The 141,622-nt window shown below is 40.4% G+C and overlaps 6 protein-coding genes across 8 annotated transcripts in view; 5 read left to right on the forward strand and 1 right to left on the reverse strand.

The window, feature by feature from the left end:
• Positions 1-497: 497 nt before the first annotated feature.
• DNAI3 (dynein axonemal intermediate chain 3) lies at positions 498-23,100 on the reverse strand. The gene is made up of 23 exons (XM_010222963.2): positions 23,084-23,100; positions 19,623-19,756; positions 18,331-18,372; positions 14,873-15,054; positions 14,279-14,383; positions 13,280-13,450; positions 11,949-12,148; positions 11,554-11,670; positions 11,219-11,409; positions 10,722-10,846; positions 10,532-10,621; positions 9,862-9,948; positions 9,121-9,249; positions 7,283-7,356; positions 6,470-6,617; positions 5,628-5,715; positions 5,278-5,408; positions 4,404-4,467; positions 3,843-3,973; positions 3,086-3,290; positions 2,510-2,601; positions 1,293-1,415; positions 498-703 (listed from the first exon to the last, which is right to left on the reverse strand). Exons 2-23 carry the CDS (start codon positions 19,738-19,740, stop codon positions 557-559), a joined length of 2,760 nt encoding a protein of 919 aa, XP_010221265.2. The 5' UTR covers positions 19,741-19,756; positions 23,084-23,100; the 3' UTR covers positions 498-556.
• Positions 23,101-27,963: 4,863 nt separating this feature from the next.
• Positions 27,964-39,090, forward strand: MCOLN3 (mucolipin TRP cation channel 3). Of its 2 annotated transcripts, none has more exons than XM_088526021.1 (13): positions 27,964-28,197; positions 29,916-30,083; positions 31,500-31,653; positions 32,131-32,215; positions 32,297-32,393; positions 32,978-33,077; positions 34,574-34,686; positions 34,765-34,914; positions 35,954-36,055; positions 36,167-36,289; positions 36,866-37,072; positions 37,281-37,410; positions 39,015-39,090. In XM_088526021.1, exons 1-13 carry the CDS (start codon positions 27,970-27,972, stop codon positions 39,032-39,034), a joined length of 1,677 nt encoding a protein of 558 aa, XP_088382147.1. In that variant the 5' UTR covers positions 27,964-27,969; the 3' UTR covers positions 39,035-39,090. The 2 variants fall into 2 exon arrangements, with proteins under 2 accessions (XP_088382147.1, XP_088382146.1); XM_088526020.1 differs by having other exon boundaries at positions 27,970-28,197; positions 31,509-31,653.
• Positions 39,091-43,668: 4,578 nt separating this feature from the next.
• Positions 43,669-63,603, forward strand: MCOLN2 (mucolipin TRP cation channel 2). Of its 2 annotated transcripts, none has more exons than XM_088526023.1 (14): positions 43,669-43,718; positions 46,739-46,898; positions 49,382-49,555; positions 53,006-53,159; positions 53,693-53,780; positions 53,926-54,022; positions 54,491-54,590; positions 56,273-56,388; positions 57,854-58,003; positions 59,440-59,541; positions 59,647-59,769; positions 61,334-61,540; positions 62,118-62,233; positions 63,452-63,603. In XM_088526023.1, the coding sequence occupies exons 1-14, from the start codon at positions 43,672-43,674 to the stop codon at positions 63,486-63,488; spliced, it is 1,671 nt and encodes a 556-aa protein (XP_088382149.1). In that variant the 5' UTR covers positions 43,669-43,671; the 3' UTR covers positions 63,489-63,603. The 2 variants fall into 2 exon arrangements, with proteins under 2 accessions (XP_088382149.1, XP_088382148.1); XM_088526022.1 differs by lacking the exon at positions 43,669-43,718 and adding an exon at positions 45,993-46,029.
• Positions 63,604-74,007: 10,404 nt separating this feature from the next.
• LPAR3 (lysophosphatidic acid receptor 3) lies at positions 74,008-86,830 on the forward strand. Its single transcript, XM_010211992.2, has 3 exons — positions 74,008-74,150; positions 76,761-77,518; positions 86,124-86,830. Exons 2-3 carry the CDS (start codon positions 76,783-76,785, stop codon positions 86,471-86,473), a joined length of 1,086 nt encoding a protein of 361 aa, XP_010210294.1. The 5' UTR covers positions 74,008-74,150; positions 76,761-76,782; the 3' UTR covers positions 86,474-86,830.
• A 30,897-nt stretch (positions 86,831-117,727) lies between these two features.
• On the forward strand, positions 117,728-135,342 carry SSX2IP (SSX family member 2 interacting protein). The gene is made up of 14 exons (XM_088526025.1): positions 117,728-117,773; positions 119,443-119,576; positions 120,261-120,427; positions 120,667-120,867; positions 121,050-121,160; positions 122,420-122,555; positions 124,176-124,251; positions 124,333-124,504; positions 128,194-128,344; positions 129,925-130,061; positions 130,469-130,642; positions 132,198-132,309; positions 134,083-134,203; positions 134,445-135,342. The coding sequence occupies exons 2-14, from the start codon at positions 119,534-119,536 to the stop codon at positions 134,524-134,526; spliced, it is 1,683 nt and encodes a 560-aa protein (XP_088382151.1). The 5' UTR covers positions 117,728-117,773; positions 119,443-119,533; the 3' UTR covers positions 134,527-135,342.
• Positions 135,343-139,925: 4,583 nt separating this feature from the next.
• LOC104565323 (vitellogenin-2-like) overlaps positions 139,926-141,622 on the forward strand; it is a 21,971-nt gene continuing 20,274 nt past the window's right edge. The window contains exons 1-4 of the mRNA XM_088526169.1: positions 139,926-139,965; positions 140,075-140,095; positions 140,199-140,350; positions 141,024-141,275. Of these exons, the coding sequence (XP_088382295.1) occupies positions 139,926-139,965; positions 140,075-140,095; positions 140,199-140,350; positions 141,024-141,275 (465 nt within the window). The remainder of the gene's footprint in view (positions 139,966-140,074; positions 140,096-140,198; positions 140,351-141,023; positions 141,276-141,622) is intronic.

A 141,622-nucleotide genomic window follows, 5' to 3' on the forward strand; every position in this document is an offset into this window, starting at 1 on the left:
CAAAAACTACTGCTTGTCCCTGATTATTTTTTTTTCAGAACCAACAGTTTCAGGATTAGGGAGGAGGTGCTGGCTGTAGCTAGCAACAGAATTTGGAGAGTCTCTGAACATGACTCTTGGAGAAGGATGGATTTCTCTCCGAGGGGAGCAGGCGGATGTAGGTTGCAGAGGTGAACACCAGAGCCTGAATTTGGCATGCTAAGTCGTGTTTCATTTTCACAGCTTATAAAGTTCTAAATGACTATTTAAACAATATTCACTCACACACACATGCATATATAACCAATTTCATTAAAAATCTGTTAATAAAAGAGTGGAGGAAGTATGCCCGAAACAGTTGTTCTCTACCCATGCATGTGAACAAGTACATGAACAAAGTTAATGATACAGTAATCTCTACAGTAAGTGCAATTTCTGAAATACCTGCAATATCTGAAGCTAAAAATGTCCTACTAAATTGTATGTTGAATTACATATATACAAATCTCATAAGAAAGGAAAGTAAGTGGTCCTGATGAAAAGAAATGCTCGCTGGTTTTGAAGTTGATAATGTGCTCTATGCATCTGATGAGGAGACTACTTCTGATTCCTTTACTATTCCTAGATCTGTTAGTATCTTCTTCTCTAGATCCAGAAACTCCATATAATCCATATTTTCTTGCTCCTCCATCTGTTCTCTAGATTTTTGTGGTGCAGTTGCTGTCTGAAGGAAAAGAGAAATCAGAAAAATTAGCCAATAATTTCTTGTACAGCTTTGAAACATGCAGGTGAGTCTATTGCTTTTCAGTAGATAGTATCAGTGTTATTGGGAATGACTGGAAACGGGTATCTTCTAGGGTTGTAATAATTAAACTGCAATTTCCTTAGTTTGCTGCTATTGTTAAACGATTCATCAACAAGTGAATGGGCAAAATCTTTATGTGAATAAAGAGTAAGGGGCTAGAATCTCTCCTGCATTTCAGTTGCAAATGCTAAGCAATGTTTTATAAGGTTACTGAAATGTTAACTTTCTGAAAGATCAGTAAGTGAAAGGAAAAGCAAATTTGGAGTTGTTAACTGCCCATAGGCTCTAATGCAAGAGTTCTGCTAGACTAAGAGTTGAACTGGAATGAACTAGGACAAACTATTCTGTTACTAAAAATGCAAGTATGAAATAAGGCACTGCTAGGCTATTCTAAAGGTGCACGTCCTGATTTTTGAAAATACCAAAGGAAACTCTGAATAGCAAAAATAGGTGCGTTTAAGTATCCAAATAGACAAAAAACGTTTATCTAACTCCAAATATAACATACTGTTTTCTTTCTCTGTGCCTCCAGCTCCATTTCTATTCTTTCTTTGGCTCGAAACTCTTGCCGTTGCTCATAATACTTCTGATATTCAACTTCTCTCTCGAAGTAATGAAGTACACTGGTATGCTATTAATACAAAGATAAACAAGGCCTGTTACAAGTACAAAGACTTAGAATTTTTCCTGATGATCTTTATGGCATTAAATGTTCATTTTTATTAGAAATATAGATTTCTGTGTATATTTTGCCAAATGATTCACAGCAAAATAATAAAAAAGTGGATAGAAGGCAATTGATTTTTGTATACAAATATGCAAATATTTAAATAATTTTTACTACACTGACTCCAAGTAAATCTCCTCAGCAACCTGCACTGAAATAACTAAATCAGTTTTAGGGTAGTGATTTAACCAAATCAGCCCAAGAACAGGCTGACCTATCTTTGGGCATGAAGAAAACAAGAAAAAAATGCTGCTATATTACTTTTATATTTATCTCTGATTCTCTGTAGTTTCAGTTTATAATCTACTTATAGGGATAACTGGTAAAAATATATGTGTGTGTATATATATATATATATATATATATATATAACTGGGATTGGATGGGATGAAAATATTAAGATGTAAAAAGAACAACAGATATCAGGACAGACTGCTAGGATGGAGAATGAGGTAAAAACCCAAAATTGTCTTTGGAGGGAGGTGGTGGAGAATTTCTGAAAGTGATGTGGAAACGGAGAAATGAAAAATTTTGCTTCCATTTTTTTCACATGGTCTTTTTTCAACAGTTAGTGCTTAGCCAAAGAGAACGAACAAGCGGTAATGTTAGTAACAGTCTGCAAAATGTGTTTTAAATAAGCTAGAGGCAGCTGCTAAGATGTACAGATTTAATTGTGCCAAATTTATAGGAAGGAAAAAATCAGTGAAACCCTTGGGTGGTTTTATTCACACGGCAAAAGTGGTGATCTCTTTACTGCAGCTTTCCCACAGCCAGGGAGCAGCAGTGGAATTCTGCCAGCTGCCCGTTTCCTTTGGGAACCTCCTATCCAGGCTCTGCCAGAGCCAGCTTTGCCATGGGGGATCGCCTGGGAACAGGGCTTCGGGCCATTCTGATCTCAGGTTGGTCATGGCTCATTTGAAGGCAAGTTTTTTCAGGCAGGCCCACGTGTGTTTTGGAGTTTGTAAGATGGGTTCGTAGAGATAAGCAGTGTTACCAACCTCATTGCTGGAAGGGTGACTTAATGTCCAAGAGATTTCTAAAACATGCAGTACTCCAGAATCATCAGAAACAGCTAAAAAATGCTGCTTTGCTGGAAGATATTTAACAGCAAAAAACATATAAGCAATCCAAATTCCAGCAGTAATATGTCCCCACCACCTAGACATGACATATCTGCATTTTGATAATATATAAGAACTGATCAGTTTTTACTGCAGATAGGGCAAAGAGCTGCAAAGGATTCATTGTATGTTGTTGTGGTCATTTTGGTTTTGCTCACTGCAGCAAAAATACAGCCTTATTTTCTTAACAAATAAACTTAACTAGAAGAAAGATTTTCGTTCTTCTATTTCAATTACCTTATTTAATGAAAAATAACTATTTTGCCTTGCTAGTACATTCAGAGCCTGACGTATGTATCTCTGCACACAGCACAGTGTTACATTTGTAGAAGTATTTATGTGTTATATATCTATCACCGTGTAACATGAAGACTAAATTGTGCTTTGCAGTAATGGAATAGTATGTTTTAAAAAGTGTGTTGACATAGGAAAATGTGATCACCATCAATGTACCTGAGGCAATCCAGGGTCTGATGCAAGTGATCATTGAGATGGAGATGTTCTGGAATTGAGATGGCTCGTGAGTTTTCTCCAGTAAGTCCCAAATATCTATATTTCCATCTTCTCTGCCAATGAAGAAAACTCCTGGTCTTGTTAAGGACCATTGCCCCACAGTGTATCTTACTGCTGAGCAGCTTGACTGAAGGATTGGTCCAGTCTTAAAAAAAAAAAAAAAAAAAAAAGTCAAACAGTATTTTCACTATTTTCAACCTCCTGTCATTTGACAACATTCACAGTTTAAATGATCCTAACTCTTGCTCTAAGGTAATTTATCTGCCTACTAATAAAAACCTGTGGTTTTAAGATTTTGCAAACCTGGTGCAGCTAACCTGGATTGACAAACATGACAAACTCAAAACCATCTTTTTATTTGTTCAGTTGATGAAAGGATGGGATCCTAAATAGGAGTTTTTCAGACTTGGTTAGCATACACTGCCTTTATTCTTCGGTTTCTCTGGCACCAGAAATAGTTTGTGGAGAAGCCCTAGTTTTACAAGGCTGGTATTAGAGAAGGTCATTTCCTTCCTTCTGTAAAAGGCAAGTTTACAATATGCTTTTTTAAAATAGCTTTTCTGATGTGAAAACAGCTTTTCTTGGACTATTTATTTCTAAATTCTCAGACTTCAGGATTTACCAGCACTTCTGAAAATGCAGTCTCTGAGGCTATTATCTCTTTTATCTCTACCAATTATGCTTTAAAGTAACTTACTGCAAGACCTTCTTTCCAAATGGCAAAATTCCAGGGTCCAACACTTAGAACAATGTCTTTAAAAAATGGTGATCTCTGAACTGTATGAACGATCCCATCATGGACAGCGTGTTTCTGAGAAGGCTTCTTACCTAACAGAACGGGAAAAGACAATTGCATGTAATTAGTGCTTTCAGTGATGAAGGCCATTACTGGAGGTTATGCAGGGAGAGAGAGGAGGGCAGGATGCGCACGGCGGTTGAGGATCCCAGCCTCAACATTTTGCTTGCAGTATACAGGCTTTGTGATTGCCTCAGATGTTGCACAAAATGTGGTTGTGTGAAGTGTGACTAGTGTTAAGAGACGCACAGTGAGGCCTCTGTAATACTGAAGGGGGCTTCTCCTTTTCTGTAAATGCGGTTAAACTGCACATTATTTCGAGGATTTACTGCTGAATCCTTGTGTCATCAGTGAAATAGAGCATTATAAGAGATAAGCAAGCATATTAAAAAGGCAGAATACTGCTGTAAACATTTTAAGGTTAGGGATATTTTGAGGTTTAAAGAGGTATTAAGAACTTACCAATTAGTCTTCCTGAGTCACTATCTCTTTCCATTTTCCAGTCAGAATAAATAATTTCTCCATCCTGTGATGCCAGAAAATTGAAATAAATGCAAATGTTAGAGCTTGGTGACTTATCTCAAACTTGCTTTTTTTTTTTTTTTTTTTTTTACTTTAATTCTTACTTTTATTATAACTAGTATTAAATATACTCTGTTTAAATTAAAATAAAAAAAGTGCAGCCAACATTACTGAAAAGGTAGTAAAATTTTGGGTCACTCTTTTTCAGTTTCACACTGCCAAAACAGCTTTGCTTATAGTGATGTATGTAAGCAGTCATTCCTGCAGAATTGGGTACTCTGTATTTACAGCACACATTTTCCCCCAGTGTTTGGACAAGAGCTGACTGGAAGCAGAAAGGTGGGGGGATGAACTCAAAGCTAGGTAAGATGTTGGAATTTTAGATTACATTTTTCATGTATGTAGGCAGAGAGCTATGAATAGCTGAGGCTTCCAAAACTAGAAATAAATTGAGAAGGTGAAATGGAGGTAAAATAACATTTTCACCCAGCATTTGGGAAAGCACTCAAAAATATTACTAATCCTACAGGTTCTGTAATAAAAAAGTCCTGTTGTATTTCCAATGGTAGTTAGTTCAGTTCAGTGTATTTTGGAAATGTCTTCTAATTCTGCCCTTGAAACAAGCACTTACTGTCTACCAAACACAAGGTTTATTATTCTAAACAAGGAGCAAAATGCATTAAAAAAACATGTCTCTTTTTGATTAATAATTGAAGAAAACATGTAAGTCCATACAACTCTGAAAACTGTTATTTAATTGTTTAGTCTTTCATCTTTGATTAATAGATTGCAGTAAAGGTTTGCTTTCACTTACTTCAGTTCCAACAAAAAAGTTGGTGGAGACGTTCTCCAGCCCCTTCAGAATTTTGCCCGAAGGAACACTTATCTCTGCGTATGGGCTTTCCTTGGTAAGTTCAACCAGTTTGTTCAGAGATTGCACTTTATCTTGGAAAAAGGAGTGCATACAATTCTTCATTATAAACTGAAAGTTATAATCCATCAATTTATCTGTCTTTAAAAAGATTCACAGATGAGAGGAATATAAAGAAGAGAGATGAAGACAGTCATGTCTAGAGTGTGTACACACAGACATGTATATTCTTCATTTTGTGTATGAGATTATTAAAAACATCCTTTTCCAATAAGCTGTAATGAAAGTATTACCTGATGTTTTGTAATGATAATACTCTTCTGTTAGACTAATTCTGATGGGACTGTAGTCCACACTGGTATCACTCTTGCACAGGTTTATCTGATCAGAACAAGAAGAGCATTTGATAACTCCTTTTGTCAGACATCGAGGTACAAGACTAAATTGCTTTCTGCTGCAATTGAACAGCTCTCTTCAGTCTGCAGCATATTCTTAATATTCCACCAAGGGCTTTTGCTGCTTCCTTTGCAGTCAGAGAGGAATGCAAGTCTGCAGTATCTCTGTTTTTAACCGTTTCCTTTTAGAATTTCTTGTGCTGCTGACAGAAAGACAGTTCATGGAGTCCCACTTTTCAGGACTGAATTAGCTGCAGCTACTCTGAGCAGAATAGATCAGCAGCCCCCTCCCCTTTTTATCAACATAACAGATTTTTTTTTCCCCACAAAAAATTATCAGACTTCATCAATCATCAGTCCTTGCTGTTTTTCAGATATTTGCATTTGACCATGACCACACTTCTTCCTCACAGTTTGGGACCCACTGGAATAGACAGCACAGTGGTTGAAAAGGCACACGGTAATATATGCTATTATTACAACTACTTTTGCACCTACTACAATTTTTAGAAAGTATTTGTCTTAAAGGTCTTATGAGTTAGCTTTTGCATTTTTTAAAAAAACTGCAGAGAAAATTTGAAGTATATTCCATTTCCTACTCAATAGAAAATTAACCAGAATATGAATTTTGTGGAAAAGTTACAGGTTTGGGAAACAAAAGAATTAAAGTAAAATACTATTGAGTTCTGGCCATACCTACAGTTTGGCTTGGTTCTGCTCTTCTAATTTGTACACCTTACCTTTATGAGAGGTTTCCAGGTAAGATCTAGATGCTTAAAAGTATCAGGAAAGTCAGGGAGCACATCAATAATTTTCTCCTCTTTAGCTTTCTCAGACAGAGGTTGGACGGGAAGCTTGGTGCCTCGAATATCCCAGAACAATATCGAGCTGCATAATACAAAAGTGATTACATAAAAGTATAATATTATTCCCTATCTGTTTCGAAGTCAGGTGCAATTCCCCGCACATTTTAAATATTTTTTAACCTTTTGCCTTCAAATTGCATGCAGCAATAGAGAAAGACTTTGAAAAGCAGGCAACCACTAAATAGGTAATTTCTTCCTTTGAATATTACAGCTTATATTCATTCACTTACCATTTAATTAGTTTGTAGCTTTACTAAAGCAGCTAATTAGCATTCATTGAGCTTGCTTATGGAAAATTGCACACTACCTGGGTGAAATTTCCTTGTCTGTGAACAGCACAATGACATGAGCTCTCTGTAGTTGGTTTTAGAGCTTCTAGGGAGCTGAAATCCACTTTTTAACTTACTGTAATAAGATACAGCCAGAGCCAGCCTAAAATGTACGAATTCATTCATTTAATTTTTAGTCATTTAATTCAATATCCAGACTCCGATTGTGGCTACTACTAGGGGCTCAAAAAAGGATATGGTAATCTAGACAACCAAATCAGATATCACGCCTAATTTTTGTACAGTAAAATCAGAGCGTATATGATAGAACATTAGGGGTACAGAAAGATAAAGTTGCATTTAAGAAACTTTTTAAAGGAACATGGAAGATGTCTTGTAAAGTATGTGCTGTATATACCAGTCAGGGGAGCAGGTTACAAGCTGCACACAAATTTCAGCTCTGTTTTCAAAAGTAGCACCCATTCTGTTGACCTAAAAATAACAGTAATAATAATTAAAGAAGATAAAAACGAGCTAAAATCATCCTCAGCTAAGCAACTACTTCAACACATACAAAATGGCCTTTTAGAAATTAAGTCACTTGCATAACTTGCATTTGAAAATAAGGACTTACTAAGTAATAGATATAAAACCAAAGTCAAGGTATTCTACAAATGTACTTCAAGTGAATTGATTTCCACTGTGCCTGCTAGCACCTATAATTCTAGATCAAGCAAGCAGGATAAGTACTTACTGGCATCACTGCAAATCAGGCCCTTACGAGGTTGCCAGGTTTGTAACTTTTTTATCCTGATTAAATGGCAAGTCTTAGAGGAATTAATCGCAAGCAGCTAAGAGTAGTGAGAATGATGCACCTTTGCCAGGTTTGCAGAGTAGATCAGCTCTCAGAAATTATCATTTGGGATTCTGTTCTCCAGGCCCCACTGTGGCATTGTTGCAGTACCTTCAAAAAGTATAACTAATAACATAGCTTGTGTATGTAGGGTTCTCAGTTTAACAGGAATCACCATTTACCAAGCAGTCATTGTTTTAGACCAATTTTTCTCTTTAACTTATTTAGGAAAATTAAAGGAACATATATCCCTTTGTGGGAAACAGCATCTGATGACAGGCTAGGCCCTGATCAAACGTGATCTTCATTTATGCAAAAAAAATATTTATTTTTAGCTAAAACTGTATTTATCAACTATGCAACAAAGTTTCAGCTACATTTTTTTTGAGTGACTTCTACTCTCTTTTCACTGAGAAGCACCTGCCTGGAGTTTAAGTGTTAGTCTCACAACCAGGCCAAGCTGGATTAGGATCTGCATATAATTTTGCTTACTTTTTCACTATTATATAATAATAAACTGCTGATATTAGACACTGTGTCATAAAAACTGCAATGCTGTGAAAAAGCACACATCCTAAATGTGTTTATATAACAAAAAGTATGTCCTAGTACACATTGTTAAATATTGACAAAGTAATTCCTTTAACAGTGTTCTTTATCAAGTACAGTTTTTTCTGTTTTACTTTGGCAAAAATAATAATAATAATAAAAGAGCATTCTGCTATCTAAAACTTTTCTTTGTTTTACAACATCTGGTACCAATTAGGATCCATTAGGATCACTGTAAGATAGTTCAATAATGAACAGTTTAGCAGCTTTCTTTTTGTCATTTATGTGCACCCTCTCCTTCACTTTTCTGATCATGTTGCTAAGGACTGTAATATCTGTGAAGTCTTAAAATGTGGTTTCGAAGGCATAAGCCTTCTAAAGATAATTTTACATTTTAAAGTAATTTGAGCAAATTGCATCAATATGGTAGCAAATGAGCATCTAATACGCTCATAATAATCTTGGACCCTTTAGCAGTATAGGCCCTACATATCATGAAGCTTTAAAAATATGACAGAAAATGTAATCTGGGAGTTCATAGCACCTAGGTAAATTAAGGAAATTACTATAATATCGTTCTTATTTATTTCATTTCTTAGTGGCCTGAATGGATTAACCATAGTAGAAATTCAACTGAGTGTAATAATGAAATTATACTTGTGAGTAAAGCTACAGAAAGTACAGTACAGTACAGTCCAGCACTGTTGTAAAGCACAGTAAACATAAGTGGTCTGCAGTTAGAAATAATGAAAATCTACTACAAGGAGTTTAAACATTAGGATTTTATCTTAATTTTCACTATGATTTTTGAAATAGTAAATTAGAAAAAAATAGTAAAAAGAAAAAAAACTCACCTCAAAAAAATCTGGCAGCCAGTGTATATCTGTTATTATTGCTCTATGGCTGTATTCTATAGAAGACACTGCACAGTATCTCACTAAAGGTGGCTCTGGACCACACTGCTGAGCCTGTATAAATGATGGCTAGAAATGTTTTAAAAAGAGATATTTTAGAGTATTTTCAAGACACAGTAGTAAATCTGTTAAGGAAGAAAGGTTACTTTTGCATACTTTTAATATTTCCTCACGTATTTTATATCAGTCTATAAAACTTTCTACGAGTCTAATACAGAGCCCTTTCCAAAAATGGAAAGCTCTAAAATATGCATATGAAGCTCTAAAAATAATTCCAGTATGTCTCCGTAGGTGCGCATCCATTGACTCTTCTGCTTGCCCACTTGATATTCCCTTTCCACTGAAATCCTCTTCTTATCTTCCAAGGTACCTTCTTTCTGTCCATACATTTCCAGAATAATTTTCAGTGTTATTTTTAACAAAAAATGCTAAATGTAAAGCTATTAAACTGGACTATTCAGGTAGAGATGATACTTTAATAATGGGCTTGTTTCATTAACTCATCAGTCTGCTTATAATTTTATCTGTTCTCTCATTGCAGAGATTACCTATTTCTATACTTTGAGCTGGGATGCTTTCAGCTATATTTAGCTAATAATTTATATTCTAAATTTCCACTTTCTTTCCTTTCATCCTAGGCATGCAGTTGTACAGCTATAGATTTAGAAGAGAACCATTTACCAAATTAACAGCTGTCTTTTTGAATCCAGCACTAGATTTTGCATTTCGCAGCTTTTCCTCATATTGAGAAATATCCCACAGCACAACCTGCAATGAGGAATGAGTATCAATATGAATTATTTCATTCTTTATATTTTGATTATAAGGATTTTTCAAAAATGATTAGTTTCTTGAGAGAAAAAAATAGGAACTTTGCTTTCTCTACCAGAGTTTATAAGGTCTTTTAAGGCAGACTCTTTAATCTGATGAAATTAGTTAAAATGTTACACAACTAAACAGAACCAGAACTTCCGTACTGCTTAACCTATTTATCAGTAATACAAAGAATCACTTTACAGTAATAGTTCAACTATAGTATAATGAGACATAACTTATTAGGAGGACTCAGTACAAGATCAGAGAACTTCCTTTATTTCAGAATGAAAATGCAAAGAGATTTTTCATATCCGTTTTAAAAATGAACCATTAACTGATAAACTGGAAAGAACACCTCCGTATTCCTTAAGATGTCTTAATCCTATTATCAGAGTTGTTCTGAAATCTTGGGTCTTTGAAATCTTGTGGCACTACAGCTTGTTAGGTTAAAAGTAAAGTTACAGCTTTACTTTTGCTCCTATGAGAAAGTATAGAAAGCTATATCTAATTTTATTATTTAAAAGAGAATAAACACCTGGCCATTGAAGCAGCCACCAGCAATGATATTCGGATCACTTGGACTAAACTGAAAGCAGTAAATGTCTTCAGGACACTCCAACATTAACTAAAAAGGAAGGAAAAAAAGGTAACTGAGAAATACAATCCCAGTGATTGTTCTCTTGTTATTTGGACAGTTGGAATATTTAAAAATTCTGATTAAGTACCTGCGGATGGAGAGGATCAGAGAAACTCCAGAAAAGAATTACCGATTTCTGCAACAATAATTTACCAGAAAGATCAACTCGTTCATCGTAAGAAAGCCTCTCTGTTGCTGACTCTGCTATAATCCCTGATTGTTAGAAGGGAAAAAAAAAAAAAAAAAAGAAAAGAAAAGAAATTTTAAGACACATGGAAAAAAAAAAAAAAAAAGCACAGATCTAGTACAGTTGCAGTCCCACTTAAAGGGAGAAATTTCCCCCTCCTAAAATCTCCAGGCACCATGAGGGACCACTGGCACACGTTGCTTGGCCTTTTTGAATTCTGCAAATGACTTGTCTGTAGCATTTTTCCCTTCATCTCAAATGAGTAATTTAGAGAAACATACTTTTTTTTTTTAATTTCAAAACTGATAGCATCATGAAGGATGCACATTTTATAGCTGTAATATAATACATGTCATTCAAATCTGAATGATTAAAAATGATTATTTTAATTGCATTACCATAAATGTTTGGGTGCCAGCAAACACAGCTAATGGTTCTGTCTTTGAGATAGTGCAGATCTATAAATGATTGGTATTCTTTAAGATAAATATCTGACTTGCTGCCATAGCTGCCTTCATCTTCTGCTAGGGCTCTCCAGTCATCAACAAAAACATTCATAATTTCATTTTGCTGCAGTGCAATCTCCGTTCTGATTTGTAAAAAAAAGTACAGTTAACATTTTCAAGAATTCGAATGTGACTTCTCAGAAGTTGAATCATACATGCTTCAATGCAGACTAGTATTTTATATCATTTTAGGTAGCCTTTAATGTACACTGGTGCAGTTACTTTACCTGAAAAGTACTGAAGTAATAAATTCTTTCAGCTTCTTAGATGACAGACTTTCTTCTTTCTCTTCATCTGAGAACTCTCTAGGAAAATACTGTATAGCTGCATTTTTTGGATAGGTCCTAACCAATCAGAATAAATTTCAATGTGAGTCAATATATAAAATATTTTTAAGAAAGAGTATTTTAGAATTAGCTTCTAATTATGTTAGTGTTATTTTTTTCTAGAACCTCTCTAGAGAAGAGAAACAGAAGATGCAGACAGAACATTCAGTTCTGCTCTTATAAACGATTTGCACCTGAATAGCTCCAGAGGTGTTGTGTTAATTTACATAACTTAAGGTGAGATCAGAAGTAGCATTAATAAATAAGATAAACTGGTACATATTTCTCACACTTACCATTTTGTCTGAGTACTGTTCTCTCTTACTTTTGGAACTATTTGTGCACCCACATCTTTTTCCAGCAGTTTAATGCTGAAGGTTTTGTCTTGATAGGAAGTACATTCAATGTAAGTGTCTTTTACACTTGAAGCATTCTTATCAGTAAATGTAATTGGTGCACCAAACTTTCTCCGTACTCGAGAAATCAAATACTTAATCTGAAAATATTTATATATTTTTTAAAGTTAGCAGAGGAGAAATGTTTTGGAAGGTCAATTCTGTAAAATGGCAATATTCATATGATTGCAGACAGTTCTGTGGATGTCTCTGTGCTGAATTTTTCTACATTCTGAAATAGTCATATATGTTTAAAGAAGATGAGAAGGTGGGAAAGGAGGGAAGAGGGCAATGGCAGATTATAATTGCTGGATTTGTCATGTTGAAGAGTATCATTGCTGCCCAAGCTCCATTTCATACAAAGCCTTCATTAACAGGTATGTGTAGAGTGGCTGACCCTTGCCAGCGCGGTAGAACAGAGAACACTTGCACTGTGAGCATGGCTCAAGTTTAGAGCTTGTGAATTAGCCCCAGTACACTCAGACGTGTTCGTAAGTTTAAACACTATGTCCAGAGGATGAGAGCTATCAAAACTTCGTAATTTTGATAAATTTTGATTAATTTTTGATAAAAGGTAATGTTTCCTGAGCAAAGAGTTAGTGAATGCTCAGAGACCCCAAAAGCATGACAAGATAGATGACAGCTGTGAGTGGATCTACTTTTTGGTCTTAAAATTTTTGTTGTGTAATATTTAGTTGTAGCTAAACATCTATACCCTTTTGTAAAGTCAACTTTTCATAACTGTAATTGGTATAATTTACTCTAAGATTGACAGCCCTTGTAAGTTTTTATTACTACTTAAATACAATACTTATGAGGAAACAACGTTCACTAGGCTAAATAGAAATATAAATGGGTCTCTAGAATATCATTACGGATAATCTGTCCAGACAGTAAACTGAGCAGAAAGTGGCAGAGACATTTAATGACCAAAGATGATCAGGACTCTCATCTTACAGCTTAAAAAGTAAATATGTTCAATACAATCTCACTTGTTTTATTTGCAGGATTTAAAGGGGACATTCATAAAACGTTGTTCCTGAAGCCCTTCAAGCCTTCTTGAAAGTTGATCTTTCTCGTTATTTTGTTTTTGTTTGTTTTGCTTTGTTTTTGAAATATAACAAGACCCCAAGCAAAACTGCAATGGCAACTTTCAATTTTATGGCTTTTAAGGAAATTATTTTAAGTTTATTTTTGTGATATTCATTTGAATAACATGCACCGATACTGACCTTTGAAACAGTGTCTTTAACAGATTCTTCTTCAACTTCCTTTTCACTGCCAAGAGAAACCCAAGGTTTGCGGACAGGAGGTTTATAAACAGACTCTTCTAATGTTCCCTCTTTATTCTCATCATCATCTTTTTCTTTTTCTTGTTCTTTCTCTTCTGCTACATCTGGAGGCTACGACATTAAACAGTGGAAAATACTGCTCGCTGAAAAATTAGTTACTAAAATGCAAGTCTGAGTTAGAAGTTGGAGTTTCAATCTTAATGTACACAGCCGTTATTTTTGTCACAATGTAATAAATTTGGCCCTACTCAGTCATACCCAAGGGCACAGTTTGGCCCCATTCAGCTTATCTGTGCATTAGAATTTTCCAACAAATATTACTTACTATTATATAAAGAAAAAAATATAGCAATTTCCTATATTAGGCTGGCCTGTCTTGAAGCTGCAATTTGCTTTTCTATTAATGAATCCCCCTGATGCTGGGGAAATAACAGAGTCACATTGAAAAAAGCACACAAACCTTCTTTTATGATATATTTTACAAAGGTGAGCCCTGTATGTATTTGGAGTTATTTAGAATTCAAAAACATGTATGAGTTGAAGAATATACACATACATATTATGAAAAATATGTATACTATTATTTTGAGGTGCCCACTACATTATAATATCTTCATTGTATTTCTTGCTTGGATACCCGGGTGCTGGCAGAGGGAATTATCCCTCTGCCTCTGTTATGTTAAAAGTGCAACAGAGGGTTATAACGATCCCTCTGAATGAAATACTAAGTTCTGTTTTCCTTTGGAGGAAAAAAAAAAGTATTTTTACCATGATACATGTATTTTTTCATGGTTGGATTAACTTCAGAGAAATATTCTGGCATGCCAAGCACATTTGATGCTTATGAATACAAGCCCAATCGCAAACAGCATATCGGAGGCAAGATTCTGAAATATTTCTAGATAGAATAATGCTGGAATGTTATTTGGAGTTCCTCACCTTCAGAAGGTTTTCCTTGGCTTCTTCAGTAGCAACAAGATAGAAGTTCTGGCCATACTCCTGTTCCACATCAAAAACTACCAGAAGTTCTTCCCCTGGATATTCCTATTTCAATTAAAACAATTAATGGGAAATTGAAAGCAAGTAGCATCCAAAAAACACATGACCCTGTTATTAGCAAAGCTATCGCTAACGTCATTGTGCAAAGTGAGCATTTGTGGTCAATCTTGTGGTCTTCACTGGCAATTTCACGTGCTAATTTAAAACCATAAATAGACTCTATTTTGTAATAACGGAAAAGAAACTGTTTTTTACAGTTTTCAATAAGTAGGCCATAAATCATGGTAAGCCCAAATATGTCAACCCCTGCCAGTTCACAGAACTGAAACTAATATCAACATTTATTGTTCAATCTGAAGACAGTAAAAAGGTGCGTGATGAGCCAGGAGAAACCCTTAGGGGTGACAATGGTGCATGAGCTTTGGGTATCAGAACATTCGTGTGTTTACAAATGATCAAACAAGAACAGACCTTAGACGTATGCATGCTTTGAGGGGAAAAAGTCTTAAAGTGAGAATGAAATACACTACGTACTAGGACAATTTTTTTAACAGGATGGAAATCGGAAACTGCTGCTCTTGCTTTCAGGTCCTCAATGATGTCCTCTTTTTTAATAAGTTTGAAACAGTTTTCTTTTGTGACATCTTCATCAACTCGGCAATTAAAGATTTCTTGGGTCTGCGTAGTGAAAACTAAGGGGAAGATTTCTGGGTGGCCTATGAAAGAAAGCAAAAGTGCATGACAAACATTCAGAGTGTTATTTAAGCATAAACATGTAGCTTAATAATAGCATCTGAATTATTGTGAGAGTTTCCTACCTGAATGCCTTGGACTCTCTGGGATCATTTTTGTTTGTTTGATTGGTTGGTTGGTTTGGGTTTTTTTTTTTTTTTTCTATGTGGGAAGGCTGGGAGTCTAAATTATACTAACATTTTCTACTTTTGATGGGTGACAATAACAAATCTGGTCTCCTTGTGGTTTCAGGCTGATATAAAGGTTGACAAACTTATGGCCTGTTTAATTTTCATTGATGAAAGTCTTTCCTTTTATTCAAAATATTTTTGCCTGTTTAAGGATAAATTATTCAAAATTTAAGTTTACAGACCTTTCTGTATAGGCCCAAGTTACATACAGAGGAAAAGTTGTTCAATGTTGTCTGCTCTGGTTTCATTGCTTTTAAATCTGTGAGTGGGCTAGAAGAACTTCAGACCACGTGCTGTATTTTCAGTTTAGTTCTGGCTACTGAAAGCCAGCAAGGGAAGGGAATGCAGAGAAAAAAAAAAAAACTCTTACAGAAAAACGTATTGCTATCTAGGTTGATAATTTGTCAAATGGAGGGTCTTACATTTATCATTTTTAAATCATGTTAAAGATTTTGCAATAGGGCCAAGTTCTAGGAGAACTTTACCCTTCTTTCATCTTTATCTTTCCAAGCTGGAAATAATCTACTTTAATAATACTGGCTATCAAACTTTTGATAATGGGTAAAGAGCAGGTGTTGACTTTTACGCCCATGAATTAAGTTGCTGTCTTAACTACTGTAAATGCTGAAGATGTGTTCGCATACCTAAGGCAGTACTCACGTTGTTGACAGAACTGTCATCTCCTAATTCTTTTCTTTCATCTTGGGGAGGGAGGGGGAAGATAAGCCTGGTGTTTAGCAAGATTTCTAAGGTTGGAAATCACAGATTCAAACTGTATGTCTCACAGCAGTCAAAAAGTACAAGCATTCTTCATGAAAGCCACCATACTTTTGTCTGAGAAGGATAGCAGATGTTTACATTGAATGTGCTTTTTAAATTTTTTTTGTTATCTCAGAAATGGAAATGATTTAGAGAAATTTATATGTGGGATTTTTATTAGGTACTAAAATTGACTGGTTTTGTGATAATAGCTGATATTTTCTATCTCTCTTCTCAGTTTTATTATATTTTCTTTGTTTACTTGATGTATTTAATTTATTATCTGAACTCATAGCACCTTTGCATTTCTTTTTCTTCTTTAGACTAATTTGAATTCAAGCAGATATATCTAAAATAATGGTATTGACCAGCTGTCTATGCATGTTTTGAGAAGACATCTCTGACCTAAGCCATCTAGAACTGACAAAACAGTAAATCCTTTAAATCTCTGTCATCCAGAAAGTTAAATCTCTGCATAAGCGTATCACATAATCCATAATGTTCGATGAATCTGACATTTATCCCTTAAACCCTTTCAGTGCTGTTCCTCCACTGCACCTGCTCTGCCATAGTCATCCACTAAAGTTAATGAAATATTGACACTCGGGCACAACCTGCAGTAGTCAAGGCATGCTTTACTGGGCACTCACTAGCTATTTTGTGGCCTACAGAAAATAGGCATGCACTGTTTACCAGTACGCTTTCTTCTCAAGCTGTAGTCAATATCACACTGCTTTCTCTTTTGATATCTCACAGATTTCCAGGATTACTGTGATTTACAGGATGCTGGATGCTTCCAAAAATCAGAATGTCATAGAAATGGCCGTTGGGAGAGACCTCTGAGGCCACCTGGCGCAATCTCGGTACTGGTAAGAGTAGACCAAGCCGGCTCGGGTTTGTTTCCAGAGTGCCTGGGTTGTCTTTCTGACATCCAGTCCCTGCAGCTGATGAGTCCAAGACCTCAATCCTTCTTTAATTTATCAGCTTGGATGTGAGAACACACTGAGCAAAAGGGTTTGATCTAGGGTGATTTAAAAACACTTCTTTAAGAAATTAGAGTAAAACTGAAAAATTAGATTTTTGATACATCAAAAATCCTAACCAGTGGTAATTGTTTTTTAAGAAGCCTATTTGACAAATTATTTTTACTCAGATGTATACAGTTTTCTTCAAAAATGTTAATGTTTAAAATAAAAATATCAGAGATGCAGTTTTCAATGTTAAATGAAACAATACAAGCATGCACTAAAGCTAAGGAAAATACAACAGACAGCATAAGGGAGAGGACAGAGTGGGACATGGGGTCTAAATGATCTTCACTGCTCAATTCTTGTAAATGCAATTTAAAAACAATGATGAGAATTAAAATATGTGCATCTTAGTAACCTAAAAATTTCTATATTAGAGCAAAAGGAGCCTTTTTTGCTGTTTCTAACTATTATGCAATAATACAAATCTAACTTGATTTACCACTAGGTGGAGATAAAACTCTCCCTTAAAGCCAATCATCGTGAGTATGATTTTGAAAGTAACACTTTAAAATTTGAGGGATCACTTACTGTCCATTCCATTCTTTACGCTCCACCCATTTGGGTGAACCTAACTGCAGAGTGCAGCTTTCACTTGAGCAAGAGTGATTTATGTGTTCTTTAAAAATGATCTGATTTGTATATTCCCAGTTCACTGCATTATTGCTTTTAGCTGCAGCATTAAAAACTAATTAAGATAACTCTTTGAGCTGCCCCTGTAAGCTGTATATAAATTTTACATTGACATAAATATAAATTATACATTATATATAAAGAAAAATTGCAACAGTGAGGTCATAAAAAAGCCTAACCAAAGATGTGAAGAAATATTTTAAAAATGATGTTGAAGGTAGCACAATATATTTCAATTCAAATAATGTCCTATTTTTTCTCATAACACTGTCCACATTTAAAAAAAAATGCATTTTTCTTTCTGATAATGGGCAAGAAGTGTTTGACATCTTGTGACTTTTCAGTCAAATGTTATTTTGTTCCACAAAGTTTCATTTTATTGAATCAATGTGTATCGATATATATGATTGAGAAACAAATGATCTACATTTTCTCATCAGATTTAATAATTGTTTGACAAAGATTAAATAAAAACTATGATTTGAAATCATAGAAATGATAAAAGTATTTTATTTTTTTCTTTCAATCACTTAACTATTACTAAATGCAAGAAAAATGCATCCTATAATTCTGTTGTAATGATCTTTATTTTCCTTCATTGCAGTTCTACAAAACTATTACTCTAAACCTAAATCATAATAGTACTTACCTATACTAGCCATAGATAGATTAACTTCTTCATCCTTTTTATCTGAAATATAATAGCATGATGTTAAATCAGTAGTTTTTCTCCCTAAATAACTATCAATACACCATCCTTTTCATGTCAGGACAGTGTCTGAAATACGTAATACATATTTAAAATTAATCTGTGAAGAAGAAAAAAAACTTATGTTCAATTCAAATTTAACACAATAAAAGAGTGAACCCTTGTAAAATAGTGTGTCTGTGTTAAGGACGTCCTAATATATCTCTAAAACTACAGAGTTTTAAAACTAATGTTTGTTGTGAGCAGATGCTGAACACAAGAAAGCTCTCATTTTGCGGAGTGCACTGCAGTTTTTGTGCTTTGAAAAGTTATTGATAGCATCTGCCTGGGGCACTCAGCCTGCAAAACATGTCATGTAAAGAGGTGATAAATGGACAAGGCTCCCCAACATCCAGCAGCAGAACTGGCCGTTGTGCAGAAAGCAGCACATGTTACTCCATGGGCAGCCTTGTTTGGGATGGCAGGGGGCTGCTCCAGCCTCTGAAACAGGTCTGCAAACTCCACAGCAAGGTAGGATAGGGATTAGCACTGAGCTGCAGGGTGTTCTCTGCAGCGCAACAGGTATTAATCACTGGAAGGGAGAAGGTGCTTAAAGAGAGAGACACCAGGCTTCAGGAAAGTAGCTGCTCCTGTGGGGCAAGGGGACAGCAAGGGTTTATTTTCACCCTTTCTGTGAATGTGCATGAGTGACTGGAAAAATATACATAGCAAAGCCAAACTGGCTTACATTTCTTTATACTTATAATAACACTTTATAAATGGCATAACTGAGGTAATATCTCATTATGTATCAGAAAAATGTAATAAAATGCACTTCAATTAAATGGTGAGGGTTTTCAAAATCTACTACTGTACCTTGCTGATGACCTAAACTCCTGCTCCTGAGGACATTTCTCTGTGTCTGATGCTAGCTCTCTTCACTAAGATAATTTTTGAATCTCTCTATGCCTACACACTAACCTTTCCAAGATCCCATTCAATATTCTTTCCATAACTCCACAAACTATTAGATTTAAACTACCAAAAAAGTGTAAATATCATAGTGTTGCTTTGTTATATTCCATGTTTTGGTTACAAAATCATAATCAGTAATCACAGCTGTTTCAGTTGTTAATATAAAGTGGCATATTCTATTTTTTCTCACATCCAATTAAATGCTTGGGCCCCAAATAATCAGGGTATCTGTTATGTAAAACCAGATTACTGCTTCCTTCGTGCAACATCATACATACCACTCTGTTTTTGTTTTCCTTTGGAGGATTCCTTAGCTTTCTTTTCACCTTTCTGTTTCTTTGATGACGCTTTTGGACTTTTTAAGGAGGACTTGCCAGACGTGAGATTTTTGGACATTTTTTCTAACTTCTTTCTAGAAAGATATATATCAATGAGTTCTAAACATACAATATAATGCACTTCACATGCTCACAACTTTCTGCCCACATCTGTAGTTTATCATTAAAATAATAATTTAAAGCCAGTTATGCTGCAGGATTTTAATTCCCAAACTTACTTTAGATAATATGATACGTAACACTTGGAAACACTCCTTCTGTCCAAGGTGATTAAGTATGAAACTGAGTATTCAAAACAGTGAATGTTTTAAGTAGGATAGGTTTTACTCGCAAAGAAATCTGGGAACCTGAGCTACCATGCAAAGATCATAGGTGAAAATTCTACAGTTGTAAATATTTGTCCAAAAGTCCATTAAGTGTAAATCAGTACAGAGCTGCACAAAGCATTTTGTGCCTTTTTATTTCTATTTCATTTGTCAGCCTAGCTCTGTGGAGGGCAAATTTGGAGAGAAATTGCAGATTTAATCACAGCCAACAACCACACAGCTGGAGGCTATACTGTCTCTGGAAGGCTGCCTTGTCTCATTTGCTCTTCTCTCTCCCAATATCTAGAATAGAGATGGGATTTGCAAAGTTCTCTGACTTGTTCCACTGCAAAGAATGAAGCGAAAAGCAGCCTGCCAACTGTACACACTGGACAGGACCCCACCACAAAACACATCTCCAGCACCATCATGTGGAAGATAGCCACACAGTATCCAGTAAGGTACTGGATCCAGTATCCTACACAGTAACGGTCGTAATTTTGCTACAGTGAGTACTGAAAATTATTTGGTATTATTAGAGTGTAACTGGATGTACTAATTAGGTTACAGATAATGAGATTCTTGGTCTCTACCACAAGCTTCTCTAGGAACCTGAACCTTCCCTTCTCCTCTCCCATGTCCCCAACTCTTTTTGTTAGGACTGACTAGGAGAGGACAGCAATAAGAGGAAGGCAGATGCACTTATAGCACCTTCAACACCTGTGTCCTGGTTTAACAGTTGTTTCTGATGACCTCCCAAGAGGATCTAGAGCTCATCTTCTTGGACATGTGGACAGCACATTTACCATCAAAGGGAAAAAAAATGGTGAGTTTATAGAAAGTGCTTTATCTTGAGAGACTTCCCCAGAGATAAGGCCTAAAAAAGCATGAAAATGAAAGCGAACGCAGCATGGTCTGTGCATGCGCAGTTTCAATGGGCTTCCTGCCTCAGGTCAGTCTTTCACTCCCAAACTGAGCAGCATTTCTGTGTTTTATGACACAGTTGTCAAATATTCTAGAAACAAGTAGTATAATTTTATCTCCCAATCTAAATTTTAGTTTGCAGATGGTCACTGGTAACCAGTCTCATATTTGTCTCATGATAGGCTAGATTCAAGGTAAATTTTGCTTTGACTTTAATAAGAGCAGAATCAGACACTTGTCTTTTTTACTAGTGATTATGGTAAATATGATCCCCTTGATTATTCAGTCTCACAAACTGTATCAACTTAGTCTTCCTGTCTTGCCAAAATGAGTAAACCTGGCACAAAATGGATCAGTGTTTTAACATCCTGAAACTTTTGCCTTGCAAAACATTTTGGAAGATTAACAAAAAAAAATACTCTGGTAAACCTTGTATAACCACTGTAAGGAGAAAGTTAGGAGTTTTTTCTGCCCTTGTTCTCACAGCCTTTTTGCTAAGGTATGAAATTATAAACATTTGGCCATGCATTTACTAGGTCTAACATTCACTTAATACATTTGCCAAGTTATAATGTTTAAAAGAAGCCTCTACACTGAACAAGATGCTTATTTTAGTGTTCTGAAGCACTTGTTTGGAAAAGATAAAGGGCTATCTAACTTAAAGGCTGTGTGTCACTTCAGATGTCTAAGAGACGCTAAATTTTGTGCTCTCACTCGCTTTTTTCTTTTTTGTGAAGCTGTTTCCTCTCCACCCCATTGTACGTTTCAAATAAAACCTTTGGCCCATCCCATAAAGGAATTCTGTAGCTACCCTATCATGAAGTGAGACCTTGGTGCTGCTAGTTGAAAGAGTCAGTTTTCTCCAGGGTAGGGGGAAAGGTCCACTATTTTAGAAATTAGTTGGATACCAGTATGAATCATCTCATATAAATTACAGTCACATTCTTACTTTACCATTTCCTTATTGCATACTGAAACAAAGCAAACTTGGAAATGCTGAGTTTTTACTGAGTAATATAAACCCACAGTCACATGAATAGAGGAAGTATTGAAAGGCCTGAGATAAATCACATGGCTATTTTTAGTAGGATAACAACAGGCAAGTAAAAATATCCTTTTTTTTTTTTTTTTGGACTGCCTTAAATATTTTGCCTATAAAAAGTTAAAACTTTTCAATTAGGAAAAAAAAAAAAAAGTTTCCAAGCCAATCGATTTACAGAAAGAACCAAGTGTAGAGGAATGCAGAGGAACCTACAGCAGTATCCAGATAACGGGAGGGGGACTGTGGGAGGGCATGCATATATTTATGCAAAAAGGCCCCTTTTAAGCAGTGTAAACTTGTACAGTAATCAGTAAGGACTATTTGTGGTTCCATCTATGAGCACAAAACCTCCCCAGCTGGAAAACAGATATATCCAGAACAGTTAGAAAAGTACTAATCAGTTATCTTCTTCTACGGTATCCCAAATAACATATTGGATCTGCTCATTTGTCATCTTGTGAGCACATGATTGTCAGTGGTTGGGAAATGATTAAGGCCTCTGAGAAAAGCAAGGGCAGAACTTCTTAAAAAGAGGGTTCTCTGTGGGAAACTGACAAGAAACAAAAGATCCAAAAGAGGTTCTAAACAGCAATCTTTTGCATCCCAGCTTCTTCTTCAAAAAAAATAATACAGAAAGCCCCAAGAGTTACTAATATTTAAGATAAAAGCTAGTGTTTCAGAAGTTACCTCCAACTGCAGCTATTCTGCACTCCCTGTTTTTACACACAGTACCAAATAATATCAGGGAGAAGAACACAGAAAATGGAGCTCCTAGATAAGAGGGCTGTCTGAAAACGTGGCTGTTAGTAGATTATCTTAGGTCATGGAGCCCTTGGCAGAGCAAGAGCTAACGGAACTAACCGGCCGTCGTTCCTAAACAAGCCCAGCGGTGGCAGCCGCCGCGAGCTCCTGGCAGTGCCGGGAACCTGCGGAACGCTGCGGCTCGTGTCTGTCTGTGCTGCCCGTGTCCTAGCAGTGCTGGACAGACCGGAGTGCCCGACGGAGCACACGGCAAGCAAGAGCCAAGGGCGAGCGACCACCTCCTCTTCAATAGCCCCCCATGCCAGGCACCGGCACTACCCCCTAACTACGTGTGCTCTAAGTTCAGAGAGCAAATTAACTATACACACTCTTATGAGGTACCTTTTCTTAAGTATTTAGACTGTGATCAGTGAGACCTAAGAAAACAAGGGGTTTCTTTTGTGGATTTCATACAAAGTTAAATTTTATTTATTTATTTTTTTCAGCTATGGCTTGCTCCTATCCTCAGGGATATTTCTACTCCGTTTATTTAGAAAGTATTCTAATATGCACATTTGTATATAAACATGCAAATATGTTTTTCCTGTCCATTAATAATTGTATGAATTCAGGATTCTGTGATTGACAAATAAGGTTGAAAACAGCATTTAAATTAGTATAACTAAAAGCTCAAACATTCAAAAAAGCCCTTGAAAATTGCCGCATACATTGCCTTTTGTTTTATACATGAAAATAGGCAATGTATTGCATTACATTTTTTCAATAAATATGTTGAGTCAAATTTTTCACCAAATTTTCAGCAGAACACAGTGTTATATTCATTAACCAGTAATGCCCAAGATGATCTGCAAATGTTTGAAAACTTTGTTTGACATTTTGTAGCTTAATTTATGTCAGAGATGGACCTTTGGCTAAAGGGAAAAGTGAACATCAGAGTGCTCTCCTAATCATTTAATGGACTGAAACATTTGCATTAGTTATAAAACAAATCCACAAAGTTGCTAGGTGCTACAGAGGAGAGAGTTAATTATTTAACAGTAATGCAAAAGATGCTGTCTGAATTGAGGAGGCAGAATGAGTCATTAGCTGCCTAACAATGATTTAATGTGGAGGTTGTGTGCTTTACTAATTTAGGGCTGTAATTTGCTACAATTTAGGAAGACTGAAAAGTTGAGTGCACTTCCATTTAACTAACGCTACAAGCAAATAATCAAAAACACACTTTGCTTTTTTTTTTTTTTTTTTTGGTTGTGTCACTATCAAGTTAAAATCACCTTTATGTCTGAAAACATTTCGGTGCTCTTGTTATAAATATCATCTTGAAAATGACCAAATCTGTAGATAAATTTATATACAGTGTTCACCCAACTATATCATACTTTGCTCTACGCAGAGAACAGATATTACAGACACCTAAAGTTTGTATTTTTAATAATGCTTGTACATACTTGGATGCAGCTTCATTTCACAAGCTGCAGGGAGAAAAAGCAGAATTTCGACAACTGCCAAGTCATTGTGGTGTATGACTAGTTCTATTTGAATATACCTGCTTTCACACATACCAGTTTTCATGAAATCAGGCCTAAATAAACTAGCTGCAGAATTTGTTATTTGGAGACAAACAAACAAAAACCAAAACAGAGATAGTTACAGACTCTGGTGAAAATACAGAATGAGTGGAAATAGTTTTAGATTACCAAGAGAGGCAGAGAGAAGAAAGTTAATATTTCCTTACAACATTGTATATTGATATGTTCTTTCCTTTTTTCCATTCAAAAACCTAATAGGACTGGAAAAGGTACCAAGGAAAAAGGACAACATTGGTGATCAAATAGATGAAACATCTTTTGTGCTAGGAATAACTTAATGAACTAGGGTGAGTGATTGTTGTTGTTGATGGGTTTTTTTTCTTTAAACCTGGGACAGACATGACTGAAGGGAAATCAAGTTAAATAACAAGAGGGCTGGGGCACACGGACAGGGAATGACTCGGGTGCCACCAGCCCTAGCTGGGCACAGAGAGCAAGCAGGGGCAGCACAGAAGTGCGTTGTCGCACAGCAGCTGGCCCGGCTGCGGAGCACACTGTCACCGAACCTCGGAGCCACCACAGTGCACAATTCCTAACAGTAGCGGCACGAATCCGTCGAAGGAGGAGAAAAAAAATATATCAACTGAGGGCTTCTGCAAGCAGCCAGGATACACCTGGCGAGGCAAGGCTGGGGCCATCGAGGCGCGGGAGAGCCCCGACCGGGCCCCGCTGCAGCCTTCCCGCCGCGGGGTCGCCCCGCCGGCGCCCGCTATTTCCCGGCCCGCCGAGCCGCCCTACCTGCCCCGCGTCGCCCGCCAGCGGCCGTTGCTAGGGCGACGGGGGGTCAGGATTGACGCTGCCCACAGGCAATCAGCGCTCTGCTTTCCGGCCCGCCCCCCTCCGCGGGAAGCGGCTATTGGTCATTTCCACGGGGGGGCGTTGCCTCAACCTGCCCGCGCGGGGCGGGCGGTGCCGGCGGGGCGCGCGGGAGCGGGGCACGCTGGGGGCTGTAGGCGGCGGCGCCCCGGGAGGGGAGCGGGGAGCCGGGCGGCTGAGGCGGCCCCGCCGCGCCCGCCCCGCGGCCCCTCGCGGCGTTGGCCCTCAGTGGCCTTCGCTGCGTGTGGCCGCACGGCGGGCCCACGCGGGTTTTTTACTGCCAGAGCTGGCGGCGGCCGCGGAGCCCGCGCTGCCCCCGCGCCGAGGCGCGTCGTGTTTCAGCGGCCCAGGATTTTCTTAAACCTCCGTTACGATTCAGGTGCTTCAGGGCGGTCTAGTTTGCCTTGTTTCGCGGCGAAGCTCACAGGACTCGCGTTTCCTTCTTTCCGTGCGGGCAGAGCTGTAGCCCCAGGGGCCTCCTCCCGCTATGGGGATCCTCGATCGCGCCTCGCCCTCCCCAGGCAGCTCCCGCACTTCTTGCCTAAAAGTCTTGCTGCCCTCCCCGGTTTGCCCTTCTCCGCGTCTTCCCTCCTCGCAGTAGCCCCTGCTGATAGGGCTGTCTGTGCCCTGGGGTGGCCGGGCACAGTTGCAACCCAGCAGCTCTAGGGATCCCTCTGCGCGGCAGGGCAGCCTGCCGAGGTTCGGGAACAGAGACGGCTTCTTTGAGCCCCAGGTAATAACTTTAATAGCGTAATTATATCTGACGATGACGCCCAGCCCGCACCGCTCCTCCTTACCTCAGTGCGAGCCGTTCCCCTTCCTTTGCTGCACTGTTGGCAGCCCTTCATAGCTACTGTTCTGTGACCCGTAACGGAGGGAGTTATTAAAGATTGGAAATAGCTAGTTTTAACAAATCATCTTCCCTCCTGCCCCCACTTTGCTAATGGAGAAGCCTAAATTAATCTGAAAATAGCATTGCTATGGTATAATAGGTATGTATAGCATAGAGGGATGTGTGCTATGTATTACTGAAAAGATATGTAAAACAGAATTATATATGTGTGTGTATGTATATGTGTGTGTATGTGTATATATACAGAAACAGCATGCAGGAAGTGCGTGCGCAGAGCGCAGCGCGCCGGGGCCGGGAGGCGCTGCGGGAGGCACCGCCGCTCCCCAAGGACACTGGTTTGAAGGAGCGGGGGAGCCCGGGGGTGCTGGCCAGCCCTGGGGGGCTCTGCGCCCCTGGTGGGTCCCCCCTGCTTGGGCGATGCTGGGTGCACCCGCTGCAGCTCCCGCCTCGGGTAAGCGGCGCCCGCGGGGCTGGTTTCCAGGCTGGCATCCAGGGCCCTGTGCTGATGAGGGATCCCCAGCTGTGTTTAATACAGAGAGGCACCTTCTCCGTGCAAATGGGCGTTGCTGTCGTGTGGCAGCAGAGGCACGGGGCCGAGGTTAGGCACGGACACTGCTTGCAGCCCGAGACTGATTCTATGATTCTATGACTGCGGGAGGCAGCCGGCCAAGCCCGCGGGAACCCCCCCTTTTCCCACCGTTGTTTGCGGCCCGTGACCCGCACAGGCAGCGATCAGCGGGCTGGAGGACAAGAGCGCTCTTTAACTGCTTGTAACAGCCCAGAAGAGGGTGGAGGGAGCAGCGTTTGTGCTGTGCGAAGGCACCTGCCTCGCTCAGATACTGTGATATCATCTTAGGTTTGGAGTCCCTACATGAAGCTTCTGTCTAAGTGCACCTTAACGAGAAAATACTTGCTGTGTTTCAGGTTTATCTTTCTGAAGCCGATACCACGAGATCAAGAAGTCTACGTATGTATTTTAAATCAGTCATTACACTGACAGGACTGTTGCAGTATCATAGGAGGACTGAGTAGTCTGTATAAATGATTGATCTGCTGTAATTAAAAAGACTCAAAACCTTTGAATGTTAGGAAGTGGGGACTTCATTAAAAAGGGTCTGAAGTGTTTTGTCCTTTTTTAACCTATGTATGGGCACATTCTTACTGTTGAATTACTGATGCAAAAGAGATGCTCACCTAAAATGGCAACCTCTTCTCCTACTCATGAGGCTTTCAAACAACTACTTTCTGGTCGTCTTTATCTGGTTCATGGTTGTCATTATTTTGCATTCAATCTTGTAGCCTTTATGGCTGTAGCAATAGAGATATTCTTATTAACTGGAAGTTAATAAGCTCAGATAATTTGTGTGATTCGCAATTTGACATACTAGATTTCCACTGCCAAGAGCTATTAATACTAATATCTAAGAAAAATACTGTTTGTCTCTAAAATTGCATCTTTTTCTACTGTGGCATAGAAGACTTAGATGTAGGGGGAAACTATATAGAAGCCATGCAAGCAGATAAGTTTCCAGAAGAGTCATCACTAATAAGAGACTTTTGGTACTTTTCTAGACACAAAAGGAAATGAGTCAGAATGTCTTGCAAATATAATTTTGATGTTGGGAAGTGAAGAGGAGACTTTCAGAAGTGAGTCTATAATTTCAAAGGGACAGGAATTCCACTATTAAATAAATGGCTTGACATTCTAGCTCTAAATCTAATGGATAGTCAAAACTTAGCCTTTACTGATAAGTGTTCTGCAGAACATATGTAATATTATGAGTCGGGTCTTGTTTTTAATTCAGTATAACATGTTATACTGAATATATATATATATAATATATATATATATATATATATAACATGTATAACATGTTAGCTCCTTATAGAAGATAAATACCTCTGAAGTCTAGATGTCAGGAGATTTGCTCTGATGTTATTATATTAATGCTTCTATTTTTTTGTCCACCTGATATGGACTCTTTTTATTCCAGAAATGGAAAATCCTGAAGGGGCTGTGAGCAGCTGCAGTGCTCATGATGATGAAAGTCTTTGCAGCTACAGACGACACCCATCAGTTTCACAGGAGCTGCTTTTGGAAGACCATCTTAGAAGGAAATTAAAATTCTTCTTCATGAACCCATGTGAAAAATTCTGGGCCCGGGGCAGGAAACCTTGGAAACTTGGAATTCAGCTACTCAAGATAGCGATGGTGACTATCCAGGTGAGTAACTCTGAAAGCAAGGACTTTTCTTGGTCCTTGAGAATTCAAATATGTATCTCTGTTGAAAAGTGCTGGTTTTGGTCTCCTGTAGAAAGAGGGAGAGAATGGACTTCAAAGCTATCTTAGTTGCATATATGTAGCTTAGATGGTATAATAGGCAATATTGACTGAAAAATAGGTTTCCTTAGAGTGGAGATTACAGTAACCATGTTTTAAGGACTTGACCTTTTTATTTACTTTTTTTTTTTTTTAAAAAAAGCATGTCTTGCATATCTATTCTTTTCAAGCAGCTGCTTCATTCTGAGTGTGTGTGGTGGTTGGAAAGGAACAGTGGCTTGTTTACTATATCACAGTCATAAAAATTGGCAGCTGTTTTGTGATGTTTGCCTGTGTCTTGCATGTGTCTTCCTCTCACCTAGCCTTGCACCATAGATCACATCTAACAAATTTATCTGCTGCCTAAAATGCAATTATTTGTCTCAAAGTTCCTGGCTAAAGAAGATTTCTTTTTTTTTCATACAACCTTTGTAATGACTTAGATAGTCATTCTGTCTAAGACTTCAGAAGTGCTTGCGTGTGATTTAGATTTATGGTGGCATGAGTGCTGTGAAAGTGTGAGCGTGGAGAAGAATGTTTTCCATGGTTGCATGAATGATGGGAGAACCATAGGTGTAATTGTCTTGTGTTGAATCTGACACTATGTTTGCATTGGCTACTTAGCCACTGTCATTTTCAATGTGTAGACATCCTCTCATCTTCTTCTGTTCTCTTTTGTAACTAGAAATAAAATTCAATGGTGAAAGAATCTAAATAAGAAACTAATGTTGATTTATCTTTTTCAGAAAAAATCTGCCAGTAAGTAATTAAATCCTGGCACTATTGTTTTACTAGCGTATTCTGGTCTCCCTACAACACTGAACTTGTCTGCAGAGCACTTCAGTATCTCTGTAACTGAATTATCCTCCTCAAAAGCCAGTTTTCATTAAGGTCGTAAAACTTATCTGTAGACTACTGATTCAGATTTTACACATTTTTTTTTTCCTAATACTCCTAATAATAGATCTGAAACAGTGGTCACTAAAAAGAATCGCTGATACTTTACGTAAATGATACTTTACTTTCTTTTAGAAACCTTTTGCATCCAGGATAAAATCTAGCAGGGTTATCTGCTAACCTTTCATGAACAGCTGCAGTATATTTTTTAACGGCTACAAAGGTTAGCTTGTTACAGTGTTCATCAGTTACTCTCAAAGCACTCGGAGGGAGAAATGCTTGGTTTTCTGAGTTGTCCCTAATTTCCCTTTCCTACACCAGAGTTAGGACATCAAAGTGGGATCTAGTTATGTCCTGTTCTGCCCCTTTGGCTGAGGAACATTGATATTCCCCAAGGCAAGTCATGTTAACATCATGCTGAATGAACAACTCATGTGTAGATCATGTCTAGCTTGGATTTGAGATAGTATTCTTTTCTTTTTAAAAAGGTGAGTCCTTGGTCATGCTGCCAGGTAAATGTGTTAAAGAAATATTCTTGAAACTCATGGCTTCCCTGAAGTCCTTTGACCTGTTGTGAGATGTGGCATGCATGTAGGTGCTGTGTCTATCAGTGTGATGGAGTGGCTCCTTTTAGGACAGGATTTTTATTTTAACCCAGAAACCAACTTTGTCTTCAAACAGGAAATTTAAATATCCTTTTTTTTTTTTTCTTTTTTTTTTTTCAGCTAGTGGTTTTTGGATTGAGCAATCAAATGGTGGTTGCTTTCAAGGAAGAGAACACTGTAGCATTCAAACATCTCTTCTTGAAAGGATACATGGATAGAATGGATGATACCTATGCTGTATACACACAAACAGATGTTTATGACCAGATTTTCTTTGCAATAAATCAGGTAAGAGTTGTTGCTACAATGTATATATTTAAATGCTCTTTAATATGCATGCTCTTCATTCCTGAACCTTTTATTCTTACTCCTTCCCTCTTGAGAAGGTCAATTAAACTAAAGTATTTATTAGTCTTAAAGTCCTATGGAAGTAAAACCAGAAAATCAGTTCTGCATTCGCAGATACAGGTAACAGTACTGTCCTGCTTCAGGGACAGAGAGGTGAGGATTTAATACAAAGATTTGGGTATATGAAGAACTTACTTACAGACCACTGTGAGACAGCAGAATAAGATACAGAAAACTACTGAACACAAAAATAACTTTGTCAGAATTATGGGTCATGCAAGGGGAAGAAAATATCAAAGAGATAAACATTCTTAAAGTCATTTGGCAGGAGAGGACACATGCAACTGCTTTATTTTTTGTATTAAATAAGAAAAAAAATGTTGTTTGGAGAATATCGACCTTCCAACTATCACTGAACGTGGGATAAACTCAAAGATTGCTAAAGAATAAGTTAACTTGTTGCATGTTTAGCTTTTAGTTTAGATATTGCAAGACAGGTGGGACAGAATGGTTGTATTTCCACTTTTCCACTGTATTTCCTGTATTTCCACTTGTCTATGTGCAAGGGAGTGAAGCCTGCAGACTGGGTCTAAGCTAACAAGGATTTAAATGGAGCAGTGAATTAATGGAAGACTAGATAAGCCATAAAGAGACTTAATTGTACTCCTTAGCCTATACTGGAATTAGGAAGGAGATTGAACTATGTGCTATGAGCTCTAATATACTGAGGGTCCACTGTGTTAGGGAGATCCTTTGAATTGGGTGTATTAGCTCTGTGACGAGAGCTGTAGCCCCGTTATGTAACAGCACATCTATGGTTTTCACATGGTTTTCTGCGTCATTGGTCAAAGTGTTAGGCCTCTCACAAATAACCTATTGCTAAATTAGTTGCTGAAATAGTTGAATAATGTTAATACACCTAGAATAAAGCCATTTCTGAAAAGAACTAATGGATAAATCCATTGATTTGTTAAAAAAAAAAATCAGAGTACCTGTCATTTCCAGAACATTAGACTTGTGATGACATCCTTAAAGCAGGTCAGTATATTAAGTCCGCACTAAATCTTTGTATTAGAGCAGCGTGCTTTGCAAATAGTGAATTAGGTTTCCTAGTAAGGATTGTAAACAGGAAAAAAAATAGTAGGCAAATACTTTTTTAGATGTTAATCCTGCATTTCTTCCCTTTGCCACATACCTTTTTTTGAGGTATTTGAGCTGTAGAGTGGTGTAGCATAGGTTTTTAAAATTCTTTAGGTGAATTTAAAAATAATAAGATGGGTCAAAGCCCATCCACTTCTGTCTTTTTCAGAATCCAATATTTCTGATGTGTCTGACTTGCCTTGTTCTGAATTTGAGTACTTACAGCTGCCTAACATCTCTGTTGGAAATCATGCTTATGAAAAGAGGGGAGCAGAAGAGACAGCTCTGGCTGTGTGTCAGCAGTTCTACAAGCGAGGAACCATCTCTCCTGGAAATGACACTTTCGATATTGATCCGGAGATTGTGACTGGTGATGAATCTCATCTATTGTATCTGTTCTTGGGAAGGAGGGACCTTATAATTATGATGAATTCTTAACAAATGTCTCGTATTCACAAGCCATCACATTTTATTACCAACCAAACCTGGTTAGAAAAACACTGTATAACTAACCTCTACTCCTTACTTTCAACAAAACAGTCATTTATGCCTATTCCCACAAAAAAGTGATGGGCCATTGGCACCCATTATTGTATAATGCAAGTATTTCAGGCTAATTTATCAAATCTTTCCCGTGAAACAGGGTTTAAACACTTTGTGCATGAGGGATAACTTGTCCAGTGTTCATGGAAGCAAATGCTTTTGTAAACTGCTCTCCAAAATGTCTCATCACTTAATCATGCTACCTTGGATTTTACAGCCTGGATAATGGGAAAGGCAGATCATGGTTAAAAAGCATGTGGTAGGTAACCTGTCTGATACTACTGTGTGTAATTATCTGTTGCAGATTGCTTGTACCTCGAGCCAATGATGCCTTTAGACAACAGAACGGTGGGAAAGCACAATTTGAATTTCACTCTGGATTTCCACAGGTGAGGGGTAATAGCTGCTTCCTATAGTGATGTATTCCACCATCTTCCAGTGTGAAAACCTAATATGAAACTGTATTGCAGACTGGTGACAGTACAGCTCATGTTCAGTCTGAAGGCAATCAACCTGCAGACGGTTCGCCACCATGAACTCCCTGACTGTTATGATTTCACCCTGACAGTATGTAGAAGTCTGCCTGTGTCTTTCTGTTCAAATGAGAACTATTCTTACTGGCTTGTCAATGCAGAAGGTTGTTTATTATTATTATTACTATTTAAGGGGTTTAGGCATCATTAACCGGTTCCCAGTGGCATGTGGATTACCTTCTCAGGACTCAGTATCCCATGAGTAATGGTCACTCCTTAAACACTTGTTTGGCTTACAGCCTTGTGTGTTTTAATTTGCTTGATGTATCATGAAAGTCTCCTCCTTAGAAAGATGCTCCTATGAATAGTTGTTTTCAGATCATGGAGAAATGAGGCTGCAAAAAGTCACTTGTATTTTGATATCTAACTGATCAAACAATTTGTAGCAAATTGCAAATTTGTGGCAATTCCTTGGTCTACAATATTATGGCTCTTGTTTTAAAAGTGTTTATTTGAATAAACTGGAAGTACCTTAAGATTATATTAATTTTGTAACTTTTCCCCTAAGAGTATTATTCTGAATCATTATGCAAAATTAGCAATGCAGCAATTCTGTATGTAGCTGGTTTAACTGTAAGAAGACATGCACTTTTTAACTAATATCTTTTGTTGATACAGATAGTGTTTGATAATAAAGCACACAGTGGAAGAATTAAAATAAGTCTAGACAACGACATAGCAATCAGGGAATGTAAAGACTGGCATGTTTCTGGATCAAGTAAGTGATATAAGTGTGTTCAAATTTTCATACACTAGCACAATATTTGTTAACCTTTTTCTTCATTGAAAGATGAGGTCTTATTGATGTATATTGTCTAATGGGCATATTCTAATTCCTGTTTTCTAAAGAATTGTTGTTTTGCTCTTGAACTTTTGATTTGAAATCTTGGAAATCCAGACATACCATTACTCTGATGAGCTGTTCTCAAACCTTGTAGCACTAGTATTGTCACCTGTTTTTTCTTCTTCCTACAAATCACTATTTATTCTTATAATTTTGACTACTAATTTTATGCTCATCATGATTTTTACGCAGGGCTGTGAACCATTGTTCTGGTGCCAAGCAGCAGGTCAGGTGATAATGATGGAAAGTTGAAACTAATTCACTGTTATATCAGGACTTAGCACAAAGCAGAATAAGGAAGGCACTTGCTAACTGCCACTAGATCAAAGCAGCTAGAAACATGTAATTGCTTCTTTAATTTTTTTAGGTCATGTAGCTGAGTGTAACTGAGATGCACAATTACATATGGTTAGATATCTTAAATCAGTTACTAACAAGAGCACCCTTTGTTAGCAGCTCTTGGATCTGTTCAAAGCTCGTATGAGATCTTTTTTTAATAGGAAAAGTAATCTCTTTGGAGGAAGTTTTCCAGGAATCCATTTTTTTTCCTGAAGTAAGCAAAAGGATGAATAAGATTGTTTTTTCTACTTTACTATTTGCTGCTTTGTTTTGCTGTAATTAGGAAATTCCCCCACAAAGAGCTTGTAGTAAAAAGGAGACTTCTTTGTAATGATGCACAATACTATTAATGGTGGGACCTTAAGGAAATGCATTACAGAAGACAAAACGGACCATATATACAAGTATATATTCCACTAACTGTCCTGATCAAGTAGCATTGCCAGCTGCTGTGTTGGGAATGCACACCAGGTGGCACGTTATCTAATGGACTGCTTGTGCAGCAAGACAATGCGGTTTCGATACGAGGCTTCTGTGATTCATATTTGATATCTGTGTAGAATGCCCAGCATCCAGCTCTGTAACCGTTTTCAAAATCATCACTTGGATGAAAAAATAGATAGGCAATAATTGCAAATGGATGCTAACAATTTGTGTTTATTTTGTATTAAATTACAAAGCCAACGTGAATGCCAACGTATACATGTTAGTCACTTTGTAAAAGCCAGGAGTACGTGGGCTCTTTCTGGGACAATGGTAGGTGTCTTTGTAAAGTCAAATAGAATTTTAGCATACTGTTTTGGAGAATTGCTGCCTGTTCTTGCAATTTTAGCATTAATTTGTTACATCTTTTTCTTCAAACATAATCCCACTTTCAGCATTAAAACTCTAATCTTTTTTACTCTGTCTCCATCTAGTTTCAGTTGTATGATAGGTATAACAAAAAGTCATCCAGTGGTAATCTTGGTACAAAACTTGACCTTCATTGATCAAGAATGTGACTTTAAACATCTTCGTTTTTGTTCTTACAGTACAGAAGAATACTCATTACATGATGATCTTTGATGCTTTTGTTATACTGACTTGTCTGGCTTCATTGATCCTTTGCACAAGATCAGTGGTTAAAGGAATTCATCTCCAAAGGGTGGGTGACTTTTTCTGCAGAAAGTCTCTCTGTCTTTTATTAGCCTGATCAACTTCTTCCTTGCCTTCTTCCCCCTAGGAATTTGTAAACTTTTTCCTACATTATTACAAGAAAGAAGTATCTTTCAATGATCAAATGGAATTTGTCAATGGATGGTACATCTTGATTATAGTTAGTGATGTCTTAACTATAGTTGGATCAACTTTAAAGATGGAGATACAAGCCAAGGTAAGATACTTAGATTTTTAGGCAGAAGCAAAACCACTTATGTTAGTATCTGCTGAGTTTAAATTCCTCGGGGGACTCTAGACTGGCTATACTCGATTCTGACTGACAGGAAATTTTAAAACTCCGTCGTCTCTTTTGGAACTATAATTCAGATGTGTTACTCCTTCCTGTGACTCCAAGAAATTAACTTTCTCTAAAAGTTCAAGACTTTTCCTCATTTCTCCATATAGGACCACTTATCCTTGCTAATTTGATTTTTTGTTTGTTTTGTCTGTTTAAGCATTTAATTTTCTATTTTGTGTTTAACAAGTATTTAATTGTCTTAGAGAATCTCTCCTTAAACATCTCTTTGCTGCTTTCCCAGCTCTGGTTTCCAACTTGTACATAAAAATCAGCCACAGCCTGGTTCTAGGCCCTGAATTTCTAATATAAATTTGTTCTACGAAAAACATCTCCATTAACATACTACATACAGCCAGAATTAGTGAACAAAAAATATGACAATGTGCTATCCTCAGGCACTCTAACATTCAGGCAGTGATGTCGTTCACTAAATCTATATCAGACTTTGAATTGTGACATTGCAACACAACAGACTTTGGACTATAGTGATGAAAGACTAATTCTGAAATCTGTCTGGTGACAGCTTGACTGTCACAGAAGACCTGCACAAATTGCCCTTTCTTAGCTTAGGAGCTATAAGCTCCATTCTGAGGAATAAAAAGGAGCTAAGAGGAAGCTAGCTGAGATTAAAAAAAAAAAAAAAAAAAAAAAAACAAAAAAAAAAAAAAACACTCTATCCTGTTTTGGGATAATGCAAAGATGAAAACAGTGCTGCAGTAAGATCTTGCAAGGAGCGAGTTCTCTTGCTCTTTAATGGGACTTCTGCTCTCTATGTATTGCCTCAAACTAGTTTTTTATGGGGGAGATTTCCAAGGAAAACAATTTCTTAACAGATCTGTGTAGGAATGAGAAACATGTCAGTTATAATACTTGATTTTACATATATATATACCCTTTTTTTTTTTTTTTTTTTTAGAATCTCACAAGTTATGATGTCTGTAGCATACTCCTAGGAACATCCACTATGCTTGTGTGGCTTGGAGTCATTCGCTACCTAGGTTTCTTTCAGAAGTACAATGTAAGGATCTCCTGGGATCTTCGTGCTGGTGGTATTTATTTTGTTTGTTGTTATCAGCCAACTGGAAAAGATGCCTGGTTGAATTTTAACTGCTCATTTTGATATCTGCAGCTTCTCATTCTAACACTGCGAGCAGCACTGCCTAATGTGATGAGGTTCTGCTGTTGTGCTGCTATGATCTATCTGGGCTACTGCTTCTGCGGATGGATTGTGCTGGGACCTTACCATGTGAAGGTAATAGGGTTTGACAACTCGAATGAAAAAAACATCTTGAATAATCAAATGTATTCCAACTATATGATACATTACTGCTGCTGCCTTCCAGTTTGAGGTGACAAGGGCCTTAATATAAACATTGTGCATCTTCACCATGATGTTGGTCTGTTGGAGGAGTCAGACTTTTGTGACCGTCAGACTTTCCTCTAGTTACAAAAGCTCTGAGTCAGAAGTGGAAGATGCTGTGACTCTCAATCACATGGTGGGAGTCCTATGTGGTATTTTGAAAAACAAATTTCATTTTGCAGAACACCAGTAGTAGACTAACATTTTATCCTTGTCCATTCTAGAAATGGAATTGGCTTATTCACTCTATTGGGAGTCTACAGATGAATGAATTGAGTGTGTGTTCACCTTTGTTCATTCCCCAGATGTTTTCCTTTTAGCACTGCACTTTGTTGTACTCTGGAGATGCAAAGGCTAAAATCCAAGGCAGCCAGGTAGCAGCTGTGTATCTTGAATTCATGTTATGCACAGTCTCTGAATTCAAATAAAGGGGCCACCAATGCTCGTGTCTTTTCTCCTCCTCTCTAGTTCCGTTCTCTGAATGTGGTTTCTGAATGCCTTTTTTCATTGATAAATGGAGATGACATGTTTGCAACCTTTGCAAAGATGCAGCAGAAAAGCTACTTGGTTTGGTTATTCAGTAGGATCTACCTCTACTCCTTCATCAGTCTGTTCATCTATATGGTGCTAAGTCTCTTCATTGCGCTCATTACAGATACATATGAAACCATCAAGGTAAGCATGAGCTCTTACTCTTTGGATAGATAAGGGGGCAAGATTGGTGTTACTGAGATTCATCTCACTTAATATTTTGACTTGCTTTGTATGCCATTTTAAAGAATAAACATAATGACTACTTCTGAGGGTGTAGAGCAGTGACAAGCAGTGGTGTGTGTGCGTGTTTTCTTTTCTTTCTTTTTTTTTTTCTTTTTTTTTTTTTTAGCACTACCAGCAAGATGGTTTTCCAGAAACAGAACTTCAGACATTTATATCACAGTGCAAAGACTTACCGAACTCTGGCAAGTACAGGTTAGAAGAGGAGAGTTCTGTATCCCTCTTTTGTTGCTGTAATGGTAGGTACCTGAGTTAAAATTACATATTTATATATATATATATCCAAAGCAATACACCACTTACTGTCCACGATCAAATGTTTATGAAGAATCTTTAAATTTCAGGTTGTGGGAAGGGGAAACAAAGAAACAAAGTGTTTATAGTGCTCTAGAATAGAACAATAGAACACTTTATTGAAAGGTCTTCAGCCAGCAAACTTTTTGGTGGAGGTAAGGGGAACCTTTACATTAGGAATTACTTAACATGTCCAAAACATTACAGAAAGTTAGAGAATGTATACGGTAACTTGGGAACTCTTTATGTGGAACATGCAGGCATTTACACTTCCTGTAACAGTTGCAATTGTCAAGACTTACTTAAGTGTTGTCTTATCCGTTTTTAATGATACCTTATGCACTAGCAGGGCCTAAAACCTGGGGAGAAAAGAACAACCCCCCAAGGTACTAAAACAGCATGCAATTCAAGATACTAGCACTGCATTTGGACAAGCATCACCTAAACTCCATTATGAAAAGCTTAATATACTTTAGTTATGAAGTTTTGTTTTTTCTTCAGGAATACTGATCACAGAACACATGGTTTATATTTAACCTGGCTGGCAGCAACTCTGTGTCTTGCTTGCTGAAGCGTCCTTTGGTGGGGGAGCATTAAAATACAGACAGCTTGAGAAAAAGATAAAGGAACTTGCAGCTTACTGAGTCTGTGCTTTTCTGGTGTGATGTATTGTTATAAGTCACATGGAATATACTTAGGTGGGGAAGGAAATGGCATATTTTGGAGCAGGGATAAAACAAAGGGTGTAGTGAGACCGTCTGGAATCGTTTCAGTTGGTTGCTTCGCAAGTGTGGGTTGAAGCAGGGCAGGCCATCTTGCTGCTGAGTAAAGGGCACTGAAATGTTAATACTTCCTTTTCTGCACACACGATTCGGTGTAACCAGGCACAAAAGGCGCCAAGGCGGGACGGAGGGGATGTAATCCTTCTGCCACTGATTGGGTCAGATCAGGACTTCAGAAGAGCATTCAAAAATGAGAAGTTCTCAAGCAAATTCTTCAAGTATTGGGCAGCCAGCAGAGTCCTGGCTTAAGGGAGTGGATGGCATGTTAAGTGCCTGATTTCAGAACCTTATTTTCTAAACTGGCTGCCTACTCTTTAATCATTTTATCATGGTGGCAAATATTTTGATCCATATGCATTTCTCATAACATGCATGTTAATGTTATGAACTGTTTTTATCTGAAATAGTGTAATTCTTTCTCTAGAAGGTAAATCAGAGGCTGACTTGGCAGTCACCTGTAAACACTGAAGATTGCTTCTTTAGCTCAGTGGTCTGTCCTGGCTTTGGAACAAATAATATGTAGGAATAATTAGGTGTCTCAAGTGAGAAAAGTATGGATGTTGTATTATGGATTCTATGGCATCCGCTCCTTAAATAGTCTTAAATTCTTGTAGATACTCAAAAATATTTTATGGTGGTCTCTTGCACTTTTCATACAAGTATATGTCAGTATATTAAATAGTTCAGGAACATTTTTAAGGCTCCATGTTTAATGAAACTATTATTTTGATGTCTGTTTCTAACTTTTCTCTTCCTTTTCTGTACAGGTCCTAATGAAGATATTTAATGGATTGTGGGAGTGTATTTTGCACACTATAAAGCAGCACCCATTTTAAGAACTGGATAGTGGTCTTGATGGAAAAAAAATTATACCTTATGCCTATTTTTTTCTCAAAAAATAGTGGAAGTAGAAGAAGCTTGTGATAAACACAGAGTCCTCCTGATTAGGCACTCTCACTTCTTCAGTTCAGGTTTGAGGGGTTTTAATTTTTTTTTTATTTGTTTCCTAGTGAAATTGCCCTAGAATGCAAAGGGCATTAAAACAATGTGTTCTTGGCTAGATTCTACAAGTAGGCCAGAAATGCAGTAAGTACCTTTCAGCTATACATAGAAATAATGTTGGACAACTGCAACTTTGACTACCAGACTAGCCCACATTGTACTGCAGGTACCATCCATCTATGTGACTGACCACTTCCTGAATGAATGGAAGCACACTCCATGCCCTTAGGCTTTTGTTTTTCCAGCTGTAGAAAAAATATCTAAGATTATGAAGTTTTAACTCGCTTCAGGAGACAGTACAGTGAATTGATTCAAATATGGCTCAGGATGTAAAATAAATGTTTATGTAAATGTAAGTTATGCCATTTGACATAACTGGCAGTCTCTCTGCAGGGAGGCCAGGCATATGGCAGCCCCAAGCTAAGTCTGAGGGATGAGTGGAGAATTGTCATGTTCTTCTTTAGCTAACTTCAGCTAGGCTCAATTATAGTCCTCAGCTTCTTTTAGCAGTGTGCTGACATTATGTTTTTAAAGAAAAAGATAAAAGCACTTTCAAAATATCTATTTTTTTATTTAAAAACTTCCTCTGGTACACAGGTTGGTAAACCTGGGAAACTAAATTAAGTTAAATATGTGGGAGATAAGACTCTGAAAGTTACAGCTCTCCTCACTTTAAGAGCTGAATGTTTCAAACTAAGCCAATAATCTGGTACTGTCAGAGGGTCTCTGAAACATTAGATCCTATTAAGAAAATATGAAGCTTAAATTTTGACAGCTTAGTTTATATTGTTTTTCTCATTGTGATACCATTTAATGAATGCCTTATTTTCTATAGTCTATTCACTCTGGGACCAGAATAGAAAAACAAAAGGGAGCATATTTTAGATAACTTGCATTTCTAAGCAACAATCATATAGGTGTGTGTGAAAATGCATAATAAAATACTGTATACTGTGCACAGACATGGAGGACACTAAACATGCTCTGTCTGAATGTTTACATATTGGAGGAATGTGCTGCAATAAACATTTACAGTTGCAGTAAGTATTGGTTGCGTCTGTATTAATTTTAAGAATAAATATGCTGCCAGGTTAATACAAGAGCTTTTTCATAGCAATGTGTAATTCCTGGCATGAAACAGAGTGCTGAGTATGCTGACTTGCAGAATTTGTAGTCAAGATAGCTGGTGTGGACCCTGATCAGGATCTGTTCCCAGTTAGATCTTGTCTAAACTTTTCAAAGATTGTCATTGAATCAAATAAGCAAGTATCAAACTTTACACTAAAAATGCTAATCATATACTTAATGAAGTTCAAATTCAGTAAAAACAAACCAAATCAGGATATAGTCAAAGCAAACTATTAACCGTATCTAAGTTTCCTGTACTGAGATACTTGTCTTCCAGCAGTCACCTGAGATTATAGTCTTTTTAATCTTTTCAGACAGATTCAAGGCTACCTTGCCTTGAAAAGCAAATATTAAGTCACTATCTGCTCTGTTGACACTTTAAATTCCTTGAGGATCTTTGACAACACACAATAAATAATCACTGTAGCATAAAACAGCTTGCGCAAGGAATTCTGACAAGGTTGGCAAGCTTTTGAGAATTACTGAAATGCAGAGGCTGACTTCTTTTTAGCAAGTCTTTTTCATATGAAGCTTGGAGAAAGTTAAGATTTTAGTAAAAATAGGAGGTTCTATTGAAAACAACCACTCATTCAAGGTTTTTACTCATAATAAATCTTTACTGATTTCTTCTCAGCGAGTAACTTGCTCAAAATGCAGGTGCATTTTGTGAAAAGCTACCAAGTACTTTGTTTTCCAACACTTATATAAGGTAAGTATTATCCAGATTTAGAAGTGGGACAGAATCTATGCCTCATCACTGTTAATTTCTGAAATTGATGAGAAGTTTCAACAGTTTGTCAGAGCTGTGTGGGTAATGAGCTCTGCGTAAAAGCCAGTGGCTAGCCCCTAAGCAGGAAAAGATACTGTGTGTGGATTGTTTTAATTTCATTCTCCTGCATAGTGATTTCTTGTGCCTAAAAGGCAAACTCCACTGGGAAGTTTGTTCTGCAGTAAGATCCCAGTTAGACCCTTTAAAAAGCAACCCATGATTCTGACAAAGCTAAAAAGTCAATCGACTGAGACCTAAAAATTAATTGGAAAACCATGCTCTGTTAGTTCTGTTGTACTATGCAACTTTCAATTTAGCTCTGCAGGCAGCTGTGTGATTTGGGGGAGGAAAAGCTGATGAAAGGCAACTGCATTCGGACAAGGGGCAGGGTCACAACGTGAAGCTGCAGGGGAAGGGTGAGCTTAGTTTTAGGAGATGGATGTGTAAAGCAAGGGATAGAGCGGGGTGGGAGAAGAGCAGGGACTAACCTGTTGTAGAGCAAGCAGGGTAGCTTGCTGTGGATGCTGCTATGTGGGGGACAAAGAAACCGACCCTAAAAAATTCATTTACACCTACCCAAAATACCCAGTTCTGAAAGTAACACCAAACATTATGCTATATATCTAGCTATTATATATACATAAAACTATTTCTTAAGAAATTCAGACCCACCAGCACTTATGGTTCTCCATGATAATAATGTTGGCAATCTTGCTATCCAGCTTGCTGACCTGGCTTGATCCTTGTGTTCAGGATCTTGACCCACGTTACTTGGCTCACGTGAGAAGCAGCTCATCTGTCCTGCAGTCTCCTGGCTGTGTTCGAGAAAAAGTGCAGCCCTAGCAGGAGATCTGCCTTTACATCTGTGTGGTGGCTGCTCCCGTGGGGTTTGTTACGGGGCTTTTTACCCTTGTTTTTTGTCAAAGCGTGGTGTGCTGGTTAAGGCTTCATAGAGTCAAAAGCCACAACGATGATCTTACTTTAAAAAAACAAGTCAACATTAGCAATGCTAATAACATGCATAAAGCTGCATCCTGCAGAAGGATTATCTTTATGCTGATGCAATCAGGCAGGCACTGATAGACCTATAAAATGCAAGTGGGGAGAGCAACGAAGCAGATAAAGCATCAGATAAACTCACTACCCATCCAAACACCATCCCAAGGAATGCAGAGATTTAATTCTGGCCAAAGAAGGTGTGCAGGGGTGACAGTGCCTGCGTTCTGACCGTCTGCATTACCTCCTTATGGACACAGTGTTGCAGGGTGCCAAACTTACTGAAGCTCATTTCAGCACCAATGCTCTGCACGTCCCCAGGGAGCGAGAACCCCAAGTTTGCAGCAAAGTTTACAGCTAGTGCTAGAATGAAGTTGAGCGAGGAGGAGGGAGAGGCAGGGGGCACATACTTGTTTCTGGGACATGGGATAGAAGCTTTATTTCAAGGAAAGGTGAACAGAGTGCAGGCAAATCAGTAAGAAAATGAAGCCAGATATGGTCACACCTTTCCAAAAAAGGGTGTATAGGCATAACACATGTGACAGATGGGGGAGGAAAAAAAAAAAAAAAAGCAGATGCTGCTGTGAAACCTCAGACCAAGGACGTGATCTGAATGAGGCATCTTCCTGTCTGCAGCAGTAGCAGAAACAAGGTGCTTCAGAGGAAGCCTCAAGAAAAAATTCATGCATAACTTGACTTAACGCTCTTGCAGCTAGTTTTCAGTAACTTCAAAGTGATGTTTGTCTGGACTTTTGTTCCTTCTCCCCTAGCGGGGTGACTGTGACTCCACACGGCATCTCCTGGGGCTGTTATGCAATGGCACATGCTATCCTGCCATTATGCAGCCCGTACGTCTTGGAAGCAGGTCAGGGAACTCCAGGTCCTTGTAACGAAGCTCCTCTTCCAAGTCTCTGTTCTGTTTAGAGCACCCAAGTCTGGAAATACCACATCATGCCACATTGCCAGAGGACTCTCAGCACCCCTCCAGCACAACGCACCGGCTCTGCAGCTGCTGATCTGATCCAAGGCGCTTCCCGCCTCCCCTCCAGAGCCTCACGGACACGGCGCGGCCTGCCCCACTGCACGGGTGAGAGCCTTGGCGCCTCTGCCTTGAGGAGATAAGCACACTCGGTAGGAAGGAGGGAGCTGAATCTGCTCTCTCGACTTGTGAAGAGACTTTTTTCCCCCTACACACAGACTGCCTCCACACCTCATTAGGGTACTTGTAAAATACATGATTTTGGGAAAAGTTCTGGAGAAAAATCAAATGGTCAGATGATGCCTCCCCCAGCTGTTCACCGCAGAAGCGGGGCCGGCCCCCTCCGAGCCCGGCCAGGGCACACACCCACCCACTCGTGGCGGCCCGGCCGCAGGGCCGACCCTCGCGCGGCCGCCGCACGTGGCCCGGGCGGGCGCCTTTAAAGGCGGCGCGCGCGGCCCGCCGGGCTCCCCAGCCGAGGCCGCCCCGGGGCCCGCACGGCCGCGGCGCCGCCACGAGCCCCGCGGCGCCGCCACGAGCCCCGCGCGCCATGGAGATCTCCCTCAAGCACCTGCCCGGCGGCCGGGCCGCTCGCGCGTGAGTGACGGAGGGTGGAAGGGCGGCGGGGAGGCTCCCCTGCCCCTCCGAGCGCCGCGGGCCCCGGCCCTCGCGCTCTGCCCCGCGGGCGGCTCGGGGCGGCGGCGCCGCTCGGGCCGCCCCGTCCCGTCCCGCCCCAGCCCGGCCCGGCGGCGTCTCCCGCAGCGCCTGGGCAGGGGCAGAGCGGCGCCAGGGCCGCGCCGCGTGCGGGGCGCCGTGGTCGCTCTGCGCGCGGGTCTGCAGCGCTCAGGTACGTGCGTGGGCACCCCCGCCGTGGCGCGGGGCGCTGCGCGGCTCCCTCGCCCCGCTCCCCTCGCGGAGGCGCGGCCCGTTGCCGCAGCCGCCCCGCACCGCTCGCGCCCCGCGCGCACGGACGGAGGGCTGCCCCGCGGCGCGAGGCACGCGGCCTGCCCGCCCCGGAGCGCCGGGACCCCGCGCTCGCTCAGCGGTGCCTTCCGGAGCAGCCGGGCGCTAAAAGCTGCTTTCCTGTGTCGCTCGCTGCCCGTGGTAGTGGTGGCTGCCGAAACTTGAGTATCTTTCTCAAGAAAGAGCGCTCAAGTGTCCCGCTGTAAAACGCCTCTGTAACAGCAGAGCACGCTTAAAGCTCTTCCCAAGACTTTTCAAAGTTGTAAACCCTTCTCGAAGGACAGACAGCAGAACAAAACCTCCCGTCCGCATGTGCATAGAGAGGGCTCCTCACCACCCTGCAGGGGCTTCCTCGGCTTGGGCCGGGGCGGGCACCTGTCCTGGGCTGGGGCAGCCACGACACCTGGAGCAGAGCTGGGAGAGCTCCGGCAGAGCCAGAGCCGCTGGGCTGTGTGTCCGTTACAGAACGCTAAGGAAACCCAGCGAGGGAGCGCAGTATCCCATGGCCTTGCCTTGGGCTTGGGCGTTTTGTTTGGATTGCCCTTAGGATAGCAGGCTGTTGGCATCCAGTAGAACTAAATGTTGTTTCATGTGCACTCACCCTTACTAGCGCAGCTTTTATTTATTTATTTTTAATCATTGGTTGAAGTTTCTGCTTCTGCAGATTTAGTACAGTGTAGTGGAATGGTGCTTTGAATCCCTTTGAGGAAATGACAGATTGCTGCATTTTTCTACTGCTGAATGTATTGCTGAAAATCACCCTAGAGCACTACTGTCTCTATTAAAAGCAAAATTCTTGCAAGTCCAGGAGTCTTGCTCTTAAATTGAAAAAGTCCTTTGCTAGGAAGAATTTCCAACTACCAGTTTCTGCAGAATTCATGAAGCTATAAACATCAGGAAAAAAAATTCTTGACCAGTGGAGTTAAATGAGGGTTGAGCAGAAGTGAAAGCAATATTATTATTCAGCGTAAAGGGTTTTTTAGAATAGCTGTAGGGACTTGAAAGATGACTGGGTGAGGGGGAAGCACCATGTTTTGCATGATATATATTTGAGTTGCTGAGGAAGTACCATTTATTAAAAGGTTTGCTGGTTGATTTAAGATGGGGCATTTCAGGTGTTTTGATACTGAAAGGTTTTGGAAGGATTTTGCCTATGTCTTGGAGTGGTCCTTATGTCCTGCCTCATGCTTTGAGCCCGCGTCAGTTCCCGTGTAAGCTTGTTCTATTTCTCCTCTATTTCCTGCTACTCCCATTACTTTTATTCAGTCGCATCTCACGTGCTGTGTGCCTGCGAAGTTGCTTCTGCCTGCTCAAGAGAAGCTGGTGCAAGAGCAGCTATTGCTTTGGTGTCCGTGCTGCACTGACGTGCATGTATACCTGGGCAATACCCAGTGCATACAGCTATAACAGCTGTATGCTTTTCTCTCAGATGTGTTTAAAGTTCACAACTTACACCCAATACAAACGTGTATAAATTCATCTTAAAACTAGTTCAGTGCCATGTGTTTTTTGCTTTGTTTTAATCTAAATTTTCAGATTATGCTAAAATTATTATTGTGTTAATTTTGTTACTTGTCTGTCTCAAAAACAAAATCACCTTTCCCTCATCATCTTCATGAATGATTGATGTATTTCTATATAATAAAAGATAACCTTTGCGCTTCTTCATGTTAAAACAGACTTTCATTTCCTCTTAGGCGTGAGTGCTACTATATTGCCTTTATTGCATAGTGTAATTCATTTTCCTTGTTAGGAGGAAGCTGGTTCAAACCAAATGTGTTTTGCATTCTAGAGGTCAGAGTCAGAATAACTGTACACTTAGACATATGAGGACAAAAAAATTAAAAATGCATCTGGGAATTTGGTCTTGATTTCTTCAGTTGTGACTTTGGGAATACAGTATCCTTTATAAAATTCTGAATATTGGATATTTTTAATGGAACTGGTAAGAAATGGATTTGTTGGGCTATTTTCAGATATGTTTGCTCTATTTTAATAGTTGGAGGGAGGAAAAAAGGTTTGGTGCCGGTCTCTTTCTGATGTAGGAAAGTTTTTAACAATTGCAGTGCTGGAAAGTGTTTAGAAAGACAGAAGGAAAAATGTTTTCAGTGCCCTGTTCAACTGAGACACGGCAATTGAGTGCCAGCAAAAACAGCCTGCCATGCTTGTTCCTCTCGTTTTTTACATGCCCAAAAAGTAAAATGCATGCGGGATGTTTTAGCCTTAAAATTGGAGAGCAGCAAGTGTTTGTAACTTCAATCTTTGATGTTATAAAGTCCTTATTTATAGCATTCGTGTGCTGTGAAGCCTGTTGAGGCCTTTGAGATGCCTCTTTCTGGAGGCAGAATGTGGCTCATTCTGAGCAGTGCACTAACCTGTCTCTGTTCCGTTACCCCTTTCTTTAAACTAAGCTCGTTATTGCCATAACGTATCCTGTTATTTAAAGCCTATGTCTTGAAAAATAACTGTTAAAATGTTGTGTTATGATAATCTAATGTATTTTTTATCATGTGATTGTAGATAAATGTTTTTGTTTTGTTATTAAAAACTTTACAGACCTTTTGTGTCATATGGAGGCTGAGGTGAAACTAACATGAGGAAGCTGCCTGCCAAAATATTCTGTTGGTTTTTAATTAACATATTATTTATGGCAGAAATATGATGGCCCAATCAGATATAGATCTAAAAGAAACGGCTCTAAAAGAGGATTTGAAATTTTACTTCATGAACCCATGTGAAAAATACAGAGCAAGACGTCAAATACCATGGAAACTGGCTTTGCAGATTTTAAAGATACTTATGGTTACTACTCAGGTAATCTTTTATGTGTTTTTACTCCTAGGGTGTGTAGGCATACACAAGATAAGCAGTAGGTCCGTGCTGCAGCTCCTTGCCATCTCTAGATGTTCTTTACTGACTTCCCTCTTTAGTCCAGAAAGAAAAAACATCATGAGGAGGGGGAGTGTGTTGAAATAAGACAAGGAACTAAATCATCTGGTCAAATATTACCCCAGAATTTCCAGGAGGCTTTTGTAATTTAATGTTTTTATATAACACTAAAAGAAATTACCCTTCCCTCCCACTGAATCCAACCCTATGTTATGAAATGCCTAGGCTTGCTGTATATTGTGTTCCTTACTACATTCATGTCAACTTAGGCTAGCATGTGACCGTTTCACAGCACTGTATTGTGAATGTGATAAGCATTTGAAATGTAGTTATCTACTCTAAATATGCACGTTCAAGTTGGAAAATGCGGCAGTTTGTCTGGTGGCACTGAGATGACCGATGTGCCCTTTTGGTTGCATCAAATGACATACTCAAACTTTGCAGATAGGCACATAAGTCGGGGCAATGAAGAAGAAAATTTTAAACTACTGTTTATTACACTGCAGTTGATTATTTAGCAATCCCCTGAGATATGCTGGCTGGTCGATGGGGGAAGGAGAAGGGGAAAAAGTGTAAGAAATTGTTTGTCTGCACCTTTTAAATACAGCACTGTCATCTGGCACTTTGCAAGTAGCTAAATATACAAATCCCCAGAATGTGCTGGGCTGCAGGATTCGGGGTTTGTATTTGAGCTCCCTGCCAGATGAAGCCCTGCGCATTTCTGTGTTGCATCCAACGCCCGCGTTCCCCAGGTGCCTCTGGAAAGACGCGGAGCCTCCTGGGCCGCTGCCGCGGGCCGGTCCCGGCGCAGCACTGTCCGCGGGTGAGGGCGGCCTGTGCTGCTCCCTCCTCCTACACAGGGGAGCTTAACATAGGCTATTGAGGCTAATGCTGGCACAGGTGCTGCCCACAGCAATTTTGCTGCTAAGAATAGGGAGCATTTTAAGGCACATGTGGACAGTGCAAGACAGGACAGTGCAAACGCAATGTAACTCTAGCCAAACAGGTACCTTTACTTCTTGGTGCTGTCGAAGGTAAGGGAAGGGTTGCTCTGTGTTATGAGTAGATGCACCTAAATTAGGGCTTATTGCAGTGACTTCTTCAAGGCCAACAAGGCAGTAACCTCAAATGTGAAGTAGTTTTGTTTCCTTACTCACACAGTGGTTAAAGGGTTCAGTACTACTTGATATATCCTAGCCGACTGGCTTAAACTCTTGGGAAAGTAACTTAAGTCACGCAGCCTCCCTGTCTGCTATTCCAGTCTCTTGGTCCTTGTGAGCAGATGGGATACTGTGCTCCCCTGCCTGCTAAGGCCATGAGACTTGCTGGGTCCCTTAGGATGTGTCAGTGCACCGCAGTGCTCGTCAGCTCTGGTCTTGCTTGGGTGAGAGCCGGCAGGAAAAGGAGAACAGCTTCTGAAGGAAGATGTGCTGCTGCCCCACAGGGCAGCCTTAAGCTAGTAGATAAACAACTTCTAGCAAGCATCTCTGCTTCAGAATGAAGGCAAGATCATTGGAGGATGATTTAGGAATAATTTAAGCTTTCTTATGACTGTTTTTGTCTGCCATCAGCCTATTAAGCAGAGCTGTTGTTGCAGCTTCCTTGATCTGGTGTAGAAGCTGGGGCATTTGTGCCTCCCTGGAAAGCAGAAGTGGCTTCTGGCCTAGCATGGGGAATGTGTCCTGCCCTGAAACTGCACTGAAGTCCCCTCGTGAATCCCCAAGAGAAACCTATTGAGCATGTGTAACTCCTCAGCATTACAGTTGGACCTTGGATTTGAAGTTTATATATAGAGTGCTGCAGGTTCATTTGTATCACTCTCAGCAATTTTGCAGTCACCTGAGGATATAAATAGTTGATTTAAAAGATGGGTGAAAGAGTGGAAATTCAGTTCTGAATAAACTCTGCCTATATTCTCCATGTGAGGGGAAAAAAGATGAGGATCAGGCACACAGGTCTGCACACATCCTGACATGGGCACACAGATGCACATGCTGTGTGCGCTGCTGCTGCGGCTTCCCACAGCCTCCTTAGCAGGCAGCGGGGTCAAAGCGATGGCCTGGCTGCTGTGGGGTCCTGCCCCGACCTGCCTTAGCGCTGCCTCGTGCCACAGCCAAACAAGAAGCTGCTGGGGGTTGTCCCATAGCAGCGTGGAGCGCTCCTGGTTTAACAGGCTGCACTGTTACCTTGGCTCTTCTGCCATTTGCATCCTTCACTTTTGTTTTCTTTTTTGTGAATTCCAGTTAGTGTTGCTGGTCCAGGATATGTGAAAGGTAGAAATGATGCAGCTGTCTTAGCAACACTATCGAAACAGACATCTTTCTAACTTTTATTTGTTATAGTTGAAAGAAGTGAAGTTGTTTCAAAAATGCTGCTGCCTGAACTCGTGTCTTTGTTTTCCTTGCCAGCTTATCTTTTTTGGTTTGAGTAACCAGTTGGTGGTTTCATTCAAGGAGGAGAACACTGTTGCTTTTAAACACCTTTTCCTGAAAGGGTATTCTGGTGTTGATGAAGATGACTACAGCTGCAGTGTATATACGCAGCAGGATGCTTATGATAGCATTTTTTATGCTATTAATCAGGTAAGTGTGCTTGTTTATAATGAAAAATAGCGTTAAAATTGAAGTTATAGCTAGTAAACTGCTTCTCAAATTCTTGTTTTGTCTCCATTTGGATTTTAATCTCACTATTTCAGTGAATCTACTGAGGTGGAGTGTTTCAAATTTGTGTGCAAATGTGTGGATTTGTGTGTCTTGAAGACAAATCCAACACAAAACTTTAGTTCATTTAGTGCATAGTACCAAAGTCCAGAAAGTTTGAAATTTGGTCATCTTATGTGAACTGGAACCTTTGTTTAGGTCTGTTTTTAGAGAAGTATGGTCTTGAATATATATACAAATTCAAGGAGTTTGTGCTTACAACTATACCAAATTGCAGCTTTGTAGTAAGTGCCAAAGAACTCAGTGAAGAATATGGTGCTTCCAGGAATGCAGGGGCACAGGCCCTGGTTACAGATGGGAATGAATAAATCTGGTTATGGAGGAATAAATCTATCCTGGAAATTCAGTAAGCAGGTCTTATTAATACTGCTACATTTAAGATGTAACTATTAAGTATTGCTCATCATGAGATGAAAGTGGGTGTGTGAGAAAAATGAGAAATATCCCTTGTTTGAGAATAATGATGAACAGATTCAGGGGGAGGAGCAGAAAGTGGTCTTAAACCACCACCTTTAATTCTCCTCTCTGACCTTGGGCATCAGTTTTGAGGTTGGTCTAAAGCTGGTTTTGCAGCCATCAGTTTGGCCTCCCAGACATCTGGGAATTGCTGTGGTGTGGAGGCCAGGCCTCCTTTCCCAGCACTGCTTGTGCAGGGGCTCGTTGCTCCTTGAGCCGCAGCAGAGCCATCAGCAGATCAATCCTGCTGTTTCTGCTGTGGGGCAAAGCCCATAGTGGCTGCTGGTGTGTTCAGGGAGTGTTTAGATGTTTTTTTGGTCTTCCTTTGAACTCTTAGTGTTGCTGCTGTTTCTGCTATAATTTGTTCCTTTTTTTTCTTCTCTCTTCCTTGCTTTGCTTTCCTTCTTTTATAGGCACTAAGACTGAAGTGAAGCCCAGATAGAAGACAGTAGAGAAGTAATAGCTTTATATCCTCAAGAAAGAGCCATTGTGTGATACAGGCATCAGAAAAAGGTCTCTTCATAAATGTCTCTGTTATTTAAATGTAGACATACTCTGAGGAGTTTAAATTCAAGTGATCTAGGTTCTTTAGTGTCTTGTGGAGCTCTTACAGTTTCTATCACATGTAAGCCATAAAAATATGTAGCTTTCAGGTGACCTTTCAGTTTTGTTTTGTGTTTTTAAGACTTAGTGCTGCTTAGAAGGCTTATTTCAAGATGGGCATCTAGAATCTGCTTTGTGGTTGTTCTTTGCTTGTGGTTGTTCTTTGCTTGTTAAAGCATGGAGTGCGTGCGTGTGTGCACGCTATATGTAGTGAACCTTTAGGGCATTTTAATGTTTTGCAGAAAAACAGGCAGACTTCTGTACTTAAAGGGTGTACAGCTCCTTCCTACTCCTCTCTCTGGTCTAATTCGGAAACTTCTTTTATGAAAAAAGCATTCAGAGTTGTTAACGCTGTCCCATCATCTGGCACAGTATGGAGTACCAAGATGCTGCAGAATTCTTACTCCTGCTGCTTGCTCCTGGGACATACATAAATGGGATTTTGCTTTTGTGTAGCGTGTTGCTTGAAAGTGGTGCTTGCTGAACTTGAGCAGCCATGTGTTGCTGTCAGGAGGGCAAAGTCTCCAAGTTTGTGCTTGAACAGAACAGCAGCTGCTAAATGCAGTGGTCTGGTAATGGCCTTAGTGGGATATTGTGACTAACTGTTGTTTCCGTTCACTTGGCACGCTTTAAACTTGGCTTCTTTATTTTTAGATAACATTTTGCAGGGTGCTGCTGCAGTGGCCATCTCCTTAGCTGTCTGTGTTTTTGTGAGCTCAGCTGTGAAGCCCCCAAAGGCAGCACTGTGAGGCAGAGCTTTGGCTGGATGTGTAGGTTCCCGTTGCAGCCATGTGGAGCTGGCAGTAGTTAACAGCTGCTTGGTGTTAGCACCAGTGTAGGAAGCCTTACATGAGGGACTAATGCAGTTAATGCCCACAGGAAGGGGAAAAATAAGGTACCAATAGGTAGTCATTAATAACCAAATTAATGTCTAAGGGAGAGAAAGTTCAATCTGTATCAAAGTTAGCTGAACAATACGTTTCTTAAGAAATGGGAAACCCTGCCTAACTACCCTGATGTCTAACTAAGCTGATGTTTATTAACTCAAGCTCCTGGGAAATACTCCCCAGAACAATAAATATTTCCAGCAGAGGTGACTGATGAATGCTGCCCTGAGCTGGTTTGTCAGGAGAGGTAATGATAAAAAATAATGAGTTACTGGATGTTTATTCATTCTTCCCTAGAGGGCCATTGGTCTAAGCAGCTTCTCTTGGGCAATGGTAGGTGGTGTTAAGCTGAGTGGGCCCATTACTGCTTTGTGGCTGGTCCTAGTTGTGCTGCACTGTTGAGGAGTCCAGAACTGAGAAGTGCTGTGTCCCCAGCTGTTTCATTTGCCCCTGTTATGCAAGCCTGGGATTCCAAGGACAGATGATGGAGCTGGCTTTGGTTTGTCCTGAAAGTAAGGGAAGAAAGTGTCTCCTCCCAGACAAGCTTTCTGTTGCCTCTGTGCTTGTGTAGAGCTGTCAGGTCAAACTGCTTTTGGGTGCTGCCCGAGCTCTGTGCATGTTCCTGGATGCTTTGCTGCCTTGTAGCCATGAGAGCAGAGTCTGGGGAGAGATTAGTGGGGAAAAAGAGGAGAAACATTAAAGCCATTTATTAGTCTTTTCAGGCCTTAAGATCAAGCCTGAAAAGTTTATGAAAGTTTTAAAATTTCTTCCTAGTATTGTGTTTTTTTAACTGGCCATCCTACCAACATCTGAGTTCAGGATAGGCAAAGGTCTTCAGTTGCTTAAGATTTTTTAAATTGAGATGCTGTGTTTTATCAGAGGATCTTTAAGTTTCAAGTGTTTAAAAAAGTGAATACTTAAGAGATTCATAGAGTGTGTGCAGTTAGCAGCTGCACTGAAGTCAAACCCTGTCTACAGTAGATGCCTCCTGCTGTAGGGCACACGTTTCATCATGCACAGGTGCCCCAGTAGGCTGGGACTCCTAGTCCCTGTATAACCAGGATGCCAAGGGCTGCTCATGTAGACAGTCAGCAGCTGCCTGAGCTTCCTGTTAGATATCCACAATCAATTTGCAGGCTTTATGGGAAAGTGAACGTTTGTTATTTTTGAGTTCTTGTGTAAAAGTCTATTCATATACATCTTGTTCTGCTTACAGACTCTTATGTCTTATATAGCTTACAAGCTATTTTGTTCTGCTTACAAGCAAAAGACCTAAGGTCTATGAACAGGGAATAGGAGTGAGACCCCAGCTCTTCCTCAGACTGATCTATTGTTAACTTTTAGTTCTGTTTTGCTTTTAAACTAGTACAGGCAACTAAAGAACATTTCCCTTGGGACACTTGGTTATGAACAAGATGAAAATGAAGAATCAGGTTTAAAAATCTGTAAACAGCAGTACAAGAAAGGCACAATGCTTCCATCCAATGATACACTGAACATAGATGTTGCTACTGAAACAGGTATGGAACTTTTGTACTTAAGCCACAAGCTTCTTGCCATGGATTGTTTACCTTGTAATGGTAAATCAGGGATTCTAATGCTAGTAACTTTTGCATGTAATTCACTGGAAAACTAACATCCTTGTTGCTGTTTTTTCTCCTTTCCCCCTACCCTTGCTTTGTAGTATTTGTTTAGACATTCAATTACTTTGCAGTTTATAAGAAGAAATCTTCTCTGTACTTTTTTTCCTTTCAACTGTCATTAGCTTTTTCATAGTGCAGAAGGTTCCAAATACAGAATTCTCAGTGTTGTTAAGGCTGCAGCTTCAGTGCATATTGTTAGCACTGCTCTAAGCAGAGTCTCACCCTCTGGCTTCTCAAGAACTACTCCACGCAGCTGCCTGTGATCCCACTAGTTGGGCTCTGTATGAAGAGTTTTGTGCAAAATTAACATGATGCTTGACTAGGATTTGCGCTTGCATCTGAATACTTAACTTTATGCTGTTTTCTATGTGTAATTTTTAAAACTTCAACTTTTCTCCTTTTCTCTGTAGAATGTATCCTCTTAAAGTCAAAGGAGCTAGCCAATAGGAAGGCTGAACAGAAGCTGAACTCCTCATTTTTCAATCTTGAATTTTATAGGTAAAACTTTGGGATGGGAAGGTGGAATACATTCTGTGATTTTTTTTTCATATGAATATGCTGAGTTATGTTCTGTGTGTTCTGTGCTGTGTGTTCTTCTGTTTTTGATTGTTGATGTATTTATATGCTTCTCTTGAACATTCAGGCTTATACAAGTTGAAATCTCTTTCAAGCTAAAAGGCATTGCTCTACAGACAATCCATGCCCGTGAATTGCCTGACTGTTACGCATTCCAAAATACTGTAAGTGAATATTGGGCATAGTTTAAGTTTATAACGCTATATAGTAACAAGTGTCCATAGACGGTGTCCTTATATCCAGACTGTGTGGAAAAACAGTTGGGCGCATCCTGGCCTATGAGGAAACTGCCTTATGCTTAAACCCCCCTTTCCCAAAGGTGCCTGAAGCCCCTAAACAATTGTGTTGCCACGATACAGTGTCATTTTGTAACCTATTCCAGCTGATAACCTCATAATCTGAGAAGGGGTAGTAAGTACTTGTTGCTCAGTTAACAAAGTTCATTTTGAACTCTGGCTTCTTGGAATGTTGCTTCTTAATGCTATACATCGTGCTCCCGAGTGCTCTGTATATGCTGCCATTTATGCTTTCTGAAAAGCTTACCTAAAAATGCTAACACATATATACAGACCAAGATTTATTTTATGGAATATATTTTGCTAATCTTATTTCTGATTTGCCTTTACTTTCAGATCACGTTCAATAATAGAGCCCACAGTGGAAAAATAAAAATTTATTTTGATAGTGATACTGACATTCAAGAATGCAAAGACTGGCATGTATCTGGTTCTAGTAAGTACTCTGTGTGCGTGTGTGTGTGTGTGTGTGTATGCATTTATATGGTGGAAGTATTACACATCTCCTTCCATTTCTCCTTGTCCATAGCAGTTGGACTAACAAAATGTTCCCTGTCTTCTTGTCTCCCACCTTAAGGCACAAAAATCTTGTCTAATGCAACTCATTACATCTTTGTAAATAGTAATCAAGAATTAATCCCTTTCTGAAAGGGTATTGATGGTATAAGCATCTCTGTACAGCTGTGTATGTCACCAGGCCCTCTCTTGAAGGAAGAAAAAGGTTTTCTCTTCCTTGGTTCTCTTCCAAAGGTTGTTCAGGCTTTATTTGACAGCTAATAAGTGGATACTAAAGACTCTTTCAGAGAAGTAGTCACTGATAGAGCACTGTGCAACTTCTTCCCTTAGAGTGAATTCACAGAATCACAGAATGGTTGAGGTTGGAAGGGACCTCTAGAGATCATCTAGTCCAACCTTCCTGCTCCAGCAGGGACACCTAGAGCACATGGCACAAGTGGCATCCAGGTGGGTTTTGAGGATCTCCAGAGAAGGAGACTGCACAACCTCTCTGGGCAGCCTGTTCCAGGGCTCTGTCACCCTCACAGGAAAGAAGTTCTTCCTCACATGGAAATGGAACTTCCTGTGTTTCAGTTTGTACCCACTATCCCTTGTCCTATCACTGGCCACCACTGAGAAGACTTTGGCCCCATCCTCTTTGCAACTTGCTCTATAGGAGGGTGACAGAGTAAGTCTCTTATGGGCTATCCAAGATACCAGTTAAGGGATACATCAAATGGCCTTCTCTTTGCTAGGCCAAAGCTGACTTTTGTCTAATAAGAGTGTGTTTTATTGGCATTGTGTGTGCGTATTTGGTAACTTTTTGCAGCTGTCTCTTAACTAACCCTTCTTTAGTAGTTTAGATGCATATAATGAGCTGCTGTGGTAGCAGGGGCATGCAGGTTCATTATTAAGGTGAACTAAAGAGTTGTTATACCAATTAGAAATTAGTTTTTAACTATATAAAGAAATACTATGTTGTGAAACTTATAGGAACAATTGATAGGAATAAGCCAAAGAAAATACCTGTTTTAAAAAGTTACAGTCCTTGGGTTTATGTGATTACTTCTAAACCCTCGTGTAAACAAGTAGAGTATGATACAGTTTCTGTACCATGCAGATCAGGGAGTGAGAAATGTAGTCTTGAGTGTGTAGAAAGTTGTGTAGTGGTTGTGTGTGTGATTAGTGTGTGTGTGTGGGTATGTTTAACTACATTGAAATGAACCAAATCCTGTGTTTCTTCTATTCCATGCAGCTGTAGTACTGCTAGAGTACAGGAGGATAGATGAGCTTAGCGGCAAAATGAGCAGTTTTCATCAGTGTGCTCTAATTTTGAGGAACTTCAAATCTGCATTTAATGATTGTGGTGCAGTCTGTGTAGTCCTTCTGGGGTATAGCTCTCTGCTCAGCTGTGCTGGAGGCATGCTTGCAGAAAGCTTTGCCTTGTTGTTGCTGCTTTATACATATGTGTGTGTGTGTGTACACACACATATATCCCATCTCTTCAAGGGGGAGGGACTGAAGTGAAAAATACACACAATTTGTAAAAGTGTCAGTGCTTATGATAAATGCCTTCCCAAGGAGATATGAGCAGATTAATTCTATCCTTTCTGTGACTTACAGTTCTGCAGAAAAACACTCAGTATGTCCTGGTTTTTGATGGATTTGTCATTATCAGTTGCCTTGCTTCTCTTATCCTCTGCACCCGGTCCATTGTTCTTGCCTTGAGATTGCAAAAAGTAAGTACAATATTCATAATCTCCATGCTGTCTCTCTGCTATCATGTCTGATGCTAGTTTTGTGAAGTGTTAGTTATGAAGTATCAGTGCATCTGTGCTTCTAGAAAAAGGACGTGTGATATCTCAACAGTCACAAACACAATATATTTTACTTCCACTTGTAGTACTGTAGTAAGTGTTCTGCTGCATATGCCAAGGGCAAAAGTGGGAGGGATTGACTTAATTTTGTAGAGTATCTTGTGCAAAAAAGAAAAAAAAAAAAGAATCTTTGTGCTGTTATCAGCATTTTACACTTTTCAAATATGTTTTTTTTTTCTGTCTTGGCTTCAAAGTAGAATACCTGTACAGGTCATCCTGTGAATTAATGCTTTAATGAGTTGGCTTTCAAAGCCAACTGTCATTTGAGAAGTAGACTGTAGGCTGTGCTGCCTTAGATATGTTAGTTTTCTTGGTCTTCCTGGGGCTGGAAACACCCTTTTCAGCTCTTTCTTTCCCTCTTTACAATTCTTGACCATAGTCTGCTGTCAACTTCTTTACCACTTGCCCTCCCCTGCATTCCCAGAGACTAACTCTGACTTCTTCTCAAGCTCATGTAAGCAGACCTCATTCTTCCCTTCCAAAGAAAGCAATGCAGAAACATGAGCTGGCCCTGCACAGGACGCTTCTGTTTGCTTGATTTGTGCACTGTAAAACTGCTGTCTTGGAAGAGTTCCCAGGTGTCGAGAACCTGGTTGATATTTCACACTTCCTTGCACACCAGCCCCAAGTTGTTGCATAATTTGGTGCTATTAATTGTGATATACTTGTGAATAAAGGAGTTAGAAAAAGAGAGGGCACGATATGCCGCATATGAAAGTGAAGGTAGCTGCTTATCTAATCCCATGTATCCTCTTTGGAGCTTGTAAACAAGACAAAGGTGACCAGGGCACAGGTATTGCAAAGGTATTGCAAGGTGCTGTCAGGAACTGGGGCAGTGGCATTTATTCATGAGCAGAGAGAACAAGTGAAAGCAGATCGGCGGTGCTGGGTTCGGGAGGTGGCACTGCTGGCTCTCGTGGAAACGCGAGCTCCTGCCTGACTGTTGTGTTTGAGCTGGTTACCGATTCTCCTGGTTCTTTCACTGCCTCAGCTGAGTGACTGTGCTCTTTTGTGGGAGGACAGAAACCTCTTGTGAGGGGCTTGAAAAGGAGATACCAAGTCATGCATGCTTAGGTTCTTGGGGGTCATTTATGTTTGTTTTGTGAAAAGCTAACTTTCAATGACCTAAACCTGTCTTAAAAACTTTTCTTTCTTTTATTTTTTTTTTTCTTGTTGCTATTACTAACAATTTTTAGGCTGTTATTCCAGCAAATACTATAGGAAAAGTAGGCAAGTGAAATTCAAGCACTGCTACAATATTGGGGCATCTGTGCATATCTTTCATCTAAGGGGACCTGTAACTAAACATCTAAATGCTTCTCAATAGAGATTTGTGAATTTCTTCCTGGAGAAATACAAACGTCATGTCTGTAATGCGGATCGCCTAGAGTTCATAAATGGATGGTATGTCCTGGTAATCATCAGTGATATGATGACCATCATTGGATCAATCTTAAAAATGGAAATAAAAGCCAAGGTGAGGGTTTAATGCTTCAGATGAAATACTCGTCTTTTTGCAACCAGCTGTAGTAATTTCCAACTATGGAAAATGTGATTGAGCTATTTGAGTCGCTAATCACTTTCTTTCTTTTGCTGGTTCCTTTCCCCCCATGTTGTTGTCCACAGTAATGGAATATAGGCAGTTGGATGAGGTTTTGTTCTGCTTGTTCCTGCTCGAGTTTTACACATTTTGAATTGAGCTCTTAAGTTTATTCTCTTGTGGGCACTAATGCTCTTCTGAGTGCTGATGGATTCTTACAGCAGTCAAAGAGGATGTGTGAGCATGACATATTAAAACAAACACTGTGGTGTTTGTAGTAATTGATTTTATTTCTCTTCCCCAAACACTTGAAATAAGACCCTGGAAAATAATTAAATGTCTTATTTCTATAGTGTCAAGGCTCTTAATCCCTGTTTTAGAACCTGTAAATAGACAGTGATATAGATGCTAAAGAAAAGATGATTCTTAATTAAAAGCTTTAGGTTATGTTAATTTCTTATCTTAATAATTAAGAAGTAATAGTACATATTGCAAAAAGAAATCAAGAGTCATTACGCTGGATAAAACAGGGGTCTGAGCAGCTCATGAGGCTGGAAACATTGCTGTGGTGGCTTGCTTGATCTGTCCAAACCAAAGGCACAACCAGTGTCAGCTGCTGGTCCTTGACCTTCTAGTCTGGACTTACTGAAATCAGTGTGTTTTGTCCACATGTGTGTCAACAGTTCATGTGTTTCAAAAGCTCTGTATTCTGGGAAGAGCAGGGCAGCAAATATGTTGCTTCTGCTTCATGTGTAGTAATACTTAAAGGGCAAATAGCTGGCGTGACCTTCAGACGAAACACTTGGGAATGTCCAGGTATATGGTGAGGTGGGGGACAGGGCAGAAAGTCTGGAAGATATTTCATGCTGATGGTGACATGTCTTCTGCTGAATCAGAAGGCAGGTAGAATTGGTTATAAACCCCCCTGGCAGTGGAAAAAGTGTTCAGAATTCAAAGAGCTAGCAACCTGTCCAAAACTGTTCATGTTTGTAGCACAGCCAGGGCTACAGTCCTGAAGTTTAAGTGATTACTTGTTTTAACAGTGGGAAAAAATGTGGTAGCAAATGTTAACCTTTTAAAATGAAAATTGAGATATTCAGTCTAACTGTATATTGTAACCAAAACAAAGACTTTAGTTCTTCTAGGCTTCATAAAAATCTTGTTCAAGAATGTCAGCATAGCTGTGCTTCTCTGTGCAGTGCTACTGCTTTTGAGTGATCTCTAACTGCAGTTTATGCTGCTCTGATTTTTGTGGTAAAGAAATGTCACTACAATATTGAACTGTCCATTTTTTCTGAAGTGACACCTGTATAGTTGTCAAGCTGACAAACCTGCCACTTAACTTGACCACCTGCTCTTTTTGGATCCCTCAGAATCTCACCAGTTATGACGTCTGCAGCATTTTACTTGGAACATCCACTTTGTTTGTCTGGGTTGGAGTCATCCGATACTTGGGATACTTTCAAACCTACAACGTAAGCCTGGAATTGAATATTCAACAGTTGCAACACATTTAGGTCTGTCACTTATTCAGATCTCTTGTAATATATATTTGACCTCCTTTCTGCCCTGACTTACAGGTGCTCATTTTAACTATGCAAGCATCGCTGCCTAAAGTTCTGAGGTTTTGTTGTTGTGCTGGGATGATTTATCTTGGCTATACTTTCTGTGGTTGGATTGTGTTGGGACCTTATCATGAAAAGGTATGTCAGCTCCTATTGCTTTTTTTTTTTTTTCTTCCTTCTAACTATATGTGAATACCTAACTGAACATAAAACTCCTAGTTATTTTAACAGATGTGAATTCTTGTTAGAACAGATGAATTCATGGTTTTAAAAGCTTGAAACTGCATAACTCCTATCAGCTGCTCCTTTTAACAAAGTAACTCTATTATTTCACTGTGTGACTGAACTCATTATTCTCCTGAACTGTCACCATAACACGAGGCTGTGTTTGCTCTGAGTGCCTGGTTGGTTTATCCAGGCAGTGCCCAGCGCTGGGGAGGGGACAGAAGGCTCCTCAGTGCGTTCCCTTCTGCCCTCTTCTGGCAATCCTGATGCAATGGGGATGCTGAAGCATTTGTTACTGTTTCAGGGTATCTTGTTGACTTTTGTTCTCCAAATCTGTCCCTTGCTATGCAACTTTAACTGTTATCTGTTGACCCAAATATGGGTGGATAAGGGACTTTTACCTCCAGAAGTATGCCAGTGTGTCCCTATTTCTGTTTGAATTCTGGCTGCAGTACTAAAGTCTTTTAAGTTCCCAGCTGCAAGCAGAAAAAGCAATTACCCTCAGTTTGAAAGCTAGATAGCTTTTTGCCGAATTGTTTCCTTTATTGCTTTATATGACAGTATGGGAGGGGGGAGGCAGATTCCCAATCTGTTAAATTCTGCATGTCCATTAATGAGCAAATCCGTTACTACTCATTCTTGATTTCTGTTTACATGTAGTATATATATTAACAAAGATCCATGTTGTAGTGCTTATTTTGGCTTTTTATCCACAGATCTAGATTTCTCCTGACATAATGCAAATCTCTCAAACTTAGGTATTTTGTCTATGTACATTTTAAGTTGATGGCAGTAAGTGTTTCTAGAGGAGTCACTATGTGCTGCAGGATCCTTGGTGATACCCGAGGGTCAATTGCTTGTAACAGGCACAGGGTAGATATTGTTTTTCTGGCTTTTCAGCAGCAAGTATGTTAATTTTCTGAGTGAAAGGACTTGTAGCTCACAATATGCCTGCCTATGAAAAAGTGAACGCTTGCTGAACATTGCAGGTGGATGTCAAGGGTAACAACTGCAGGGTGTGCCGGGTGTGTTTCTCCCCGCCACTCGCGCGGTTCTTGTCTCGGAGCTGTTCTCCTGTACCCCGCTGGAAGGCAGTGCGGCTGTGCGGAACCGCAGGGCTCGCGGTGTGCGCTGCCTGTGCGCAGGGCTGCGCCTGTGCGCGCTGCCCCGGTGCCTTCCCCTGCTGTGTGCGTGGAGAGGAAGGTGGTCCATTTGCCCAAAAATTCTGAAAGCCTTAGTTAAAGAAATGTGCTGTTCCTTCCTCTACTATAGGACAGAGGGAATAGAAATCCTACTTTCAGTCTTTTGGTAACCAGATAATTTTATATTTTTAATAACACTTTATATTTTTATATTATGTTTTTAATAACGCTTATATATTTTTAATATATTTTAAATAACACTTTCTTCCTTCCCTTTAGTCAGAGTGTGGGTGATATTCATGTTCTAATAGTTATTTATACTCAATATTTTCTAGTTTGAAGATCTGAACACAGTGGCTGAGTGTCTGTTTTCTTTGGTCAATGGTGATGATATGTTTGCAACATTTGCCCAAATCCAACAGAAGAGCATGTTGGTGTGGCTGTTCAGTCGGTTGTATCTGTACTCCTTCATTAGTCTGTTTATATACATGATCCTCAGCCTTTTCATTGCACTCATTACAGACTCCTATGATACCATAAAGGTAAATCATTTTTCTTCCCATATACTTATTCTAATCAGTTCTGCATTTATAATGTCTAGCATTAATTATGATAAACACAGATCTTATTAAAATCTTTCAGTTTAAAATTTGGGGAAGAAATTGGGTTGGGAAAGGGTTACTGTGCAGTCATCTAAATGACTGTAGCCAATAATTGTCGTGGAAAACCATACTTAGTCTGTGTCCCTGTTCGTATTTCCTACTGCTTGACCTTTTAAAAAATGCAATAGCTAATGAAAACATTACCAAATTGCTATTGGAGGGTAGGTAAAAGTTGGATACAGTTGCACAGAGGTAGATCAGTCTTATCTGGAGTGAATGTCTTCTTATGCCACCAGATGCTGAGACAGGAAAGTTTTTCAGTGTCTCTGAGAAAATGCTTGGCAGAAGTGTGGCTCAGGGCAAGCAGATAACTCAGCTTGTTTAGCTGTCTAAATTTGCTTAATGTGTCACTGGGAAATGTGTGATTATTAAGGATTTTTTTTCCAAAAAAGCCAACTAGTAGGCTATTGATGGTGATTAATTTATCATGTTGTGAATAGGATGTTTTATTTTTCAGAAATATCAACAAAGTGGATTTCCAGTAACAGATCTACATGAATTTCTAAAAGAGTGTGGCAGCGTTGGCTATAGAAAAGAACAAGCCTCTATGCCATTCATCTGCTGCTGTAGACAGTCAGTATGGTATATTTAATGAGTGGTATTCTCAAAGTTTATCAATTAACTTTTTAATGTGGCATGCTGTTTCACAAATGTTGGAAAGCACAGAACTCTACTTGAAGAGTATTTGGACTCTTCTCTTGTATTTTAGCTTAGTTAGATTTGCTGATGGTGAAGGAGAGGTGATTCTGAGTTTAAGTGTGTGTTTTAAAGCATTCTCATACAAAAACTATCATGCAAAAACTGAAGCTGTGGAGTATAACTTGGAACTGTCAGAAGGAAATTAAGCCTCTGGTGCTTAAGTTTGAGTCTTTTGTTTCCAAATCACTCTTCCACAGGCCAGGATAGTGGCAGACAGAAAGAAAATGCGATTCAGCAAGGGATCTGCACTTAATCCAAAAAGTTATGTCATGTCTGTGAGGTAAACCAGCTCCAGTAACATCTGTCAAAATACTGGGAATACATTTCTAAGTATCTGGTTGCCACTGCAACCCTGCACTTCAAACACTTCAAGACTTCAAACCCTTGCAGATTTTAGCAGTGTCCTCCTTTAGCAATATCCTAGCAATGTGTGGGTGAGATGTTCAGACATCTCACCTGGTGCTTACTGGCTCCAGAAGTGACTCTCTTAATCCTGTCCCCAAGGAAACCTAGTCCACCTTTGAATCTCTGCCACCATTGAACACAGGGATCTTGCCATTGGGCAGTGTAGGGACTCATGACGGGACAGAATGGCAGTGGGTACAATGTAAGACAGCCAGCTTGTGAGATAAAGAGTAGAGATGAATGTGAATGTTGAATATCAAATGCCGTAACATCCTATTTTAGCAGTAGGACACTACTCACTAGAAAGGAGTGAGATGATGTTGGGTGGATATTGTGACATTTGCTGTGAGCATTTGAAAGCTGAGTAGTTCGTGGGAGCCTCAGGCAGGTACAGCTTTGTGTTTCGTATTCAGCTCAGGCCTGCAGCTTAAGAAATTCTTGTCTGCTTGAGTATAATAAATAAACTTTAAGGTAGTGTTCTGCTTGCATATCAAGAGCGGAAGCCTGATAGCCGTTGTGAAAATCAGGGCGTTTCCTATTGTAACAGTTTCTACTTGATTGTCACAGTGTAAGTGTACTGAAATAAGAAAAAAACAAAATGAAAGGATCATAAATAAATGTTGTACATGCAAATATTTCCTATTGTATTTCCTACTGAATGAGAAATTCTGAAACTTTCTTTTACAGACAACAGAGTGATGACAGCTTGATACTTATTAATTGATCATGCACTGAAGTTTGCAAAAAAAAAAAGCCAAAAAAAAAAAAAAAGCATACGCGTATGGAGAATAATTCTGCAAATAGCAATGAAACATCTACTGGACCTGCCCCCATCTGGACAGATTAATCTTACTGAAGTGCTGCTAATGGTACATCAGCTGGCTGTACACAGTGAGAGCCCAGAAGCTCTCTTTGTTTGGAGGAAGGTTGTTAAGAACTTGGTATTCTTTCCCCAAGTTCAGTTACGTCAAAGAAGGCTGATTCTTGAGAAGTGTCTGGGGGAGTTTTGTTTGCTAATCACCTCCAGGAAGAAGGAGAGTGGTCCTGAACCAACTGTTGTTGACAAGGAAAAGAAATACATGAAATGACTCTTCAAAATAATTCCGCATTTTAAAACAAAAGAAGACTTTTACATCTCTCGGGCAAGAAGGGAGGAATTTTTCACTTCACTTACTGAAGCAGTACATTTGCATTGAGACTGTAATTTCTGCCTGGCACAATTCATTTCCTTGAAATAAATTTATATAAAACTACAGAGCTCCATGAAAGTACAAAACAATTGCTGTTCTCCCTTTTGTATACTGGTTTTAACACAGGCCACTGAGTTTACAATCTTTTCTTTTAATAGCTTTACTAAAAACAAAAGCACTTTTCTTTTTTTATCCTGAATCTTCTGTTATACCCATGAAACTTGATGTACAAAGCACACAGATGAAACTTAATACTTTAGCTATAGGTAAGTACTTCACTGTGTGGTTGGAAGGTCCCATGGCAGACATAATGTGAAGGATGAAGCCTGTGAACATTTTGTTTGTTTGATTGTTTCAGTGCCATAACCTGGAGGCCAGATTTGGGCATTTATCTAATTAATTCTATTTCAAGTACATGTTAACAGAAGAAGACAGAAGAACCACTGAGTTGGGCCTTCGGCTTGTTCAGCCTGTTGGTTTGGTGAATTTCTCGATGTAGTTACTGATTACTATCCTAAAGATTTTGTTTGTTTTTCTCCCTTTAACCTTTTACAGCACAAAATTCGGAATGCAAATGTAATCTCAAATGTTGTTGAATGAGTAAAACAAGTGTGGCTTACTTTGCGGCGAAAAGGGAAAGATGCAGCAGAGTGTTGTACAGGACCCTGTTGTGCAGGACAGCTGTTCTTACAGGAGCCATCCTCAAAATGCTGCCTACTGCTTTTTCCTCTCTTGCTTCTCTGCAAAGCCTCGTGAACGTTGCACTTCTGTGCCCAGCCTGAGTTCAGGTCAGGCCGCTCGCTGTGCGCCTGGCGTGCGCTCCCTGAGGCGGCAGGGCCGCTCGCCCGGCGGGAGCGGTGCTCCTGCACGTGCCCGTGTTGTGCTGTCAGAGACGGGTGTTGTGCTGGGTTCTCTGGGCTCTTGGGAGACACAGCGCATTAGTGACTGGAAGATGGCATTAAGGAAGGCAGCGCTATTCTGACAGCTAGTCTAGACAGAAGACAGAACTATCTCTGTGTACCAGTTACTGAAGGCAAGTGGTGCCACCTAAGCTGGACTGAAGTGGTGTTAAATATCTTAAGTCTGTCCTGGGACCTATTAACATCTTAATTTTGCTATACTCGTGTGAATGCTTTCTTTGCCATGTGTCACTTTCTTATTTTTGTGCTTCTGCTGAGCCTGGCCTGTGCAGGTTGCCTGTGTGCCATGGCTTCTTGTTCTTGTCAGGTCTCATCATCAGTATAAAATGTGAGCATAAGTGAGAGGATAAAGTGAAGATCCCTGGAACACTATGAGAGTAGAGGGAAATCATTTTATATGGACAGTTCATGTTGTGCTAGAAGCTAAGATTTTCTGTAACATGCCCCAGTATGTGTGTCTGTGTGTGTTGCCCTTGGGGGGCCTGCAGATACATTGGATAATACGTACCTCACAACTCTGGCTCAGGTGTGAGCCCTGCGTCTCTTGTAACCTGCAAGGTGTCATTATTGCACGTGTCTTCTGAACTGCACGTGCCAGACTGAAGCAGGGCAAGCTCTTAGACTTGTATTTGCTTTTTCTAAGTAATTTTTTTTTGCACTGCTGGCAGAGATAGGATAGCCCACCGTGAATGTATGAAAACAGTAGTTCTGGAGTGCACAAGCTCTTGGCTGCTTTCCTTGGGCCGAAAAGCGATCCAAGTGCATGTGTAATGTGGGGCGAAGGCTTGGAGGCCAGTGCGTGTTGCTGTGGTTAGAGCTCAGCAGTAGTCTGGTGCCAGCAGTAGTCTTGTTCACATGTTGAGCTATGTGTCTGTCACACAGACCAAGCCCCCTGTCAGACTCCTTCCTTCCTTTATCAATGGCCTGGTGGTTCTTGTGCAGATTTGATTTTCACTAAGCACAAATGCACTTCAGTATGTTTCCAAAAGCAAAATTTGACTGTCAGTGTTTTCGTAAGTTGGCCGGCCCTGTAGTCTTTGAAGTAAATGTCAGGTGGGGTTGGGAAGCATTCAGCCACAGCCGGGGCCTTGGATCCCCATGTGTTATCTAGGCTGGCTGTGTTCCTGGCCAGAGGCAGAACACCAGGGCAAAGCAAGCCCTGTAGCCGTTCTGGAAGCAGAGCTGCGCTTCTTCTGCCTTATGGGAAGCAACCGCAGCTGAAACAAAGTTTTCTTCTGAGCAACTGGCAGCTTGGCCTTTAGCTGTTGGTGATGTCAACAGGAAATTTTGTAGGAAACTTACATGCGAATGTTTCTGTCCTAGTGTGTGTTAACATGAGAGAATGTCAGTTGTACAGGACAAGAACAGTACTAGTTGCTTGTTGAACTAACGGAATGACTACATGAATGTTGAGAAGCATAAAAAGTAATCTTATGAGGGACCTCGAATCTTCTTATGCATTCCTCTTTGCACCCTTTAATCTGAGCTGCCGCATGCGTGACCAAGATCAGGGATAGTCAGCAAAACCCACAGTCGGGGCTACTGTGGGTGTGCGCAGGGATGTGAGACTGCTGCGGTACTTGAGTGCTTGTTACCCATCACCTCTGTTGTGCTACCAAGCTACGGGGGTGCCCTGACAGAAGAGCAAAGCATTTTGTAGATATTTAAAAGGTCTTGCTGTGATGGACCGTGCCCCTCTCTAGGGTAAGAGCTGTCTCCGGTGTCTGTGATACCCCCTTGCTCTGTGAAACCATGCACATTGATGTATGTTCCATCCATGAGTTTTCAGAGGGCTCTAATGTAACAGCTACAACAGGAATGCTCAAAGGAAGTGGAATGGAACATCTTCTGCATCAGAAATTATTTGTCAACTTGTTCACTGGAAAACAAAAGATTCAAGAGAGACGCTTCTGCTTCATTGCTCCAAACAGCCTTCAAAGGCAGATGATTTCCCAGATATATTAACCGTAGGATTTTTTGCATGCTTGTGAGTAAACACTTTCTTTTTTTGTAAAGACTTTCTCTATATTTTAGCTATAGCTTGTGACAGGGTCATCACCTTCTCTAAAGCATGAGTGGAGCATCCTGTTCCCACTATGAGGAGTCCCCAGCTCTGACTCAGGCTACTTCTTTCCTATTAAATAGGATGTTGATTGTGATCTGCCAAAGCCACAGCTCAGATAAATATTTGTTTGTGGAAGGATCCTCAGGGGAAGGGGAGTATCATCCTAAGGAATGTAGGAAGTACCCATCATTGCATATTAGACAATTTCTGTAATGGAATCATAAAGCTTTTTTGTCCAGTATTGTTTTTCCTTCATAATTATTAATATATGAGCTGTGTGCTGCCTGATTACTACTTGAGCCCTACCATATTAGAGCAGCTCACTAATGTATTGTGTTGAAACCAATTTGTGTCTTCACCATCTGTCTCAGTTAGGAGGAAAATGGAATCATTCTTCATCAGTCAGAGTTAGTTGCTAAAGATCCTTACTGGCTTCCTATTCCTTGGAGGTTACACTTGGCAGGGAATTTGGCATATGTTAACTCTTAATTCTGTGTATCAATACAGACTTTGATGGAGTAGTTGGCTGATAGGTGATAGTGCTCTGAGTGCTAGGGAGGGATGCACAGTTAGAGAAGCAGGGCTGGGCGGAACCTTTTGCAATGTTCTGAAAATGGGCTCTTGCTTTCAGTTGCCTTGTTTCCTGGGAATAAATTCTTGCTCATTGCTTTTAGGACTTACCTGACAGAGGAGATAAATGGATGGAGAGGCAGTGGGAAGGCAGCCCTGTGTTTGGAGGTGAGCATTGAAGTGAGCCATTGGAGTGGGAAGAGGCCACCTAGCAGAGGGTTGTGTGTGTTTCACATGTTCTTTTAGTAACGTGCAGGACTTCACCTAATCTCTGTAATGGTCTCGCTTTGCGCCGTAGCCATCACCAGGGCTTCTGAGGAGAGAGGCTTTCTGCTGAGATCTTCATCAGTCGTGCTCGCCTCCGGAGCGACACGTGAGTAGCTCGGTACACCTCAGATTTCCAGTGGTCCAAGTAAATCAATAGATGTCTTGATCCTTGGGTAAAGCTGATCCTGTACCATATTCTCTACCTAAGTTTTGAGAGCAATGCTCTCTGTTACAGGGTCCTGCTGTTAAGAGCTGATGGGAGCCTCTAAGTTTCTGTATTGGACTGGATTATGCTGTGTTTAAAAGAAGCTGCATGCGATGCTGGAGAAGCAGCATGCAACCTGTGCTGTGCTCAATATGCTCTCGCTAAGCTGCTGCTGTCTGAGTTTTGCCTTGTTTCTTCCAGACCATGGAGGGTGCATTGCTTCCAGGGACCTTCTTAGGGGCTTTGCAGGAAGCAGAACCCTTGCCACTTGTGCCACCTTGTGCTTTAGCGGCTTGTTTGCCTTGGCATTACCCATGTCTGGGAGGGGGCAGGTGCACCTGCAAGTTGACCAGGAAAAAGCTTTTTCTCCCTCCATGCCCCGTTCCCGTGTATCAGCGTGTTCCCGTGTGGGCTCCCGGCGCCCTGGCTGCTTGGGACGCTGCCTGCGGGCGCGGGGCCGGGGGGCAAGAGCCGGGCCGGGGTCGAGTCCGGTCCGATCCACGCGGCTCGGCTCGGCTCGGCTCGGCGCCAGTCGGCGCAGGAGGGGTTAAGGCGGCGGGGCGGGGAGCGGCGGCGGGCGCGGAGCTGCGCGGCGCCTCCGGCAGCGAGAGGGACCGGCCGGGCGGGCGGCGGCGGCGCGGGGAGAGCCCGGCCGGGGCTCCGGGCGTGGGGACACCCGAAGCGCAGCCCTAGCGCTTTTTTTTCTTTTTTTGTTTCTTTTCTTTTCTTTTTTTTTTTTTTCCCCAACTCCCGTTGCAGTTTTCCGGGCTCCTTGCTGGCGAGCAGCAAGTCTCGGGTCGCCCCCGAGGGCTCCTGCCCCGCTCGCCGCGAGGCAGAAGCTCCCTTGGGAGCCGCGCTGCACACGCCGGTCCGGTCCCGGGGCGGGCGGGCGGTACACCCGCGCACCCATGTAGGAAATACCTGGATTTTGTGTTTTTCTGCACATCCCTGGATTTGTACGCATGTTTATTAGCAGTGCCTCCGCAGGACTATGTGGTGGTTTGGCATGGATGGATCCCGTGACTGAGTTGTTGACAAGGTATGGTCTTAATCTGTGGAATGCACTGAAAAATAGCAATGATATTATTTTGCATGATATTTTCTGATAGTTTTTTTTTCATTTGAGGAAAATAAAATGCACTTTATCTCTTCTTTGTCGCTAGAGATAATGTCTGTTCTCCTTACTGCTATAATTTAAATCTAGGAAAAAAATAATTAACAAAACAAATTGTTAACCTGGATTGTTGTAGCCTGGTCCTTTAAGCTGTGTGGAGTATGTGATTTACTGTGCATTCTTATGGTCTTCCAAGTAGTGTACCAGGAAGTACAGCACAACAAATCCAGTTATATGGTGAAGAATCCAGTAATCACTAAACTCGTCTGTGTAGAGAAAGTAAGCTTAAAAAAAATGCGCAGTTGGAAAGGCTGCAGCTCTTACCAGCACATAGAGCTTGAAGGTTGTTCCCCCCGCAGTTCCTTTGCGCCCACCCTCGTTGCCAGACTTCAGTTTCGGACCAGTTGGACTGATTGTGTCCTCCTGTGCTTCTGTGGCTGTCAACCATTCCAGAACATCCTCCGGCAGAGTCTCTGCTATCAGCTAATGAGGTCTCTAAGTATAAAGCTTGGCATCAAAGAATAGTCTTATTTCACCAAAGTGAATTCTTAGATATATGGTCTAAGTTGTGATGGGAAGCCTTCTACCGATATGGTATTAATTCCATATCCCTGTGCTGAGCAAATACTTTTTGGAGGCCATCATTTCTGCCACTCAAATGTATGCTTGCAATCCAGGTTCTGGGTTTGTTAACAAATCACATAAATAGGTAATTTTTTTTGCAAGTGTCAAGATTTAAGCTATGTGCTGGAAAACCAGAAAAAGAACAATATATTTAGTCAATGTATTGAGTCTTTTGCATTCCATATGTTTGCAAAAAAACCCTGCTAATTAATGAAATTATAAAATGGATCTTTTAATCATTCGTGATTTGATTTGAATGTCCTTAAGGGAAAACTCAGTTCAGAAGCCAAACAGGTATTTTCTTCCAGGCATGTTTTACAGTGTAAAGGCTGTGTGAATGGCTTTTAAAGATTTTAAATACCGTGTCTGTTTCTGCATTATAGGATGACCTGCCAGCTCCTTGCAGAACCACACTTAGGAGACTGTAAATGAAAGCTTTGCAGTGAAGTTTTTATTTTGGACTCCATATATAGATTTAGAAAAACCATAATTTCAGAAAGTCTTAAATTATCAAAGTCTGAAGTCTAAACTTGTGGTAACTAGTGAGTTGCTTAGTATCTACCCGTAACAACTTTTTTGTAGAGGATGAGAGCTTTAAAAAGCAAGTTAGTGTAATAGAGTAGCTTTGCACTGAAGAGATTTTTACTGAAGAGATTTTTGGAATTCGAGCCTGAGCTCTGTAATAACTTAGCCTGGGTGTCCCTGCATTTCTGTGCCTTGCAGCCCAGCTGACGGTGCCAGTCTGGAGTGGCTCACAGAGGAGCCACAGTGTCACATACACACACACGGTGACACTTCTGCATCCCTCTAGTGATTCGTAAGGCTCTTGCCGACCTTTGTGCACGAAATGTTGTGGCCTGTGGCTGGCAGCACTATTTCCTGCCTTGGCAATTTAAATATTTAGATTTGAGATTCTAAATCTTTACTAGATTTAATGAATTTCTCATTTAATAATGAATAATAAAACCTTGGATGTTTGTACGTGCAGTATATATTGCAGGTGCTAATTCAAGGACAAATGATTTATGCTATTCAGAAATTTGGCCTGTGTATAAAATCATCCTTATCTCCTTCACTTCCATCCCCATTTCCCTTTTTGGCCCAAATCGATACCATTAACATGGACTATTACTGAAAATGATCAGAACTGTTGTGGAAATTTGACTATACTTACTATCAAGTTAGAATTATGTAGATGAAGGATTGAAGTGGAAATGAATGTGGCTGTCTGCTCCCTTTATTCTAAAGGGAGCTGAAGACTCAGATAATGAAATGATGTTGCTTGTGCCTGCTTGATTTGTGTTCGCAACCAATTCCCTACATTAGGGAATACTCAAATTCAAGGGGGGAAAAAACAGGAAAGCCAAGCCTTACCAGAAGCGGGTTTCCCTAATAATAAATAGATCTTCTTCTGTACTCGTCAGCCTACTCATTAATCCTTGAATATTTTTTTCCAGTAGTCTTTTTTCTATATTGTACAGCTGTCTTTTTTTTTTTTTTTTTTTTTTTTTTTTTTCTTCCCTGCTCTCTTGTAAAGTGTGTTCTCAATCTCAATTTCTGGAAAAGTGGACTATGTAACGTGCTGTTCCAAGTACAGACAATGCCCACAGAATTTCCTTAGTAAGAAATGCAGAACTGTTGCCTTTGCAATAATTTTCCTCTGTAAATCCTGCAGAACAAATGTCTTGTCAGCTTGTATGACATCTTCCAATGATACTAGATAAAGTGGCTTTCTTTTAGTTTCTGGGATTCAGAGTTAATTTTGTGTTCTTTATGTGCCTCAGCAACTAATCTGATTCTTAGAAGGGGATTTGATAAGAAACTTCCTTTCAATTTATTTCTCTAAACTGATTTTTGTATAATATCGATTAACTGTTAAAGACAATTAAAAAATAAACCACGGTGCTTACCTCATAAAATTCCTTCTTACAGTTACATATTAACATTTTTGGCTTCTGCTGTGTTACACACCCTTTTTTTTTTTTTTTTTTTTTTTTTTTTAAAGGCTGAGGTAACCTGAACGGATTTCTTGGGTTACTATGCAATCATTTGGCTGTGTTCTTCTCCATGGCCTTACATCTATTCAGGGTGTGGAGGAGAACAAGCGACCAATTCCCTTTCCGAACGGGTACTACTTGTACATGGAGCTTGGCGGAGGGGCACCCTACTCTCCTTTACCTCCAGAGGCTCCTCTCTGGGACGAGGTGCGAGAGACCTCAGTAACTTGGAAAATAAGTCTCATGCAGAACAAAAAGGTGGCTGGCAGCGTTGTCTTCCCAAGGAGCAGGTTGCAGGCAGGTGAGAGCACTTCAGGGACCTCTTGCCAGAGGCTTGCTAAGGGCATGGCGTGGAAGCATGCTAACTCCATTAGCAGTGCTGCTTCAAGTAATACTTTGAATACAGGCCGCAGATTGGTGATTTTGGGTGACTTGTCTCCTCTTACTCCTCCACCTGTGCCTGGGATAAGTCAGTGCAATAACCTGCTTTCTGAAGAGCCCCGATTTATTTATCCATTTTAGTAAGTGTGAAAGTGTCTTACAGAGATGTTTATCTCATACCCTTCTTCACGAATGGAAAGCCGGCGGCAGGCAGGGAGGTTAAGTGCTGTGGCGCGGGCTGGCGCCTTGCCTGCCTCACGGCGAGCGGCGCACGAGCAAACTCCGGCGCCGCCGCGCGCCCGGCCCCACTGTGCTCCTGGACCCTGATCTCTCCCCAGTTTGGGCCCCAGTCCCTGCACGGCTCTGGGGAAGGCAGCAGTGCGGGGCCTGGTGCCTGCTGAGGCCACCTGAGCAAAGTGTGCGCGGGCATCTCCGTCCCGCGGGGAGCTTGGCCACGAGCCTCTCGCCACAGCCCAGCGGGCCAGCGCTTCTCCGTCTCCTCCCTGGGGCGCTTAGGCAGCGTAAGGCACAAGCCATCACTCATCTTAAAATTTATGCCAACTTTTCAATAAAGCAGCAAATGTATTATTGTTTGCTTTAATGGACAGGAAATGGGCAGAAAAGCATTGTGGTGTGCCATGCATTCGTTGGTGGTGTGCAGGCTAAATCTTTTAAATGACCTTCTCATCTGAAATCTTACTGCAAGAAATTGTTTGAGGTTTTCTTCAGAATTGTCTGCGTTAATAATGAATGACCCTACTTGGAAGGGAATTATAGGCTGAATTAAAATTCAATCAGTGGTTAAAGAGATGATTTTAATCACAATTTGGATCAGCACAATCCTCGATTTAAAAAATAAATAAATTTCATTATAAATATGCATGTTTTTAGACACATTGTTAAAGCAAACTAGACTTCAATTGGGTAGTAACTACTAAAGCATGTTTACCAGCATATAGGTGAATCTTTTCTTCTAACTATGCTAACTAGATGGTTTATTTTAGTCATCCTGTAAGTAGCTAGTGTAATATGCTACTTCATACATTCATGCGAACTTTTGGCTTTTGAGAACAATGAAGTATATTGTACAACTTCTATCAAGTAACATGTATTTGAATTCATATGTCTTTAAGACTAGTATTCAAAATGTGCTAAACAAGGAAGAATTCTTAATGCATGAGCTTGGATAAGTTCATAGAAATCTTCTCACTTCTAAATACGGAGTGAACATCGGGCTCAGGAATTGCCCTGGCTGAGATATATAGGCTAGGAGAGTACTGAAGGAAGCATCTTCTGGTTTTGCATTTGTTCCCAAGCTGTGTGTTTCTGGCCCTTTACTAAGACTGTCACTTTAGGACTGGTCTGACTAATATAGCTTTTATTTTTAAAACTTTGACAAACAATATCATGCCTGTATTTTCAATTTTGTTTTGAAATATTTGATAAATATTTGAAATACAATTTAAGAGATTTTTCTTTTTTTTCCCCTTTTAAGCTTGAGCCTTCCTTGATTCAGATAAGTATCTTCAATTTGGCTGCCAAAGAGGAGCCCTGAAGATAAACTCCTGGGACGTGTTAGATTGTGCTGTGCTACGAAACATGGGATACTCCATTGCACATCTCTTCTGCATAATGTGGACTGGTGCAAGGCTGCTGAGGATACAGCTGCATAGGTCTGTGACAGCTGCACAGCTGTCCTGAGCCCAGGCTAGTTCTGCTGTGAGGACATAAAATAAAAGAAAGCATGAAATAAACCACTTCCTGGAAGGACCGGGGAGGGTCGAGTGGCTTTTCTTCATAGGTCAGTGCAGATGACCAAGTGCCAGCTACATCTGTACTCTGAAGTACTAGGGTGCAACTCAGCTTCAGTTCGGTTACTGTTTCGATGCAGCTTCCACTTCTCTTCTGATGTAACATCTCCAAAGGCTGCTCCATGACCCTGAGACCTCAGCTGGATGCTCTTCTACTCCTCCCTGCCTTATTTCAACAGCTCAAGACACCTCATTCGAAGTCCACTCTTGAGCGTTGTTTTTTTGAGCTCTGCTGTGTGACAGTGAGTTTGTACTGTGGTTGTTTAGTGGAGATTTACTGTTGTGTGACTTTTTTGAACATACTGTTTCAAATGAGAATGGTATCTCAGTAAGCAGAATAATTAAAAAAAAGTTTTTTAGTCATTTGAGATTTTCTAAGTTTCTTCTCAGATAAGATATAAAAAGTGTCTGTAGTTCTATCTGACTCCTGTTAGAACTAGTGAGATTCATTTCTTGAGATGATTATGTAATAACATAGAGCATGTTCAGAAAACCTGCCCTATAATTTTCAGAGGTTTTGCTGTTCATGCCCAAAATGTTGCTTCTATATGCAGGCTTTTGAGTTGTTCAGTAAAAGTTTCCTGTTAAGCTCAGCAAGTCTTTACCCATCAAGGCAGTAAGGTCAGAGTCATCTCGCTTGGACAGGATTCCCAGCACTTGCCTGTCCATGAGTAGCTGTTGTCTGCAGCTTCTTAGGGAATTTTAGTTATGTATAGATCTAACAGCATCTTACTCTTTTTGACTGCTCCCTAGGTAAGATTAGGGACTTCACTGACTGCCCAACTCCACTGCTTTGCCACAAAGGGGGAAAAATAGGAATCAAACTTGAGCTGACTCCTTATCATGGAGTTGCTGTTTTTTTATTATTATTAGGTGAAGGGATGCTCTGTATTATTTCAGTGTAAGAGATAATTTACTTGTTTCCTTCCTTATCCTTAAGGAATTGTTCTATGTACTCAAATTTGATGCTTTCAAAAAAAGGTATTCTTTTATAAAATAAGTAGTTGCCTAAAAGCCTGAGGGTAAGGAGATGGACAACAATATCATGTGCCTGGCCTTCACATTGGCTACTAGATATAGGGTAGAAACTGAGAAATGGCAAGCAACTATTTCAGGAAGAACAAAGTATTTGAAGATTTTTTTTTCCAGTTCACTGAGAATACTAATAACAGAATGATACAAGCTAAGTTCAGATACTGCAAATATTGCATGACAAAATAAAATATTTTTAAAACATTAATATAAGATGAATATTTTACAGAAAAGATTCTGCATTTTAAGAAAATAGATGTGGATGTATCCAATAGATGTGCCAACCAGTCTGCAGAGGTTGTGCGTAATTTGTTTCCCAGTCCCCAGAGAAACTAGAGCGAGCCGTTAGCCTAGTTAGTACCTGTCATTAAACAAATCTGATCTTTTCAGATCAATTTTAGCTGTAAAGGTGAAAAACTTATGCCTTGCTGTAGTTTCTGTCTTGTGACTGTTTTTCCAGTTGTTTTTTTTTCCATATCTTTTTCCAGCTTTGCTTAGTCTACTGCTCTGCCACTTGTAGCACACTGAGCCTTACAATAAGGTTTACTGAAGTTTTTATTAGCTTTCCTGCCTGCCCAGTAGCATCATATGCAGATCCTTCCTCCTGCCTGTCCTCCAAGTTTGCAATTCTGTAGAATCTACCATGAGTAAGATCTCATGCCAAAATTGTATTCCTAGGTTTTGCTATAATTTTACAGTAACCATTAATAATGATATTCACATCTGTGAGAAGCTGATGCTGAAGCACATTTATTCAAATACTGGCAGAGAATTATGGCGTTAGTCATGATTAGTCACAAACTTATTGCCAGGCTGCGAGACCCTGCACAGTGTCTGGTCACCACAGATAATTACTGTCAGAGCTGCCACTGTAAATTGGAACTACTTTTGGTTTCTAATAAACGTAGTAAAATTGCCAGGGCAGCTAACGCTGATGTGCTAGAGAGGTTGAAGTGTGTTGTAATTGGGAAAGCAGGCCTCCCCTTCCATCGTGTTTAATAGCAATCTGTCCAAAATAGTGCTAAGTGGGTATAAGAAAAATACCCCATACTGTTGCTGGGGCTTTCTTTACTCTGTGGTTGGGTAGGAACTGCATTTTGGTTTTTGAAGATAATTTTCCTGTGTTGCGCTCAGGCCTCTGGGCTGGCTGTCCAGTAAAATCATCTGTGGGTTTAATGTAGACAAATATGTAGAATATATTTTTTTACCCTTTCCAGCACTCTTAAATTCTGTAGCAGTAAATAATAAGCATGTGTTTAGATATATTTGCCCCTGGGCATTGCATGTACATGCATTATTACCTTCATTACTGAAGGTAATGAAGGTAATACTGAAAAACTAATATTGCTTAGTCAGTAAATTGCAGAGTTGTGATTTATGCTTCTCTGTCTTGACAGGCTACATGGGGAAATGGAAAAAATAATGGAGCTGTGGCTCAAACATGGGATTTCAGAGTAAGAAGGGCCAGGCTGTTATTCAGACTTCCCTTGTGACCTCCAGAAAGTCACTCTTAACCTCTTAGTGTCAGCTTTGTTGCCTGTATGATACAAGTGCTGGTGCAAGGGGTTTGGGGGGTTGAAGTCTTCTGAAAATTCTCAAATCACCAAGGCATTATCGTTACAGAGATAAAATATTTCCTTCTGTATTAACTCTGAACAGTATGAATTTCCTTGAGGCGGTCAAATATATCTCTTCTCATACCCCCACTTCCTCCCCACCCCCAACCCTCCCAAAAATATGTTAGGTGGAGTGATTTGGGCAAGGACCATTAGTTAATTTTAATCCTCTTTTTTTCTTCTTTCTTCTTTGCCCCTTGCTAGGACTCAGGGGCTTTAATCCAGGATGAACGAATGCTACTATGATAGACGCATGGACTTTTTCTATAACAGGACAAACACTGACACGGTAGATGAGTGGACAGGGCCAAAGCTTATTGTTGTTCTGTGTTTTGGGACTTTTTTCTGCCTCTTCATTTTTGTTTCAAATTCATTGGTCATAGCAGCTGTGGTCAAAAACAAGAGGTTTCATTTTCCTTTTTACTATCTCTTGGCCAATTTAGCTGCTGCAGACTTTTTTGCTGGCATTGCCTATGTTTTCTTAATGTTCAACACTGGCCCGGTGTCTAAGACATTAACTGTTAACCGCTGGTTTTTGCGTCAGGGTCTTCTGGATACCAGCCTGACAGCTTCTCTGGTGAACCTCCTCGTCATAGCTGTTGAGCGACACATGTCGATCATGCGGATGAAGATCCACAGTAACCTCACGAAGAAGAGAGTCACCTTTTTAATTATATCAATTTGGGCCATTGCTATTTTTATGGGTGCTGTTCCTACCCTGGGTTGGAACTGCCTCTGTGACATTACAGCCTGCTCATCCCTGGCCCCTATTTACAGCAGAAGTTACTTGGTGTTCTGGAGTGTCTTAAACCTCGTAGTTTTCTTCATTATGGTGGTGGTTTACATAAGAATCTACATGTACGTCCAGCGGAAAACAAATGTCTTGTCATCGCACACTAGTGGATCCATTAGCCGGAGGAGGACCCCAGTGAAGCTTATGAAGACGGTCATGACTCTCCTAGGTAAGAGACTGTGGACCATGCTGTGCAAAGCTGGCAGTACCAATCAGTGCTCAAAAAAAAAAAAAAAAAAAGGCAAAACAAAAAAACAGACAACCATAGACTTCTTAGTGCTGGAGCTGCTTAATTTTCTGTCTGATGTAACCCTAAAGAGATGCAAAGTAAAGGGCCATTCGACATGTCGAAGAAAGGTCTCGCTATTCAGTAATGCTCAGACTACTTGTTTGTAGGATGCTTGTTACAAAACACGAATTATCTATAGTTTGTTTGGGGGGTACGGGGGAGAGAGGAGAATTACAGAATGTGTTTGGAGGGAAAAGCCTTGTAAAAGCTCATGACTGCTTAGCAGGACACATTCAAATTAACATTCTTTAATATCTGCACAAGGCCTTGGATCCTGTGGCTGCCCATGGATAGGTTTTACTCCCCTTCTTGGATATTTCTATACTAACTTCTTCTTTACAAACACAGTTCTGGGGAAAGGAGAGGGTCACCTGATGACAACTGTGACTTTTTGGCAGAGGTTTGCTTTGCAAGGGCAGAATTCACCTTCATTTTATGAAGACTGCACAGTGCAAAGTGCTCTCGGATCGTGATGCAGTATGGCCTTGGATCTCCAGATGAGGAAATGAGACCTGACATACACACACTCTTGATACTTGAGCAACTCCGTTCAATTTATCAACCAGTTGTGATTTGGCTGGTTATTAAAGTAAGATAACTAGAGGTTTGAGATTTAAACAGGAGAAACTTAAACTTTAAAGTAAGATGCACAGAGTGGGTGATGGTGGGGAATGAGCGGGATGGGGAGAAGACATAATGGTGTGAATTCTTCCTCATTAGAACTTGAAACTGAGCAAGATGTTTTCTGGAAGAAGGGTTTCACCCAAACATGGCTGGTTCAGCTTGCTGCAGGTGCAACATTTGCAAAGCAGGGTTCAGATGGTGGGAAAGTCCTTTTGGACACTCACACTGTGAAATGTGGCTTTCCCATTCTGAGATGAGAATTGCTCCAGTGATGCACGGGCCAGCACAGGAGGGGTGATGTTCTTGGGAGGGTTTGTGTGGGAGGTGGGTGCACGGTGCACAGTGTGGGGATCTGACCTGTCTTGTTTAATCAGATTCCTCTAGGGATGAGAATGAAGGTGTTCCTGGGACTGAAAGTTTCACACCTTCTTTTTCACAATGAATTTTTCAAAATACTATGATCTTATTGCCCTGACCAACCTGCTTTAGCAGCTGGTGATTTCCCTGTGTCCCAACTAACATTAACTTGCCCTTATAGCCATTCTTTCTCCCGACTGGTATTTATGGGGTACTTTGGGGAGCTGTAAGAGAAGGAAGAGTTCTGAGGGAAAACTGCCACATTTTTTTTTGGAGGCAGGAGTTGCTGGGGCAAGAAGTTGAGACTGAGCATTTTCTTCTTGCAGAGGCTCCCTGTTGTTTGCACAATCAAGTATTTTTTTTCCAGTCCTCCCTGTTGATCTCTGGGGTTTCTCACTGTCCCACAAGCAGGAGGCATGGTAATGTTTGTAAATATGGTGCTTTAGGCATAAGTACAATTAAACCTAGTTAGCCGTGGCCTTCCAGTGATAGGTCTGGCACTTCAGAGTCATCTCTGGGGCCTCTAATTCTCCTTGTATTACTAATTGATGTTAATAATGAAGTGATTGTAATGGCAGCATTGCTCTTGTCTTCATAATGAAATGCTAATGGTTTGCTTGAGGTCTGGAAGGAAGGGAAAGAAGTGCCTGTGCGATAGCTGTGCGCTGTAGATGGTGCAGTGACGAAGCCTTCAGCCTTGTCACACGCGGAAGAAAACTTGACTGGGCAAGAGCCAAATCCTCAGGCTCAAGACTGCCTTTTAATCTGCATCAAGAAAGTTGTTTTCTTTACTTATTCAGCTGAATAACATTATTACCTTAAAAAATGCCATTATTGCATTAAAAAAAATCAGATCTACAGTGAATCAATCACGAATTTTAGAGGTGGTGGGGACTGTGTTGGTGTCTCAGTGAAGCTCCAGACTACCCTGAACAATTTTCTTGTCCAGCAGGAGAGGGGGGCATTAAGGTTATTGCTGTGCACTGTGCTGCAAGCAGCTGGCTGCTTTGCCATCTTTTCTGTGGCTAGAGAGAGAATGGCACAAGTGTAAGCTGCAGATGCAACCTTCATTTTTGAAGGTAGATAGGTGGACAAGAAGCCTCTAAGGCAAATGGAAAAGGAAAGGGGATTTTCTATGTTTTTTTTCAGTCAGTCTGATCCATGTGGTCATTGGCATATGTTTGTGTTTGCTTAATCTGTGACCAGAAATTAGACCTCATTTAGCTTCTAAAACAGAGGTAGAATTGAAAAGAAGTGCAGGCTTAATACCTTAGATTTAAAAATCTGACTGTCAGACAAAGGTTTTCCTCTAACTTGCTGCAAACTTCTGAATAACAAATAATCAAAATTATTCTCTGAATGAATTTGGAGTCTGTAGTTAAAAAATAAATAAATAAATAAATAAATCAAGCTCCTTAGCTAGGCATCTTTCTTCCCGCTGAGTCATTTATTGAAAGCTCAAGGGAAGCTTCAATTTTCAGCAGAACACCAGCCCTCTTCTCAGCAAGTCGTGCTCACAATTGCTCTAGTTCTGGCTTAGTAAAATCTTTTAAAAGACCATCATTATGTGGCCCTTGCAAAAGGGCAAAGTAAAAGTTCTATAGTGTACAGCAGCTTCTGCCAGAAGATATTTCAAACGCTGTAGAAGTTGAGATCAGTTAAACCTTGCCATGCCTGGCCTTGGAAAGGGAAGCAGACTGATGGTTCAGGCAAGGTACAAGGTTCTCCTTTGTGCTCCTGTGCCTCCTGAAGCTGCTTGTCCAGTGCTAGAGCCTTGTCCCTCCCAGCTGCCCTGCTTGTACCACACATAGGGACGTTGCAGGGCTCGTTCCTTCCCTTCCTTGATTTGCAGAACCACATTCAAACTTTTGCTTCCCCTGGAGCTCTCATGCAATGAAACTTGAAAGGAGAAGATCCCTGCAATACAACTCTCAATTTCTCCAAGTGTCATCCTGCCCTGTTGGATTAACACCCAGTGAGCTGCAACTAAAGAGACGAAAAAAAAAGTCTTCACTAAAGTAATCTCTAAGCATTTATATTCAAGGCAGAATCACAGGGTACTTTCTGTGAAGGCGCATGCAAATAAATTGTAATTAGATCTTTGTCTTAATTATTTTATATGTATGTGTGTATATATATATATGTGTGTGTGTATATTATTCATACATATGAATATATGTATTCCTTTAGTGGTATGTAGACCAAAGTCAGAATGAGGTCAGTCTTGGATGGACACCCCACTTGGTGCCGCTCATGTATTTCTGCAGTCAGAGCAGAGAGGTGGTCGTTGCTGGAGAGTCCAGTCCCAGCTGGCTGATACGGGAGTTGCAGGCACCGTCACTGACCTTCCAGTTTCCTCATCCCTCCTTCAGCCTGTGCCAGACGTTTGTCAGCGCTCACCAGGGCCATATGGACCTGTGGGTGCCTGGGGATTTTCCTCCAGAGTTACTAGGAATGAAGACATCGTAGAGGCTGGAGGCTCAGGAGTTGGGCATTCAACTTACAGGACCTCTGTGCAAGTTGCTTCACTTAACCCAGCCTCTGTTTTACCTTGGTCAGTAGAGAGCTGAGATGCACTGATGTCCAGATGTACCAAGGGGCTGTAAATGTGTTAATGACCGTGTGACCGAGTCAGTATAAACAGGGAGATTGGGATGTGTTATGAATATCTGTAGGATTAAGTCTGAGGCCCCAGAACAAATCTTTCCAAGAATTATTTACACTTGTTTCTTGGAGCAGGATGCATCTGTTTCATCTGTTGTTTTTTTTTTCCTTAGCCATTACAAAAGAACACAAACACCCCCCCCTTCCAAATACACAGAAAGAAACCCTACTTTATGTCCTTCCTCTCAGATTCTTGTTTTCGTTTAGTGGGGCAAGTGGCTGTTTTTAAAGCATTGGAATTGTGAGTTATTTTAAAGATCAATGTTAGCTTTAATTTGCCGAACATGCCTTTTTACATTTTATAATGTAATTCAGGAAAAAGTGTTTGATGTTGCGTGCTGGCTAATTTACTTTAGGAAATCTGCATATTACTTTAGAGATTTTTTTTTTGACTTTGCCAGTCAGAAACAAAGCCAGAGCAGATCCTGCTTCCACCGAAGGGAAGTTAGTGCCTGTGTCAGTGGGTGTGAGACCTACCTAAACTCGTGTCAGAGGAATTGCGTCTTGGCGTGTTCCTTCATACCAATTGCTCAAATTTTAACATGAGCATACTTCTTATAAATGTTTATTTCTAGGAATGAGAATTTATTTCTTAGAACACTTTGAAATGTGCATTCTTAGTTAAGCTGTTTGTATTATGCCAAAAGTATGAGAAACTTGATTAATAGCCATATTTTTCAGACTTTTTAATTAACAAAGGAATTGCTAAGTGAACCAACTAGTACTTTTAAAAATTATCTTTACATCCACTGATGGAACAGCCTATACCTATCTATATGCAGCATGCAAGTTTGTTTTATAACTTTTTTTTTTTTTTTTCTTTCTTCCAGCAGAGTTGTTTTTAATGTTTTGTTTTTAAACTTCTGAAGATGCTTTGGAATAATTGCCTGATATGATCTTAACCAAAAGTGATTCCAGGAAGCTCTATTTCTGGATGAAGCATCTCAGAATCAGAGTTTTATGGGTCTTGCAGGTATTGGTGTCATAGGACATTCAGGACAAAACCCTGCCGATGCCTCTGGCTTGCAGTTCTGTGCTGTTGCCAAGCTGTTCTTCTCTTCTGCTTCCACATCCTGTCTTGGCTGTGGCTGTTTGAGTGACCCGTGGCTGTCCCCTGAGGATGGCGTTCTCCTGCGCTGCTCCCGTTAGAGCTGGCGGAGGTGGGGTTTCCATGTGCCTTGCTGAGCGTGTTTGCTGCCTTCTCCTTCGCTGGAGAAGAAACCAGCTGGCGTGGACCACTGGGAGCCAGGAAGGACTTTGCAACAGATGATGGCCATGGACAAGTTTGCAAGGAAACCCTCTCTAAGGGGAGAAAAAAGATGTTTTGAATGATCTGCAGAGCCTTGTGTGAGGGACCTCTGGGGCCTTTTGCAAGAGGTAAAACCTAGAAGACGAGAGAGAGAGAGAAGCTGTAACTGGCCCATCTTCTCCCTCATTCTACCCTAACCCCTATGCAGAGCCACCACAGGAGAGCAACAGCTGACACAACTTTTCCCTCTGGCGTGCTAAACTGTAGGAATTCATCTGGTTGAAATGGGAAGATGGGAGCATAGGAAAAGGAATGTAACTCTCATGGATTTGTCTTGTGGCACAGTCCTAGCAAAGCACATAACAAGCTTTGAAGAAGCACAGTTGGCAGTGGGTCTGGATGCGTGACTTCAGGTGGAGGATGTGGTAGCTCATCTCAACTTGGCAGTTAGATTCCTGTTGAAATAGCAGCTTTGAGGTGGATGCTTTTCAGTTTTCATGAATTTATAGCTTAATTGGTAACTTGCTATTTTAATTCAGGCACATATGTGGCAAAGACAAGTGGAAGCTATTTTTTGTTGTTGTTGTTCTCACCATTGGCCTCCTGAGAAGGAGCTTTGATTATGTCAAGAGCTTTATGGTATGATGTTTGTTAAAGCATTAGCACTGCTCCCGGATGCACTGGAATTCATTTTCAAGAGAAAATGATTTAGTTTACAAGAAGATTCATGTTTAGATTTAGTAGAAAAATCTGAAACTGACCTTAAGGCATTGTGGTTCCTGATCTCCTATAACATGCTGTGGAAAATCAGATTTGTTCTTTGGTTTGTATTACAGCCAAGCTATGGATCAATCACTTGCAGGAATTCTTAAAAATTCCTTTAAAATTAAGTTCTGCAATGTGGCGCTTTATCAAGGAGAAGGAGCTCTCACAAGGAGCTCTTGCAGACAAGAAAATCACTGAGGGGCCAAGGCAAAGGCTTCTATTTGTTTAACTGTGGTTCCCTCTGGAAATTTTGTGGTAAAAATAGTAAAATCCTAGAAAGGCAGCAAGTTTGAGACATGCTGCTTTCATCTGTGCCGTGTTAAGAGTAGGGTGTGAATCACTGGCATTGTATCCATACACAATTAAATGTATTTTTGATGGAGTCAAAGTAAAAGCAGAGCCTTTGAACTGCCAGCAGATGCGCAGCTGTGGTTGTCTTCAGCCGTGGGCAGATGCAGCCACCCCAAAGAGAGGGTTCAAGGTTTGAGTGCACTTCTGTGGTACCAGAGATGGCTGCAGATGTCACTTATCTCCTACTTTTGCTGTTGAAACCTTTTGCTTTGTCTGTACAAGCAGCATAGACAAAGTGAGCTTGGGGTTGTGTTTTTAGAAGCTGTTTGTTTGTTTTTGTTAAATGCAGATTTGGGGCTTTTTCTTCTGCTGTTGACTTCCGTGAAATCACTTTATGTGCCTTGCTGTAAGGTAAAAGAAATCCGAGTGGACAAAGTGCTTTCTGTGCGGGCTGATTGATGGGCCAGGTTAATCTTCACAAGGAGCTGGCGTGCTGGCTGCTTTGCCAGTGTCCCTTGGTGCCGAGCGAGAGCACTTTGAATATTCAGCATGACGTTCCTGTAGACACAGCCTTGTTCCAGGGCCTGTTCTGGTGGAGGGGATTTGCTCTTGAATCGCGGTGCAATAAATCCGTGCAGCGTTTGCTCCCCTGTGGGCTGCAGGAAAGGGTGGCTGTCCCGAGGGTTTCTGGAGCACGTCGCAGCCGACGCGCGTGCTGGGGAGCCTGCCCGCGGAGAAGGGGCGCCCGGGGCTCCGCTGTGGGGGCACCTGCAGCTCCGTGTGCCCGCAGCTCACGGGAGGATTGCTCCTCGTGCCGACCCCTGAATCAAAACCAGCACCGTGAGACTGGTGTCGCTGTCGTGAGAATCCTGGTACAGCAGAATAGAAAATGGAACCACTGAAGGAGATGGTCTCTTATGTTTCCATTCTGTGCAATGTTTCCCGGAAGACAGTAAATCTATGAGTTGAATTTTGTTTGGTCTCCTTGCCTTTATAGCAGAGGGACAGCTCAGGAGTATCATTTTGCACTGGGATTCATGCTGCTTTGCCTTGGACGCATTTTCCTTGTTTCTTTATTTTTTCACCGGCAGCCGTAATGCTTGCTATGTCACTTGAATTCATTTTTATATACTGCTATGGCCTGCTCACTGCATGGCCTGAGCAGTCACCGTTTCCACTAGGAGAAGAAGCGTTCTGCGCTTCCGAAGCGGAGCGCGCGCAGCAGAGGTGCCGGGGAGTGTGAGGGGCTGCTGTGGGGCTGCTTCCTGGGTCACCCAGGCTCTGCCTCCGATGAACGTCTGCACGGAGCAGGTACTGGAAAATCAGTGTCATTAGGAAAAGGAGCAGAACTTACTTTCCCTATCAGGATTTTTGAAGGGATGCCAAATGCTTCAGGAAAATGTTTTCAGTATGTAGCTGCTGCCATCCCTATTTGTTTGATTATTTTTTTTAAGCCTGAAAAGGGGAACTGCGCCTTTGTGAGTGATGGAATTTCCTCGGCATGTCGTTCACAACGTGACTGTTGTGCAGAGTTGTAATTTTCTATTTCTGTATGTCAGACAGCAATTGTGGCTTGTGCTAAGTTAGCATTATCTTGCATATGGCTACTTTTTCCTTAGGCTAAAGGCGAAGAATGACAGCCGGGCAGATGGGGCTGGGCAGGGGCTCCTCCCAAGCTCGAGGCCCGGGGCTGCCTTCAGCCCAGATGTTCCCTTTCTTTTTCCTGTCTGTTACCTCTTCAGTTCATCATCACTAGTTCATCTATTTGTCTCTTTGTCTTTTCTCTTGCATCTTAATTTCTGTGTTCTGAATATACTTTCAAAATCTCAGATTTGAGGGGTATTTCCCTTCTTTGTTGCTTGGCTAGTGAGTTGCTATGTCCCCTCTGCTGCCAGAGCCAGGCGACTTGTTCCTGACACTGGTTGCCCAACTTGTTGGGTCTCGAGTGCCCAGAAGACCTGGCCCTGGTGTGTGCCCTGGAGACAGGCCTGGAGGGCCAGGCAGGGCCCAGGCTGCCTGCCCTACATTAGCTGTTTTCAATAAGGGCATAGTTGATTATGTGACTCAAATTTGTGAATTTAGCTGTATGCCCATGGCTTTGCAGAGCCAGCTGTAGTGTGACAGAAGACTTTTCCTTAGTTTCTTTGGTACTGTGGCAGTGATGGAGATGGGCCAGCTGATACCTTCCCCTCCAGCATAGAAGAGAGAGGTGAAGGAGAGGTATTTTCTCCTTTGCACACACTCTTTTTGTTCTTGTTTGTTTATCAGTGGTCAGAGTGCTGTTGTGATGACCTTGCCCCATTTCCATGTGAGCTGCTGGCAGCTGGATTGTTGCTCCCCATGAATTTCTGAATGCTGGCCTGCTATGTGGACAGAAAAGCTGCAAATAGATTTAACTTGACTACTGTGATTAGCATTTTGTCCTCTCCTGCTTTTATGATTTTCCATATTCTTGGTGAATCCAATATTTCTGGCAGACAAACAAAAAATCCCCCTGCAGTTTGAAGTCTCTCTTTTTTCCTTCTTTCTTTTTAGGTGCCTTTGTTGTCTGCTGGACCCCTGGCCTGGTGGTTTTACTGCTCGATGGTCTGAATTGCACCCACTGTGGGATTCAGCACGTTAAAAGGTGGTTTCTTCTTCTAGCCTTGTTGAACTCTGTCATGAATCCAATAATTTATTCATACAAGGATGATGAGATGTGGGGCACCATGAGGAGGATGATTTGCTGCTCTTCTGAGGACAGGAGCCAGGACAGGCGCTCGTCACGGATCCCCTCGACAGTGCTGTGCAGGAGCACGGATGCCACGGGGCACTACATCGAAGACGGCATTATCCAAGGGACTATCTGTGGAAAAGGAGATCTCGGTGAGAAAGGAAACTCCTGAGCTATTCACAGACTGACCTGGCTGGGAGAAGATGGGGGAAGGGAGAAGTTTTGTAAGAGGAGATTGACTGGCAAAGCTAGTAAACAATGTATGCATGTTGTTCCCGGAGCCCAAACACCAGTGTTAACAAAAGTTCTTATAAATAATTGCCTGATGGGAAAGCACACTGTATGGAAGAAAACTTTCTGTGCTGCCGTCTCTCTCTCTCTCCTTCCCTCCCTCCTCCTCCTTTTAAGTACATGAGATTGTTCATGTCTGTGGAATAAATATATCTGGATACTTTTTGTGCATGGAAACAAGCTGTAAGCAGTACAGTGAGACCCTCCTGCAGAAAGAATAAACCTGCCTTGCAGTGGAGTTTTGGCATTCATTGAGTATTTATGCATTCAGTTGGTTTTGTTCATTTTGAGGAGGATTGTAGGCTGGGTTGGTCAAGACTGTGACTCGTTTGCTTTCTGTGTTTATGAAGTTCATGAAAGTGTCCATACTTTTCCTCCTCCTACTTTCAAAATTAGTAGTTTAGCTTATTTAAGCAATGCCAGAAACTTGGCTGTGATGGGAAGCCCGAAATAGATACCAGTGAGCGTGAGTATGTCAAAACCCATCACAAATGGTCAGGATAGGACAGTCCCAAAAGCTCCAAAGCTGTTATTACTTTCATGGCAGAGGTGAATCAATGCAAGGAGATATATTGCACATTTTGCTGCTGTCCTATAGGCAGGAGGGTGGAGGGATAGAAAACCAGTGTGACTGGGGCAGGGAAATGGACTTCTTCCCCAAGTAATATAAAACAGATGTGCTACCCCTCTTAAAACACAGTGAGACTGAGATAAGTGATATTCAAAACTTGTTCTAAAAGACAAGCTTCTAAGGGATGTTTAAATGCATATATAATGTATGTTTTCATGTGTATCAAATATACAAGTTCCATTAAGTTATTGAAAATAGAAATTAATTTACAAAAACAAAAGAACTACTGGGATACAGTCTGAATAAGTTTTTCACTGTGCCCTGACTTGACCATGTTTAACCTATGATCTGGAAGAAGATTTCCCTTGAAGATCCTTGAGGAAGAGGCCATGAAACAGCAAGCAGTGAAGGGAGAAATTTGAGCATTGTGACTAGTCAGGTTCAGCGTGGAATGCAGCCACAGTCCCAAAAGCTGAAGTTTGACCTATGAACTATGATCTTATTTATCTAATATCTGCCTATTTCAAGTGCTAGGGTAAGGTTTTGAATTTGAACTTCTAATTTACAGCTGGAAGGTAGGCGTCTCGGTACGCTGGGAACCTAGCTTCTGTCTCTGCCTTCAGGTAGCACACTCCCTACTACAGCTTTTGCATTTCCTAGAGAACTGTGGTATTATACCAGGTGACCAAAGCCAGCGGTGACTTTGGAAGGTTTTAGAAGTTTTGGCCATTTAGAATGGACAGAGAACAGCGCTTTCTGCATAAGGCTGAGCTATAAGATGTGGTTTGGCCAAATTCTTCTCTGGGTGCCACCCGCATACAGGTACTTGGATTATGCTGGTGAAAAGTGGAGCTAGCACTTGGCTTAAAGGCTGAGCTACAATTTTGTAGAAGGCATCTGGGGATTTTGTAACAGGGCCTTAGCTGACAAGCACGGTAAGCCCTTATTGAGAGCTCTTCAATATCATTTAGCTTGCAGGGATGTGGCCTAACATTTCAAGATAAATGCTGTGCTTATGAGTAATGCTGAAGAGGTTTACATATGTTTTTTGCCATTATAATGCAATGTTATTGTGCAAATACTACTTCATTAGTTTGGTGTTTTGAAAGGTTTAAGTGGTGCTTTCTACAGCCAGCGGCATTACAAAAGACATGTCATGCAAGCATTCGTGTCCCTATAACTACTTGCAGTGCAGTTTGTGATAACTAGGTTGAACCTCAGTATACAAAGCTAACAAAATAAAATGCTCCTTCAAAATAAAATACTTGTTTCCTGTTTGGATGGTAACTAAATATTACCTGGCGCTACAGGCTGCAGTAAAGGACTGCTGTTACTGTTACCTCTTCCAAAGAACTGTCTAAGCTAAGGTTGGTCAAACTGCAGATAAAAAATGAAGATGAGGACTTTGTTTCAGATTACTACAAATGGGCAGTTCTTTTAATAAAATTGCTCTGTTTATTAACAATAGTAGGCAGTGTTATGGTTGGCTGGATTAGGACCCGTGGAGGACTTGGATGAAGGTCTGGGACATCTGCAGCAGTGGGGAAAACCTAAGAGTTCCCTTGGGGAGCTTTCTCCTCAGAACTTGGGATCTGCACTGCAGAACAACCACGTGTGGATCTTTTCCCAGGTAAGCTGGAAAAGGTGAATTCTATGAAAGCAAAGGGTGGTGGTGTTTGTAGAGTGCTTCATAGAGTGAGCTCCTGATCCAGATTGAGGGCTGAGACTATCACATGAGCAATAATTCTGGCACAAATATGTGGAAGGAGTCGCAGAGCTCTATTCTTACATTTTCTGTAGCTTGACAAAAAGTAGCTTGCATGCTGGGGCTATGACAGTGTCATACTTGAGTGTGTCATGCCCTTTATTTGCCATGGTGCTTCCCTCCCAGAGCTGCTGTTTTATTCTGCTACTTGAAATTCTTACATGGCACGCTCGAAACCGGGAACTGCACTTGCATCAAACTTTCCTACAGACTGCTACAGCACAGACTGTATAATGTTTCCTATATCAAACTGTCCAAACATTCAGTTATTCACCCAGTAGGGAATTTCTCTTTAATTCTGCAAACTGTCAGGAGAGTCTGTTCCAAGAAAAGCATATTGCAGGGCTGTCAGTCTGACCTAGGTAGAGTGGGTGATGAGTCTTTCTGGGACAAGAGCCAAATCTCTACGGTTTGTGCAGCTTTGCCACGTGGTTTCTTCACTACTTCTGGGACTATTTCACTGTGATTTTCTCTTTTTTTTTCCCCTTTCTCCCCCTCTCAGTGTTTTTTTTTTTTTTTTGGGGGGGTCAGGTTACAGCCAACCAGTCAAACACAACTACAGATATGGTAGCACGTGCATGTATTTGTAAACTGCAGTATTTACTGAACGATTATGTGAAATGATGATGCCTTTCTCTGATCATATATATATATATATATATGTTATATATATATGTATTATTACTTTTATTAAGTTAAAACTTTCTTCCTAGTAGCAGATACCTGTAGGACTAATACTTCTATTAGAATTCTTTCACAGCTTCAGTGGCCTCTTCATGAAGATTTCTAAACTGCAGGTTATCTGAAACTGATGGGTGGAGGGTCATTTAAACTTGCCATGTTTGTTATGCTCCTTACCCTTATTATGCTCCTATAGCCCATAGTTCTGGCTATAGTCTGATATCCCAGAGAGGATACAGTGTGTGGTGGTCTTTTCATCTGATGCAAAGTAATTGCAGCTTGCTAGACCCCAAAAGTGAAATACCTGAGAACACTGACATGGAGAAGGTAGGCGAACTTCATTATTTATCCCTACACTGTAATTCAAACTTCTCTTGAAAGAAGTGATCCTACTTTCCTCCTTGCCACCCCCCTGCCCTTATGCTGATACAGCCATTTGTGAGACCACGTGGTGAACTGTAATGGGTGACCAACCTGTCTGAAAAATAACTCTGGATTGGAATATGTCACTACTACCTAGAGAAAGTTTTCCACTTGCCATGAACCAGCTGCTGAATATATGAAGAATTCTGCGATTCCATATAGCTCAGTTTGCTATACTGAATCCCAAAAATGGTTTGTTTTCCAGAATTCTTCATAAGATACAGTCCTCTTTAAATGCTACACTTTGCAGTGAGTAGACACTCTTCTATCAATGAAAAAAAGGGAGAAATTATTCTTGAAACAAGGAATTAGGTCATGCTAGGCTTTTCTTTTTTCTCCAAGGCCTTCTGGAAGATAAGGAATTTAGACACTTCTGTGCTCTGAGCCTTTCTTCAAAGCACCCTGTTTATCTTTCATACAGTAATTGGTCCCTGTGTTTCTCTTTACCTCTTTTTATAATGTCAAGTGTTTCTTTTGCTGAAGCAGACATCTGTTTCTTTTTGTCTTATTCAGAAGTCCTATTTTGCAGTACACTATTTTTCATAGTCTCCTATATGCATTTGAGTGGACTTCTCCTACATGTATTGAAACAGGTTAATTTTCAAACCAACCTCTGCTGTGTTTACCACAGCAACTGTTTTATTCTGAACTATCCTCCACTGATTTCCACAGTTGTGTGCTTAAGGCTTTTCCGCACCACCTTAGAAGAAAGTCAACACACACAGTAAGATGTGCACATATCACTTACCTGTTCTCACTAATTGCTGTATACAATTGCTGCTAATTTCAATGTTAATTTCTTTAAGGCTACAGGCATTGTCTGCCACTTCAAAAAAAATCTCTGCACATCTGCTGGCCAGGGGTAAGCATACTATCTTCCCTGGCCTGGTTAGTTTACCTTGTTTTCTTTGAGAGATATATATACGTAAAAATAAGGTAGATGTGGTTCTCAGCGCAAGTTAACAAGTAATTGCTTGGAGCCTGGACAGAAGATCTCCTAGGGCTGTGATATTCATCTACAGATATTTTCTGCTTTCCTCACAAACCGAACTGGTAGCTGAGAAGGAGATAGGCGACTAGCCTAGGAAGGTTGTTGCTCTTACCCAGCATTGCATTTTATGTATGTAACAGTGAAGAATATGTATCTATTGTCTGGTAAATGTTAAGGTTCTCCCACGCAGGCTAAACTCTTGCAGTACTGTAGAGCTGATTTCATATCCATCTTCCATTCACATTTGTGCAAGCATATGCTTGGTGTGTTGGCTTTAGTTAGCTCTCTATTAGAAATACATCCAGTTACTAATGGATGTCAAAGTGCATGGGAGTGAAAAGGCTTGACCTCTGGAGATGGAAATGTTATTAATGCTTAAATGCTTCTATTCAAATTGTGGTTAACGCATCGATTGTTATGAATGTCAGTGTATTTACTTGTGCAGTGCACTTGGTGATACTAGGCTGTGATTTTCCCACAGGTATAAACGAGTTAATTTAGTTAGAAATGTACAGCTTTTGTGCCTATAAGGATAGGCAGCATATAGACTGAGAGCTTGCAGTTGCTCATGGCCATGCTTTATTTAACTTTCCTTGTAGTTGTATTGCTTTTAGGAGACCGTTTTCTGTGAAAGGATTCAAGCGGTCCCTTCCAGCCTTAAATGATTCTATGTGTCAACATTTGTGAGATTAAAATATTTAATGTCTAGCTTCAGTCTGCACTTTTCTGCTGTATGACAAACTTTCACTTTAAATAGTTACTAACTGGAAGAGCAAAGGAGTAGCCATGGAAGGGCTGGACATGATTCACTCAGAAATCCCTAGCAGACACAAATGTTGATTTTAGAGAAAACATTTGGGCCCATAAGCAGAAATTTGCAATGTTGTATTATGTCCGAAATGTGACCTGCTTTGTTTTGTTCTATTTTCTCCTTTATAATCTCTTTGCACAGTCTATGTAATTTTTTTGTGTTCTGCTTTGTTCTTCAAAGCATAGATTAAACCATACTTTTTTTCTGAACAGATAAATTCCAGCAATATAGGATCCTAGATCAACCCTCCAATTTTATAGACCAGAGAGCCACAAAAAAAAAAAAAAAAAGGGGCAGAGGAAACATTTTAGTCTTGAGTTTTTGCAAGGTTAGAATACTGACAATTACAAAAAAAAAGTGTATATGCATATAATAATTAAAGATATTGGAGAAGAATACTTCAGTAAAACAAAAGTAGACCCCAAACTTATGACAGATTTGTGCAATAAAATTTGAGGCTAGGAATGCTGGATTGCTAACCAGTGAGCTGTCAGAGTATCAAAACTGAAGAAATGTATTTTCTGATTCATGACTCCTTTGAATTAACATAATGATGCAGCATGAATTCAGCTCTTTCAGCATCAGAAAATCCATAGAGGAAAGTGGTATTCTTTGAATACCTTAACCCCAGCAAAGCCTCAGTTTGAGCTCCTGTCTCTCTGGACACCAAGGAACTGTGCTGAATCATGGAAATGAAGCCATGTCCAAGGATGGAGTAATGACCAAGGCACGAACTCTGACTGAGGGCTTTCTGGCAGTTAGACTGTTCAAAATGACTTTTCCCAGGTGGCAGCTCAAGGTGCAGAGCAGTGGAAGCATTGATAGACTGTCCTCCATCTTGAAGCATATTTTCCCCAAATCTGTTGGAGAGGCAATGCCTTAAGATCCCTTCCTTCCAATCACATTATTTTCTGGGTCAACCTATGTAAGTTTTGAATGTAATTTTATGTTTGATTGTGCTTCTTGGAGAATGATGAATGCCCAAGAGCTAATTCCCAGCAAATCCTCAGCACCCCTGAACCACTGCTCCTCACTGTGCCATGTGCTCTAGGTGACCCTGCGTGCGCAGGGGGTTGGACTAGATGACCTCTAGAGGTCCCTTCCAACCTTAAGCATTCTATGATTCTGTGATCACATTTTCATCCAGTCACTGCCAGGAAAACGTCAGAGCTGGCTGTCTTTATTCTGTTTTGTAGTCAAAAGAATTGTCAAGGAATTGTTGAATCCCAAAGTAGTTTCAACTTCTTCTCTTTGCATTAGCATGAATGTGCTTTGTGGTTCTCCAAAAGGTAAAGGGTAGCTTGCAAAGAGCTGGAAGTGCAGATCTGGCCTCGCTGTTATAACTGAGGGAAAAATCAGACTCCCATGTTTGCTCAACTTGCGTGTGATCAGTTCACTTCTTGATGGTTGCATTTCAGAGGTTTTGCAAAGTGGTTTGGGAATTTGCTTCTGTGTGCAAATCCTGAGACCTTTGTGTCTGGTAGGAGCGGTTTCAATGAGCCTGAGATTATAGCTCGATTGACACGAGGGAGCCTCTTGGGCATTACAGTCAGTCACAGGAAGTTTCCGGTGCATAGGACTGCAAGGCTTGTTAACTAAATCTGATGTTAACTTTTCTTCAGGCTCTGCCATTAAGCTGTACAACTAGCAGCTATGTTATAAAGCCCATTTACAATGTGTAAGAATTGGCCATCTCAGTGGCTTTGGGGGCTTTCAAAATATCAGAGGAGATGTTTAGAGGCAGCAGGATCAGGTATCTGCATTCAGTCATGATGTTGAGATACTAGAGTAATAAGAGTGATAGAAATACTATGAATATTTATACAGAGGGCCTAAGACTCTCTTTTAGGAAAACATGGTCATCTTTACAGAGTTATCAAAGCACTTAATAACTGTCAGACATGACAGTTATTTATTTCCTTTTTACATAGGAGGGAGGCTGGAGGTTAATCTTCCTTGAATAAAGTATTCAGGCAGCCATCCCTTTTGATTCCAAGCTGAAAGGTGCAGTAGGAGACACCTCAATATCCTGGAGGACTTGCAGTAAGTTGCCACGTAAGGACTCTCTGGTAGCTAGGGAGTTGCTTCTCACTCAGTCCCCTTTTCTCTAGCACCCTGTCCCTCTAACACACTTTGCAGCAGTAACATGAGGTTCAGATTTGAAGTGCAAATAACTTTCACCAAGTAAAGCCAAATGTAGATTAGATGAGAAGAGGGGCCAGGGATGAGATAACACTCGGATTTGGTACAGGCAGTCCTTTCTCCTCTACAGCACTCTCCTTCTAGCAAGTCAAAATATTCAGTAATTTCCTGTAGGCTGATACCACCGATTTGATACAAGTGGTAGCAACAGGCTCTACTAGGAACTGCCCTGAAGAGCTGTGGATTCATTTAGTCCCACAATGAAGACTGAGGTATTATTTCAAGAGGCAAGCTGGATCCTGCATCTATTTGCATCAACATGCTAAAGATGATACAACCTGCACCTCACCCACATAATTTTTTTTCTAGTGATTATTTGATCTACATATGTTTGACTGGGAGACAAGCAATGTTTTTGTAGCTTGTTATCTTTATGAACAGCAAACTAAAAATATGTTCCGTGAGGAGGTGGCTCTGCTGTGCTCTGCGTGCTTGTTTTCCTTGCCTCTCTTCTCCATAGGTTAAAGTAGGAGGTGTCACTGTGAGGATACAGACCTCAGGGTTTTCCAGGCGTTATGCTGGTCAGGGACACCTATACTAGAAGCTTCTTCAACTCCTTACACGTTTTCAGACGTGACTCCAGACAGCCCGTGGGTGGCCTTGCTGGAGGAGCCTCGGTGGTCCCAGGCAGTCAGTGTGCAGTGCTGCCTGTGCGGGGACCTCGCGAGGTCTGCACTGTGGTTGTCCAGGGTTGTTTGAAGGCTGTGGTTACCACTTTTGAAATGTTGTTAGTGAATGCTATATTATCGGGTTATCTGCTTTTCCATCTGCTAAATGCCATGGTTCCAGGAGCAAAAATACCACTGGCTGAGAGCAGCAGCTGTGAAGTGTCTTATTTAGTCTTCTCCATGAAAACAAGTAGTAAAAAGCCCCATACCAGCAAAGATAAGCCAAGTTTTGCTTAGAATAAGACTTTCTTTAGATGTACTTTTAGGAACATTACTATTAATAGCCGCTCTGGATTTTTACCGCTATATGTGTCTATAATTATTTGTTTATTCCTGGTTTAAACATGGCTGAGCTGCTGTTTATAACCCAGACCTGAATACGCACCCTGTGAGGAAGTGCGGCCGTGGAGCTCGGCTCCCGGGAGGGCCGAGTCTTGCTGGGCCCATACAGCTCTGTGAACACCCCCGCCGGCTCCATGATGAGCTGGAGCCGGGCTCGAGCCCTCCGTGCAGACACGGAGATGCTGTGGGCCGTGGGTCATGGTGATGATGGCTGACCTAGGGTGCTTCCCTGTCAGCTTTGCGACACCATCGTGATGGCCCGGGCCATGGTGCCCGGCAGCGCGGCCCCCGGCTCCAGGCAGCCTCTCCCTTGCCGTGGGCAGGGAGGAGGCGCGGGAGGCAGCTGAGAGCGGCTCCAGGGCGGTGGTGCGGCGCGTTCCTGTCACGCTCCGCGGCGCTCGCGCGGCCGCACCTCGCCAGGCATCCCGGCTGCCCCCAGCCCCTCACGGGGGCGCGGGGTGGCAACGTGGCGATGGCAACGGGGGGCCCTCTGGGAGGGGAGGCACGGGAGGAGGCGGGGGAGATACCACCATTGATAAGGCTCCGTTCACCAAACCGGTCCGAAGCTGGAGCCATGCAACTTGGCAAAGCTGGTTACTGCATCCGGCAACACAACGGATGATGGACGGCGCTGGTGGCATTCACCCTCCTAGTTTAACAACTATCCAGCTTTCGGTCAGGGCAGGCAGCCACAGGTTCCTGCCGCTCTTGCGTCCCCGAGACCAAGCGATGGGAGCCAAGGGGGGGTGTTTTCTGATTAGAAAGCTGTAATCTGTATAAAAACATCTCTTATCAAGGTTAGCTTATCTAATTTCAAATACTTCTTCAGTGCTCGTGAGGTCATCTTTCCTCTCACTGCTGAAGGTTGTTCAGTCCTTTCATTGCTGGAGCTGAATGTCTCCTGATGACTCTTGTCCTGAGTGGAATGTCATGGCACCAAGTGCTGCCTTAGAAAAACGCATTCTCCTCTTCTGATTGTGTGTATTTTTTTTTTTTTTTTTATCATGAGTCCCCATTTCATTGAGCAAATCTTTGCCAGTCCCTGTCTTGGCAGTGCTGCTGCTTTTAAAGCACTTTTGCTGCAAAGCTTCTCCCAGCTGATTTCTTACAGCAAGAAGTGATGGAGCATGAAGCTTCAGTAGGGTAATCACAGGGCCAAGATGAAGTTTGGAATGATGAGCAAGGCTGAGATATCCAAAGCACAGGGGAGAATGTGCTGCCTGATGGAGTACCAGTTGCAAATCAAGGGTGGAAAGAGGCCGTTAGAGCAGAATCGGGGAAAGGCTGACAGTTTCCTGTCACTTCCTTCCTCTACATGTGGAGGAGAAGCGAGGGGTGCATCAGTCAACAGCATCAGAGTCCGTCTAGCACCGTCAGAGCTAGCCAGGCAGGTGAACTGCTGCCTGTGAATAGTGATTTGAGATCCTCCTGCAGTGGGGAAGGCCAGGCTTGGAAAGACTGTCCAAGGTGGGCGGGAAGGGGGGAAAAAAAAAGGCGAGGGGGGAGAGAAAAAGGTAAATCCAGAAGCTGTTTGTCTATGGCAAGGAGCAACATTCACCTTTGTTCCACACAGAGCCTGAGAGCATTTCTGCTTTGGGAGTATATTGTACAGGGAGCATACCTGTGCAGGAGAGGACAGTGTCTGTATAGTGGACAGAATGCATATGACTTTCCACAGAACTCATAAGGAAACTCATTTAAAGCAATCTGTGATGCACACAAGTCTCAGAGTAGCTATCTGTCTTCCTCTTGCTGTATGAAATTATAGCCACGCCTTCCAAGTACTGCTGGTGTTTCAGTCCTCTCCTGCCTTCCCTGTAGAAGGCATGGTTGCCTTTCAGTTTGTAAGGGAAAAAAAAAAACTCACAGAAATAATTTGAGAAATTCTTGACCTCTCCAGTGTTTATACTGAGCAGTATGTATCCAGCACATTAGCACCCCAGCTGCTCTGCCAGCTTTCTGCACTTTTCTTAGCCACCAAATACCGCACTGCTTAGGAAATCCCTGCTTCTGAAGGCTGTAGGTGCCTGCTAATTCTGAGTCCTGATTTGCACAAATAAATCTTTCCATTTGCCTCTATACGGAAGTTGTTTCATTGAGCCTTTGCTCTCAGGAATTTTGCTGTTTTTTTTTTTTTTTTTTTTTCCTAGAGAAAACAGCTCCATAAAAATTTTCAGTTTAGAATATCAAGGCTGATGGTAAAGTATGTTTTTGGGCTATGTTCTGTCCAAGGCCAGAAGAATTGACTGTGTTCAACATAATCAAGAGATGACAGGTTAGACAGGGTAGGCCTGCTATCTTGTTTTTATAATGGGGACATTGATCAGATACTCTCCATGTCCCCAGACTGATGGGAATTAACTTAATATGCAGTAAATTTGATTGAGAGGGCCATCAAGGAAAATTTGCCAACTATTTAAAAGTTTGACATTAGAGCCATCTGAAATTACAGAAATTCCATTACTGGCTGTTTTGGAAAGACAGTAGACAGTGTGTATGTGAGAGCCTTCATGTGTGGTTAGTGCATTGATTTAGACAGCATAATCTTAGGTTTCTTCCAGGCCTGTGTTCTGGGAATTTTCTGTGTTATTGCAGGCATCCAATTAGGGCTACAAACCTTTCACTCCTCTTGTTTTGCAGGATCGAGCAGGCAGAAGCCTTCAGACCACCAGTTCCAAACTCCAGTTCCAGTTTGGCTGCCAGGCTTGAGCAGTGTTGTCTGCACATAAGGTTAAATCCTGTCCTTCTGGAAAAGGTTGGCAGCTAAATTATCTTGACATTGTCTGAGGGGTCTGGGGTTTTTTGTTTTGTTTTGTTTTTTTTGCTCTAGTGGGACAAAATTCATCTTAAATCATTCCTGTGGCAACTGCAGGACGACAAAAACCAAGACCCTTCCTCTCAGTTACCTTGAACTGCAGGTTGTTACTGATTCTTGCTTGCTGCAGACTAGAGCACAGGTTTCTGGAACTGGGCCCCAGTTGTTTCTTTCATTGCTATGAAAATGAACACCAGGCAGCTACAGCTGATTTATTGTTAAAACATATCTCTGAACATCTAACCAATGCTAGGTCACTCATCTAATAAAAATCACTTCAGGAAGATAGAGGAAACTGTGTGTTGCATGCTACTGTTTTGGGCAGTGCTGTCATTTTAAAAAAGGCTTAAACTATTTAAAAATAATTTAAAAAATATTTAAAAAATAGGGGACATGTGGTTAACAACCATCAGACTTGGGCACATTAGAAAATAAGAGGCTTGCCTGTCTATCTGCATAGGGATGAGTGAGGTGGGAAGAAATGGTAAGAAATGTCATGGAAAGAGAGGGTGATAATGCAGGAAATTCTTCTTCCAGTGCGGCTGACCTTGTCCCGTACCAGGAGACTGTTGGTGTGGCCTAGAGCATGGTTTGGGGACAACCATCCCCACCATCTCAAGCGGATTTGAGCCCAGCAGCGGGTCAGCTCATTGTCGATCTTCCTTCTCCGAGGGACCCACAGATGAGACCACCCTACACAGCCCTGGTGAACTGTGGTATGAGCTGACACTACTCCTTCCATGTCCGTTTTTTCACAGGTCATTCTGACCTTTGCTGTGCAGATCTCTCTCCTTGCTCATTTTCACAGCCCTGACCCAAGCTCCTTTTCCACCCCAGGTTCGTAGCACAAGGGTTGAAGGGTGGCATGGTGCAATGATGTGGATCTGCTTTTGTCCACCAAATGAGGAATGCAAGAGTGCTTGGAAATTATAATTGGGGATGAACTGATAGGTCCTACTAATACTTCCTCCTCTGATGCAGAACCGCTCTCAGCAGTATATTCCCAAGCACTTTGTTCAGTTTATTTTTAAATAACCGTCAGTGTGGCTTCCACTGCTTCCCCTGGGAGGCTTGGTTCATTGGGTCCATTAGTGCAATTAGGGATTCAACACAGCAGGCCACTTAAAAAACATTAGTCCAAAGGGCAATTAGCTTGACAGTTGATGTGACTTCTCTGTTACTTGCAATTTGCACTGGGAACTGGTGTGAGCAAAATATGAATGCCTGAAAATGTAGCAGATCCTGAAGGAACTTCCTTCTGCCAGGAAAAGATATAGATGTTAATATGGCACTGTGGTCAGGGCACCAAAAATCAGGATATTATGCTTCAGGATATTAAGCCACACACCGATGTACTTTTGTAGTTAGTTCTTTATAATTCAATGTGCACCCAGTAGGGGCAGCCTGTGCCACGTGATGAATCCGGCGAATCCGTCTAGCTCCGAGCTGCAGTCAAAGGGAGCGACGCAAGCGCTGAAGGGTCTCCAGACCAAGAGCTGCCCTTGCGCACGCGGGCCCGCGCGCCTCACGCCTGCACGCAGGCCACTTCCCAGGTGCTTTCCATGTGCTTAGAGTGATGCCCTGCCACATCGTGCTGCTTTTGATGTGAACACTGGAACTATCTTATGGGCTGGATTTTGTGGGCAAGGAGGCAGACCTGGATTGCTGTTTTATGTTGTTTTAACTCAGCTATCAGCCGAACTCAGCTTAAGTTCCTCCTGTGTGGAGGTGCTGGGGTTGCAGAGCTGCTGGGCACCCCCAGCTCTTGCCAGGCCTAGTGGAAGTTGTTCCTTGTGGCCATGCGCTGGGGGTTGTGAGTCAGGTTCACTTAAAACATGAGAAGAAAAAATGCTAGTGAAGCTTCTGCTTCACTAAAAAGGTACTAAAAGGGTACTAAAAGGGTACTTCACTAAAAGGGTACTTTTCTGAAAAGTACCCTTCTTCGGAAATGATTTTGAAAAAGGGAGGTCCCACTAAAACAACTGCAGCAAAAAAACATAGCCCATTAATTGCATGTTTATTACTGTTTTTCATTTAGGGTTCAAAAGAATGCAGTAAAAATTAGTTCCTAAAAAATCTGTGCTGCTCAACTGCAATCAGCCGAGCTCCGCTGCAGGAACCAAACACAACGTTTCAAGAAAGCATTGTGGATGCCTGCGTTTCCCATTGCCATGGAAATGCACCTGAGAGCAAGGAGAGATGGATAATGGGCTCTAAAATCATCTCTCTTGTTATTAAAAAAAAAAAAAAGAAAAAAAAAAGGAAAAAGGAAGAAGTGGAGGCTATATTAGGTAAATATAATAGCAATGATAATAATGTCAGTACTCATGTGATTCAGTACCCAGTCTTTGTTGGTTTTATTTTGTAGCTGTGTTATTTTGTGTCCACATTTGTCTTCGAATTTTCTAGCCAAATGCAACCATCACGTTTGTACTGCACTTCTAACCACAGCGTTGCTGGGAGGGCAGAGGGTCCGCGATGCCTGAGCCCAGCTATGGAGAGAACATCACTAAAATAACAGGTTTTGACTAAGAGGATTGTTTGCTGTAACTAACCAAGCATGTGGATGCATCGAGACGTTTCTTTTAGCTCAGCTGTTCTGTTGCACAACCACTTTCCATTAGTCTAAAAGATTTTTTCCTTAATCTGGAACCATTACAATAGATAGTAAAGTCAAATATAATTATGTTCCACATTAATGTCCTTTTATTTTGCTGTGTTCAGCAATGCCCTGCTTTTCCCTAGTTTCACAGGATTCTGGAAATGTTTGCCTGTAGCAACACAGTAGCATCTTAGGAATAAAACAATGCTGGCAAGGAAAATTTTGGTATGTAGATAAACACGACCGTGAGAATTAGATTGTATATAAATTAAAGCTTTTGGGGACAAACCTCAGCTGCAGTCAGAGGGTGAAATGTAGGGCTGCAAACAAGTAAAGTAATTTGTGGAAATATCTCCTAGACTTACATGGAGATTTCTGGAAAACAAAGTCTTCATATGCCAGTGTTGACTTTGGGATATTTTAATGGGTTGCTTTTTAAACTATTACCTTTATCAAATTAACAGAAGACCATTTTCAAACTCAGAGATGTTAATTTTTACGCTGATCTCAACTCTTGTGAAAGTCAGTATTAAAGCTCTAGGAAGAGTCTTTCACAACATTTGCCTGTATTTGGAAGGATCTGAAATGTCTTACCTGCTGCTCACTTCCAGAAGTCCTAAGTTAGCTCCCAGTTGATCAGAGTTAAATCAAGTCAACGATAAATCTCCCCCTGACTTCAAAGAAGCAAAGGTTTGGCATTTAAAGGAAAAATACTGTTAAGAAGAATAATGCAATATGCACACTTCTGTTACAAATGCAGAATTTAAATAACACTCTTTTATAGCACTTACTTAAATCCTCAGGCACTGGGGAAAAATAGGTCTCCAAATAACCTAAATAGTTTGGCACATTAAACTCTCAGCCTTTACAAATATTGGTAGTGTTTCAAAGAATGCATTTTTAAGTGAGCAGTAAAAAGCAATTAGGCATGTAATTGTTGTTTTAGAGACTCAATCCATTTCCCATAGCAGGCAGTGGGAGTCTTTACATTTGCTTCAGTATGGACTCACTTGGGACCTTACACATTTACAGCTCTATCCTTTGAAGAGACAGAGGAAAAAAAGAAGGGGTGGGAGGAAAGATGTACAAAATTAGAATTCAGTCCACATAAAAACAGTGAAATCCTAGATCTTTATAAAATATACACAAAACATTTGAGATAGCAGATACTGTTTATTAGGCAAAAAGCACCTATTAGCCACAGCAGAAGGAGATTTTTTTTCCCCGTGTTATATCTATTTTGTCACTTGACAGCCATATAATTAAATTCAGGGGCAGTAAAGTTTGAGTTTCAGTTTTCTTCTGAAAGAAGTTCACAGAGTTTCTTTCTGCCAAATGTCATGACACATAATTTTAATCCATTGTATGTCTGCAGCTGACGAGTAGCACAGACTTTGTCTTTAAAGCAATGTATAAAACTTTAACTAGTTAAACTTTATAGAACTTGCATTAGATTCAGACTGGACCTGAACTTGATCATATTAGGAAGATGGAAAGCTTTGATATATATATTTTCTAATCTTTGACTGAAGATAATGTCTGGATTTAGTTTTTAAGATGGAAATTGGAAAATTAAAACCATTCAAGGTATTCACAATTACATGTGAGAATCACTGATGGTGCGTTAAAATCTACACTGCAGAGATTTGGGTCCAGGATTTTAAGTATTTAGTTTTCCCTTGGATTGACCTGCAAAAATAACATAATGAATGTGAAGATGTATAATGTAAAAACCAAGCATCCTGCATGAATCTTTACACTTTGAAGTGGATTTGAGAAGTATACTTGAGTGGAAAATAATTTATGCTTCATACTAAGTCTGCTTAGTGTAATTTTACAGCATTTTTCCTAAGGTATAGCAGCATCTAGTTTACAGCATGGTTCCCTGCAGAGATAAGACTGTAGTGGAGGCCTTTGTCATTACCAAGTTGGGGTTAGGTTTGTCACTTTAGGTAAAAATCTAAATAGAATGTCAGAAGATGAATTTAAATGAGCCATTTGGAGGCCTGGTGATTTAAGAACACCTCTTCTTTCCCTTTGCTCTTCACTGTGTTCTTCAGTTCAGTAGGGGCTGATGAGCTAGAAAAAGGAGGCAGCCCAGGATCATTCTTCCAAGGGCAATTCATGCAGCCCTAGCAGTGGGGAAGAGGTGAGGATGGATGTTCAGCTCATTGCATGTTCAGCCTGTTGTGAATAGAAGCTCTCTGTGTGCAAGGTAGAGGTGAGGTGCTAAAACCAGAGGTAAAACACCATATTCTCCCCTTAAAAGTTACATTTAGACTAAAAAGAAATAGTATAATACACGATATGTCTATATCACAAGTACTGGATATTAAGGAGCCAGGATACAACTCAGTGGCATGGCAAAAATAAGTTTCCATGGGTTTATAGGAGCCTAAGTAGTACTTCTGCTGGCCCACAACACAGCCCGCGGATCCTTTGCTAGACCAGCAGAGAAACAAACACAACATCGCTGTAAAGTTGCATTACAGTTTGTCTATACAGTTGGTCTAACCTCATCACAAGAAAGGCCCTCAGATCAAATGTCTTTGCACCAGGGCTGACTCTGCCCTTCCTACAATTACTTTTGGCCAACTGAAATAAGGCCTCAGAGAATTAACCTTTTCATTATTGGACCTTAGAAAATGTATTTTATTCTTTTCACTGAGCTACACATAAACACTGTTTTCAAGAAGGAGTATTATTTCCCACCATCCTAAAGTGACAAAGTACAGAACCAGCATCAAGACCACAAGTTGCAGAGCTGACCACATCATTTTTGTGAAACCCTGGGGAATGGGTGCTTTGAATTTTTTTAACTGACCACTGGATGCCACTATTGTTCCACTGGAATAAAGATCTACGTTACTTCTGGCTGGCTTAGTACTAAAGAGAGAAGTTTAAATAGCACCAGTATGTGCAATGTTCTGCAGAAAGAGTTTAGGTTGAAAATTTCTCATGTCTTTTACTGTGCTTAGACATTTGACAGCCTGCTCACATTTGGCTGTCTGCACAGCCTCCCTCCCTGGGTATCACAGCACCAGTCCCTCCCTGTAAGCGCCCTGGGAGGCTGCCCCCTTCTTTTGACTGCAGAGAGGCAGGTTCAAACACACGTTTAGTCCTGCAAGGTGTCTCGGTGTTGTTCTGGACAGGAGGAAGTGTGCTATTTAAAGAGATCAAAATCTAACGTTAGCCCCCAAGAAACCCAGGGCCCCAAGTCCGTGGCTGAGCACTGAGGCCACAGCAGAGATCAGTGCCTCTATCGACAGTTTGCTTTGAGTTGCGCATAAGCGATACCTTAATCCTGACAGAAACAATGTTGGAAAAATGCAGAATCTTCTATAAATGTGTAGGTTTTATTTTTTCAGCTATCTTGCTTTTTAAAGCCTTTTGCTGTTTTTTACATTCAGAAGGGATATGTGTTTGAAACCAGGTTAATTCTCCCTGTCTCTGCAGGATCTTTCTGTCACGGGACGCGGGTTGTTGTACTTCTCCCCGACCACAGGGCCGTGCAACTTCTCCAGATCTATGATGCCTCCAAGCCCACATGAAAATGCTGCAGCTGTAGTAGAGCGCAGAGATATTTCTAGGGCTGCACTCTGCCTCTGCAGTCCTCTGCCTGGAAGGGAAGGGCTGCGCTTTCATCTCCACGATAAATCACAGGAGCGCAGTGCGGCCCTGCAAGCTCCTGCTCGCTCGTGCTGACCCTGGCTCTGTGTAAATACAACTGCACGCTGCTGCTTTCTGCAATCAAATTCCCACTTGCAGCTGATGCAGGGTCCTGCTCCAGGAGTAAAAAGCACAAGCAAAGAAGCTGCTTCCAGATTAACTTCAGGAATTCTCCCAAGTGAGCTCTCCCTGCAACACCTTTCACTCTGAGCTGCTTGTGCTGTGCTGCCAGGCGGTTTTCCTCCCTTTCCTAAAGGCACCTGTGCTGCCAGAAAGGATAAATGTTCCCCTCTTTGCTTCTCTAGCTGATATTCCAAGGGCAGTCACCCCTGGCAGGGGATGGAAATAACAACTGTGGGTGGTAATATCTTAAATCCCTGCTCTAAAACTTTGTACTGAATCAGATAAATGCATTATGCACTGACATCAAACTGTAGCCCTCTAAAAATAAGTTTTTTTTCCCTTTCTATTGAGAGCATAAAAGGGAAATACAAGGTTTTATTCATCTCTACATTTCAATCTAGTAATTTTTTCTTGCTTCTTCTATTAGCAATTTCACACACACAAAAACCATAAATGTTTGAAATTAAAATTGGGATTGCTTTATCCTAGCTTGAGGGGTCTTTAACCTCATTTTAAATCTGCCTTTCAAAATGCAGGAAGTGCACCTCAGTCACAGAGGAAAGGTGGCTCTGTCATTTGTGTGAACACAGAGACAAAAGTGACAGTACAACTTTTGAGAGCAGCTGAGAGAACTCTTCTCCAATGGCTCATATTTTCAGTAGTTTCAGTAATTTCACTTTGACAACAAACTTTTCCTAGCATGTTTGCTTATTTAATTTCTCTGAAAAAAAAAGCTTTTCTTTTTTACCATAGGTTCCTTTTATGCTCAACCAAAGACTTTTGGTAAGATTCACTTCTTTTTAAAATAAATCTCCCAGTCATCTTCTCGAGCTTCTTGTAGATCAAAGTCTACATTGTAGAAAATCAGTTTTCATTTAAAAGAGACCCAATATAATAATCTAAGTGTCCTACTAGCATGTTGCAGCCTAGACAGGGTCTGATAGGAGTATGTAACATATTTATTACCACGCCATGGCAAATGTTAGATATGGCTTCCACAGACACTCAAAGACTTACCCATATTTGAGAGGAGGTCATCCAGGTATTTGCTAGAATGCATAACAACTGGTAACAATTTTAAAGAAATGATTTTGCATAAGGGTGTTTTTAAAGGTCTATCTGTTTGTCTCACTCTGTTTTTAAAGCAGTTTAATTTCAATCTTCAGAAACAGAAAACCTTTCTTAAGTGGTTACCCAAGAGGCCAGTGATAATATTACTCACAAATGTCTTTTTAAGACAGACAGAGCGCTATTATCCTAGAAATACTTGTGATGGTTAAAATGTGTGGGTATGAGTGACTGAGGAGATTCTCTGAGTGGATTTCACAATCTTTCTGTAGAGAGCATATGTCTTGGCAGGGCTGAGAGATGTTGCTCATTTCCATATTGTTTCACTTAAGAGATTTTTTAAATAGTACATTATATTAAGATATTAATTTGAATAAGACTTTTTCTCAGAATGGTTTCTTTTTGCCTGATGATTTGTTTTGACATTTACTTTTCCTCTAACAGGAAAGCAGTATGTGTGCGTGTGAAGTTTAAGTTGTAGGTAGGTATTTACGTGCACCAACACTCACCAGACTGAGGGATAATACAGCATCATAGCTACAATTGTGTCCTCATGGTCTTGCTGAACCTACCCTAAAATGAAGAAGGGATTCCTATTTAGGTAACTTTAAGCAATAATCTCACAGGCTATTGTTGAGTGCTGTGACACAAAGTACCTCTCTCGGGAGAGTGACCATTTGAAACTAGTTGCAGCTGAGAAGGCTTTAAAAAGAGGAGTATCAGCTGTGTTCACAGTGGATTACTGCAGTTTAATTGCTTTGTGAGCTAGTCACAGATCAGCTAAGCAGACACTGGATTGAAATCAGTATGTTACGGTGTTTTTCTGACACTTAGTATTGCTTTGTGGGTCTCGCATTATGTTGTAGTAGAATATGTTTCTACAAATGTTGTTTTCCTTTATGGTTTCCTTTATAGGCTTTTTCCTTTATGATCAAGAGTAGCCCTAGATAAAAATTTTAACTTTTCTTTTGAGTGTTCATACTCATGTGCTGCTACTGGTGGCAGCTTCATTCCTGATAATTGCTAGTTCTATATGTACTAGTTCTCCACAGAAATGAAAGTGAATGGTAAACTTCGGTGAAAGAGTCAGGGTGTATTTCTACTGACATTTATTTTGTTAAAGTATGCAGCCTTTGTAATATGAAATTGGAGCTAAGAAAATGAATTTCAGCTCTTGGTTGTAGAATGAACTCCATGGAAAACACCATTAATACTCTGGTGCCTGAATTCTAATATGCTTAAAGTTATCTGTAAGTGTTAACTTACTCCTTTTTTTTTTTTTTTTTTTTTTTTTTTTTCCGGAGTTTGGGCTTATTTGAGACCTGGACAAGGAGGAGAAAGTAAATACCAGAGTCTGGTATTTCTTTGATGCATATTTGTTGATAATACATGAAGTCTTGTTTTATGACTAGGGGAAGATCTTCATCCCAAATTACAATATTTCTGAGCTGCCCAATGGTCAGCTAATGATATTTGCTGAATTAGCTTAACAGCGATCCTCATGAAGGAGAACCATTAAACCTGGCAGATGCAGTGATACTTAGCCCAGCCTAGAGCAATATTTCATGAGTGTCAAGAGTTTTTAAAAAATGTTTGTAAAGCTTTTTCAGATGTCAATTGAAGCAGCAATGCAAAGTATTGCACTTATCCTCTGAGGATGGTGTACGTGTAGGACAGGAAATGTTGAGAAGAACATACACTCCATGGCACAAGTTGTTATAGCTACTAGGATCAAGATTTTCCATGAAATATCCCTGGATCATTGAAAGCCTTCAGTACAGTTCAATGGCATCGTGCCCCTACCCCATGGGAGAAGTCCCTTGAACTGGAAGTAGTCTGAAAGATTTCAGAAGTGAGCCTGAGGAGCTGCCAGCATGGCAGGCAGCTGATGCCTTGTCTTCCTCGAAAGGACTCTGGGACAAATCCAGTAAATGGCTTTGGCGGCTGCCACCAAGGTGGCACCTCAGCTAATCTGGTGTCCATTTCCCAGAATGGAAAACAGAAGTCAGCTGCCCCTGGTGCCAATGCACATGGATGAAGATAGCTCGATGAGGTGGGTATCTGCTACATTTGTTTATAGATTTACCTGAAGTGTCACTGAACAGAAAATAGCAGTATTGCTGCAGAGACTGAAGTCTGAGAATGCAGTTATACGAGAGGGATGAACACCTACTTCACTGCCACCAAAATTGCGAGGCCCTATTCCTCCCCTTACCTTTCTTGTCATTCTCTCCTCCTCCCGGATTGTCTTGTACTGACTCTATCATACATTGGACCTTCTGTCAGCCAATTCACTTGCTAAGCCCTTGGAAAACTTGACCCAGTTCCCTCAAAACAGTATTTTTCTGTAGAATCAGTGAGCTGAACTGATTCAGTTTAGGATTTAATGAAACCCAGGGCTAGCGCAAAAGCAGAACAGTGCAGGCAAGTCCAGGGAGCGGGTGTCTTGCCATGCACCCTGCGGTGCTCTTGTTCAGCATTGCGGGTTGGCATTTCCTTAATGCAGGGTGAGTTTTGTGGATGGTGGTGGGTGGTCAGTCAGTCAAACCCCCGGGGAGGGAGGTTAGGCACCTCTTCATCTATTTTTTATAACCTAGCAGAGATTAGCCTGAAATTTTGCAGTCCACATGGAGGATCAGAGGGAACTTTAAGACAAAATTTGACTTCCAGATACTGGGCCAAGCAACTGTCACGCAGTGGGGCAGGAGGAAAGAGGCTCACATAGGTGGACGTAAGCGTGTAAAACCCACCTACACCCTGCCGTGGGTGTCTGCACCCTCGGAGGTGTCTGTGAGCACTCAGCCTGCACACGCAGGCGCATCTGCTACAGCCTGCTGCATGGCTGGAGCTTTCAGTATGTAAGATGGCACCAAGAGCAGAACTTAATACGCTTGCCAGTGCATAGCACAACCCATAGGCTGCTTGTGAGGTTATTTCTATGCATGTCCACAAAATAAAAAACAAGCCCTATGAGTTTGGCTTTGTTGAGATACGGCTCTTACATTAAGGAAGGAGCTGCAGGCTGCAGCCCGCCCATTGCCCAACAGGATCAGATGTTTTAATGAGCTTCTGCTCCTCCGAGCCTCGTCAGCTCTGCTGATTCATAATGAGGCAGGACACTGCTATAGAAACCACCCCAGCACACAGCATTTTTGAATGTGCTTAAGAAGATGAGATTGCATTGAAATGCAAACTGTGGACCAGTCCATCTCTTTGTGTATTGTAGGACCCTCTTCGCCCCTTGTCTGTGTTACAGTTTAATCCAGCTTGGATTTAGGTTTGCAAAGGTGCTTTTTGTATTCCGCTTCCCAAAGCGACCCATTTTCCCTGATTGTATTTTTCCCATTATAATTCTTAATACCACTTTTTAGCAAAGGATAGCAAGGAATAAAAGATAAACACATTTTCTGAACTCCTCTAATAATTTACTATATAAACTATGTTTTCTGAAAGAATGGGACTAAAGTGAATTTTAAGGATAATGGTTTATATCACAGTGCGGAAAAGGTGCGAAATAAAAAGCCTTTTTAAACAGCTAAATTACAAAGTAAAATAAAGCAAGTCTGCAAATAATTCCATTTATTTGCTATGTTTGTTCACACAGTCACAAGTAAACAAATTGCACATATGAAAAAAAAAGCTGTTTAAGGAGTTGTGCTCTTAAAACTTGTGTTGCTGTCAAAAACCTGGCATTCATTAAGGGATGTGCATACTAAAGTTACTCAAGAGAGCACAATAAATATTTGATGTTGCCCTCTACTGTCTCCTGTGCAAACTAAAATTTCCAATTGGACCACTCTTCCTCCTCAGCAAACCCTTACATATATCCCATCTTGGTTAAGAACCAGGTTTAAAAATATATATTTTAATTGTTCTCACTGTGGGCAGAATTAGTGCATCCTATATAAATGTGTTGAGCTACAATTTCTGACAAGGTAGAATTTGCTCTGACTCTCTTGTTTGAAAGCATCCCTCAAAGGCTTCTTTTCTGGAAAGCTCTTAAAAAATAATTATAAAAAAAATCAGCCTGTGAAGCAGAGCAAAGTGCTTGGGGAGTTCTCTTTTGAATAACATCAACTTCAGGAACAGCTGCTCGGATCAAATGGACAAAGGGAATTCAGCACCACCCACCCCATGTATTATCTTTTAAAGCTACAGAAGCTTAATCCTTCCCATGAACAAAGTCTGTTCTCCCACTTGCCATTACTGTAACATACATATATTCTGTGTAAGTCTGCTTCATCTTAAAAATGCACCTGTAGCAAAGCTATTCTGCAGTATAAACGTTCAAGGTCTCTGCAACCAACCCAGGTCATAAAGTCTCTGCAATTAATCCAGGTCATAAAATATTTCTTTTGCTTTGTTATTTCCTATGACCTAAACAACTCCAAAAGAATGCATTATTAACTGCAAAGGTAATAACAGTCAAAGCGAAAATCAGTATTTCTGCTAGTCTCAGGAGTGTGCTACCTGCGCAGCGAGACCCAGCTGCTTTACTAGCCCCACATATATCTTTTTCATCTCCCTGGAAGGAAGCAGCCTTGCCTGCAGATCTCATGACAAAAATATTTCATGCAGAGCAGTTAAATTTTGGTGAAAATTTTATAAGGCTATTTTTTTCTCAATGTTTTTCCATTCTCAAGATCACCTATGACAACAATGAACCGTTGAACGAGAAAAGCTCCAGAGGGAGAGCAGAGCGCGCGAGGTTGCGATGAGGTTTAATGCAGCCCTGTCTGCGGCAGGAGAACCTCGGGGACGCGTGTGGGATTCCAGCCCCTGGGCCGTGTCACAGGGCCCGTTCTGGCTCTTCGGGCACCCTCTCTGTGGGAAGCTCGTGCACAGCCAGCATGATCCGTTACCACCGCCTTCCACTGAGAGCAGAAAAATAGTTTTTTGCCGACGTGGGTGAGTAAATGGAACTTCTAAAAATGTACAGAACCATATGATCTGTTACAAAAGTCATTTGTGTCCCAGTTTGTGCTGTTTCTCTTTGATGTTTTCCAGTCCTCACAGCCATTCTGTCTATGGTATATTAAGCTACCTTTTTCTGTCACTAATTAATTTGTATTTCTTGATCTGGGCTATAAAGCCATTGCTTTCCACAGATTGATAAAAATAATTCTCCATCTCTTCATTTTGCTTTTTTTTGTTTAATATACTTGTAATTATTTGCACTCCAATATAACAGGTAAGTGTAAAGAGAATATTGAACTAATAAAGGTAAGTTTATAGAAAATGGCACTATTCTTTGAAGACTCAGGAGTTGATAGAAATTAAAATGTTTGCTGTCTTAAAAATATCAAAATAAGGTGATCTGTTCTGATCACCTTATCTTTGAAAACAAAACAGGTCATAAGAATAGGAATTAAGGTCATAATTTTGAAAATATTATTAATTAACCTGGGGAAAAAAAAATCATGTTACAAAGGGCAAAACAGAAACTGAGTATTTCTCTCTCTACAGAAGTATGAGAACAAAGAGACATGGGGTTAAATGAGACATCAGCAAAGTTACGCTAACACACACAACTGAGAAGTCAATCTCCTCAAGGTGTTCACAGGCACAACTCACTGAGCTTCATGTATCTGCTTGGGAAGGTGGCAGGAACCTGGAGAATCAGCGAGGAGGTCGCTGAGTCAGTCCAGGCCACGGTCTTGCAAACGCAGGTATCGGAGCTGATCCCACCTTAGCGAGCGTGACGGCTCCGCTGGCTCTGGTGAGATCTTGGGGTAACTTTATTAAGATTCCCCAGTGCTCGGCCAGCTATGCAGACAGGTAACCCACTGTGGCGGGTGAGACGCGCGTGCAGCATCTACCACGGAAAGGTTTCACAAGGAGGGATGCACATGGCACATCCTGCCGGGATTGGTCTTGGCAGCGCCTGCACAAACCTCGCTCCTGGCAAGCGCCAGGAATTCCTGGCGGGGGCAAATGTCTGGAGCAGGAATGCTGCAGCCCCAGCCAGCCTTAACAACAGGCAAGATGGGCTAGGAAGTTTCCTAACTTCTCTAGGGGTGCGTTACAGGCAAGCACACTATGTAGGGATATACTATATAGGGATACACACTACTTGTTATAGGGATTATTACAGAAATCCGCGTTCAGACTAGTGGAGTGCAGCGTGGTGTAGGGGAGCGCTGTCTGTGCGCAGCTGCTCCAGCGGCGCGGGCAGCAGGGACAGCGCCGAGCGTCACACGGCAGGGAGGGAGGAGCAGCTCCATGTTGTTACAGACGCAGCTCGGGCTTCGTTTCCACGACAGGTTTCTCACAGGCGGGGTCCTCTGACTGCGCGAGGTGAGCCCGGGCCCGCCGCGGCGGAAGGGGCCCGCACGGCCTCGGCCAACAGGTGCCTGCGGCTCCGGGGGTGGCTCGGCTCGGCTCGGCTCGGCTCGGCCCGGCCCCGCGCGGGCCGCCCGCCATGTCGCGGACACCGGGGCGCGAGCACGGGGGACCCGCTCCCAGCCCGCCAGGGCGGCGCGCTCCGGTTGAGGGTCTCCTAGCAACGGCTCGGCCAATGGGCGCGCGCTGGCGCGGGGGGTTAACGCTGCGGGGCCCGGCAGGGGTCGGCGCGGCGGCAGCTGCGGGGTGCGGAGCGGAGCGGAGCGGCCGCCGCTCCCTCCCGCTCCCTTTCCTGCTCTCCCGCCGCGGCCGCCGCTCCCTCCCGCTCCTTCCCCTGCTCTCCCGCCGCGGCTGCCGCTCCCTCCCGCTCCCTTTCCTGCTCTCCCGCCGCGGCCGCCGCTCCCTCCCGCTCCTTCCCCTGCTCTCCCGCCGCTCCCTCCTGCTCCTCCTCCCGCCGCGGTTGCGGCCGCAGCAGGTGCCGCTGCGCGGGCGGAGCGCGCTGCGGACGTTGGTGAGCGCGGCGCGGGGGCGGGGGGGCCTCTTGGCGCGTGTCCCCCGGGCCGCGCTGGGGCTAATCCGCGGCGCCGGGGGCCGGATTAGCCAGTGCCCTCGCCCGGGTCAGGCCTGGTCGCTCCCTGCGGGGCTGCGAGCGCGGCAGAGGTGGGAGCCGAGGCGCTGCGCGGCGGCTCCGCGCGGTTTTGGCGGAATTCGCGTCTGGTTGCGCCCAGGTGTGACGTCAGGAAAGAGAATCCAGAAAACAGGCTCTGGCCGCGTTACCTTGGCCTTATTTTGGGTTAGAAATAAGATCCGCCCCCAACCCCTCCTTATTTGCAGCAAAGCGCAAAACCCGGTGCCGTTTGGAGATGTGGTAGTGATGTGAGCTCGGTTGGTAGTAACTGCTGCGTCGCCTGCTCTGCCGGAGCCCGCACCGCGCGGACACCGAGTAGTGACCGCGAGCGGCTCCGCGCGCGCGGTGGGAATCCCGGGGAGCCACCGGGCCAGGAGGCCCCGAAGCAACCGGTAAATCTCAATAGCAAACTTAGACACAGAAAAATGAAGTCATGTCATTGATGTCACGGGCAGGTTCTGAGGATATTGGGGAGAAAAGCATGATTTTATTTTTTATTTATTTTATTTTTAAGAGGGGACGACACACAGTAATTGGGCGTCATTTGGACCCTGGCGTGCGTGTATCAGGCCAGTTGGGTTCAATTCCTTGTCTTGAACGCGGCCAGCAGCAGATGCCCAGGGAGATGCTCTGTGCCGTGGGATCAGTGCGTGTATCCTCCCAGTGTACCGCAGTCTGCACCTGGGAGATTTTGGAGCATGGATTCCCGCTCACTCTCTTTTTCTCTCTATTAACTTAATAGCTGTTAATGAATATTTTTTTTCCATTAATTATCTCTCTGTTTTTGGAGCCTGGTTATATTTTCAGCAACATTCTTTGGCAATCAGAGTCCACGATTTATGCTGTCTGTAGGAGGGAAACATGCTCATATTTTCCAAATTTTTAAATTGATTGTTTTATTCAATTTAGCATAGTTGTGTTAAGGGAAGCGATGCTTACTCTTTGCATGTGTTTTTCATACCTTTGTTCTGTTTCTTCTCCTGGTTGAAAAGTTACAGGGCTCTTTAACTGCTTGAGTGGAAGGACTGGCTGACCACCTTTGAACCTTTGCACCATATTCAGTTCTGTTCTATTTTTTTACAAGGGGGAATATATAACTTCATATGATGTTTATGTTGGAGAAGCTTTATGTGGCATAATGTTTTTCTTTCTTCTCCTGTTCTGTTCTGTTAAGTGCCTGTGAGAGTAGACATAGTGATCCTGAGATTGCTTGATTTTTCTTTGCAACTCCCTTATTTTCACTTATTGCCACCTTTAATTTGTTCCTACTGTTTCCCCTTTACCCTCTATAATTAGTGATTATTAAATCCTCTGACATCTTAGTTTAAGAGTTGTTCACACAGAATCACAGAAGGGTTGAGGTTGGAAGGGACCTCTAGAGATCACCTAGTCCAACCCCCTGCTCCAGCAGGGACACCCAGAGCATGGGGAACAGGGTGACATCCAGGTGGGTTTGGAAAATCTCCAGAGAAGGAGACTCCACAACCCCTCTGGGCTGCCTGTGCCAGGGCCCTGTCCCCCTCACAGTAATGAAGTTCTTCAAGTGGAGCTGGAATTTACTGTGTTACCCCTTGTCCTGTCACTGGCCACCACCAGGAAGAGGTGGTTCTATCCTCTTTACATTCTCCCCTCAGGTACTTGCACATGTTGATCAGATCCCCTCTCAATCTTCTCTTCTGTGGGATAAACAGGCATCACATGAGGTAGCCTTTCAGATGAGCTATTTTGTATTTCCTTGCCTGAAGTTATATTTTTGTTTTAATTAACAGTTGAGAACTTTTGAAAAAGATTTCACATAATTGATTTAAAAAAAAAAAAAGAAAAAGAAAAAATGAAAAAGAAAATAGAAAAAGGAAGGTTACACATATTTCACAAGCTCAAATAATGCTACTTTACTATTTCAGGCATCTTTCAGTTCAGTTTAAAAAAAAAAAAGCATAAAATGTTGGTAATTGCACACATGTTTGCAAATGCACACATTCGCTCTTTTTCTAGTATTTTAACACATAATCCAAGGCGGTTGGAAACACTGTGGAAAGCTTTTTGGAAATGAAGTTTTGCAGTCTTGCCTAGGTCTGTCTGGCTCGTCCCTTCTTGCAGAGCACTGGGGTGAGCTCGTTAGCATTCCCTCCTCCTACAAGAGTGACATTTCATCTGTCAGCGTTGTTTATTGGCATCCACCAGATTGGTCCTGTGACACTGTTCTTCTATTTTATACTGTCTTGCTCAGTACAACCTTACATTTGCAGGGCATCCATTCCTTGAATCTTCTGGCAATCTTTTAAAAAAATAAAAGGTTTTTTTTTTTTTGAATTCTCTTCCTCCTTTTTTTTGACCAAGTCAACTTAACGCTACTGTTAACAACTTGTGAGTTTCTTCATCTCTGAGATCTGGAATGCTTTCTAGTGCTGGCTTTGCCCAATGAATATTGCATTATTTTTAGAAGATTTCTACATGCAGAGACAGAAAAGGTTGGCCAAAACTGAATTCGGGAAAAGGAGGAGAAACCATCGAAGATGTTGGAGAGTTTGCTTGGGGTTTGCTTCTTCAGTATCAGTGTGGGGCCTTTTGATTACAAGGCCTATCATTAAAACCATAATATTAAAGTATTGTTACTAAAGCTGTGATGGATTATAGAAGGAGATACTTTAAATACGTAGTTCTTCTAAGTATAAGATAGGTTTTAATGCAAGTTATAGACAGTATTATTAAAACAGCTCTGTATAGAGAATAAATGCCAAAATTTGAAGAAGGATATGCATGGACTTTCCTGGTGATTGCATGAAAAGGCAGCTATGTTTTTTTTATGTTATAATCAAGGATATGTTTTTAAACCTACAACATGATGACTAGAATGTACCCTGAATTTATGTAGACCGGTATGTCTTTGTTTCATCCGGATAAAAGCCATCTGTGTGGTATCTGTGGATTAGTAGGAGGGGAAAAAAAAAAAAAAAAAGTAAAAGCTTTAAGCAGAATCACAGCTTCTAGAATATAATCTTAACAGAAGGAAGTTTTTGCCCCTTAAGAAAATACTAACTGTGTTTTGGGGGATTTTCTTTTTCAATTTTACAATTGGAACTTAACTGCATATTTCAACTTGTGATACTAAAAAGCATATGAAGAAGGTGTGTTTCTCTTTGTGACTGCCAGTGTCAGACTGATACTGACTTCTTTTTGCCCTTCACACTTTTTTTTTTTTTTTCCCAAGCCGTTTTTCCATTAGGGGGAAAAAAAAAAAAAAAACCCTCCCAATTGGAAATATCTGGAAAGTACCAATTCTCTCTACCTTGGAAAAAAAAAGTTTTTGAATTACTGTATACTTCATTTCTCATTTGTGTCTCACACTGTGCAGAGTAGAAATGACCAGATGACCCCATACGATGCTGGTGTGGAAAGGTGTTCTCTTCAATTACAAGTTTGTCTGAACTAGTTTTTAAACCCCACTTAGAGCTCCTCCTTCTCAAGTTTACACTTGATGTTTAGAATCTCTAATATGCTGTTGTTTTTAAAGCTGGTAATCCTACTGCTGCTCATGGTTTTTGAATTGCCAGAACTCTAGACTTATATAATCAGTTTTCTGCTGTAAATCCTGACATTCTCATTATCAATTCCACCCTCACCCCCCCAAAACATAGAAACAAAGGTATAAATATATTCTTGAAAAGGAAGATGTGTTTGTTAGTGAAGCGTGTGGGAGTTTGTGGGATTAGTCCTTTATGTTTTCATAAGAAAAGCAATTTCTCAGGTCTCTTTCTAAGAATCAAATTCTGATATTTAATTTCGACAGTTGCTTTTTAAGTTCTTGAGTTTTTGTGCTTCACTAGCTTAAACACTTGAACTCTTTGTTTTGATCTTCACTCAGGCCCTCTGTGATTTTAGCATAAATAGTTTATTGGGATGTTTCCTTTTTAGGTTTTTAGTTGAGGTGAGATAGCTCTGCCATCAGGTTCATACATGCGAAATTGGTCCCTAGGGTGTTTTTTAATTTAAATTTTTATTATTTTTGTTTTTTTGACAATCCACATAGGTCTTGTTCACCCCAGGAGTCTCCTGATTGAAACAGGAGGTGACCCTGCCAGCTGGCACGGCTGCATCTGGCACGCACAGTGTCACTACAGCTTTTTGCGCAAGCGGTCAAACCTGTTGGTGAAATAACTGCAGCAAATCCCTGTGTACAGAGCTGAGTCCGTAAATCAAATCATTGAGTAGCTACAGCAGCTTTGGCTGTTTAGTGGCCTGTTCTCTTCTCTCTCCTCCCACCCCTGGGGTCAACCAGATTTTTGCTATCAGATGCTGAGAAACAGTAAAGATTGATCTTTTTTTTTTAAAATAGTTTATTACCACCTATTTTCCCATCCAAGGTTTAAAAAAAATCATTTGGCACTCATGTGTGCATAAACACACATGCACACATCTGCTTCCTAGTACTTTTCCCTAGTTAAAACCTTTCTGTTTTAACTAGGATAGCCTTGAGGCACTACTCTAAAGCAATTTTAAACATTTTATAGTATTTTATTCTTATGCAGTAGTAGTAAGAAATATTGCTTCAGTACTGCATGTTTTCCATCTCTTCTTTAGTATGTTCCTTCCAACATTACAGTTGGTTTAAAACAAAAACCTTTTTTTTTGTAGTGTGGTATCAGAGAAGAGTCCCTTCTAAATACAGTGCTTCTAAATGGATTTTGCCTCCCCCCAGTCTTGATCAGTAGTGCTCATCTTTAACTCTCACATACTTCAGCTAGGCTCTTTCGAGCTGTGTTGTTCCAGAGGAACTGCCTAGATTGTGAAGAAGATTTATCTGATGGATCTTAATCAGCAGACAGCTTTAAGGGTCATGGCTGAAGCCCTGCACTGGCAGGGCAGCCACATGGAGCTGATAGGATGATTTTAGCATGGGATTAGCAGATTTCTGGCCTTTCCTTTTGCAGCTAATGTGGGCATTGTCGTTTTCCACGCACCTGAGCTTAATCCTAAAGGCAGCAAGTAGGGATGATTCAAGGATAAAACCCTGACCACTGTCTGAAACGATTGCCATTTCAGAGCTAGTGCACTCTCCTTGTGCCACATAACAGTTTAAGATACTTTTGGCCATTGGTTAAGTTTCTGAGTTTAGCACTCGCAAATCTGTGTCAGAATAATATTGTCACTGCAGAAAGTCCTGTGGGTTGGCAAACTTTTACTTTGCAGGAGTCTGGGTGATAAGATCTCACAATGGGTATGTGACCTCTTAAAGAATAAAAAAACAGGTTATTTGGGAGTAATCGGATATCTGAAATGTGAGCAGTATTTTTGTGGAATCTGTAGCAGTCCTTAATGGAGTTTGTATGTCTTGAGTTTCTTGGGAACCTTTTGAAATTCCTTATTAGAATGCAGATTGCAGTGGCAGTAATGAGAATATGCTTGTGGTTTAATTTGCATTTTTCCCCTTTTGTTTGCAGGGCAGTATCTGATGGATCCAGCAGAAGCCAAGCTAAAATGTAGGTAGTGTGTCCTTTTCATCCTTAGTTTCAGTTAGAGTTACCTATTTAAAGTTAATTTAAATAGGTGATGAAAGAAGCAATCGCCTTACGGATTCTTGCCCTGAAATCAGTAATTGTGTTTAGAAGCTCAGTCTTCACTTAAGACATGTCTGGCCATCTGGTTCTACAGGAAAAAAGAGGAGTTTTTTTTTTTTTTTTTTTTTTTTTAAAAGAACAATTCAGCAAACAGAAAGAAGGCCAAAACCCCAAAATTCTTAAACAAGAACTACCACCAGATCCTTAAAATGTTTAGTGTGTGTCATGTTGTCATATGTACTTCCTGGCATGTAATCTAGTAGTTGCCATAAGCTTTCAAATCATCTGAGTAATAGTTATTTACCTTTCTCCCAGTTAAATATGTGAACCCGGAGAAATACTCTTCCAGGATATTTTATCTTCTAGTGCTCAAACTTTTGTAACATGCCTGTGATCTCTCAACTGGGTGCTGGTTTGGGTGTTGTGTGGTTGTGCTCTGGCATTTCACTAAGGATTCTTTCTGCCTCCATTTGTATTCTCAGGAGACTTTTTGAATAACAGACCATCCACAATAGCCTAGTCACTTAGGTAGACAGCAGATTGCTCTTCTAAGTGATAGAGTTTTATCATTGTGGGGAAAAAAAAGGGTTTTACTATCAGTGCACCTTATTCAGAGTGCATTTATCAGGGCATGCTGGGGGAGAGGGAGAGGAATATCCCTGTGCTCTGAAAACCTACAGAGCACATCTAAAACTGCTTCTGGAATTTGATCCAAGCTGGTAATTGAAAAGAGGGAGTCATCTTTCCTATGAGGTGAGAAGTTTATCTGTTTGTCCAAAGCCTTGGTGTTCATGTGACAGCAGAAGGGTTATGCTGTCCAGATTTTACAAGTCTAGCCTGGCCTTCCCAGTGTGGATACGCTAATACTGTTATGTGCCATTTACTGGGAAGTGCAGACAGGTTGAGGGAATCAGTTTATTCTCTTATGAGCAAATTCTCTTTGGTCTCTAGAGGGCCAGTGCTGTACTGAGTGGCTGTGCCAATGGGGTAAGGCTTCTCCTCTTGCTGCTTTGGCAAATCTTTAAAACTGCTGATGAAAACAAACAGCTTGCCAAGGGAAGGCAGTCTAGCTAAATGTACAGATTGAGTTAAATGTAAACAGTTAAATGTTTATTATAGGGTGCTTTGCTCTTTCTCTGCTAGTAAATCTTTTCTAGAGCCTAAATTGTCACTTTCCTTAGATAAGTCTACTGAGATGGATTTATAAAATTTTACTTAAGATTATTGTAATAGTTCCTGCTTATATGGCAGAATATTCAGCCTGTGTTTTCTGTAATGTTAAACAGCAGCAATGCAGGTGTAAGTTATCTATGTAGTGAGTCTTTGTTCTCTTAGTGTGTGCACGGCATTTTAGCTTAAATTAATATTTTATAAGACTTCCTTAAGTTTCAGGCTAAGTATGGACAGGTACATCATTTTTTACAACATAGTGTTCATTGTACTTGCTGTACAAATGCTGTGTAAAGATTTGTATAGAAGAGGTAGGAAAAGTTCACATGGTTTAAATCCAGCAGTGTCTCTGTTATGCCTGCTTTAATCTTCTAACTGTATTAGATGCTACTGTTAATCTAAAATGCTGCTGCTATTTTAGGATATGCCTACGTAACAGCTATAGCCAGCAATTGTACTAAGTTATTCACTGCTGAACCAGTTGCTCAGGTACCCTGCCTGTCTTTGTTGCTATGGGAGATTGGAAGACTATTACTGTGCCAGCGTCGTCATCAGGTAAAATGCCAATATTCTGAATTAAAAGATTTGATAACTTTACCTGTGGAATTATAGTTGTTAGAGAGAGAGCTTTTTCATACAGGACATTGTTGAATTTTAATGCAGTGTTAAATAGTGAATAGTACGTACAGTGCTTTGTTTTGGTTTGAGTCCTTACAGAATTGCCAGTGAAAAATACTATTCTTTCATATGTATGAAAGTTCTAAGAATTCACGCTTCTCAGAGTATCTCCCCTTTTCAGAGATTTGCTTTTGCTCTGTATTAAAGGAGTAAAATATTTTTTGGCTTTTTCTATCAAATAGCAATAGATTTTAGCACACACAATGTGAATAAGAATATGCCTGCATGTATTCCATAAAAATTCTTAATAAATTTACAAAACTTTCACCTGTAAAGGAAGTTGTGCTGCTTAGCCAGCCAGTTGGGAAGGAAGGCTGGAGCCTTTTCTTGGAGGAGGTGTAAAATTTAAAAGCTATAATATCTTAAAATAATGTTGGGTCTTCACTTTTCAATGAAAGTATACCTATCCAGTTCAACTGCTTAATATCTGAAATTCTGAATTCTAGATGAAATTCTAAACTTTCACCTTCTGAATTCCAGTAAATAATAATTCTGATAGTTAGGAATTTGTGCGTCTTAAACGATTAGTCCTGACATATTCTTAATATTTTTAACTTCTAGATAGCAAAAATATTTTTCAGTATACCTCAGAAAAAAAGATGTCTCCCCCAAGCTTAAACACACAAGTGCTACGCTTGCCACTGCCTTCATCCAAAAGCATGCACACCTTTTTCAGTGCCTTCTGCACAGAAGAGAATATTGAACAGAGTATATCCTATCTGAATAGGGTAAGTCAGATGTTCTTGTTCATGAACATAACATTATATCAGTTGTGGCAGTGAATATTCGTTGGTTTAGGGAGGGTTGTTTCTTAATGCTCAGAAGCCAAAGTTGGTGGGGGATAGTGGTTTGCTGTGTGCCCTGCCCCATGTATAGGATTCCATCTCGTATCTTGTTTCTCTCTTCTAGAGAACTATGAAGGATTGATCCACTTACTTACTCTCTTTCCCTCTTTGTCTTTTACTAGGAGTTGACAACGTTGGGCTTTCCTTCTATTTATGCAGAGTCCAAAGGAAAAGAAGTAAACTTAGTATCTGTCATAAATTGCATGAATGAATTACTTGTACTGCAGCACAAGAATCTTCGAGCTCAGGAAGAAGTAGAAATGCAGCATCTGAAACTGGGTAGTGATATGGATCATTTACAGAACTGCTATACTAAATTAAAGGTAGAGGAGGCTATTTCTGCCAATATTTTGCAGCACTTATTTTACCTGATATTGTACATTCTTCATGTGCCTGTTTTCTTGTATTTCTCCTCAGTGCTAATTTTAATTTGTATTTTTGTGTTGACTTTTTTAATCTTTCGATATTCATTTTATTAATACTGAACTATCAACACTTTTTCTAGGAGCAATTGGAATTATCTAAAAGGGAAATAGTTGGACTTCAGGAAAGGGACAGACAGCTGCAAAGCAAGAATAGAAATCTCCACCAATTACTTAAAAACGAAAAGGATGAAGTGAGTTACGTTGTACATCAATGTAGATCATTAAATAGATTTTCAGCAGTAGGTTGATTCTTCCAAGGCATCTCATAAATTTCATTTTGAATGCTTTTTTGTTTTTTTCTTTCAACATAGACAGTTGGCAGATGTCTTTCATGAAACTGAAATTGGCATTTTACACACTTGAATTAAATAGGTTTTATAAGGGATGAGTTCAAGCTACAAATATGGTAAGGAGTATTGAAGGAAAGCACATGTACAATTTCTTCATGCTTTCTGTGCTTTTTTTGAGTGTAATATTATTTTAGGAGGTTTAGAATAATGGAAATGTGGAAGAAGGTAACAGAATTTTGTCATTTGCTCAAATCCTCACAAACAGGAGCATTTTTTTTCTATGGTGTAGGAGAACAGAAGGCAAAAAGAAAGAGGAGGGGAGACCAGCCAAATGTAAAAGCACCGAAGAGCAGCCTCAAACTTTGGCATTCTTGCGAGAGCCAAAATCAGAAAGCTCCCTAAAACTTTGCTTAGTTCAGGATATGTCCCCTATACCATACTTGCATAACTCTCTTCTAGGTTCCTGTGATCCTATACATATTCATACAGTTAGCAATCACAGTATTAGCTCTATATAATTAACATCTTAATGTTTCTGCTAAAAATACTGATAGTGCTGTATGTTAGTAAGATTTAAACTGATGCTTTAAGTAGGCTGCAGTAGGTTTTGATAATACGGGTCAAGAATATGCTGTATAGTATGTTTCAGAGTTCTTTAAGACCAAATAAAATACTCTCTTACTCTCCCTTTTCCTATCCTGCTCTCCAAATGGAGCAGAGAGCCTATTATTGTTTCTAGTGCAAACCTTACCAGTGTACTTTGGAGTTAGAATAAAATTAGATCCTGAACATTAATTACTGACTTAAGCAGAAAATGTCTTTCTTAGCTCTACTCAGTAAAGGTGTCAAAGAAGCTCCTTGTGTGAGTCCGCAGATGATGAGTTTAGTACTACTTTAGAGGAACTATAGCATTGTAATATATTGCTGATGTTGATGGTTTCTGCAGAAAAGCAATCAAAATCCCTGAATTAAATACACCTGAGGCTGGAATCTGTGGGTTGGAAAACGGTCCTGTTTTCTTTTGTCACTCTCTTTGACTGGAAATACAATTTATTAATATAAACATTATTTCACTCTTTTAAAGAATTGTTATGTATTCATACTCTAGTTTAAGGTTGAAAGCAAATATCTTTTTTTTTTTTTTCATGGGATTGTTTTAGGTACAGAAGCTACAGAACATAATTTCTAGCAGAGCTACACAGTACAATCACGATATGAAGAGGAAAGAGAGAGAATATAACAAATTAAAGGAACGCTTACATCAGTTAGTCATGAACAAAAAGGACAAAAAGATAGGTAAATGGTGAACTTCACTGCAGCAGAATAACATATTCTATGTGTTTACAAATGTTCAGTTTTGTTTAAGAAAATGTTATCTAGATGTAATATTTAATTTCGTTCTTTTATGGTGTATTCCATGCATTTGTTTGTTTAGCACAAACTAACAGGGAAATCTTCAAAAAAAACACATTTTACTAGTGAGAATTACTTGAAATCCATTCGTAAACTACAGCTGTTTCTCTTCTGATTTCTTGCAATTGCCATCACAGAACTTTAGGTAGTGTCCTAAATACTACATAACATTCACCACTTCTGATCGGCAGGCAGCACTGCATGAGGTTGTGTTTTTTTCTTTGCAATTACGCAGTTCTACTCATGTTAATGATAGGAGAAATTTTAGAAAAGAAGTAAGATAATGCAGGAATAGCATGTGAAATTAGGAGAAAAGAAATCTTGATCATGTTAGCACTGTATAATTATACTGCACCCCAAAATTGTTTTCAAGACACCAGTGCTGTTTAGTGTGAGTGTAGTTTGGATTTGTTGTGTGGGTTATTTTTTGTGTTTTTTTTTTTTCTGAAAACCAGTATCACCAGTATGTAATGGTAAAAGCCGTCTTGGTCGTTTTGTACTTTGTGGTTCATGTAATGGCTTTGGAGTACTTGCACCATTATTCTCCAGTGTTTAATTACTGTGGGTCAGCAAATGTGACATGAAATCTCATTGTCAGATATGATGTGGGGAGTTGCTGCCATTAGAAGGGGAAGTCCTGCTCTTCCCCCCGTCCCCACCCTGCTCCAGCACCTCTCAGCTGTTTGCACATGTGACACTGCTGATTTGGCTTAGCTCCCAGATCAGGAGAAGACCGTTCATGTTGGTGCTGAAGTACTTTTCTGCCAGTGTAGTTTCCTGAACCTACATGTGAACAAGCTGAGGCAGTTGAGGGCCCTGAAACAGGAACACGCATTTTAGCAGTAGCAAATCATTATATCTAATGCTCATTATAGCATTAGTGCTCAAACTGACCTCATTAGCTCAGTTTCTGGAAGCCTCATCCTGACCACAACAATGATTATTCAGAGCAGGCTCTTGATTCAGGGTGGCTAAAACTAGTTCAGGTATCGTTGAGGACAAAATAACTGTATTCTAACTTGTTTTTCTTTGATAGCTAACTGGAATTAAATTTAGGCCACCTGATGGGATTTTTTTGTAAACGTATGTAGATAATTTTGCTTTAAGGAACAGCTTGTGAGACATCAGAAAGTTGCCTATTCTTTACTGGAGATAAAAATTGGCATCATTGCCGCAAGTGTGGTCAATATGCGATTATTATAGACGGCTAAAGTACAGATGAAGGTATCATTAAGAAATGTATACAAAAGATAAGACAGAATGACTTTTTCTGATTGATACCCAGAAGAGGATAAAAAGAAAAAAATTCTTCTTATCTCACTCTAGCTTAGTTAAGCAGGTCAATATAGTCTCCCATGTGTCTGAAGGCTGAGGGGATATTTAGATAACATGGTCACTTGACAACAATTACATGCAAATGTAAACAGGTAAATGTGGTATAATCTGAATATTTACATATTTTTATGTTGGTTAATGCTTTGAAACATCTTCTTTTGTCTGTAGCTATGGATGTTCTAAATTATGTTGGTAGAGCTGATGGGAAGAGAGGTGCATGGAGGACTGATAAGACGGAAGCCAGGTGAGCTCATAGTTGTTTCAGTGATGTTAATTGAAACATGTCATGGCTATCATGTTGCTAGTTTAAGATTTCTGCTTCCAGAAATGAAGAAGAAATGTACAAAGCTCTGTTAAATGATTATGAACAACGCCAAAAGCAGCTTTTAATGGAAAATGCTGAGCTGAAAAAAGTTCTTCAGCAAATGAAAAAAGAAATTATTTCACTTCTCCCGCCACAGAAGCAGAAACCTAAAGAAAGGTCTGAGGATGGACCAGTAAGTATTCTTCATAGAATCACAGAATGCAGTTAAAATTAAATCTGTGCGTAGCTTGATAGAGTGCTTGCTAGAGTCATTTGATCATAGATGAGTGATTAAATACACTATTGCCAGACCTGCAGTCGATTTTAGATCGTGTGTAGTGCTTGACATTTATCCTTTATTAAAATGTCCTGCCTCTGCCTTTGGATAATTTCCAGTCTATTTTGCCCGGTCAGTCTATGGAAAGCTTGCAAGTTTATTTTAAATGAATTTTAGATATAGTAGTTACCTGTATTTAGTTCTGTAATAACAATGCATTTTGGATGTTGTCTGCTTTCCATACTAAGATTTTGAAATTAATTTAAAAGTGCTTATGGAAGGAAAAAAGGCTTCCCATAGAAACCCTTGGGTCAGGAAACCCTGCTAATCAGGATGAGTTTCTACAGTCCACCGACTAGATGAGTTATTAACTCTTTTAATGGAGATGCTGATATGTTCTAGGAAAATAGCTGACTTCCAAGTAAAATGCCTTGAGTTTCTTTTTTTGTTTCCTGGCTCTAAGTATTACTTTGTTTACACAGGATACTTCATTTTTATGAAAACAGTATGTTCTTTGTTTAGCAGAGAGTTTATTTACTCTTTTTGTGAATTCCCTGTGAGAAGTCACAGTTTGTTCTGGTGCCAAAGTTGAGGGGGATAATCTAGAAGTTGAAGTGGGCTTCCCCTCAGAAATGAAAGAAAGAGGGTCGTCGGTCATCAGCAAGAATTGAAACAGAAAATAAACTGACAGGTTAGATTCTAGGAATCATTCAAGACTGATGGTGTAGAAGTAAGAAACTATTTAGCAGGAGAATATGAATGCCCTACAAAACAGGCTATGAAGCTATTCTGTTACAGAAAATAGCACATCATTATTTGAGAACATGTATATATGCACCCTCACATAGTGTTGCTTCTATAGAGTTCAGTACTCGCTCTTTCAAAAGGCCTGCTGTTCAGATAGAGTTGACCTACTACTTCCTATATTTCTGAGCTATCACAGGTAAATCTTGCCAGCTGCAGTGTTCTGTGTAGGAATAACCAGTCCAGTGCTTTCTTTTTTTTTGTGTAGGCACAAAAATTCTTCTTCACTAAACATCTGGCACCACAGAGTGATTCCCATGTGTATTCACTGATATACAATGTACTTGCCTTTGCTTTAAAAGTTTGTGTTGAAAATCAGCAGATTTAATGCATTATTACCACTCAGTGAAATGGAGTGATCATCTGGAGCCAGGTCTTGGGTATAGCATACGGTAGAAAACATACTTAGATTTCTGTGCTCTAAGTGGACCTTTTGCTAGTTAGGACTACAGGGAAGCCAGCAGGTTTTGGCATAAACTTGAGTTTGCTTGTGAAAATGTAGTGATGGCAATGGGACTTGTGTGAGCTTGCATACAGAGGTGATCTTGGGGAAAAACTGGCATTTAGCCCTGTGAAATAACACCATTCTTGAGTGATTAAGACAAGTGATTGGAAAATAATAGCTATTGCAGCATTATTAGTCTGTTAATAAAAGCCTGCATTGAAACTTTCTTCCAATGAGTCATAGTAGTACTAATTAACGTAACTTAGAAGAATGACTGACTAGACAACACTGATTTCTAGTAGAATAATAAAGGAAGTAATTATTAGATGCTGAAGTGTAGTATTAGAAGTCTGAAGTGTAGTTATTTGAGCAGGGTTGTAAGGCTATATACTTTTTAGTCTGTTTCATGCCTTCTCTAATTTCATGTATTTAAAAGCACTCTTGTGTTTTAACTGTTTTGCCTTTATTGTGACAGACTGCTTATTTTTTCCCTCATTTGTCAAGTTCATATAAACAGGGAAGGAAAAAAAAAACAGCCAAAAATGCTGCAGCAAAAAAAAAGAATTCTAGCTGAGTTTTGAAATGAATTAGACTCGCAGTTATCCCACACTGATGTTATATTGATTAATCTTTCATCTAGAAGGACTGATTTGCTTTGTGAATGTCTGAAAAGAAATTTCTATTTAAAACATAACCCCTGATAGTTCATGTGTATTTGTGACCTTTTTTTTCACATTTTGGTATACAACCAAACTTGTGCTCAATTTCTTGCAAGCAAAAAAAATCCATAATATTTTTATTGGAAATGCTAATTTATTCTTAAAATAAAGCGTGAGCCTTGGAGTGTGGCAGCTGCTGATGTAGTCATACCAATCATTATTTTGCTTCCCAAAATGCCAGGCACGAAACCAACTAGGCCAGTCCTTGCTTTGCATCTTGGAACGAAGTAGCCTTGGAAACTGTCTTGTTTGGATTAGTCAGTTCTTGGTTCCCAAAGGTGAAGCTTTGAGAGCCCATGTTTAGCTGAGCTCCTGGGCTGCTGTCCCTAGAGCAGGGGCCCTGGGTGCTGTGGGCAGAAAATCCTGGAGCCCCTCAGAGCCCCAGAAATCGGGCTGTGAGGCAGGGTTTTGTCAGGGTCTGTTTGCCTCAGAACCATCTGCTAGTGGGTCTGGTGAAGAGGCTGGTGTTCAAGAACATCTCTCCTGCCACGAGTTCTGTCAGAAGCAGCATGTGCTGTTACAAGATTCATTTTTGGTGAGCTGTAGTTTTTTTTGACAGTGGAAGCTGGACTCTTGACTGATTTACAGTAATGCAGGAATCACAGAAACTTGCTTACATTAAATGTAAGCATCTCAAGTTATGTGTAGGAGAATTATAGCCTGTGTTATTTTGCCAATTTTATGCAATAATGGACAAGGTAAGACTTTGTCTGAGTAACTTAATAGTGGCTTTAAAAAAAATTGCCTCGGTCATACTTTGCAGTCCTTGTTCACATCTGTGATTGGATCTCTGTTACTTATATGGAATAAAGTGAGATTATTGGAATGCAGAGTTTGTGACTAAGATACTTTTAAGCTCACATTAAAAATGGTAATACTATCATAGTGATATCCAGAGGTCTAGTGCAGATTAGACTTTCATTGTGTTAGCGTATTTTTGTGCAAGTGAAGCAAGAAAATCTTTCTTTATGTAATGACAAAAAATATTAAAAATATTATTTTCTCTTTTAGATATTGTTTTGCTCTGAGATGTCCTAAACTCCAGCTTTAGAAGATAGTGTTACTGTATCTGTAGGTGAAATATTATTGCCCCTTTTGAATTTGTCATTTTTTGTTATTTCCCATCCCATTTTTCTTACTCACATACGGCTAGAAGGATTTGGGGAGGAGTGGACCCAGCTCTGCCAGGTAGTTAAGCGGCTTTTTAACTTGGATCTAAACTGCTCTGAGACGACCTTAAATCCTGTCCGCGCTGCATAGTGAGCCCAGGCTTCTGCAGCAGACTTGGACGGGCATGAGTTTGGCAGCAGGACTTGTCAGTAATCTGAACTTCCGTGGCTGGAAGATGTGTTTGAGTGAAATGCGTTTGTGTCTTGTAGCTGATGCTCTGCCTCTGTGCTGGAGGTTTGGGGACCGTCTGCCTCTGTCTTTTGGGCTTTTTGCCGTCAGGGAACCCAAGTTTTCCTGGATGGAAAGTTTTCCTGGATGCCATCCCTGGCACCCAAGTTTTCCTGAATGGAAACATCTTTCCTAGCTCTAAAGACTCTTATTTTCTTCACTTAATTAAATTCATATACATAAATAGGTAAGTAAATACTTAGGGTGGTTTGCAGTGGACTCTCTTTGTGCTCTTACAGGTACTGTCAGACTTGGAAGAGGATATTGGAGAATTAAATAAAGAGAATATGTGGGAACTGTCTTGTGAAACTGTGCGAGAGCAGCTTACCAACAGCATTAGAAAGCAGTGGAGGATGCTGAAAAATCATGTTGAAAAACTGGATAACCAAGGTGATGCTCAGCTGCATTGCATATGCATGCACATTGTTACTGATAATTCCATTTTGGATACCATACTTTTAGGCTTTGCTCGACTAAATAATCAGCCTGAGCTAAAAGGGAACTAAAATGGAAGGATTATGATCTAGCAGACTTTCTACAGGACTTCTGAGTGGAATTTTCTGTGCGAGTTTTAACTGAGGGACGTTAGGGAAGTAATTGTATAGCCTGCCTATTATCCTGGGAAACGACACAGTCAGTTTGATGCAGAAGACAGTTTTCTGGAGAAATAATTATTTTTCTCTTGAAGACGCCTTAATAACTACTATTGTTGTCTTAGTCCAGCTATTTGAGCTGTACAAGTAATGCAGATATAACAACTAGAAGTAATTGTTAGCAAAATAAATCTAAGTCCTTTTAAGAGCTCAGGTTTTCCATGGCCAAGCTCCTAAGGCTCATGCTCACATTCTAGAGTGAACTCGCTGATGGTATGGTGCTGAACTCTCCTTATTTCCAGCTGTTGAGCAGCATTAAAAGACAGCTAAAAATATATAAAATTCTTTCCTAGTATTATTTTTCCATGTAAGCAAATGCCGCTGCTACCACAGGGGTATTTGCAGTCAAGAACGAGACTGAGAAGGTCATGCAAGCAATTACAAATGAAAGAGCAGATGGTCTGCAAGAAAATATCTTTCTTAAAATGTTTACATTGTGGAAAAAAAATTTAACACAAGCTCTGAGTTAATACTTGATTGGTGTAAATAACTGAAACAGCTATAAGTAGCAGGAGAAAAGTGCTTCAAGTTCTTACAGTTGTGTTGTTTTGATCTTTTTATTTTATGCAGATGACCAATTTTTAGTCCTATAGGATTCAGTTAAGGTTCAAACATGGACATCAGACGTTCAAAATATGACTTACAACGGTACCTTTGATAGCAATATGTTGCCACATCTGCATTAAGATAATGTGGGATATAATTCAAGAAATTTATTTCTCTCAATCACTTGCGTGACGGGATAAAAAATGTGTGTGATGTTCTGACTGTTAGCCTTTCTTATCTTTCACAGAACATGAAGAATGCAAAGACTTTATGTGCAAAAATACATGCATATATCTATGTGTGTGTATATATATTTATATAGTTGGTATCATGTTTTTATGAACACACATGCCCTTCAAAAATGGCATCAGAAGAATAAAGTTAATAGCATGTGAGTGAAAAGTCTCAGTTATCCCAACTTCTTTTAAATAATCAGTGAAATGAGAATTCTTAAATATACATGACCCTTTATTGCAACGCAGACTCATGGCTACTCATGATACCTCAGGGAATGCAGAACAGCTAGAAGGAGTTTTATTGCCATTTTTCTAAACTGGATTTTATGCCTGATTTACATATGTAGTACCAAGCCTGGTTTTCTACCTTTTAGAAGTAATTTTGAATCCACTGTATCTATGTATTATCTTCTGTCTTTCCAGAAAAACAAATATAACTTTATTTATTTATTTATTTTTACAATTGCTCCCAGTAATGAGGGATTTCTTGTTTGTAAGTTTTGTTTTCTTGTTTTCTTTTTTTCTCCCCTGTTAGTGTCTCGTGTACATTCAGGGGCTTTGAATGACAAAGATGTAATTTCAAGAGAAGACCATGAACTGGAAACTGAAAAGCTAGAGTTAGAAATTCAGCAATGTAAGGAAATGATCAAAACGCAGCAACAACTCTTACAGGTAGCAGGCTTTCATTTGTTATCTTTGTTATGTGAATCTGAGCCTTTCTTCAATGGGCTTCTTCCCTCTCTGAGCACTTCTCTATTCACTGAGAATCCTTTTTAAATAAAATGTTTTGGTGTTTGACATGAGTTCTAAGCGTTTCAGTTAGGTTAGTTTGTAGGTTTATAACTTCAAACCTGGTAGGAAGAATTTGGGAAATAAACAGAGGTTAGGAAAGCTGATGCCTGAGCAGGGTCATTTTGTTTACTGTCCACAAACTCTCCCTTCCCTTCCCCCCTCTATTTATGGCAGAGTTTCTATGTTAAACATAGTGATTTTTTGATAAAACTACAAATAAAACTGAATCTAATATACTGCACAACCTAATAGTAATTCCTAAATTTTTTTGATACTTTTGTCTGCAGCAGCAGCTTATGTCTCCATGTGATGATGATACCACGCTGTTATTACAAGACTGTTATTTGTTGGAAGAAAGAGAGCGTCTTCAGGAAGAATGGAGACTATTTCGAGAACAAAAAAAGAATTTTGAGAAAGAACGACGAAGTTTTACAGAAGCTGCTATTAGATTAGGACTTGAGGTATTAGAGAAGTGGAAAGGTATTAGAAGAGAGAGCTCATATGGAAGATGAGTTAGTGTTGTAGCAGTGAAACTACATAAGGCACAGCCATTCAGTGATATCTGTTTGCTAACATCTCTGTGCAGCAAGCTCACTCTTCTCATTTTACTGTGCAAAATTTTTGTTTGCACGGTATAGCAGATAATTCTCTTGGTATTTTAAAAAAGAGTTTTTTTCAAATGTAAATTTGAAAGTACAATTACCTTAACTGGAGTAGTCTGTTCTGTTATCAGTCTCGGCTTTAGAAACATCTAGATATTTAAAAAAATCCATTTATTTTTACTTGAAATTGGATCCTGTTTAGCTTGGTTTTCTAAAGAAAAAAGGCCTGTGCAAATTTTAGCCACATTTGGCTGAGTGTCTGAGATTTCAAAGATATCAGACTTTCGTGAAAATTGGTGGCTATGCAGAAACCCAAATTAACTGCTGCCTTTTGCTCAGTAGAGACATTATCTGTTCAGTTTTGTCCAGCCAGGAGTTAGGGCCAAGGGTATGAAGGACACAGAAGGGGATTACAGGTTTACTAGGGAAGGCAGGTTATGGTTATGTAGTGGTCATAAAGCTATGATGGTACAGATATGACAGGACAGAAGTATATTGAAGAAAGAGAGAAGGAACTTCTTACAGCTTGACTTCTTACAGAATTACTTGCTTTAACATGCAGATGAAAAGGTTGAGGGGGGAGGGGACTGAGTTTTTAAGCACTGTGGATTCAGTTGGTCAGGTGAAAGCACTACTGTTTTTCACAAAATCCCTCATGATTAGAACTAGAGGGCACTCATTGAAACTGGCTGGAAATTAGTCCAAAACATATAAAAGAGGATAGTTTTATACTCACTGGTTAGTGGGCGTCTGGATTTTGCTCCCGCAAGAGATTGTGGAGATAGTCAATATGCTTCAAAAAGCAGTTGGCTAAACTCCTAAACAGACCATCCACAAATGGATGCCAAAAGGAAGAACCAGGAAAGTATCTTTGACATCTCTAATCAAGTGACTTTGGAGGAATTTTGGGGGGAATGGACAGAAATTGGCCCAGTTCGTATGTTCTCCCTAAGTGGCATCTCCTGTGGTTGCTGTTGGAGACAGAATGCTGAGCAGGGTGAACAACCTTTCCTTTTTTTTTTTTTTTTTTTTCTTCTTTCATCTAAGAGAGCTCAGAGTTAGACGATTCTTCTACACTTCTAAGAGATAGTTCTGCACTGCTTTAAAAAAAAAAAAAAAAAAAAAATGTCCAGAAGGTAGTGTGACTGTGTGAAAGGCCTCAGGAACACTGAAATGAAAGGGTTAGTTGGATCTCTGTGAAGCAAACGGTGGCGTTTGGTCTGTAAAGAACCCTTCAGCTAATCCTTGTGAGATTGAAAAGATTCTCACATAGCTGTAATTTTTAGTTAAACTTCTGGCTCTTCTTAAATATATGTATATGTTATGCTTTAGTTTTTAGATAAAATAGCATCAATTTAGTGTGGATTAAGCTTGTTCCTCTTGTCATAAATTTAAGTGGCATTTCTTTTCCTAGAGAAAGGCTTTTGAAGAAGATAGAGGAGCATGGTTGAAACAACAGTTCTTAAGTATGACTACTGATTACAAGCACTCTGAAAATGCGACAACTCCAAGTGCCTTCTTAGGAAGCAAGTATTCCGTTTACATTATGTTACAGTAATCTTTTTTTTCCTTTCCTCCTCTCCCCCTCCTCTCTGTAACCTGAAGAGATCCCCCATCTCTGTAATGTGCAGATGTGAATATGAATAAAAATCAAACTATTCTTTGGGAGCTGGTGGGGGAGGCCACCAAAACCAAATTGCACCATATATCTGTATCTGTCAGGGCAACATGTCAGATGCATGAAAACAGAGCTGTTAAGAGCAGAGAATATTTGGAATTACTGAATTAAATGTGGGCATATATGGCAGTTCAATTTCAAAGTTCTAATCTTAATATGAGAATAATTTTACTCAAAAAGATGATAAAATATGTCTATGTAAGTATTTTATAGCATAGTTATAGTTTGTACTATGACTCTTATTTTAAATATTTATAACTCTTGCATTTTTTCTTTATATCTGATAAGTTGTTTTCCTCCTGCACCCAAATGCTTGAATAGGCACATGTGGTGTTTGCTCTTCACCACTGAGTTTTGGCTACTTTTAAGGAGAAAAATAATAAAAATAAAATAAAAAAGGAAAAAGTAACAATAGTCTTTATTATATGGATTCCTCTTGTAGGGACATATAAAGATAAATATGTGAAACAGCTGGCAAGTAAATATAGATGTGTGAGTATGTATTCTTGGCAGATAAAGTAGCCTACTACTTCTGCTCTGGGTCCCCTTTCTTCCATCTGCCATTCCTATAGGCCCTGTGTATGCTTCCTGTAGGTGTGAAATGGTCTGCTGTAATTGGAAAATGTTTATATAGAAACAGAATTGAGATTATTGGGATATTACTCATGAAGAATGACTTGATTCAATGCTCTGTGAATAACTTAGGAAGGCGGTATGCCAAAGCTTTTGATTTGAAATTTCCTTTGTTTCTGATTTTTAGTATTTCTGGACCCATTTAATGCAGTATATTCTAAATTGTATTTTTCAGTCTTATGAATCCCATCTTTTAAGCAACTAGAGAATACTAATAGAAAAAAAGAAAAATGCTAACACAACCATTTGGATATTACTCCCAAAATTATCATTAGATTTGTTTTTAAAATTAAATTTTCATTTTTATGACATCAGTCTAAATACTTAGTTCTTTAGCTACAGTAAATACTTCAGAATACAGAATAATTCTTTTTTTTTTATGCCAATATATATGAAGAGTTTGAAATTTAAAGAAGAAAGGTTGACAGGAAAGGATCTCGTCATGCCACATTTGACCAAGGCTTTCTATTGTCTTTACTGATTGCTAAATTAGGTCATATAAATGCTAAGGAATCTAATTTATTATTACTTTGTTCTGTATTCAAACAAGTTAGTAAGTACTCATGTTAATGTTAGTTTCTTTAGCTTTTTTGCATGCATACTGAATTTTTTTGTTTTTCACCTGAGTAAAAAGTTATTTAAATTGTGAAGCAAGAAGCTTTACATTTGACTGACTTTAAACTTGACTAGGATGTGACCACTTGCAGTAGGGCATGTTTGAATGTCTCATTTTGAAATTTATAAATGCAATTTTTAATTTCAGTAGCCTCAAGCATACTTTCTGTTGCCATTCCAGTGCAAAATTTTGTGAGATTTATCATTATAGATACAGTAGGCATTGGTTTGTTTTTACTTAATCTGGTCCTTCAGATATTTTTAAGTGCACTGTAGTTTGAGATATATGTGTGTGTGTGTGTGTGTGTATATATATATATATATATATTTTTTTTTTCCTTCTAATATCTTTGATGATGCACATTGCTTTTAGGTTCTGACCAAGGCAATCGGTTAGTGAACTCCACATCTCAGCAAAGAAAACCTCACTGTATGTTGAGTGTACCTGTTCCAGCAGAACCTTGCCAGACGTCTCAGTGTATTTCACAAAACAGGTATCTCTTGCAGATACGTCATTGCAGGTCATTATTTTGATTAAACCATTCATGGAAACTGTAGGGACACACTGGTCATAACTTAAAAAATGCTTAGGCTTTATGACTGATACATAGCAAAACATGCTAAACATCATAGTAATCATAATATCTTAGTATTGTGGTTCTGTCTGTACCTTAATTTGTAAAAGACTGTATTGTTGCTTACGTTGTAACTTTTCTTTTTTTCTTTTTTAAACAGTTCCAATGCTGCATCAAAGAAACCTGCTGGAGACAACAACCTAAAACAGTGGGAGGGAAGTGACCAAGAAGAAACTGAATAATGCACAAAGTCATGGGAAAGCTTTTGGAGTTGGCACTCTGTTATGTAGAAACTTGCACATAGAACAACTGCCTTAGACTTCCTAGGGTTGCCTGTTGTTTTTGTTAGAATAAGTATATGAACACATCTCTAAAGTGAAATGGAATGCTGTGAGTTTGATTATCCTTCTAGAGGATTATGTGGTGATCTGAAGTGTGTGTGCGTGTGTATGTGTGTGCACATGGCTTTTATTTTTTAGACCATTTCTTGCCTCTTTTTTTCTTGCAACTCTTGAAAGATGTTTATTTAAAAATATATAAAAGCTTTGATATTTTTCTAGTAACAGAAGCTCTGATTCTGTGAATGAAGCAATGGTTTAAAACTTTAGCTGTAATGAAACACACAATCCTAATACTTCATTACAGACAGAGATAGCACTTTTAGGACTTGTTTAATTATTGGAAACATTCATTTATGTCACAAGTGTAACTGATATTAAAAGTTCTTTTGCCTCAACTTGAATGTACAGTATACTGTAGATTTTTAACAAAACAGGTTCTATATTTATTAAGTTGCGTGATTTGAAAATACCTCTTTGATATTTCAGATGACTTTAAGTGCAAGATCTTTATATATTTGTAAATAGACAAAGTAAGTGATTATGCTAAGATGCCATGAATGAAACACATGCATCCATTATATTATTTTACATGGTAATTTAAATTGTTTTATAGTGATACTCAGTTTACAGATGCATTAGAACTTTCAATGTTTCAGTCAGGAAACAAATTATTTCAAACATATCTGAACAATAAATGTGTAAGTTTATTCTAAGAAACTCTGATTCTGTGTTTTATGTGCATTAATTTTTTAAGCTATCTGGGTTTTAGAGCTAAGGTCCACTACCTCAACAAACGTTTGGTGCTATTTTTGTCTTCTGTTTTTTTTCCTCTTAGTGGATGCCAGATTATTTTGATGGAGTCTTAGGGAAATCCGCTTTGTTTATAACCTAATGAAAGTAGCCAAAATGAGATGCTTCAAAGTACCTTTCACCTGTGCACTTTTCTTTCCTTGTCCGTTATAAGTCCCTCTTTTCGTCTTTGGATCCTCATGTCTTTGTCAATGCTTGCGTGTAGGTCCTGCCCTAGTGTAGCTGACCTTTCGGAAGGTACCTAAGAAACTTTTCTCCTTATCAAGGTAATAGAAAGGAAATTAAGTCCAAAGCTCAAGAGTCCTCTGTTGAAAATGAATTGCTGCAATTGCCTTACATTCAGAATTGGATGTAATGTTGTGATTGGACTCCCTGAAAAATTAGCCATAAAAAAAGACATAAATGAAAATGAAAATCCAAGGAGGTAATGCTGAAAACTCTCGTGTTCTGCTGGTTATCTCAAAATTACAGCTGAAGTAAAATAAGTAGCCAGTAAACTTGCAAATGTGCTTAGAGTATGGTTCTGGGCAGAGCTTCTCTGGGGAAGGACAGCGCTATGTGCACTAATGTTTTTTCTGCTGCATAGGCAGGCCTTATAGCCTTTACTATAATCAGCAGCAGCAGCATGGGGTTTCTGAAGTAACCCTGATTTTTCCCATCCTGTCTCCTCCAATTCACTCCCAATGAACGGGGGATCATTAGGGATGCCTGCTGAAATAAACTAATGGTGTACAAGTACTGTTTGGTTTATATGTTCCCTATAATGCTTGGGACAGCTAGCTAGGAAAGAATAAAACTACGTTTTCTAAAACATTAAGAGATGTGAAATGAAAAGTGGAAGATGATTGCAATTTAGTGAGAGTGCAGTGACTTGCAGCTAGGGCTCATATTTTCAAACAGATTAACCAGTTCTTTGAACACGAAGTTGTGGTGGTATCAACATGCCAGTAGGGGTTGCTCTTGTTTTAAAGTAAGTTGTGTTTTCTGCTGATTTATGGGGGCACTTAAAGACATTATTGATGGATAATTTAGTCAGACTTCCTTTTTTCTTTAAGATTCCGTATCCTAGAATTGACCTCCTTAGACCTCATGGAGATTCTGAGCATAGATTGAGCCCTGTAGCTGTGAAGAAGGAGAACAGGTGTAGAGTGTTTGGATTACTGCATGCAGTGGTTGGGAAGCTTCTCAATCTGTAGCTGCTGCTCCTAGTGAGTATTGCAGGTGGCCTGGTCGGTAGCACAGTGACACTCCTTAAGCATGGTGAGGTGTTAGAGCCGTGTGGATCTTCTGAGACTGTTGAAGAGCAGCGGGGAGACCTCACGGAGGAGGCGAGGAGCAGTAAATGCAGGTGCATAGCTGAGCTGGGGAAGTGGCCTGCTTTAGAGCAGGCAAGCAGTGCTGCTGCCAGCAGCCGTGGTTGGTGTGCTGTTATTACTGGCTACGTATACATAATACTGAAAAGACTAGCAGTTCTCTTGCACCCCATGGTGCTTTACTTTGCAAAATTTTTAACTATAACTTACATTGCTTGTTGCTGCCTAGGTATCTCTTTCAGTTTAAGTGAAGAGAGCGCTTTTACCAAGAATGTTAACCCTATTAGGTATGAGAACTTACTTCCAGCAATTCATTGACAGTTCTTCAACTTTTTTCTTTCAGTTGCAGTAGTTGAAGATGATACAGCATGGCCTTTTCAAAACAGTATAATTAAAAAAAAAATTTACTTAAGAAAAAAAATCTTTCAAAAGGAGCAAACTCTGGCACATGCTTTTTTATTTTGCTTCCCCTCAAAACCCTGTTCCTAATCTGAAGGACTGCTTCCAACAGCTTCTTCTCACCATTGCACTACGGCATTACAGCAGGTCAAAAATATTTCCATATGTACGAAAAAAAATCACAGTGTCTTAGCTCTTCTTGGGATATTGTATGTACACTTCAACTGGGCCAAGATAACTCTTTAATAAAGCCACAAGTAATACCAATTTAAATGGATTACCACTGAAAGGAAAAATTAAAAAATACTTACAGTATAATCAGAATGCTAAATAGGCTAAGCCTCAGGTGTTTTAAGGGTATCAATCAGTATATGTAGAATTAACTAATGCTTGTGCTTGGCCTGTTTGGAATTTGTTGCTATTACAGTTGTTTTAGGTGTGAAGACAAGTAAGATGTCTTATTTTCACTTTCTTTTCCCTCATCCTTGTAATTTGGGAGAGAGGTAAATAATAAGATATGAATTATAATAAAAGGGTGGTATAACTGGATCCAAGAAATTATATCTCCCTCAAATGCTCAAATTATATAATGATGAGTCATTATTTACTTTCAGACAGTACAACCGATCTCTGAAGTTCACCATGCCTAAACAAAGCTGCACTGTAATAAAAATAATAATAATAATAAAACATGGTATGCACTGTGTTTTAGTTTTCAGGTTGACACTGAACTTGGGGTATTCAAGTCTTTTTTTGAGTTGTACAAGTCATACCTTTTATGCAGCTGCAGATAGTTTTAAGTTTGTGTTAAGGAAATGCTCAACTATTAAAAAAAACAAATGGCAGTTGCATGGCAGAGCTTGCCAGCATCATTGTGAAAAGTTCATCACCTGAGGCACAAAATATGCTTACCTACCTTTAGCATAATAATAGACTGCTAATTATGGAAAAAAAACATCAGTCCTCTGAAGTGAGCTGGATGGCAGTTCCTGAAAGAGAGATTGCACAACCCCAGGTCATTTCAGATTTAATTGGGGCTCTATTTGAAAAAGTCAGGGTTTGTTGAATGGACAAGCTAGGGAAAGTGGTTGTTAGTGGGAAATGGTAGAAATAGCTGAAATAGATCCATTTTTGGTCATTAGAACAGTCTTTACTACAATTCATACAGTTCTGATTAATCTTTCTATATAATAGTAGGCGTTGTAGGAACAGAAATAAAATGATTAAATAAGCAGTATGTCACAGACTTTAAGTTAGCAGTCACAATGTTCATGGCTTGAAATCTGCAATTTATTGCAGTTCCTGAAGTTACTCCTCCAGAAACAGCTGTTAACTCAGAAATCCTCATCTGTTTTTCGCATATCTTCTTTCCGTCGCTCCACCTGCCATCCAGCTTGCTTCAGAAGATTGTAACTTTTATTTTAGCAGTTGACAAGATACCATTTCTCTCTCTCTCTTTTTTTTTTTTTTTTTATGATTATCAATCCACTGCCGTGCTCAAGGAGGTCAGGCAGGTTTTTGTGCCTCTCCAGTTTCTAAAGACTGCTGGCCCGTCGCCTCCATGGCCTGACATTTCCAGAACAGAGCCCTTCTGTGGAGGTAGGTCGGAATTGAAGTTGGCAGCAAGCCCATGGCTGTACTCGGTATGTGGCTACCTAGGAAATCACAGAATCACAGAATCCTTAAGGTTGGAAGGGACCTCTAGAGATCACCTAGTCCAACCCCCCTGCACACGCAGGGTCACCTAGAGCACATGGCACAGGACTGCGTCCAAGGGGGTTTGGAAGATCTCCAGAGAAGGAGACTCCACAACCTCTCTGGGCAGCCTGTTCCAGTGCTCTGTCACCCTCACTGGTAAGAAATTTTTCCTTAAGTTCCTGTGGAACTTCTGGTGTTTCAGTTTGTGGCCGTTTCCTCTAGTTCTGTCGGTGGCCACCAGTGTAAAGAGAAATAAACGCATTCTAGCTCCCCTGCACTGCCCTTCTCAGCTCTGCTGCTAGAAATCTCCATGTTTTAATTATTCACATTTGAACAGTCGTTTACCTTGGAAGATGCAATATTTACAGATTGCTTTGGAAATCTTTGTTCATTTAAAAAATACTTCTGGTCATTGTGACCCGAGCTGAAAGGACATGCTGGTCTTCTGATGAAAATAAATAAATTATATCTATCTACATACCGATATGTCTGTATAGATAGAGTTTCTTAATATGGCGCTTAATGTGCTTTGGTGCACATACGGGAACAAAGAATAGTGAGGCTCGGTACCTTCATCTCCTCTCTGCAGGGGTGACCATAATTAAAGGAGGAGGCAAGAGAAAGAAAACAACGCGTTGACACTGCTGACCCTGTTTTGTTAATTGGGCCACTGTCAGTTGGGTAACAGTGAGGGTCAGGTGCCAGGTCGACATAACCTGGGCAAAATCAGCCTGATCTGTGGCAGAACCAACTACCAGCAGCCAGCCATGACTTCATCTAAGAAATTAAGTAACATGTTTATTGTAAATTTACGGTAAACAGCCCAGTAAAAATGTTTTGCTTGGAAAATCATAAAACCTTAGACAACCCAGCAAAGATTTAAAATAATAAAATCATTGGATGCCAATGTGCGTCTTGATTTCCTTCATTCTATGCGAAGAGAATTTATGATTGCAAAAAGGGAGGTGTTTACCTTAACTGATAAAAAACTTGAGAATTCAGCAGAATACGGCCACGTGTTCCTGAGCATGCTTCCATAAAAGTGTCACCATACCTGGTAGGTCCTCATTCACCTTCACTATGAGAGGAATCACATTAGCCCTCGTGTTCACGCTTGTGGGTAAGCTTGCTCTTCCCTTCTTCATTTGTTTTTCCTGAAATTTCCTGAAGTTTGGTGAAAAAAATTGTACTGAATGTTACTCATGTGTCTTTAACATCTCTTTTTGCAGCTAGCCAGAAGTTTGACATTGGTAAGTAAAGACACTTTTACAATTTCTTCAGTGGCTTTGTTTTGATAACTATTTATTAGAATATACTGACAACTGTTGTGAAAATGGCTATTAATTCTCACAGACCCTGGATTTAGTAGCAGAAGAACTTACGTTTACAGCTATGAAGGCTCTATATTGAATGGGCTTCAAGAAAGAAGTTTAGCCAGGGCTGGCTTGCGCTTGAACTGCAAACTCGAGATCAGTGGGCTGTCAGATAACATCTATCTCCTCAAGGTACAGTGCCTTGTTTCAAAGAAAACTTGCCAAATAATCCTGATCCTTATTTAAATAACTGATCTGTATTGTGAGAAAGCTGTAGAAAACAATTCCAAAGATTTAAAAGAGCTTTATTCACTAAATTCACTTATTCACTAATAGATCTTTAAAAATAAAGTCAATTTAAGCAATTCACAACCATGGGTGAAATTTGGCAACTTTTTTTAGCTAAAACAAATTGTCAGAAAATGTTCTGGTAGGAGGAAATTTGAAATGCAACATTTTAAACTATACTTTTTTATATTTTAGAAAGATGTACACTTTTAAAATGGTATCTTTCATCTAGATCAGAGTAATATTTAGCTAAAGGCTAAAAAAACAAGATATTGATTTGAGTCTTTTAAGATTTTAAAAATCTCACTACAAGATAATAATAATGTGTCAACTATTTTGTAATATAACACTCCTGAGCCTAGAGAGTTTATCCTGGTTTCAAAATAGCATAAGCAAGAGAGGAGAGAATGGACTGCTGTATGCATATGTAGACCTACATTGCCAAGAGAGTATATAACTAATAATGATGTTACTTTATTTCAATCTGTTTGCATATTTAGTACCAAAGTACTACTAATAATATATACAATGTTATTCACAAATAAAAATAAATGTATTTTTTCACATTTCCTCTCAGGTCCGCTCTCCACAAGTGGAAGAATACAATGGAATCTGGCCCAAAGACCCATTCTTCCGATCTTCCAAAATCACCCAGATGATGTCTACGTGTTTTGCCCGACCCTTCAAGTTTGAATACACTAGCGGGCGGGTTGGAAATATTTATGCCCCCGCAGACTGCCCTGTTACGTGTGTCAACATACTGAAGGGAATGGTGAACCTGATGCAGCTAACCATTAAAAAATCACAGAATGCATATGAATTGCAAGAGGTTTGTTTTTACTTTTCTAAAGCTACTTTACTGAAAAGATGTGTTGTTATCTTTTTTAAGATGTCCCTGTGATTGCTTTACTTAGAATACAATACTTTCAAAAAAAAAAATTAACTATTAGTTATTTGTTATAGAACTTCCCTGGTATAGCTTCATCCATTTTAATCTGTTCACTGCTCATATTAATTAATTGATTACACATGAGAACAAAATCAACCAAGTTTCAAATGAAAAAGTATTTTTCACGTCAGTAGCATTAAGCATGAGCGATGGTAGCAGATTTCAGTACATGGCTAAGACTGTTCAGAATGTCCTTACCGCCACACTGTGCTGTCATGGTGTTCATT

This window comes from Tinamus guttatus, unplaced genomic scaffold (genome assembly GCF_059628265.1).
Source record: "Tinamus guttatus ecotype Peru unplaced genomic scaffold, ASM5962826v1 Tinamus_guttatus_pri_ptg000242l, whole genome shotgun sequence".
NCBI classification, from domain to species: Eukaryota; Metazoa; Chordata; class Aves; order Tinamiformes; family Tinamidae; genus Tinamus; species Tinamus guttatus.

What these genes read in the sequence shown, in the direction of transcription:
- DNAI3 (XM_010222963.2), bottom strand. Translation starts at nt 19,740, where the DNA reads ATGTCCAAAAATCTCACGTCTGGCAAGTCCTCCTTAAAAAGTCCAAAA. An exon ending in CCAAGGAAAACCTTCTGAAG is followed by an intron (nt 13,451 to 14,278) that starts GTGAGGAACTCC and finishes TTAATGTCGTAG; the next exon opens with CCTCCAGATGTAGCAGAAGA. An exon ending in TTTGGAAAGAAGGTCTTGCA is followed by an intron (nt 3,291 to 3,842) that starts GTAAGTTACTTT and finishes TTTTTTTTTAAG; the next exon opens with ACTGGACCAATCCTTCAGTC.
- MCOLN3 (XM_088526021.1), top strand. Translation starts at nt 27,970, where the DNA reads ATGGAAAATCCTGAAGGGGCTGTGAGCAGCTGCAGTGCTCATGATGAT. An exon ending in AGATGGAGATACAAGCCAAG is followed by an intron (nt 34,915 to 35,953) that starts GTAAGATACTTA and finishes TTTTTTTTTTAG; the next exon opens with AATCTCACAAGTTATGATGT. An exon ending in TGGGACCTTACCATGTGAAG is followed by an intron (nt 36,290 to 36,865) that starts GTAATAGGGTTT and finishes CCTCCTCTCTAG; the next exon opens with TTCCGTTCTCTGAATGTGGT.
- MCOLN2 (XM_088526023.1), top strand. Translation starts at nt 43,672, where the DNA reads ATGGAGATCTCCCTCAAGCACCTGCCCGGCGGCCGGGCCGCTCGCGC. An exon ending in CTGGCATGTATCTGGTTCTA is followed by an intron (nt 54,591 to 56,272) that starts GTAAGTACTCTG and finishes TGTGACTTACAG; the next exon opens with TTCTGCAGAAAAACACTCAG. An exon ending in TTCATCTGCTGCTGTAGACA is followed by an intron (nt 62,234 to 63,451) that starts GTCAGTATGGTA and finishes TTTCTTTTACAG; the next exon opens with ACAACAGAGTGATGACAGCT.
- LPAR3 (XM_010211992.2), top strand. Translation starts at nt 76,783, where the DNA reads ATGAACGAATGCTACTATGATAGACGCATGGACTTTTTCTATAACAGG. An exon ending in GACGGTCATGACTCTCCTAG is followed by an intron (nt 77,519 to 86,123) that starts GTAAGAGACTGT and finishes CTTTCTTTTTAG; the next exon opens with GTGCCTTTGTTGTCTGCTGG.
- SSX2IP (XM_088526025.1), top strand. Translation starts at nt 119,534, where the DNA reads ATGGGAGATTGGAAGACTATTACTGTGCCAGCGTCGTCATCAG. An exon ending in TTAAAAACGAAAAGGATGAA is followed by an intron (nt 121,161 to 122,419) that starts GTGAGTTACGTT and finishes GGATTGTTTTAG; the next exon opens with GTACAGAAGCTACAGAACAT. An exon ending in CAGTGTATTTCACAAAACAG is followed by an intron (nt 134,204 to 134,444) that starts GTATCTCTTGCA and finishes TTTTTTAAACAG; the next exon opens with TTCCAATGCTGCATCAAAGA.